General features: G+C 43.6%; 3 protein-coding genes and 2 long non-coding RNA genes across 8 annotated transcripts; 2 read left to right on the top strand and 3 right to left on the bottom strand.

Moving 5' to 3' along the window:
• Positions 1-27,920: 27,920 nt before the first annotated feature.
• Positions 27,921-38,275, bottom strand: LOC111930050 (astacin-like metalloendopeptidase). Its single transcript, XM_023927898.2, has 13 exons — positions 38,203-38,275; positions 37,948-37,972; positions 35,672-35,688; positions 35,276-35,300; positions 34,338-34,409; positions 33,406-33,540; positions 32,670-32,787; positions 31,762-31,940; positions 31,555-31,639; positions 31,034-31,161; positions 29,959-30,074; positions 29,315-29,540; positions 27,921-28,328 (listed from the first exon to the last, which is right to left on the bottom strand). Exons 1-13 carry the CDS (start codon positions 38,269-38,271, stop codon positions 28,294-28,296), a joined length of 1,230 nt encoding a protein of 409 aa, XP_023783666.1. The 5' UTR covers positions 38,272-38,275; the 3' UTR covers positions 27,921-28,293.
• Positions 38,276-42,870: 4,595 nt separating this feature from the next.
• On the top strand, positions 42,871-75,868 carry SYT13 (synaptotagmin 13). 2 transcript variants are annotated; one of them, XM_023928013.2, is made up of 8 exons: positions 42,871-42,991; positions 53,880-53,945; positions 54,983-56,186; positions 61,254-61,476; positions 63,394-63,528; positions 65,058-65,371; positions 69,225-69,354; positions 70,068-75,868. In XM_023928013.2, exons 3-8 carry the CDS (start codon positions 56,004-56,006, stop codon positions 70,370-70,372), a joined length of 1,290 nt encoding a protein of 429 aa, XP_023783781.2. In that variant the 5' UTR covers positions 42,871-42,991; positions 53,880-53,945; positions 54,983-56,003; the 3' UTR covers positions 70,373-75,868. The 2 variants fall into 2 exon arrangements, with proteins under 2 accessions (XP_023783781.2, XP_023783780.2); XM_023928012.2 differs by lacking the exons at positions 42,871-42,991; positions 53,880-53,945 and having other exon boundaries at positions 55,630-56,186; positions 63,388-63,528.
• LOC147652551 (uncharacterized) lies at positions 66,472-69,277 on the bottom strand. Its single transcript, XR_015287900.1, has 3 exons — positions 69,202-69,277; positions 69,013-69,095; positions 66,472-68,822 (listed from the first exon to the last, which is right to left on the bottom strand). It is a non-coding gene; the product is annotated as an uncharacterized LOC147652551 (long non-coding RNA).
• A 4,594-nt stretch (positions 75,869-80,462) lies between the features above and the next one.
• LOC147652550 (uncharacterized) lies at positions 80,463-89,221 on the top strand. Its single transcript, XR_015288553.1, has 4 exons — positions 80,463-80,910; positions 82,420-85,055; positions 86,219-86,316; positions 87,037-89,221. It is a non-coding gene; the product is annotated as an uncharacterized LOC147652550 (long non-coding RNA).
• Positions 85,893-128,963, bottom strand: PRDM11 (PR/SET domain 11). Of its 3 annotated transcripts, none has more exons than XM_086895039.1 (8): positions 128,888-128,963; positions 111,000-111,118; positions 110,514-110,617; positions 109,389-109,651; positions 108,517-108,584; positions 93,770-93,957; positions 90,028-90,678; positions 85,893-89,190 (listed from the first exon to the last, which is right to left on the bottom strand). In XM_086895039.1, exons 2-8 carry the CDS (start codon positions 111,113-111,115, stop codon positions 87,026-87,028), a joined length of 3,555 nt encoding a protein of 1,184 aa, XP_086751165.1. In that variant the 5' UTR covers positions 111,116-111,118; positions 128,888-128,963; the 3' UTR covers positions 85,893-87,025. The 3 variants fall into 3 exon arrangements, with proteins under 3 accessions (XP_086751165.1, XP_086751166.1, XP_086751167.1); XM_086895040.1 differs by lacking the exon at positions 128,888-128,963 and adding an exon at positions 128,366-128,881; XM_086895041.1 differs by lacking the exons at positions 90,028-90,678; positions 128,888-128,963 and adding an exon at positions 128,366-128,815.
• Between the last annotated feature and the right edge of the window lie 14,784 nt (positions 128,964-143,747).

Below are 143,747 nucleotides of genomic sequence, written 5' to 3'. Positions count from 1 at the left end.
CCATTTATGTACCTCCACTGCATGAAGTTAAATAGCAACAGGAAGCAACACTTCAGCTTGTTTCAATTTTACTTTATCAGAAGCTTACTACTTTTTTCCCACTTTTGAGACACAAGTTGTTATCTATTGTAATAAAAAGTGCACATTCTTTGCAAAAGAAAAATCTGAAATCTCTGCCAAAACTGAATGAATGTAGCTATATTAAGAATTATTTTCCTTAGCAAGTTTTCTTTACTGGTGTAATGTGATAAAAATATATAACATATTTCTGGAAGAAAAAAAAAGTACTCATATTCAGATAACTTTCTCCAGTGCTAAAGTATCCTGTATGTGTCCTGCATATACCTCCCCTGAATAATAAAGACACATCTTTTTTTGACTGAAAGTGAAAGCAAGCATTGTGTAAACACAAATTCAATTGGAATATTTGGTTTTGTTTCTAAGACAATTGTGAATAATTTGTCTGTCTTACACAGTGCATCACAGCAAATAAAATCCATATAACTGTCATTCGGAATTGCTTACCCAAGCATGGATTTACTGTGGCTCCATAGATAAAATCCCCCAAGAAATGCCATAGCTTTCCAGGCCAGAAAAGACTTTTGCAATAATCTCACCAAACTTCGCCTCTCATAAACAACTGAACTTTATCAACGGAATCTTTTAAAAAATGTATGTCCTCCAACAGAGCTGGATGTATGTTCCATGTGAATATCTTGTCTATATTTAAACACCTTGGGGAGATTAATTTAGCACATTCATAAGGAAGTTTTTCCAGCAGTTAATGAACTTCTTTAGTAATAGTTTTGGTCTTACTGCTGTCTACAGTACAGCTTTCTCTGTTAGACTGAGGAGCTCTCTTATTCTAAAATCATACATATGTAAGGCAGACAAGCCACCCCAAAAAATATTCTTTCTTTTATATTTCTTTTCTTTTGTCTCTTTTTGTCATACTAACAACACTCTTTTTATGTTGGTTATTCTGCTGTAGATATGCTACAAATTGAATTTTTGCCTCCTTTGGGTTACACTGCATAGTTCTGAATTATTTTCTTCCCTGCTTTCCAAACTTCTCATTCTAGTAGTCTGTCCTGCATTCTTGACTCCAAGATTTACTGCCTGCTATTCTGGTGTATTAAATTCTAAGCTCAAGGGAGCTCTGTTTATCAGGACATTCAGAAAGCTGTAGAACTGCCTTGTGTCCATAATTTAGTATGTCACAATATATTTCTGTCATGGGTAACTTTCTGAAGCTTTCTGACTTGTATTTCTACTTTTATTTTAGGACCTTCAGAGCTAAGATGCAAAGAATCAATAAATTTTAAAAATAAAAGTAGATAGAAATTAGTCTTATTAAATAAATCCTCCTCTGCCACAGTGCAATACATCTTACTGAGGTACTGTGATTTAACACAGGGATGATTTCTTCAGGTTCTATTCCTTCTCACTCTTTTGCAGCACTTCCTTTCCTGTAGGACACCCAACTAGGTCTTAGTGAAAAAAAGAAATCTTACACTGTTCTGTGTATATTCTTGTTTAGGTTGCCACCCTTTGGAGGTGCCATATTCCTGCTTCCCTGACCGACTTCCGTTCTGATGCTCCAGGCTGGTGTAAACCTGTTTAACTTTGGATGGATGTCTGAGACTGAACTCGGTGAGGGGGCAAACACCTGTGGTTTTGTCACAGATGGGAAGGGAGAGCACGTTCCTGCAGCACAGGGAATGGGACCTGCAGGCAGTGCACACCTCAGCTGGTGACTCCCACCCTGGTTCACTGCAGGTGGTTACACCATTCATTGTGCAGCATGTGGGCTGCCTGTGCTTCAGCCCATAATTTATGTGGTGCTATGAGTGTTTTCTGCTCAGCTGTGACTATTCCAGCTTTACATTCTGTTTCTGTAGAGCTAATTCATATTGCTGGCTGAATTTTGTGTGACATTATGTAGGAACGAGACATTCCTAAGTGGAGATGTATTGCGTTTATCACCTGTGCAAACGTGGGCAATACTGAATTTATCTATTACACTCTCCTGGTTTAGGGCAAATTTGGGAGAGAACCTCTAGACAGGGGTCCCCCTAGAAAAGCAAATTCAAGCCTCCCCCAACTGATTCAGGAAAAAAGATTACCTTGGAGAAAAGTGGGAAAACCTGTTTATTTAACAGAAATTGAATAATACTAAACAATAAAACCTCTTGCTGTTTGATGAGATGGCAAATCCAGAAAAGTGCTTTTCATGTGATGTAGCTTGCTCAATCTCTTATCAGTCCCTCCGGTGCTGGAAAGTGCCGAGGCCCAGGCCCCAGTGGGCCACAGGCCTGAGCTCCGGGGTTTGGCTGGGTTTTCAGTCCAGAGCAGGTTTGAACAGATCCAGGAAAAGGAAAAAAAACAGTCCAGGGAACCTCTCTGCCTCAGCTAGCTAAAAACTAACAGCACAGGAGAGCCCTGTCCTGCTGTCTGTCTGTGCTGCAGACAACACAGTCCAGGAGCAGGATGCAGGGGAGTGAGGGCTCGTTCTGAACACAAACTGCAGCTTCTTCTTCCCCCAGTTCACTCTCAGAGCCAGTCTCAAAGGTGCAGAACTTAATATGTAACAGAAATAAAGCATTTGGGGATAGAAACATCATAAAGTCACCCCAGGACATACACAAATTCTCTTCATGTAAGTGTGCAGTTCTACCCTTGAATTTACATCATCCATAACCAGAAAAACATGAGTTTGTAGAAATTAGCAATGAATTCTGCAATTATCCAGTCTTATGTTCTAGAATTTTTGTCTAATATTTCGGTATTCTGAGGGGTATTGAAACAGAACTTATAGCAGAAAAAAAATAGGTTTTCTCTTTGGAGAAATGGCTTTTGGTTTTACTTAGTAGAAATGAAATGCAGAAATAGAGCAGAATTTTGAAATCATTCAAAATGTACAATGAGACAAAAAAAAGAGAAAAGGTAGAAATTATTACAGGAATAATCTTTCATTAATCAGAGGCAGAACTGAGTAATTGGCTTGGTCTCACTTTTCCCTAATTTGTTTGATAAAGATTACACTTTCTATTGAACTTTAGACATATAGTGGAGAAGAATATCACAACAAAGTATCATCCGAGGTGCTTGCCTAGAGACTGGATTTAGGGACTTCACATTCCTCATCTCTTGGAGCTTAGAGATTTTGCTTCTCCTCTAGCTTTCTCTGGGATATCTCTGGGATTTCCAGAGGTACAGAACAGACTGTTTTACAGTGATTGTCATTCTCCTTGAACACAGGATAGGGACCATCATCATCTTTCCCTAGTGTGTTCTTTGCCTTTCATGGTCTTTTGTCTCTCTCTCCCTTTCTCTCCTGTTCTCCATGTTAGCCCATAGAATTGGGAGATCTGAAAAACACTGTGAGCATTTCGCTGGTACACTCTGGACTAACTACTTAGCAAAAAACATAGCGGACTCCTGCAGCACTTCCTCCAGCAGCTGTTTCTGCATCCCATTTGTCTGCAGAAACATAACAAGCCCCAATAATTAAATGGATAAGCCTCTTGTGGGGAGAGGTAAATAAAAAATATTGGGGGAAAACCTGCATGGGGATGAATTACTTCCAGTCATACAAGGCTCTCATTAAAGCAGATTGTCCAACTATTGGGCTATGTGCTGGACATTTCTAAATGGTAGAATATTCGTACAAATTGCTGAAAAGGTTTCTCTCTGACAACCTTGAGGGGGATGAAAATGGGAGATAGATGTCTGAGCAAGCAATTAGCATCCTTATTGCTTCTGTCTTCCTCAATAACCTTAACATCATTAAAGGGCAATAACAAAGCAGATAAGGGTTATCCTTTGAAGAGGCTTAAAATACAGGAAGAATAAAACAGAGTGGCAGAGTGACTACTTTCGTTTGCTTTGCACAGAAATTTGTTTACACTGAATAATTCACATTTGGTGCAGTCACAACCTTTTCATCACTCAGAAAGCTTGCACAGCCTGCAAACAAGCCCATTACATTAGAAATTCTCGACACCTTGAAACTGAAAGGTAATCAATGCACTTGGGCAACACATTACATTACAAGGTACAAGTCATATATTTTATAAGCTCATTATTGGCACAAGACCCATTAAAACATTTAGTAAACTTATAATGAGTACAGACTTTGCAGCTGACATTATTTCAAGTAACAGGCTATTTTTTAGGCAAGGACTAATTTCTCTTGACAAATTTCTCCTATTGCTACCTAGCAGTGAAGGATTTAGGGGAGTAAGCTTTATCAGAAAGTTCCTCGTGTACACAAAGCAGCGTAGTCGGTTTCTCTTGTTCCTTAGGGCTTTTAATGGTTTTCCTGCTGTATCAGAATGTAATTCAGAAATGCTTCTACAGGACAATTTTTTCCAGCAAATCCTTGAGTTTGCTTAATGGACCTTTCAAGAATGACAACTTTCTATCCTATTCCTAAGTTTTACTGTGCTCCCATCCTTATGAATACCAAAAATTCCTCCCCTTTTTTTCTTATTCTTTCAAGCTTACTTTAAGCAATCTACTCAAAACCTAATTGAAATTTTGAGCTTTAGAAGTTACTTGTTCATTCTAATTTTGATCTAGATAGATTTGTTGGATTGTGATCTTGACAAGTACCATTCTCTGCAGTGTACATCATCACAGCACATTATTAGCCATGACAATCCTATGGGGAATGTTGAGCAATGCCCAGTATGAGGACCAAAGCAAAGCCAGGCATGAAAAGACAAAGAGAAGTTCATCTGGACTGCAACTTCATCTGTGAATGGAGAAAATTACGGGATTCTCAGTGGTCACCTCCTGATTGTCAAAACCCTTCCAAACTCCATATATCATAACTTGCTTCATTGGCAAGCGACATAAGCTGCTCAGACAGCTTAAGGGATTCAGGGACAAACTATTATTGTCCCTTGAGTCTAACGTTTGATGAACTGAAGAGCTCAGGGAGATGGGAGGGTAAAGGTTTCAAGGAAATCACAGAATTTCATCTTCAGGCTAAGATGCACATCCTAAGGCTGAAAATCTCTTGGCAGAAAGCAATCAGGCTAGAAAGAGGGCAAACCTGACAGAAATGCCCAGTGATGCTGTCCTCTTGCATTAACAACAGCTTTCCAAGTCTGAGGTCTCTGATAATGGTCTGTTGGAGTCTGTGTCACTTGGAGACACAGCACTCGAGGAAAACAGACAGAGCTTTTGTGGTGCCAGAAACAAATGTGTGGCACTGCCCCCTCCAACTTCTACACAGTAGTCTGGGGGTAGGTTCAGCACTTAAGGAATATGGGAATATATATAAGAGAGGGAAGGGCACATCAGGTTCTAGACTCAGAATGAAAGCTGTTAGGAAGGGAGCTAAGAACCAAGAAATATTCAGATGGAAGATGAGTACTGTGTGGTTGTTTTTTCTCAGAAGTGAGAATGGAAGAGACCTTCTGTGCTTACCTAATCAAGCTGGGTAAGCTACAGCAAGTTGCCCAAGACTGCAACATTTCGGTTGAACATTTGACTGCATTGAGTTCTGAGTATTTCCAAGGGTGGAGCCTCCCTGGGAAACACGTTCTAATGTTCAGCTAGAGCAGAAAAGTGTCATATTTTACTGCCTCATGGTTTGTGCTCATCGCTTCTTGGCACTAGGCACTAAGAAGAGTCTGGATACATCCTTTTAACACCCTCCCTTCAGATATTTATACATTTTGATAAGAAGTTCTTTGAGTCTCCCCTTCTCCAGGCTAAATAGTCCTAGCTCCTTTCCTCATACCGGGATTCCCTTGGTCATTCTTGTGGGCCTGGATGGATAGCCCCAGGATGGCCATTTTCTGGCTGGTTGGATAATTCAGCCGATCAAACCAGTGTCTTCTTTACCTTTCTTGACAATTATAAACTGATGTTCCTACTAGTGGTAATTTCTGTGACATTTAGCTCACAAACTTGAGACTTAACTTTTCCTCAACTGATGGTTAGAAAGAAATTTTATCACGGGTCAGAGTGACCAGAAGACATTTATGGGGATATCAGTTGAACCAAGTACTTATATTGAAAATATCTCATGGACAGACTGGACTCAGAGAATTGTTCTCTTTCCTTCTAAAGAGAAGTTCAGGTTACATGGTAACTGAATTTTAATCCTTACTACCCCGTAGAAACCTGACTGCTGAATAATTGTATTTTCATGAAAGTAGGAGGTATTGCTATAATTCCTTTAAACTGTTTTTCTTCTGTCTCTAATAATAATTTTAAAGTAAAATTTTAATTTAATTTTAATAAATTTAGATAAAATTGATGCTAACAGCAGTTAATCTCAAGGAAGATAGCATGACTGTAAGCACTGCTGCAGGCAGTAAATCACATTCAAAGCCAAGTAGTTGAAAGTGGGGTCAAGTGACCCCCCATGTAAAGCATCAGCAACTGTCAGAACTCTGTTTATTCTAAGATTTTCTTCTCTGATGCTTCTAGCTGAGCTCCTATATTGGCTTGCCTATACTTAGAATTATTAAAATGGGAATTAGTAACAATAGTTAATAATAATTGTTAGTATAAGCTAAGAGCTATCACAAGCCCAGATTCCCACCAGGAAATATTCCAGAATGTCTGTGTGGCAAGCTAAAGCTTGTAGACAAGATTTTAGCATGGTTAGGAAGTTTTACTAAACAATTCTTGAAAAAGACACACTCTCTCTAATGTTTTCATTTCCTGGAATCTTCTTGCTGAGGAAGATATTGTTAAACAAGAAAAATGAACACTGCCAATTTACCTGTGAAGATAATAAACTATATAAATATAAATTTATCTATTAGTGTATATATATATATATGTATATATTAGTGTGTATCTTTATATACTATTTATATATTATTTATATATAAGCTACTATATAAATATGTAAAATAAACGCAGAAACCATAGCATATGTATCAACCATATATTTTATATATACTGCTGTAACACAGAACTGCAATGGGATACACAAAGGTATCTCTAGTTTTCAGCAAGTGACTCATTTCTGCACCACTGAGGAAGAGGAGCTAACTAAAATTTAAAAAAAAAAATAATAACTTAGCACCTCAGAAGCTTAATAATTAAGATACCCCAGAAACTGGTAGTTAGAGGGAAGAAAAGTCTCAAGTGGAAGCATGGCTTGGAACTTAATATTTAGAGGCTGAACTGTAAGAAACTGAATGTTTAATGATCAGGTATTTTGGTTTTGTTACATTTTCCCCTTTTCAGTTAGAACCTGCCAAGGTAAAAAAATCACAAAACCAAAAGCTCAGATTTAGAAATGTTCCTTTTCAATTGCATAACTGCTTGTCTTTTCTTGTCAGTTTTCTTGTCAGATTCAATTCCTTGGCACTAACAAGTCCCCATCTGAAAGCTGCAATGAAAAATCAAGTAACTGAGATGTGGATAGGAAATGGAGAATAGTGTAAACCTGGACAACAATTCCACAAAGTCTGTCTAGCTTCTTGGAAGTATCTAGTTTCTTGGAAATATTTGAAGGACCAAAGAAAGACACATTTACTTGAGAAAAAACCAAAAAAAGACACAATTAGAGCAATATGAAGGGGAGGTCTAGTGCATTTGGGCAAAAAAAATGCAGTAAAATCCTTGCCATCTGGTAAGGAAGAAGACAACTAATGGATAGTGGAAAGCAAGAGGAACAGCTTAGTTTTAATTGAGACAGTTCATCTCAAAAAACGACCAAACAAACAAAAACAAAGAGAACCCCCCCATATATCAAAGGTACAAAATTTCTATAATAAGGAAAAGAATTCTATAGCACCTACATGAATCAGTATTTGGTGCCAGTTTGTCTAGCACACCCTTGAATAAGATTAATCACTACGGTTCAGTATAAATTCAAATCTGATAAGTTCAGCCATTCTGGGAACTTTCCTAGACTGCCTAAAATTCTGAACATTTTGTCCAGGCTTGCACCACACACATTGTAAAACCTGGAATTAATTCTTCAAGAGTCTGCCTACTGCAATTGTTCTAAAGCCTTGTTTAACAAAGGGTGGGGGGAAAAAAGTACGTGTTCCTAAGGATAGCTAAATCCCTGAAAATTATGTAAAAGGAGGAATTGTATGGGAGAGGGAGGGAAGGATGCAATTAGCTGTTCTCTGAATTATCCTAAGCAGAATGATTGGAACTGGAAGGCCATTGTGCAGCACTTCACATTACCCTCAGCAGGCACAGGGCTGTGTTGTGCTGTGTTCCACTTGCAGCTTGGCCTCCAGGACAGTGTCATGCTGTGCATGCCCCAGAAAAACTCATCCAGCTAATGGTGACAGGGGCCAGCTGGCAGACCCAACTCAGCAGCAGCAACTGCACCACCTGCCTGCCCTTGCCTTTATCTGAAAAGTGCAGCAACAAGTTCTCATGAGAACTTTTTGTTTGACAGTAGAAATGATGAATAGAGTTGTTTTCTTTTGAGAAAATCCTGCGAGAGTTCAAAGGCCAAAATGCTGAATGATCTTTCCATGGGTGGGATCTGCACAGTGTGCTGTGCTCTGATCAGAGGTCTGTTGATGCCACGCAGCTCAGGGCTCCCAGCATCTAAGGGGATGTAAAATTACCTGTACCATTCTCTTTCTTGTGTCAGTGTAAATGAAAAGTGTTTTAAGAAATACTTTGCAGAGTCTGAGTCCTTGTCCTACTGGGATCATACGGAAAACCGGCACCTCCTGGGGAAAAACTGTAAGAATACATCACTGAGAAGGTGGTAAGTCAGCAGAGAAACAGGTTTATTTAAGGATTCAATGTCATATTTATTATAATGCAATTTTACATTTTAATTAAAATTAACTGCCTTCAGGATAGCTAAAATCACTTCAGAGAGGTGACAAGATGCCAGCATTTCTCAGTTCCACATGGAAGTACTCATGCTTTCAGCAAACCTCTGATCCAATCTCTTCTTTCTTAAAAGTTTGCTTTAAGAAAAACTTTATATGAAACTCTTCACTAAAGTATCATTCACTAGAAGATTTCTCCATCAGGAAAACTACAATGCATACCCTTGAGAGAGGGAAGGAGGCAGACAGCCTTTGCCTATGTTGCTTGTGAAGGACAAGTCCGATGTACTAGACTTCACTGAGGATGGCACTTTAGGAATTTAAAAATACCATGTTTTACAACTGGTTGCTTACAGGACTGTGTTCCATGCTTCTTTCTCAGTGGCTCTAACTCCCTGACTGTGCCTTTTCTGCCCCAGGCCATATTATCCATTTTTCTTTTTTTGCAAAGTGATGATGTAAGACAGTCTTTTGATACTTGGAAACCTTCTGTACATGCCTGCAGCAGCAAACCTGAATATGTCTGCCAGAATATGCAAGGCAGGAGTGCATCTGTTCCCCAGTTATAAAGTGGCTACTTTCTGAGGGATTCCCAGTACTAGCTCATTTCCGTGTCAGGTTTCGCATTCTAAAACCTGCAGCAATTTTCTTCTCTCCAGATATATTTTAAATAATTTTCAATTTAAACTGGTGTCACTTTGGCATGATGAATGCTTTTTTTTCTGCTCATAGTCATTCATTTTATTTTAAATGTTTTTCAGCCAGTCCACTTTCCTTTTATGCCAACACACTTTTTCATCAAAAGGTTCCATTAAATATTTAAGTATCCTAATGATGCTAATGCCAAGATGTAGGCAATGCAATTGCTCAGTGCTGTACCAGAGCAGCATTTCAAATGTGTGGTTCAGACAAATCTTGTACCCTTCCACTCAACAGATAGCAGCTTTCAGAATAGAAGTCTGGGTCTACATCAGTTTTCTAAAGTGTGAACGTTACCAAACTTGGCCAGCATTTGGATACAGGCTCTTCTTTGGATCCAGCAGTTTCTATCTCAGTATTGAATTTGTCAAAACCCTGGAAACACAAACTCATGAGAGCTTTGAGAAGTGCACATCAGGCCAACAGTCTTTTTGTTTGTAATTCTGTATTTTGTGAGAGGCAATATATCTTTAGTAAGTAACCATATGTCCTTTCAGAAAGTGGAACCATCCACTGGACACAGCATTCCTTTTAACAATATTTACATTACAGCTTTTGTAGCATTCCATATGACTGCTACCAGGGTCGCCTGCATCTCTTGGGTTGGAAAGGTACACCGAAAACTGCTTCCTCAATGGATCTTCTTTCTCATTATTTAAACAGACTATCTCTTGTCTGTGAAAGAGACACCTGTCTTGACTACCTCACAAAAAAAAAAATAGTTTTTCACACACCTCTCCAAAAATAAATCCTAAATATTCTCAGTCATTTAAAAGAATCACCAAATCACTAAGCTACCAACAGAGTTGTTTCCTTTCCCAGCAATAATTTTTGCAATATCTGTTGCTGTGCACACTAAATTGTGCTTCTGAGCTGGTTCACCTATTGGAGCCAGTCACCATTGTAATTTGGGAGGCTTTTCCCATAATTTTGAAAATCACAGATAAAAATATACGCCTTAATATCATACTCTTGTTCTTCTTTTCTTGATCTCACCTTTGAGTGTGATGCCCTTTGAGGCTGCTCCCAGTTATTCTACAAAATACCCAGTGACAATAAAATTTCTCTCTGTATTTATGTGAAAGTATACACAAAACCACATATAAATATATAGATATACACATATATACACTATATGAATATATAAAAACATATTTGTATATATAAAAGCATACCTCTGTACACAAACTCCTAGCTGCAAAATTTGACTGTGAAGGTTTTCAGAGGCTGTCTCAGATCTTTTTGTGTTTAAATACTCTTTCCCAAACTGGCAGCTAGTTTTGAATTAACATCTTCAGGCCTTGCATTACTACTGGGTACACTTGCAAGGTGTTTAATTTCCTCAGGATTAAACACTTTGTTCAGAGACAGTGGAAGCAAATTCTGCTTCCTGTTGAAAGATTTCTGTTGTTGCCTTGATGCATCATGAATTTTTTGTTGCTCTGTACTGGTCTACTCAACTCCCCAGTGTAAAACTAACCAATCTATCTAGACTTGTCTGCTCCTTCCACCTTTTCACTTGAAAGGGGTTTTTACTTTTGCTATAAACTGTGAGCAGTTTTCAGTTCAGGCAGCTGTTGTATGATTCTTGATCACAGCATGTTTTTATTTGCAGGGATCTCAAATGCTACAGTTTATTTAATTTTGTGTTAACTGACTGATTAATGGGTGAGTATTCAGGTTTGCCCAAAGGTTAGCTGTTGCTCAGATGTGGTACTGATGCCTTCTTTTGGGTCACAATGCTGGTCCTATGCAGGTTTTCAACCACAGTGGGTATGATTCCGGCTTTTGTTTGTTTCTCCCTGCTAAATTTTGAACAAAGTGGCTATGATATAGGCTGTGTTTTGTTCTCTCTCCTTCACTGTCTCTCACTGAACAGAAAAAAACTGGAAACAATCTTTTATGTGTCTGAATTACAGGATTCAGGAAAAATTAATAAGCTGTGCTACTTTAAAATAATAATAATAATAATAATAATAATAATAATAATAATAATAATAATCCATTTACTCAATAGTTTTGTCATATAATGGTACATTTCTTTTAGCTGCTTCTCCCTTCCCCTTCATCCTATCTTCTTATGCTGTTCCTGTAGTAAAAAAAAAGAAGAAACTGGGAATGCCCAGGAGAGTCATGGCACCAATACACCACTATGGGAGAAGAGATTTGCTGTAGGGGAAACAGACCTGTGGTGAGAATGAATCCACATGCTCCAGTGATGATAACAGAAGTTATTTTCAGCAGAGATGTTCCTCATATTACTTTGTTGCTGTTTTGCCATCGGGGGCAGCCAGCCTTTCAGAGACATGGCATCTTCTTTGGGTTGTTATGAAAACAGCAGATGCCACCACTGGTTTTCCTTTGGGACTGAATGAAATGTTCAGTAAACAGAGTGGCCCAACCTAAGGCAAGTTATATATTATATTGAGAGGTAACTGCCACTCCTTTCCTGCCTTTCATCAGTTCACACTGTATGAAATAGTAAAGCTGCCAAAAATTCACATAACACCTTTCATCTAGAAGCATCCCAAAGCCTTTACGGAGATCAGTTTTCCTTACTGTTAAAACATGAGGATCTTTAGCATCCAGTAACATTATACAAAATTCCAGGACAGGAAATGGAACACTAACAAAAAATCCCATACCCAGACTAGCCAAAAGTTTTTCTGTTTTGTAAAATTAAACCTTCTGAACAACCTAACAGAGCTGTCCCACCCATGTGCTTCAAAATTGCTCTTGAGACATCTACATTTTGGGAACAAAAACATATTCAAGCCTCATAGCCTATGCTTACTTAGCCTGACAGGAAACTATTTTATACTTTGTCTTTTTGATGAACCAGCCAGGAAACTGTGACAAAACAGACAGCCATTTGCTTATAATCCATCATTCAGTCAAGGATGACACGCAGATACTTTGCACATAAAGTAAGAAGACACTGTTGTTGCTCCGAATAAATTACATTATGAGCACAGAGATAAAGCAATGCCAGTGGAAACAGAGGAACAGCCAAAATATTTAAGCACAGCAACAACACAATGGGTACCAAACTATTCCTTAAATTTAGAGGGATTAACACAAAATAAATACATAATAAATATACGTTTATCTGCACTAGGCTCTATTTGATCATTACTCTTGTGGATTGTTTCTATCTTATTAAAACTGAAGGTTAGAAATTGAAAGGAGATGATATTGATGTAGGGATGATTGACACAAACTATAAGATGGATTAGCATTGGTGAGAAAAGGAAAAATAAAAGGAGATAAAGACATTTGAGCAAGGAAAAAATAGCCTATGCAGCATGACAGGCTCAAAAAATCACCTTAGGACCAAAGAACTAGTAAAAGTAAGGGAAACAGTATTTCATATCCAAATAGTTTAGCAGGGATACCTTTTCATGTGTTTGAACTCATCTGTTTATTCTGGTTCTGAGGCAGTGTCTTTAGAACTAGGTATTTGCCACCAGAATGTTTTTTTAACAGTCACTGAAATTTTGCAATGACCAAACCAGCTATAATAGAATTATTAGTGTGCTGTGCTCTTCCAATTCAGCTAGGTCAAATTCTTGCTCTAAACCTAAAGGATGAAAAATATTTAGGAAAAAAAAAAACAACCCCACCTGCAATACATGAAACAGAGTGGTAGATGTCTGCATTGGGAAATGGGAGTGATTCCAAAAGGCTCGAAAAACATCCTTCTGCTATTTGATAATTACGAAAACTTTTTTCTTTTTTGTTTGTTTTTTTTTTTTTAAAGGCATCAGTAACATGCTGACTAGTAACAAAACGTGTCACTGCAATAGTCTACGGAAATCATCTTCATCAGGGGGTTGTGTGTCGAGCTGCACCTCGCTCTCTGCTTGTGCTGAAGTTTAAAGCTCTGCTGCCATCTGCAGGGGTCTGTCCTTCCTGTCACTGCAAACTGTGAGTGTTCTCTGGAAACTTCCCCATCAGACTCCATCATCACTGCTCTTTCTTTTATAGCACCCTCACCTGGACCCAAAAAGGCCAAATAAATTCAAGGTTAAAATGTAAAGGAGTCGAAGATAAATTTGGTCCATACTTAGCAATTTATTACAATTGCCTTTCTCTAGATTATGTCATTTCTGTAATCTTATTTCTAGTATGGCAAAATATGTCATTACCAGTTATGAAAAGTCTGCAAACTGATAAAAAATTTAATTTATTTGAACTTCTGCTCTATTGAGAGGCGTGATTGCTTCTTAACATGGAACAGTCCTGCTCTTGACCATCTACAACAAGTATCAGTCCAATGTTTTCTTTAGACCCCCCCCTCTTGCTATTAGCATACTTTAAAAAGCCCTTTATATCTGACACAACACTGACCAGTTTCAACTCTTACTGAGCTTTGGCTTCTTGTGTCTTTTGTGTACATATACAAACCACAACTCTGAGCCCCATATTCTACAGATTCATTGCTGGAAAAAAAAAATGAAGAGTTCAAATATAAAGATAAGGATGATTTTTGGATTTGATCCTCTACATGTCAGTTCTAAGAGCAAAATAAATGAGATAGAGTGAGCACACTCTTGCATTTGCAGAGACTAAAAAAATTTCTTCCTTTCTTTACACCTGAAAACTCTGGCTCCTGAGGTAACCTTTTACCAAGCCTGAACATCAGTACTGGAGACAAACAGATTTATTGCTGATTCCATCAAAGTTCTGACTTATCTTTGGCATCTAAAAGATTGATTTGATTCTAATTTGGAGAGTTCAGTTTCAGGTCATTTTCTGATTTCTCTTGATTTTTTTTTTGGCAGGGTTCTCTGTACTACATTCAGCATGACATCACTTTGATAACAGAAATAATTAAATATTTAGGATAGACAGACAAGAATTTTCTTTATGTGAACTAAAGGTAAAGTTAAAGAATCCTCACCTTCAAATTTGTTTTGTTTGGAAACTGCTTTGCTTCTAAAAATGACTGATTTCATGAACAGCAGCGACAGAAGCTTGCGGCTGACAAATGTCAGTCTTGAAAGTATTTGAGATTAAAAAGAGTTATAAACTAACACTGACACGTTATTTCCAGATTTGTTTTTTTGTGATGCAATCACTAACACTGCAGCCTTGAACCTGCAGTCAAAAAAAAAAAAAAAAAGAGACTGGAATCATAGTAAACCTCATAATGTTTCAAATGTATTGGTAACAGAGGCTATAGAGCTCCTAAGTGATATAAGTCTAAAAGTGTCATTGTTTGGCTCTGAAGCCCTCAACCCTAACCTGGAACTGTGGTTAAAAGTGAGCATGTGCTCTGACATGTGATCTCCACAATCTGCAGATCCTTCAGAAACATTCATCTGCTCTGCTGTGGGTTTTCTGTGGACAGCAGTGAATATCCTTCTTCATAGAGCATCTCCTCTGGTCTGGGTGTTCTGTCCTGGTCCTCACTCTTTTTGTTTCCTTCTCCTCTCTCTCTTAAACATTTTATACTCTTTCTAAAATACACAGAAGTGCCACCAGCTTGGCTGCTGGGCTCAGCTGTGTCCTGGTGGGGTCCGTGGCTCTGTCCCCCCAGATGGCTGTGTCCAGCGTGGGGCCACCCCTGCAGCCTCTCTCTGCCCTGCTACCAGAACCTTGCCACCCACACACAGCATAAAGTGACATTATAAATGACATAAAATTGACTTCAGCTCATATACTTTTTGTTCCCAGTCCCTTCTCTCTTGAGATGGGCTAAGGTTATGCAGTGGAGGAATGACTGTGAGCGGGGCATTGTGTGACACTTGTCAGAGAAAATGGCAAGCAGATCGTTCTGGAAACAGAAAGAAATTATAGTCTTCTGATCTGAGCAGCTGTCATAAATGAGTGGTTTAGTTTGTTCAAAGAATCACCAGCAAAGGTGTCAGCAAAAGCAGGTTTAATATGTGAAGTGAAAGCACAGCAAGGTTTGTTTGCAAGGCCGACTCTGCCACTTACTGGATAGCTGAAGAACACAGAGAAAAATTGGACTGAAATCTAAAAAAAATCAATCAATTCAAAACTAAAATGAAACAAAAATTATCTATGCAGAGGCTGGGCATGGGAAAGGGCAAGGATAGAAATGCTGAAGGATGAAAAGGAGGAAGGAGGCCTTCTACTGAGTCACAAGCTTCAGGGTAGACCTCTTGGTAAAGTTTACCCTGAACTAGACCAGTGGTTTAGGCCTAGAGGTTTTAACAGTACAATCTAGCAGCACTCAACTGATAGCTCAATTTAAACAATTTAGCAAGATTGTATAAAATAAAATATAAAATTCATATAAAATTTACTATAGCACAACAGTAACTCACTTATAGTTACTTACAGGTCTAAAGTTCTAAAAAAGCTCAAAAAGGAACATTCACAGTATGTCTGCTGCAGCATATTCACACCTGCACCCAGGCAGAGATCTAAAGGAGTATGTACAAAGTATGTAGTATATATGTGCAAAGCATGTGCCTGTGAAAATTCCCCTCAAATTCAGTGAAATGTTTGCACCTTCTCCATGGGCAAAGGGTTGAGCCTGCAGGAGTGGGGGTTTCAGCCCACGTTCCATCATGGACACTCAGTGGCAGCACTCCAAGTATAACAAATTTGAGTTTGCTGGTTCTAAGAGTTGTCCCACTGAGAAGGAGATTGCTGGTTGCTGCCCACTGCAGTCCAGGAGAGCACGAAGGGTCTCACTCTCGGGACTGCTGCTCATGGGGTCCCCATGACAAATGGCTTTAGACACAGTGATTGTCCATCCCGACCGCAATTCACGCTGGTAGCGTTTTTTCAAGGTTTGATAGCAAAAATGTTTTTTCGCTTAGGTTGTTATTCAGGGAAGAAAAATAACTTCCCAAGGCTGTTTGTTAAGAAACTAAGCTCTGCAGCCAGCTCCCAAGTTGCTGGGAGCAGATGGTGTTTCTGATAAGCTCAGAAGAGCTGAGCACAGGTGCTGCTCATAAATGACGAGAGCTAACCAGCATTTCTGAGGTCGTGGTGTGGCCTGAGGAGAAGGGTGGGGTGTGTTCCACCACCACAGCAGTAAAACTGCACTCTGGAGAAAGAGATTTAACTCCAATCTTTGCCATAAAATTACTAAACAGTACTTAGCAGTTCTTTAAAACAACAATGACCAAGCTCTCTAAGGCAGGGAGATATTTTTTTCTCCAACATTGCAACTCACAGCTAACAAATTAACTGAATGAGTACACAAGCAGATCTTTAGCCACAGAGGCAGATACCTAGAACAAGCCAGGTATGAGTAGCATGGCATAAACCTGAGACTTTATAGAGGGTGAGATCAGACAGTTGGTAGCTGAGGTCTACCTGGAGTTTTAACCAAAGACTAAAAATGCACATACTGCTGAGCTGGCCTCTCCACAGCTCTGCACCACGCTGCATCAAAGCTGACAGACTCCATAGACCTGAGATGACTCTTCACAACCCCTGAACTAGTGTCTCTGCATCCTCAGCTTCATTAATTTGCAACCCAGATAAATCATCCATACATCATTAGCAACTGCACATCCAAGGATGCTCAATTTGTTCCCATATCCAGATATCTTTTTCCAGAACCTTCATTTTCACATGATCTCTCTGCTGCACAAAATACACACACACACTCCCCACCATGCCTCAACTTGAGACTACATTTTCTACTACCACATATAAATTGGCAACTAAAAGGTCCTTGTCCTACCTCATGCACGCCTTCTCTTGAAGGTGAAGACTGAAAATTTAAAAATTAGGGTTTGGTAGCTCATTCTTGCTCTGGAGAACCTGCTTAAGGTTTCCATTGGGTTCTTTAAAACCTGTAATGCAATTAAAGCATTTTCCATTTTGCAAGTCAGCTGCCAGGATATCTTCAAAATGTTAAGTGGTTTGTTTAAATTAAAGCACTTGTTCTATGCTTGAGTTTAATGCTTTATATCAAAATCAATAGGAACAGAATACAAGTCAGGTCAGAGAATTTAGACAACTGGATAATCTTAGTTCTGCTTTTCAAAACATCAGATTATTTAGTAATAATTGTCCTCTAAAGAGTAAGTTGTATTTTTACTATCCATATATAATCTACACTGGCAATCCAAGGAAAAAGAGACCATTCTCCAACCTCTGCAACTGGAGCAAGCAGTCTGTTTTAAGCAGGAGTAGTTTGAGGATGTTAGGTAGATTTACTAAATTTTCAATTACTGAAATAATATCACCCATTGGCTCATAAAGTGCAGTGTTATTTACATTACTTTCAAATGCAAATGACAATGCCTCTTGCTGAAAATTGGTTCCAAATCTGAAATCACTGACCATTTTCTAGAGAACTAAAACGAGCAGGAAACTTAGTTGTTCATTCAAATCTAGGCCTGGATTAATGATTTCAGTTTCAGTTTCCCATTCCCAGACATTCAGATAACTCATTCCTGATACAAGCTGTAATTTTTACAAAGCTAATTTTTACAAGCTAAAACTGTGAGTGTGTAGATTAGAAAGTTTTCTTAAGTCACTGGGTGAAAAAATTAGAGTTTAAGCTAGTTTAGAAAATAAAAGGCAAGATGGAGCATTTAGAATGTTGTCTCTTTTCCCTCTTCTTTCTTCTTTATTTTCTTCTTCTAGATGTTTTTGGCTAATAGTAGGTGATTGGATAGAAAATGCTGCAATGCAACACACAGGTGTTGGGTCATTGGGTCATTAAGAAAAACAATATACGTGTCTATTGTTAATTGGATAAGAATAAGTATAAAGATAAAAGAACTGCATAGTTCAGGGCCATTTTGTGCCATCAGAGCCAAAATGTGCCAGGTTGCAGTGAATTAAACTTGTGCAGAAAGTCTGGAGAGACCTGCCAAGTTTTGTGATAACATCCTAATAAACACGAGAAACAAGATCTTAGCAGGCTTTGGAGTTTTCTTTTGACCTGGAGAACTGAGATAAATGGAACTCCCCGTGAAGGATAATTCCAAATGAGCCCAGCTCAGAGGAGACTGGGAAATCCACGTGTGAGAAGTGGAGCAGAATCAAAAGAGAGAAAAAAAAGACTAAAAAAGTTATAATGCCTGCTTTTCCCTCTGCAGATGCTTTGCTGACTCACCTACTCATTGATACAGCAGCTTTATTTGTCTGTGCAGCATCAGTGTATTTATATGTATAAATAAGTAATTTATATACATAAATACAGCATTTACTTCTCCTTCTGTGGAACACCAAACTATGCAACTTCCAGAGGATGAAATATGGGTGGGTTTGCTTTGGCTGGTCATGTGCTGCTATGGGCCTGGGAGGTAGAATTAAAGTTCAGCAAGTGTATGTGTGCAAGCTGTGAAGTCAATAACCTAGGATAAGATTTTTGTCTTTGTTTCACTTCTGGCAGCTGATGTTCTATACTTTTCTCTGTAAACAAGCAAAATTCCCATGAATTCTCTAATTATCATGCCATGCTAAGCACCAGTAACCATATAAACTGTTATATGAAAAAGTTACTTGCAGTAAAACACTGTAAAATAACCTAACCATGGATTTTAGTAAAAATGTATAGATTTTAAGCTGTAAGTTGGGGAAATAAGAGCTGTCACAAGCTTTTAAAAATACTACTTTTTTTAGAGTGCCTTTTTAGAACTACATCAGTCACTAAAAGAGCTCTTCCAGATAGACCACATGAAAACATAAGAACAGTGAAAGTTACACAATACAAATGCAGAACAGTAAGTAGCATGCGTATCCCTACTTCAATTTTCACTTTTCTCTTATGTTTCTTCCACTTTTCAATGTTTGTATTGCTTCTGCTACTTGCAGTTCTTCATTGCTTCTGGTAATCTCAGTAATTCTTTTCTTGACTTAATGATCTGTTCAGTCATTGGAAAAATCAAAACAAAACAATGAAAATTAAACAATCGATTGAATCAAGTGATGCACAATGAAGTGCAGAACTTTTCTGGAATACACCAAACTGAAAAAAGAAATAGTAGATTTAAGAGGTTAAATATAACTAATTAAATACCTCCTTATCTTTTAGTTATGTTCATTTGTAAATTTGACTTAGGTATATTTTCTTTATTCATCAGATGGCACTTACTAATTCTAATAACATAACAATTAATATGACACATTCTAATATAACTGTTGGCTTCTCTCTGAACTCAGTTTTTCTCTCATATAAAGGGTGATGAAAATGTGTGTAGTATCTTCTCATCCCTTTAAGAAATGTAAGAACTGCTCTTCCAAATGGCAGGCTAAGCTGCCCAGTGACATCACTGTTTGGATGAGATTGCTCTGGACAAGATGACCCAGGAAACTGCTGGAGTTCTCATTTCTGTCTTTGTGGGGTTTGCACATAGAGAAACAAAAAGGCGGGAGAAGTATGAGATGCATAAAAAAGAAATTAAATTGCCAAAAGGAAATCACAAGAGTGCAACAACAACACCAAGACAAATACTACAAGGTACTACTCAGGGGAATTAAAGAATTAATTCTTAAAAATATTGAAGTGTATTGAATCGTGGAGTGCAAAACCAGATTTGAGCCAATGCTGGGGAACACTAACCTGGGGCCAATACTGGACCAGGTATGGTATAAAGAGGTATATCCAGTGCTGAATAAATGAGTAACAGATGTAGTGAATGTACTGGATTTATCTCTAGAACCAGGAGAATCAGTTTTCATATGTCAGTTCTTCATACACTATTGTTTTAACTTCCTTATAATACTCCTCTAAAGAGCATAAGACTTAGGGGTTGCTACAAATATCTGAGAAGTTGTGTGTAAATGATTGTTGCAGAATGGCTTGTAATGAAAATTCTAACCCTTAAAAATGGCAGTAAAAAATCATGTCATATCATTCTGTAAACACAGCTAAATAGTTTCCTAAAAGGGTGATGGAGATCACCAAAAAACCCCTTCTCTCTATGAGCATATAATTTTCTGTGGTGGCTTACATATTTACTATTCTGGGTACAGATGGCAGACCTAAGATGAATTTTGGAATTCAGTCAATATCCCAGTATTCTGCCCTTTAAAGTTGGCTGTTGTGTGAGACAGAGTCTTTGCAGAGGTGAGGCTTTTAGACTAAGAGAAAAAGAAAGTGCTCCCTGGAGAAAATGGGTATTGGACAGTGTCTCTTCAGTTTTGCCCAAGTGGAGTTTGAGATAGCTGCTCTTCCTCCAAGAATTGATTATTTTCAGACATTGTAGAATCTCTGCAGTAAGATTGGCTCTGTCACTGGAAAAAGAAAGTGGATCTCATCAACAAAAACCAGAGTATTTCTACATATTCAGGAGAAGAATACACAACTTCTGTACTTACAGAAAATGTTACAGAGAGAAATTGCTCCCATAGTCATGGAATAAATAATAAGCCAATTAAAACAAGTGAAATTATGTATTTGTGTGGAGCTTGGCAACGTGCCCAGCTCTGCTGTATAGATGTGAGATTCATAAACAGCTCTTTCATCAAACTAACATTATTCCCCCAAATGACAAGAGACAGTTAATATGTCAATTGAGATGTCAGAAGAAGAGATTTTGATAAAGGATTAAAAAACCCCATTCATCTACTCTTCAACAGTACTGATAGTACTCTCTGATGTTTTTGCTGCCAAAATTTCTAAAGTGAAGTAATCAATAACTAAATTAAGTAATCAATCTCTCCAAATCATATTATACAGAAAGAAAACTTGTTTTCAGTGACTGGACACTACAGAAGTCTAGAAAATGAAGTGAAGGGAAAAGGCTGTACTAAACTGAAACTGCTGAAACTGCAGGGGAAATCTAGGTCAGCAAAATTCAATTACAAGAGCTGTGTAAGCAATTGAAAAAAAAAACAAGCCACTAATATTCATTAGAGGGAAAAGGGGCTTACTTTAACTTTCAAAAATAAATTTAAATTTGAAAGCTTAAATATTCAAAAAAATAGATGTTTGAATGTGATTATTCACACTTTAAATTCTAAATGGGAAATGTGTGGGTAAGCTGCACAAGTGACAATTGCAATGCAGAAACCATACTACTTAGGCACTGAATTAATGCCATAATTTGAATCATGAATATCCACAACAAATTGTTCATAAAACATTCAAGGGAAAATGTTTACCAAATAAATTTACAAACTCAAACAATAAAGTTATTGTAAGGATTTTTCTGAGCATTTTGTCAACAGAAGAATGAAAATAATGTACTGATTAAATTATCCTCCAGAAATAGCCTCTTATTTTGTGATTACTGAGTAGATTGGCAAAAGTAACAAGAACTTTAATGGAACTGAGTATTAACATTTCATTGTACAATTTATTTAAATGGGACAATTTAAGGATATTTAAATTGCTTTAACTTGCAAGTCTATCTCATTTTACACAGTTGATTTGGACATATTATTTCCACACTGGGATAGCCTTGTCCTAAATAATGTTTTAGGGAGAGAGGAATTGTACATCCAGTAAGGAAGGGGAAGGTTTTTCTGTTTTGAAAACCACTTGAATGTTATTATCACTATTGGAATAGATTTTCTCACATGTCAGTCGAGGTAAGATATTGTGTGAAATCTAAATGTCAGTCACCCTATCAGAACCTGGTAGAAACAGAGCCAGATAACAGACTTCAGACCAAAGCAAACTGATGCATTTAGTTTTGCAAAGATATTTACTGCCAGCTCCATTTGATTATGCAGAGCATGACTTTTGGGGTAATACCAAAAGATTTGGGAGATGAGTTTAAGTAGAGTGCTACTTTTCTTTTGTTTATGTTATTTTATAAATATTTATTCTCAAACCAAACAATGCTAGGAATCCATTTCCCATTTATCCGGTGTATCATGCACATATCCAACACACAGATGCTAAAAATAAACATTATTAGCTGATAGGCTCTTGGAACACTTTAAACTGGAGTGTTGTCCATCAGCTGAGACCTTAGTATTGCTTAGATACAAAAAGCAGCTCTTGATTGCTGTTAGAAATGGCACATATTTGGCTAAAAAATAATGTCTTCTGCAAACAATGCAAAGAGGATTCTGAATCCTATTGCATCAAATACACTTTGAATTATAGCTGTAAAAGTATCTTGCTAAATACCATGGAAAGAGGCAGGATCAAAACCAGAGGAGATTTAATGGGCTATGTAGTTTGTTTGTAGAAAGACCAGTGATTTCATTTCCTTTAAAAATCACAACTAGGTTTCATTCAGAAAGGAATATTTTAAGCTCTCTTTCACAACTTCATTCCTATGAGCAGCTGTTTTAATTCCAAGAGATTAAAAGGATGACATTTGGGAGTTTAAGTTGTAACCGCAGCATCCATTTATTTCCCCCTTTGGGGCACTCAGTGTTGCACTTCTGTGAATGAGTCATGTTTCAGGCTCTAATAATTTATCTTAAGCCTAACCTGTAACACCTTACTTGAATCAGGTTTTGGGGTTTCATACAGGTTTTTGTGTTCCTATAAACACAAATTGTGTTTGTTGTTCCTATTTTGTGTTCCTTTTTTACTCCTCTCACCTAATATAATAAATAATAAATAATTTGACTAAATATAAATATGACTATTTATAAAATAAATAAATTTTGACTGAGTTTGCAGTCAAAATGTAGTGTTGATAGTGGGTTTCCACCAGCCAGATTCATCAGCTACCCCTGAGTTAATACTTCTGCTCCACAGTTCTATGTCCTTGTGCCGTTTTACTTCAGGCAGTAATTCACAAATGAGATAATTTACATCTAAATGTATTCGGAAATCTAATTACCAGCACCTATATGTGCATTTGAGAGGTGGATCTATACAAGCTAGCGAAGGCAAAGTAAGACAATGAAGAACCATTAATATCTAGAAGCTGAGGCCTTTGAGCCAGTTTTGGACTGCTAAAAAAAAAACAACTTTTGAATCTTTATATTAAGACCATCATGAATCTTCCTAAAACACATAAGATTCTTAACTCCTTATGGCTAAATCCAATAGAAAATTTTCTCCAAGTCTGCCATGTACAAGACAAATAATAAAGCATATAGCAAATGGAAGCTTAAAAGTCAACTGAAAATAATTAAAAACATGTATCTCCTTGTGTGAATGTTCTGTCTGAGTTTATTGCTTTCAATTTAAATTGATTATGCACAGACAATACAATAAATTCAATCATTACAGTCCCATAACACAATGGTGTAAAAGGTAATAGCTACAGATTAAAAGCATCTGAAAAGATGTTCTGGAAGACAACTATGTAATGGAAGTATACATCCTGCACCAAGACAGAGGAGTGGAAAGAAAAGCAAAAGATTCTGCCATCAGGTTGCTTGAAGTAAGAGTCAAAACAAATAAGACTGATTGAACAAGCTGCCAGCAGGACAAGGCAGCAGCAAGACCATGGAATGAACAGGCCTGGCCTATCGATGTTCACATATTAACTCTCAACAGAGGTGGAGAGTTAAAAAATAAACTCCTATCATAAAAAATAACTTCTATAGTATAGTTACTGACTAAAACCAGGCCCCACAACTCTGGTCTGTAATTCAGACTGAGGCTTGAGAAGGATAGAAAACAATATAATGAATCAAACAGTTACCTAAGCATCCTCCTAAGATTTAAGCACTTCCATTGTACAGACAGTTTGAGAGTACCATGTTCATGAGGCTCTGCAGTACTCTCTGTCTGGTTACCTTGGTACCTACTGCAGAGGCATCCTAAGCCTGTCCTAAACCACTGGCTTCCAAAAGAGCAGCAGCATTCCCAACACTGTTTTATTTCTTGCTCACAGATCCCTGAGTGCACTGAGACCTTAATTGCCCTGATCAGCTTCACCCAGGAGCTCCTTCCAAGCCTTCCACTCATGGGCCTGGGAGCCTCACTGCAGCTCAGACCAGCACCTTCAGACTCTGGTTTAACTATATGGGAGGTGTGTCCTTCTCCAGTGCTGTCACAGCTGTACCTCTACTTGGCCATGAACCCTATTCATCCTGGCCTGGGGACCATATTCTCCCTCTGACCTTGGATCTCCCTGGTTACTGTGAACTTCCCTGGTGATCACTATTCCTTCTGATACTGGCTTTACAGTTTTCCCAAAAGAGATATAAAATAGCCAAATTCAGGCAACACCTATTTTGCCCATTAATAGCACATAAAAAGGCTTTCTTTTCATTTCCACTGGTCTCTTATATCCATCACTTCATGTAAAAGGACAGGCATTCATTGAAGATATAGAATGATATTACTGTTTAATTAACTTCTGATTGTGCTTTGAGTTGTAACTATTTTTCTGGAATCTCCTGGTCAAGCGATGATGCCAATTTCTTTGAAGCTTGAATGAGATTCAGAATAATTGTTATGGATGAATGTATGCACTGCAATTGAAGGGAGGTTGTAGTTTTTGTTACTTTTATTTTTTATTTTTAACAATTCAAAGTAGTCAAAAAGGAAGACTAAAAGTCACTACCTTTCTATAAAAAAAAAAAAATTTTATCCCTCATATAATTACTGAGTCTGTACAGTGCCTAGTGAAGAAGTATTCAGACCAGGAGGGAGAAACATACTGAAATAAACATGGCAATTAGAGACTTCTACCTCCTCATAGAAAAGTTCAAACAACCTGTCTGTCATTGCTGGGTGATACATCTTTTTTCTGCTGTGGTAGTGGGAAAAAGGAAAGGCACAGTCAGTAGCTGTAGCAAATTTGCTGGCACGTGAGTGCAGGATTTTCCACTGACAGGCCTCCTGTGCTGTTGGTGAATGGGGTATAGACCCTGTGGTCATGCCATAAACACTGCATTCCTCCATGATCTTCCTGGGTGCTGTGTCATGGGAATTATGTCCTTTGTTATCAATACAGGCTGTTCTTGTAACCCTTGTTTGGCTGCTTCTTCCAGTGATTTCCCGCACGAGCACATTTCCATCCCCACGGCATTCCTGGAAATCTTTGTATTTCATTCCACAAGGACTGGCCCAGCTGGATTGCTACGGATGTAATTTGGGGGAAGAGACAGTGTCCTAAAAGAGATGTTTAGCTGCATCCCTGGGAGGCTTTGCATACATGAAGTTTTCCGCATTCCCAAAGTAGTTTCGGTTCAGAAGTCTCAGCTTCACACCTCTTGGGTAGCACCCCAGAAATATAAACTTGCAGGGCAGCCTCAAAATGTGCTTGGAGCTCTGTTCTGCCACTACAGCTTCCAGACTCGGACTGCCTGAGGGAGATGCCCACTTCTGTCCCAGAGGAGACTGAGCACATACATGCATATGGGTCCAGGACAATTCCCATCGTGATTTGCGATGCTCCTCTCCTTGCTGAAATATTCTCTTGCTCAGCAGGTGTTTTCTTCAGCAAGACAGTGTCTCTGAAGATGATGGTTCTGCATTGTCTGATATCTCTTCTGAAGATAGTCACAGATGAGGAAGAGGATGCAGGAATAACTGTATGTTTGTGTGTGTGTGAGACAAGGAGTTCTTGAGCTGCCAGGGCCCATTCAGGGTAGCCTTGTGAAACCAGGCCTAAGCTGACTTTCAGGTAGTCCTGCAGCCCTGTCTGTGGGGTTGTGTATGTCCCTAGAGCTGCAGAGAGACCCCCACTTGCATGAGGGAAATGTTACACTTTGCTATGGGGCAGTAAGTAGAGATGTTACCCCACTGAACAGGGTGGCTTCTACCCTAAGGTTGAAATTAGGACAAGGGGCATTTATGGTCACAGCAAGGGGATGTTAAAGTCCTCAGGACAGAAATGGTTTTCAGACACAGACAGGCTGCCTGGTACTGCTGTCCCTGTACATTCCAGCTGATGGCTGACACTGGGTCAGGTAGCATCAGTGACTGCTTGGGCTGCCCACCACATCCACTGGTATCATCCTGGGGCAGCTGAGTGGTCACACCCTTGGGCTGAGCCTTGGCTCTGTCCCTGACCAGCTTTAGCCTTGTCCTGTGCAATAAGGATCAGACCAACTCCACACAGACCTGGACTTTGCATCTTGGCAAGAAAGTGGCTCCTCTTCCTGTGGAATTAAAAGGAGAAACTGCAGGCTCTTAACATCAACTGGGTCAAATTTTTTCTTGGCACAGGTTGCTTGGTTTTCCTAAAAAGAAAACTTCTTAACTATTGTAGCAATTTCAGCAATACATAGATGACCACAGCTTTATTAATTTCTCAGCTATTGCCAAAAATATTTCAGAACTCTTACTGAAATAATCATTCCTCTTTCAAGGCTAAGTATCTAAATCACCTGCGACTGCCTTTTCATCATCACGTGGAACACCGTAATCACACCTGAAATTCCTCTCAAAAATAGTGCTAGGATGTCAGTCCTTACCCCCTGGTTTTGTAGTGTTATTTCCTCCAATTTGTTTTGCAGGGGCTTAGGAATTAAAACTGACAAAAAAAAAAATTCTGGACCTGCATTTTGAACAGCATTTTAGATGGACTACTCCTTTTATGATGTGTTGATAGCATCACTTGGTTGCTCAGAGTAACTCAAACAACACATCAGAAGCTGAACCCCTCTTGTAGTGTCTGAGGAGCTGAAAAAATGCCTCTTCTAAAGCAGACTCAGGATGCACAGCCACTGTGGGTAAGGAGGCAGCCTTCAATGGAATTAAACCTTCTCTCAAGAGCTGACCAATTCTTCATCATATTGTATAAACATAGACATGACTTTGAGCAAATTCTTTCAGATTAAGTCTATTTGTGCCTCCTTAAACAAAATAATAATAAAAAATAATTTTCCATTTTCCATGTAAATTTAACTCTGAGATTCAAATTAATTTCCCATTTTTCTTTTCTAGAAATGCATTTCTGTGAGAAAAATTTCAAGGTTTCTAGTGTTACAAGGTAAGAACAGGAAAAGTATTCTCTATTTTCTGACTTAAAAATACAAGCATTAAATACTCAGATTAGTCATATCTTTAACTATCTGCCTATGCTACAGATTAAAATATCAGCCTATTTTGTTCTCAGATCTCTTACAGGCTTGTCTTAGTCAAGAGAATATAATTTTTAAAGTGTGATTGCAGGCAAGGCTATAAAATGAACAATCCAGGACTTGTGACACTCTTGCAGCTCTCTTATGAGATCAGAAGAGAAGAGATTAACTACTTTCTTAACAAAAAATTTCTTCTCTGAACACGTGCATGAACTCTAGTAACATTATCTGGTCCATCTCTTGTCGTGTGATAGGCTTAATAATCTCAGTGGGACCAAAAATGGCTTGTGGTTAAACAAGCACCCTTAGCTGTCTCCTGCCTGCCAGAACTGTACCAGAAAAACTGCAATAAGAGGTACCAGTCCTTCCCTGGAAGTAGATTTGTCTTGTCCACCTTTCTTGTGATTTAAGGATATAACAGAATTGGGAAGACAGAAGCCATTTTTTTTTTGAAATGTTATTTCAAACATCTTGTTTGAAATGTTAGGCTGGAGCAGGACGATGCCCAGGACCTTTTTGTGCTCAGGACTGTGAAGACCATAAAATGATATTTTAAAGTTTGGAGCTGGTCTCTTCAGCCAGCTAACTAAACCCATGATGATGTCAGTGGTAGACTTAAGAGACAGCCCTAGGACTGAATGAAGGGGGCTAAGAAGTCAGACCACATTGATAGTGTGTTTGACTGGAAGTGACTACTGGAAAACAGAAATGGAAACTCTTTTTTTAATGAAGCTTTTTATTCAATTGTTAAATAGAAAGAGGTAATAACTTAACTGTGCAGACAAAAGGAGCACACCAGATGTATAGAATTTGTACATTCATATGGCTTGGGGAATAAACTTTTTCAGGAAGATGAAAACATTTGATTCTTAATAAAATTAAATTTCATACTGATCCAAGCCAAGATAGGAAGAAAGTAGGAAACACATAATTTCAATATTCACAGAATAAGTTCCTCTTCATTAAGTCAGTTGTGGATGCTAGATCTTCTTTGGGTCCTCACTGTAAATGAAATGAGAGAATAATTAGCTTTCAGAGGTGTCTCAACAAACCGTAGCATCTCTAAAATATGTGCATGCTGAATCACATTTTATCTGGCAGCTAAGATTGCTTTATATTTGTGGACACATCAAGGTGGCACGGGGAGTTTTTTTTATTTTTCTTTCCTTCCATAGCAACAGCAGACAGAAATAGATACTACAAAGAGACAATGCAAAACTGCTGGTTTGGTTTGGGTATACAGTCAAGTTAGTGCATTTCAGTGGATTCATGCACACTCTGTGTGCTTGCTCTTGTCCCATGGCAGATACAAGGCTCATGACACAGCCAAGCTTCCTTTCCCACCAGCTCAAGCTGCACTGTTGTGCAGTTGCTGCAGGCTGCAGTCACACACGCAGGAATTCCTTTATTCCAGCTGGTACACGCTAACTCAAAAGCCTGCGGTCACTTGATTGTTTAGTTGTGGCCTTAGTTCTTAATTAAATGGGACTGAAGAAAAAGTGTTTTAGCTGGAAAGGTTCCAGGAATCCTGACCATGGAAATGCTGCCTCTCTTGTCATGGGGCTAGGTGACCTCACCCACTGTAGATCTGTCTCGCTCTCTGAACTGTGTGATTAAAAACTGCACCTTTTCCAGGGGAATGATATATTCAAATGCTGCATTATGATTTATTGTCTTTCTACTGTGCTAGTAACACTAGCAGTGTCATTGAATTGATTGCCCTTATTGGCACATGCTTTGGAATGGTACATATCTGAGAGGGAAGGTGAACAGTGAATCACTTGGCTGACACCACTTATCCTGAGAGTGGCCCCATCTGCATGAATGAATAAATGAGGTCAGTGTAGAACTGATTCGTTATATCAAAAGCAAGGAAGGAAGTGATGACCCTCATGGAGAGCAGTCCTTCCATGTTTTTCCTGAGTGAATAGAAAGGCTGATTTGACATGGACTGTTTTCCTTGCCATTCCCCATGTTCTCAGACTTACCAGCAGCAAAGGCAGCTTGGAAACCAGAAGCTGTATGGGCACCATCTGTGATGAACTCTACGAGCATAAGATTACTAGAAGAAATTATGCTATTGGGTATCTTTGATCCACAGGTCTTGTCCATTAGAACTGGAGAAGTCTTGCTGGATCCATCATAAACTTTAACATAGTCACCCTGACAGCCTCTAGTGTTCTGCAGATGAAAGGCTTGAAAGTGCAGGGAAACCTGTAAGGGAAGAGAAAATCAGCTTTTAATATATAAGAATACTTCTTTCATGGAATGTCCTTTAAAACAGATAGAATCTAAACGGTAGCCAAGCACGGACTCACAGACCAGAACTGCATATCAGATTTGCCTCTCTTCCCCTGAAGCTGCAGGGTTCAGATCCAATCACTGAATGCTCCCGAGCTCAGGGAGCTTTGTCTTTATTTTGCAAACCTGAAGCCAAACATGTGGAGGTTTTTCAAAATCACAACTCTGCACTGTCGTTGCCTGTACCTGGCTTAAGTGCATAAAAGGTAGACTAGTCTGACATTCTCCTCGTGAAGAAGATGTCATCTGGCAACTGCTGTACAAAGCACAAGGTGCTTAGCCTAGGAAGAAGTTCAGCCATATTTCAAGACCACTATTAACCTGCGGTTACCTTTCTGGATCGGGTTCGGATGAGCCAGACACAGTTGGTGTTATCTGAGTAATTCCTTGGATGGTTGGCAGACCTCAGTGACCCAGAAGGTCCATCAAGAATCGTGCTGCAGCGACCTGAGGAAAAAATGCTCGCTTCAGGATTGCAGAAGTTTTCAGTCATTCACAACTACAATCTCTGCAGAATGGACTGATCTCTGTTGTCTGATCTATCACCATCCATTTCAGAGTACCAGTACATCTTGAATCAAAAGGAGGTATCATGTTGTCCCAATTTTCACATATTGCATCAAAGAGAAAAGTAAAGTAATGCTCTGAAAAGCATTCAATTTTTATTGATTCACTCTGTCATTTAGCAAGAGATCTCTTTCTGCAGCTCTGTAAGGAGTGTCAGAGGTTTCAATTCTCTGCAGTTGGTGCCACTGTTTTCCATTGAGAAGGGGAAGTGATGTCAGAAGAGTCAAGCTCAAATATGATGCCTCTGCAATGCTTAAATTCTAAGCTTAGGAGGAGCACTTGGGGAACAAGAGGTAATACTTTCATCAGGTTTTTTTTCCTCTGATCGAATACGTGTCTGTGATTGTGTATAAAAATTTATTCTAGCAGAGGTTACATATAAAAAATTTAAACATACAGAATAGCATGACAAACTTTTGAAAACTGGACAAGGCAACATGAAACTGTTCAAGTTCAAAGTTTTGTTTTGGCTCAGGTCTTAAATATCATCTGCCATGAGGAGTGGTGATTCCTGGCTCTTTTGAGATTCATAGTTGTCTGCTGAACTGTAAGAAATCAAATTACTCCATTGAAATTCAAAATGTGGTATGCAGTTTGTCCAAGTTGCACAGCAGTCACTTATGCTAACAGCAAATGTGTTTGATTTAATTTAGAGGCAGTTTCCATTTTCTCACTAATCACAATGTGTCTCCAGCTTCACCTTTGCATCCCCTCCCAGAGTAACCCTAGTGGGTACCTGGAATTCATGAGAATAGTCTTACAGTCTGATGAAAAACTGCTGTTTCTGCAACATGCCCAAATCTGAGTTGAAGATAACAGGGTGGCTTGGAGATACTTACTGCAGTTGTAAAGTTTGTTGATTTTGGCCACGTCCAAGTTGCTCATCCCTTGTCTCTGTCCAATGTGTACTGATCCATCAGGGATTGGTACAATAGTTGCTTTCCCAGTGGTATTGCTGAATGTGTATCTGAAAAGACCCATGAGAAAAAATGTTCTCTAAGCACCATAACTTCTTTCAGGATTCAGTAGGATGCTTTGGAGGGAGAACAAGAATTGTACATGAGCTGTTGCTGTGATTAATAGTGCTGTTTAAATAGGTCTCATTGAGATGTCCACCAGTAAGCAGAGTCAATGTCCAGATGCCCTCCTTTGCTTCCAAGCCCAGCAGTGGAGGGCTCCCTAATGGAAAGCTAAGGGATGGAGTATCCCAATCCTCAGGAGCAGCTTGTCTGGACTGACTCATGGTGTTTTTCTTGGAAGGGAAATTGGGGAAACTGGTAGTTAGGAGAGAGTTATGATAGAAACTAGTTCTAATGTAAGATTTGAGTTCCTAAAATAGTGATGCCATGCTGCTACTTACGGGCCATAGTGCATTACTGAGGAATAGTCATACGGAAGATCCAGGTTATTGGAGTTTTCAAATTTCTTGAAGTCTGGTCTGTCAGCTGTAATAAATGATATTGTACTTAGAGTATGCTTCATACCTATTCCCCTCAGGGGAGAAGGAAGACCTGGGAACAGTAGGATGTGTCACCACTTCCTACATGGAGGAGCTCAAAGTACTTACCAGGACTGATGTACTGCCACATGATCTTTACGTGTTTGTCTCTGTCGCTTCGAGAGTGCTCATGCAAAAAGCCCAGAGCGTGCTCCAGTTCATGCTGAATTACTCCTTTCCACATGCAGCCTCCTTTCATCACAGAGACAGTCTGTCCACCTCCTACTTTCCCATAGTTGGACCAGCAGCTGAGAGAGGCATTGAACAGCAACAGAAGATTTGTGGGATTTTTATTGGCAGGCAGGCAAAGAGGCAGAACAGAGAGCCTTGCTTCACACACCTCCTGTGAGAGTGGAAGGATTCCTCTCTCTCCACTGATAGAGTGTACAGAGGCAAAAATGATCATGGCATATAAAAGAATGAAGCATAAAATCATTGCTAAAGCTTTCTGGAAGACCTCTGTTAGCACAGAGGCTCCTGAATTCTGACTTTACCAGGATTTAAACTCTCTTGAAATAACAAATTTCTTGTTTCAAAATACTAAGGACAGTATCAGAACTGGAGATAAGATGGAGATAAGATTTTCAAGCTAAGTGTTGAACAATTTTCTCATAAGCTCTAATTCTGAGCCTGATGAACAACAGTGTGATTCACTGTGTTTCATAAGTTGAAATTGTGGTTTTTTTTGTAAATAGCACCTGCAGTATTCATTATATGTTGTGCTGAAGTGTGCACTATACCACAAGGAAAACGAGCTTAGGCATTCTTTCCCCCTTAACGGTGCTTTTCCAGCATTTGTATTATTTCAGTGTCTGCAGTGAGTTCCTGATCTATCTGATGAGCCCTTGCACCGTCAGGTATCCAAGGAAGGTACCTTGGCACTGTGATAAAAGCCTCTCTGAGGTCACACAGCATCAGTGTAGGAAAGGATTGAAAAATTCAGTGGAAATAACTTGTTAATTTGTCATTCAACTCACCCATCGGCAGATCTAATACTGAGGTAGTCACGTTCTGTCTTGCGCTTCACAAAATTAATGCAAGTCAGGGCTTCAAATTCTGCCATGGCATCATGAATCCCTTTTACATGGTTTGTCTCTGGGGAATAAAGGGTTCATTTTAGGGGTCACAAGAAAACGTTAGCAGATGCCATTAAAATCTCACATATTCTCAAAAACAGGGTAAATGAGGGACAGAAACATTGGCCTAGGTTCTGTCTTGTTTTTTGCTCAGTACTGAATATTGTTTAAGATTTTAACAGCTTGGCACAAGATCCTCTTTATCCAGATATTTGTCCAAATGTATTCAGGTGCCTCTTTTTCAATGATTTGTTCTTAATTATAGTGGTGATTTTTGATGTATCTTGTTGGACACTTGGAGACAATTCTGGGGAACAGTTTTGCTGATGAAAAGCAGACCATTGAAGCTCCACTGTAATAGTCATGAACCTTATTCTGGAAGACATCATTAGAGAGAATGGTTTTTGTCATCTCCAAGGGACCAGTCCTAAAACATGATGCAGGCAAAATGTCTCAATGAAATTTGATTTGTTTCTGGTTCAGGTCCTTGTAACTTAAAATTTGTCAGTGCTTGCACAGCACCAGTAAATCCTTAGAACTGATTTATTCAACTGTTTGTGTGCTCACTCGATGTAAGCTTCTCTCTGAAGCATATTGAATGAGATCCATTAAAAAAAAAATTGAAATTTAAACCCACCATAAGTAGGATCCAGTTCATAGGGAATACGAACAATCCCATCGCTGGACTGGGGCCAGTTGCAATGGCGACAGTTGATGGCACTACGACCCCTTCGTGGGACTATGTCACCTTCCTGCAGCAACTGAGAGCTGTCTGGTGAGAGAGAAAGGGTGCAAGCATTTGAGCCATAAATTGCTGGACACTTGCTAAGCACTCTTGGAAAAACAAGCAGTAGCAATAGTAAGAATGTGTTACTCTGGTACTATTTAATCATACATCATGTGACACTGAATGAGTGGCATCAAATATCTCCCCCAGAAGGTGTTGGACAAAAACAGGAGGTGCCAATAAGGAAACCCCAAGAAGCTGGGCAGACCAAAAAAAGGAGTGTTGTCAGGAGAAAACTGTAGGAATATTTGGTGTCTCCTTCTACAGACTACTTCATTTCAAGTAAAGTCACTTTAATGACTCTTGGAGGAGAAAATGTGAGATAGACAAGCTGATAGATCAGGGAATGTTTGGAAGGATGAGGGGAAAGGAAGTCTGGAGCAGGGAGCATGGAACTGACTGCAGCTTATCTAGCAGTCTGTACTGAAAAGCCAAATGATGGCTGAATGCAAGAAAAAGGCAGTTAAATAACGAAGCATGCAAATACCCACACTTTATGTCCAAAGAATGATAAAGATGTTGAAAGCTAAAGCTGAAGAAACTGTCTGAATAGTTTTCAGTTGCCTCCACACCTGGGAGCATCTTCAGCATTGACACAATAATTTTGAGACACTGTAGGGCTTCAGCAGACCACACTGTAACCCCAGTGGTATCTCTTACATGGTGGTGTGTAAGATGGGAAAAACATTTGCACAGATTGTGGTAACACATTGCACTTCCCACATCACCCCAAAAAAGCAACAAAGACAGGCCCATTACAGACAAGAATTTGGTGGCTTTACCTTTGTTAACTTTCAGAATTTTGTTAAAAATATCTTCGTCCTCCTCGTCAGTCTCCGTAGGTGAAGGAGATTCTGTGCAGAAGCACAACAGTATCACTTTCTCATTCCCAGAGAAAATATGAATCCTGATTTTGTTACTCTGATGATGCATGATTTTTCCAGTGACGCATGTGAAACTTACAGAGCCTATTTAGGGGCTGGAGGGATGTTCATTCATGTAGATGTTTGTTCACTGACACAATCTTGAGAACCTCCCTGTGCTTATTTTGGCATTAACTTAGTCCCAAGAGCCATTCTCCTTCAATTATTTCATTCTCTCCTTGTCTTTTCCTAGCCATTATATTTTTAGGCCTGAGATGGCACAGTTTTACCTCTTTATGAACAAGTCACACTCAAATCCCCAACATAAGATACCAGAAGCAAAAATAGACAGAGAGCAGTCCTTCTTGCTACTCCAGCTACTTCTTGCTGGACATGATGACCTCTTGCAAAACCCTCAGAATCAGTGATTTTGGAACTGCATTCCTGCTCCATGGGCCAGACTGATGCCCCCAGCTAAGCCCAGCATCAGGGACTCCTAGGGATTGCTAGCAACATCAGCTAACTCTGCACATTATGCAGCAAGCCTTGACATCAACAAAAAGCAGAAACACATGACCTCTGTGTTTCTTCTAACCTTTGGAAGTGACTTAATTCAGGACATTACTTAGGCAGAGCTATTTTTAGCAAAAGTAATAGCTGAGGTTTTTAGCAAGGCCAAGCAATTAGCCAAAACCAAGAGACTTTGCTTTGCATGAAACATTGTGGTGAGTACATTCATTTAAAATTCCTCATAAAGGTTAATTTGTGCTAAGCATGTGTTATTTTCTGGAGTAACTGAGTAGATAACAATCAGTATATCCCCTCAAATATATACCTGAAGATGGAGTAATACATACCAAATATATCCTCTTGCGTAGTAACCTGCAAGAACAATACAACAGTATTATCTCACAATTCATAATATATCATTAAATAATAAAACATATAAATTATCAATAGTGTCCAGGCTACCACTGGAAGTATCTTTCACCAATGCAGCTTTTATATAATGTGCCATGTGTAAAGGACCATGGGGTAGTAGATACTCTTTGGTACCTTGGCAAACAAGGATATCATAAAGGCAAATGCAGTATGAAGTGTGGAGTAAGGTTCAGATTCACTCTGATGCACGGTTGAGCAGAGAAGACTTTGCTGCCCAGGTGTAGATACAGGTGGAGTGCAAGAGTCCTGACCTTACTTTCCACAATGTTAAACCCCAAAGTGATCAGAAGAGCTGAATTAGCTTGCCTTACCTCTGTAGGTTCTATTGCTGCAAAAAAGAAAAAAAAAAAAAAAAAAGAAAAGACAAACATTAGATTCTGAGTGCAACTTCACTGTGTTCAACAGCATGAACCTCCTCAGCCATGGGAATGCCTTTGGCAGATCCCTTTGAGTGGAGGGGAACAGAGCGCACCAGCTGAGGCACAGGCACAGAAATTAAAAGGATATTTAATCAAATGACTACGAAAATTCCTAGTAGATTGTGCTGAGGAATAGAATCCTGATCATTTACCATCTAAGAATCAGCAAATCATTTTATCCGTTTCAGTGTGGAAAATTACAAAAGAAACCAGTGACAAAAACATACTTTGTCCCCAGATTTCTCTGCTACAGGTGCAGGCTAACCAGCTGAACAATATCCCCTGGTTTCACAGTGTCAAAGAATAAGGATCCAACATGTGATAGAGGCTATAATTTAGCATGGGGAAAATAATCTTAGCTTCAATATGTATCTGACAGCAGCTTGGTATCATTTTGAGTCTTAAGGTGCCTTTCTACTGCGATGCCTTCTGATTTTTACCAAATATGAGATTCTAGATACAAACCAGAAGTGAAAATCTGACTTGATGTATACATTTCTATCTTCATTGTTATGATATAAAAAAAGCTTAAAAATTGGAAGGACCTTCAGAGGTCATCAGTTTGTCTGCTTTCCCTAAGGCAGACACAGTTTTATCTGTACTATTCCTGACCACAGTTTGTTTGACCTGTTCTTAAGTATGATGGATATGTTGAAAGCCTATCTGACAATCTCTTCCAGTTTCCTAATAATTGCAGTCTTCCTTGTCAAAGTATGAAACAATTTTGTTTTTCCAATTCAACACTGAAGCAGAGAACACTCTTATAAACAGTTGTTATTTCCAAGCCCATCTGTGCCCCAAATTTTAGTGTAATTTTTTTCAGTAAAAGATATGCCAAGCTCTATCACACCTTGAAGCATCATTCCCTTTTCATAATTATTGCTCAAACGTAATGAGAAGATGTCTTCCTTTACAGATTCTATCTAGCACCCACAACAGAATTGCTTTTATTGAGCCAAAAAGACTTCAGTCTGTGTTTTCAGGCTGTTACTTCAGTTATATGGCAATGGAAGTCCACTGTAATGATGGTGGCTTATTATAGAAAAATTCAGTAAGTTCCCACCAGCTGCATCAAAGAGATCCATGACATCTAAAAACACCCTGCAGGGAAGAACATTTTTGAGATGGGTTGACCAGATCCAGAATTTATGCACCCAAGAGGCACTAGATTAATTGAGTAGTCAAAGTCAGTGGAAATTAGGCTTCAGGTTCCTCAGCACATAAAAGCCTGCATCTTCTTTTTAAAACCCAAATGAGACACCACAGAAGGCATCTGCCATCTCCTTGAAGAAATGAACATCTGGTGTGATAAGGCTTTCAAAATTATACAGCTCATGATTTCCCTACATTCTAAATACTGAAAGATATCTCAAAAGGCACAAAAAGCAGTTAGGATAAATTACAGGTCATTGTATGCATTTGTTCCAATAAACCTTCAACTTTGAGTCTGAGAACAGACTACCTTGAACTTGAGCAAGCGTGTCCCTTGGTCCCTTCTAAATATACTGAGCAGTAATTTTACAACATCCTTTTTTTTCCCATGCCATAAATAACAGTTCAAAAGCAGAATTTGTCTATTTTCTTTTGTCACTGACTTGCTCTGACTATGTCAAGCAAATTTTTCCAAGGTGTTTTCTTTTTACACACATTACACCCAGCCTGTTAATTTCTTGCTGTAGTTAAAGTCTGCCTACAGTTTTCTTTCCATTGACCTCTGAAGGTCTGCAATTATCTCCTCGTATTTTGCAAGTTAACAAAAGCTGTTCAGCTAAGCCTATTCCAAACAAGAACAAAGCAAAGCTTTCTTTGATGCCTGACATCTCTTTCTCATACAGCTGTACTGAGGTAGGCAAGGAGGCAAATGACTAGCAGTCTTATTATAGCATTCAACTTAATGAAGAGGTATCAAGATATCTAATTAAAATTTTATTTTCAAGCCTGTGAAAGCATCTAAATTAACCTAAGAAACCATGCCCCAAAAGTCTGTATAAAGCACATCTTTGTAAAAATACATCTGCACTTAGCTCAATAACAAGTCATGAAACACAGCCTTATTCTAAAGGCCTGTCAGTGCTTTCACATGCTCTAAAAACAAGTCAAAACCAAGTACGTAACAAACAGGCAAGAAATAACAGGTGTTTTTAAAATATGCTAGAAATCACACTTACTTGTTGTGCTGTTTTCATAGTTCTCCTGCAAAACCAACAGGTAAAAGTCATTATTCTTCCATAGCTGACAAACGCAGCAACAATAGTATCAAAATCAGATGAAGGGAGGAACTAAACCATCACATTGCCTTTATTTATTATCATACCACCAACATTTTCTTGCAGAAAATTTACCCCAGCGCTCCCTGGCAGTTTGTGGGGCGGCAGAAGAGCCCGGCGGGAGGATGGAGCCCCAGCGCACGGAGCAGGTCTCACCTGTACGGGGAAGGGCAGGGCGGCGGGCAGCAGGAGCGCGGTGAGGAGCAGGCAGCGCCGCAGCTCCATGGTGCGCTGGGGAGCGAGCACCGCCGCCGCCGCTACATATACCCGCACAGCCCGCTCCTCCGGCCTGCCGGGCCTGCCCCAGCCAATGGCAGCCCCGGCAGAAAGAAAACTGCTTGTGCTGCCTCTCAAGAGCCGCTTTAGCCCCCAGGCATGTCCCGGGGCAGCGCTCTCGCTGCTGGCACCGCCATCTGCGGCATCCCTTGGCCGCCCGCGGTCAGTCGAGCCGCGCTGTAGGGCTGGTTCAGCCTCATGCTGCTGCTGCCATTCGCTTCATTGCTGCTTGGGGGGTCTTTCCTGAAATGTTCGCTTTGACTGTTACCACATAGGAAGCCCTTGTTCCAGGGTAACTCTCCAGTGAGCTGGATTGTTAGGTTTTCAGAGGGTAGGTGACTTTTTTCTTTATGTCACTGAGATTACAGAATTGTGCTGCTTTGAAACATAGAACACATGGCTACCCAGTGAGCTTATGACTGTGCATTCCCTGAGACAACTTATGGTTCTATAAGTACAGATTTTTGGTTTTTCCTGTGTGCTTCTTAATGTTTCACCACATCAGGAGTGTCTCCCGTGTCCCATTATTTCTGGCAGCCTGACAGTTATAGGTGCCCTTATGAGTTTTGTGACCGGCAATCAGAGAGGGGGAAAGGAGAGCAGCAGCATAAGCAGCACTTACTCATTTTGAGAATGATTAACAGATTTTCTTTGCTGGAGTGCACTTGTCCAGAAGCAGAGTGCACTCGTCCGGAGGAAGCAGTGAGCACATCTAGCAAGAAATGCTCGTAGGAGGCAAACCAGCAACCACTGAGCCTCTTATCACAGCAACCTCTTCTCACAGCAAAGCTCTGCTTAGTGAACCACTTGCTGAAGCTCCCGTAGCTGGGAAAGCGTCAGGTCTCTGATACACTTTTGGTTTGTGTCAGGGTACACTTTCCATGCATGGAAAAGGAAACTGAATTATGAAATGCGCTGATTCTGTCTCTAGACCATGCTAGTGCCCAGATACCCTCAGAGTAAGCTTTAAACCCACTTCTTATTTCTGCATGGAATAAGATGCTCTAGAAATTCTCCACGTTGGTGAATGAATAAAGAAGCAGCAGAAGGCTTTCCATCTATTTGTCTCCAAATCATACCCAAGAGTAGGCATTAGATAGAAATGAGATCTGAATTGTGTTGGACGGGATAAGTCTTTATCTTAGTGATGGAAAATTCACAATGCACACTGCTGCTGAAGAAAGTCTGGATTGACAAAGTCCAGGGATAAACTTTTATCATCCCCACAAGGAAGCAGCATGGGGGAATAATACTTTTCTGTCTCTGCACACTGACTGAAGGAAGGTCTGCCCTAGGCACGGGTTAGTAAGCATCAGTGTGGCACATGGTCCTTGTGACCATGAAAGAGCATCAAGCAGACATTGTCAGCATGTTAATCCTGCTGGCTGTCCTTTGTACGCATAAATGTTCTCAATAAGCAATGCTAAGTGTCTTTTTTTAATACCTGTCTTTCAGAAGGATGAAAATCTTCCTTGTGCTGAAGCAAGGCTGGGTAGGTCTGGTCTGCAGGGGGAGAATGGTTCTCCGTGTTCCTCACAAGGACACAACAAAAGCCTATGATGCCAGATACCTTGGCATGCCAAAACCATACCAAAACACACTGCAACATGGGGCTTGCACATTGTCTGCTTTCATTACAGTTTAGGAGGAAAAAAGGGAAAAATCAGATCACTCTCAGGGAAAACCAGTCCAGGAGCAAAAGGAAGGATCAGAGGTAGTGGGGCCATAAAACAAACTTAAAAAGAAAGATAGGAAGGTTAGTGACCTCAGCATATTTTTAGCATGTTATTGGGAAAATGCTACTCCTGAATGATTGATTAGCTGCCTGTGCTCAGGAAAGAGTGAGGCAAAAAGGATGCAGAGCATTTTATCCTGGACATGTTCCTATGCTGACATACTGAACAGTTCATGAAATAGATTGCTGCATGCCACGTTTCCCATAAGCCAACAAATAGTGCTGATGGGGGGGTGGCTTCGTGGGATCAAGGATGGGGCTGTGAATGCTGCAGCTGGCAAAGCACACACAACAGACTGAGAGGGAGTGCTGGTACTCATGGTTCCTGCCAGTTCTGAAGATCTTGTCACCTTGTGCCTGGTATCTAGATTCAGTGTTTGGTTATTTTCCCAAGTGTGGTATTCATGGGGGAGGAATTGTCAGACCTGTTTCCACTAATTGAAAAACACTCTAATTTATTGAGATATTGCAAAATCAGGGCATAGTTTCAATAGATAAAGGTGGTAACTCTAGTGAGGTAACGTCAGAAATTTTCTAGAGAAAATGCCACAGAAATTGGTTTGAACCCTTAGGAACCAAACAAGGACTCCATAAAGAGAAGCTATATTTGCATTTTCACAAGAAAAACATGCGGGAAGTTTTGTCAGACCCGAGTTCTCCTGTCAGTATATCCCAGTCCCTGATGGACAGTAGATTTTGACAGAGAGATTTTTAACATGTGAACAATTATTAGCAGATGTCCAAAACCAACAACAAAATGTCAAGAAGTACTTGAACAGTGTCATAATCTGCAAGAAGTCTCTCAGCAAAATATAGCACTGCTCCTAAACGACCACTACAAAACTTGGAGTTATGCCTGAGGACATAGAATTGTTTGCAGAAATATGTAGGCATAACCAATAAAAAAACATACAGACATACCAATTTAAAAAAAAGATATTTTCCCTTCTGTTGATATGGGAATTCACTGCAAGTATATATAGTCAAAATCAAAACAGCAGATGCATGAAAGATACAACAATTCTGTAGAAATCTTTCAGATTTTGCTCAGTCATATGTCATTTAGTCATATGTGTTATTCTCTTTGGTGCCTTTCACTGTAAACAGCTTCCAAACTATAATGTAAACCATCGAGATTTAATTAAGGAAAGAAATTGCAATAATTGCTACTAATTGTTGTGCCATGAAATGCAGGGAAAAAAATAATTCCAGGAACTAAAAGAAAGTTTTATGTCGAACAACTTGTGGAATTTATGTGATAGCTACCATAACTGATTCATGGTAAGATACAAACTAATCTTGAAAGTTTAAAAGCATCTGGTTTTACCAAAACCATTGAAGCAATGGTATGGACCACAACACATAACTGAAATTACTGTGGATTGGCATCACATGAATAAGCACCACACAATTACATCTGCAGTCTGGGGTTAATGACAAATCTGAACCAGGAATATATTATTTTAGGTAGAATTGCTCAGTGTCATTTCCCAGGAATGTCTGCTTTGTGCAGCATTTCAGGATTTTGGCTCACTTTCATTTGGAAAGGGAATTCTGGTTTCCACTGAGCTCTGGATTCATGAATTCTGAACACCCATCCTCTGGCCAGTAAGTCTGCTGCTGTGTACTGCTTTCAGCTCAGTGCTTTTTGTCTCCCTCTCACTAATTTCAAGTGCTCTAATCACACAGAAATTGCTTCCTTTTCTGTCGTGTCTTTATGATCAGACACTTTTCAGATAGAAATCATTCCTCACACAAGCTTTTTCTGTGCTGGCTTAAAGGATTTTCAGCTCTTTAGTCCAATAACTCCACTCTTCTTGATTCTACAATTATATTTTCACTCCTTCCAAGTTGCCTGTACCTTTTTGGTAGTGCAGTGATTTAGGAGTGGACGATTTCAGTGGAATTCAAGCCAGCCAGTACTGTACTTTGCTGGTTGAGAGTATTATTGAAGCGCTGGCACCTCCTGAGGGTTTCACAAGTAACCAGCATAGACTTCAAGTTCCTATATTGAAGACTTACATGTGTTATAAAAGACAGATCTAGACAAGCCAAAGTGGAGTTAGAAGCTGTTTCCCAGTGCCCATGAGCATACTTGTATTCACAGATTTACTTGTCCTTCATGTCCCTCTCTACATTTCTGCTTTGGATCCTATCTCCCAGAGAAGACCTGGAGTTGTTTGGGTTCCTGTTGCACTTTCTGTTTTGCTTTCCATTTTTGGGGGGTTTCCATGTCATTGCTAACACCATCTGGAGCAATGAATCCACATGATTCTCAGGTTCTTTAGCAGAACAGTGGCACATCCTCCATGATATTAATGACTAGCTCCAGCTGCAGTCCTAGCCCTGACTGTTTATTGAAAGAACTCAAACCTAAAATGATGAATATTGGCTTCCTATTGGTTAGTCACTTTTCCATTCAAAGAGCCAAACCTAGAAACTTTAGTCTGTAGTCAGAAGAAGGACAATGAAGGAAAAAGGTGTTTTTTTCTGACGTGTTCTTCACAAAAGCAAAATACAGAGTTAAGGAAAAAAATAGTAAAGAAACAAGCTGAAATAATAAAAATGTTGGAACTTCTAAATTAAAAGTTAGAAACATATTGATTTTAATTTCAAAATCAGATTTCAAGGCCAAATTTAGCAAAGCATCATGCGGCAATTAAACTAGTATTTGTAATGATGTGTGCTCCAATGGCTATTTGGGTTGAGGGAAGGAGATTGGAAGTGATGAAACTGGAACTTTAATTTGGACAATTCTAGTAATGAACTTTAGATTGCTTTGAAAAAAACAACAAATTCCTTTCTTTTATCAGGAGAAGCCATCTGATTTGTCTGCTGCCCTTAGGTGAAAAAAGGATGGATCAAAGGGTTTACACGATGTTTCCAGCCTGCAGAGCAATGTTATGCTGATTGCAAAGGAATCCATGTGATGGGGTAAGGTGCAAGCTGTTTGAGCAGTGCCTGGGGTCATTTTTGGTCTCTGTGCCCTCTGAAGGGAGACACCCAACGCTGCCCCAGCTGGGGAGATCTCCTTGTGACAGATTATGAAATGCCAGCCAGCTGCCCTGCTTGGTTTATCTCCTGTGAGCAGAAGTGGCCTTTTGCCTACAGGGAAGCTTTTGCTTGCAGTAACCATGCCACTCACCCTTGTGAGTGCTTGCTCGGCAATTTAACTAAGGCAGGCAGAGGAAATGCCTCATGTCTGCCTCTCAGGTGAGCACATGGGAGCTACCTGTGTGTGCTGGAAGTGGAAAGCACATCTCTTTCTCTACCCTACACAGATCTGCCTGATTAAGGGCTCATTACTGGTTGGGCATTGTCCCTCACTCAAATGACACCTCACTGCCTTCCTTTTCCTTTGTCCCTCATCAGAAAGGCTGTCTGTGCTTTCTGACTGTGCTGCTTGTCTCAGCACCTGTCTCAATACCTTTCCTTGTCATTCACATATTTGCTTTCCAACTGTCCTCTAAGCAGGATTTTTTAATATTTCAGTGGGAGACTCAAAAAGGCTGTTCCACTCTTAGTGTTCTTTTCTAATGCCAGTTCCCTGCACAATGTGAACTGCACCCATTCGCCAGGTTAGCTTATGGATTTGCTTCCCCTTCTAGAAGGATAATTTGTAGCTCTTCTCGTCTTGTGAGCAGGTGAGTTTGGACACTCTACTACTTCTGATTTTATCTGGATCCACAGAAAAGTACTTTAAGAAAAGATAAAGTTCAGCTCTCATAGCCCCTGTCTTGTTATAAGCAAGCTGCCATCCAGGCAGATACCAGCGGCTAAATATTAACATTGGAAACCTGATCATAAACTTCAAAGTTATTAAAACAAAGAATCCACTTGCATGTTCCAGGAGTCTCTTGCCAAAGAGAACATTTGCCAAATGCAATCCAAAGAAGTGCCCAATGTTCTATGAAGCTTTGACCACAAAATCAGTATCAGTGCAGCCTGGGTTTCTGAAATCTACCACTGTGACTCATGATGTAACCATATAACAGGAAAACCACCCTTAATCCTCTCTCAGTTTCTGAGGGATACCCATTCCTGCCTCTTTCTTTGTGCTGTGCTAGGGCTCCTGTTAAAAGCACATACAAAAAAAATGCCCATCATGGATTCACCCTTCCAGCAATTCCACCTAGAAAGGAAATATTTTTTTTCCTTATTTTGCAGCAGGAGGAGCTGAACACGTACTTTTATGTCTCCACCTCTCTCCACCTTCCACTACTGATTTTATTTGGGTCACCATGAATTTCAGGATTTTTTTCTGTAGGGTCTGGAGGGATCCTGGAGCATGAGGGTGCCAGTCTGTTGCTTTCACCATCCTTTTGGGGAAGAGTGGACCTAACAGAGAACAGAGGATGGCTGCTACCCAACCCATGAATTATCTATCCATGATGCTTCCCGAGGGAGCTGTGGCTACATTAACCTTGGGTTACAGCTGTGATTACATTAAAGAAAAAGCTTCCACAGGGGCCTTTCTTTTCCACTCCTCTGCACCAACTATCCCATTAGTTACTGAACACATTAATGGCACATTGACACATTACCTACAATTACAATTTCTGAAGTCCTTACCAGGGTTCCTTCTGTTGCTCACTGAACACATCTTTCTCTTCAGAGAGTTGAAATAAATTAGAGAGGCTGCCTTGAGATCTTCTGCTAAAGAGAAAAGCCTATCTATGTTTTCATATATAATTTATTTTAGATTTATCCAACTAGCTGATAGAAACATACACGAACAAACTTGAATGTTAGGGCCTTCAAGTCCAGCCTTTTGGCTTTATATTCATCTTTGCTAATAGTTTAAATTCTCCTCAGTGAACTCAGATTTGGCTCTCAGTCCACAGGTTTGCATGTAGGAAAACCATTTATTTGTACTGGAAGATTTGAACTGTAGCTCTATTTTTTTACAGGGATAGTTCTGTTGCAAATCTGCACATGATGCAGTAGGAGTTCAGCAACAAGTCAAGGCACTCTGAGAAATCTTCTACTTAGAGGTCTGCTTCTATCCTTTGCACATATATTTGCCTTCTGTCTCTAATAAGAATGTCATAAACAGGTTCTGTGTGGACATTTGTATTCCTCCTTTAAATTCTTTTTTGTAGGAAATTGAAGTAGTGAATGATGTGAAATATGCAAAGTGCTTAGTCTCTGCAAATGAAAGAAAGGTGGAGTATTTATTACTTTCTTTATTCTGATAATCTCTTCTGATCTTGAAGAGAGAGAGACCCATGTGATACTCGTTTTGGACCATCATAAAAAGGAGAAGAGAATGTAGAGCTCGTCTCTCCAAGAATTTATGAGGGCCATAGAGGCAGTCTGTGGCCTGCCATTAGATGAATTATGGCTATAGCCTCAGACCATTGCAATTCTGATATCTTCAGATCTGTCGAAAGAACAAGGACTAAGGTGCTGGCTTGTGTGATGACATAACTGAAAAGAACAGTAAAATGCAAATAGAAAAATAAATCTATCAAATGGTCAAGTCAACCTCTTTACCCAAGAAACCAGAAAAACTCTCATTTTTTTTCCCAATCATTAAACTAAGTGGGCAGCAGACTTGCTGACGTACTGGTCCTCACAGGAGCAGGATCACATGTGCCTCTGCTCGTGGGTGTACTTGATTAAAGCACTCACAGACTGAAATGAATGGTGATGCTGTTTGCTGTCACTGGAGACACTTGTCCCAAATTATGAGCTGTTAGGAGAGAAAGATTCTTTTTTTTTCCATGCTCTAGTGTATGGTTACTGCAGTACATGGTTTTCCTAGGGTGATTTAAAGAAGCCTTTCATTAAGCAGTATTTCCTATTGCAATGTGTTTGTATGTGGCACCACATTTGGCAGGGACTGGGGTCTTGTGCCTTGTCTTTTCTCTGGCTGTGACATGACACAGAGTGGGTTTGGGAGCTTCCTCACAGGACCATTAGTATGACCCAGTAAGCACTGTTCATTCCACTGTGTCTGGAACAAAGTCACCTAGATTTTCAGCATGTTTAGACCATCTATACGGTTGTTATAAAAAAAAAAATAAGGTATGAATCATAGTGTGGTTTTCATGCCCCCATCATTTCCTGATCTGTGCAGAGAAAGCCAGATTGGGTAAGATGTTGTAGGCAGCCATCTCTCCTACACACCTGCCATGCAACCGCTGAAGATTACACAATTGTCCCTGTTCCACAGACAAGGGATGACCTTTCCCTCCTACTGTCTGGTACCAACTGTGTCACAACTTTGAACAGAAATTTTGACACAAGATTCATGTATTTTGTCACAATTTAGGTGAAATGCAAAATTTAAACTTTATTGGAACAAAACCTCTCTCTTCTAAAGCTTCTAAGGCACAGCTTCAGCACGATTTAAACTTTATCACATATTTTTGTCTGACAATGCCATGAAACACCTTCAGAGGAACTGGTACTTCAGAGGAGTTAGGCTGTACAGACAAGAAGAGCCTGGCAGTGATGAAGAAAGTGCAAACTGCTGCTGATGTGATATGTGTATGCCATGCTGGGGACACCCAGGATGTACGGGCTTGAGTGATGAGGGCTTTTAATGCACAGTGGTGTGAGAGAAGATGCTGGATGCATGGGAAAATTTGGAGTTTTAATATGACCATATTATGCCCAAACCCATTTGAAGTCTCTTGGGAAAAGACATTGGTGTCAGCCTGAGATTTCACATTTTAAGAAAACAGATCAGCCAAATGTTGGTATGGGATCTGTAATCTATTTATGAAATATGACAGTGGGAATGGATCAGGAAAACACTAAGTGGTCTAAGGCACAGAGAAGAATCATCTATCCTCTCAAAAGTTACTGAATTCTCGCATGGTGAGGGAAAGACCTACAAAATGAACAGATAAGAGGAAAAAGAGGAGGGAAAGGTTTACAAAAGCAGAGGGAGGATACAACTGAATTTTGAAAGTCACAGTTGTGTTCAGGAAAAAAATGACAGAGTGAGCTGGCCAGTGTAAGCACAGCAGTGAAGAAAAGGCTCTGGAAACCAGAGTGGAAACAACTAAGTCAAGTAAGGGAATTTGCACTAAGGGTTTTACTCTTCATCGTTACTGTGTCAGGTTTCCTCCTACTGTACCCAGGGAAGGGCCTCTGACCCGCTTTGCAGATTTGCAGCTCAAAGATTATTTCCTCTGGAGTTTTGACAGCAGGTAGGGAACAGCTGGGGACACAGGGCTTCAAGTCAGTGAGCCCACTGGGAAGAGGACAGTCTCCTGAAGTGTAATTTGGGCAGCTGTGAAAAGTAAGGAAAAAATTTCCTAGAGCTACTGAAAGGAGCACACATGGGAGGGCTCCTTTCAAATTTGGATGTAACTTTTTCAGTCTTATGTTAGGGGAAAGCTTTGCCCCAATGACTTCCAGGATGTGCACTAAGCAAGTAGAGCCCTCTGGGGCAATCACAGGCAATGCCCCTGTGATTTCCACCACAGAAGTACCTAAATCCTGAAGGTGGTGGCTATCTCAAGATCATTTAGATTAGGCCTGACTGCAAAACTGTCAATAACAGTGCTGGCAGTAGTATAAAATGGGAAAGACCTACTGCTCTATTTCGCACTGGATGACATCAAATCTGAGTAGCAATCACCTATCAAACTTGACCAAGATGAGGTCAGATCTCACTGTGATCTCAATCTGAAAAACTAAGCGTAGCATATATTTCTGCAAAAAACAAAACCAATTCCTTGTCTGAACTATTTCAAAGGAAGGCATGGAGGCCAGAGACATCACAGCAGTAGAGGAGTAAGACAGATCCATGCCATTCTTGCACTTAACTCAGTCAGTAAACTCAGTGAAAGGCATCTATCCTGATAGCTGGAGGCTGTTTTTTGAAAATGCTGTTCTTGTAGAGGGTGTTTTTCTTTCAACTGGAAGGTCTGGCTTCACAATCTTGTGTGCCAGCTCATTTTATCAGAGTGCTGGCTGAAATTTGTTTAATAGCAGTGTCATGGAAAATATTCCAAAGCCTGACAATATCTTGTGGGTCACAAGGAATGGCTAGAGGTGAACATGAACAGAATATAATTTCTTGAGTTTGGAACAAGAAGATGTGAATCTTTCTTATCTTCACTTATTTCCTCCTCTTTGTTCTTTGTTTCTATGTCAAGGAACAGGATCAAACAAGGTCATCTTATGGAAAAATGTTCCTGTACCGTTCTTGATGTTTTAAGGAGTAAAAGTGATGCACTATTAGACATTAAGAATTACCACTGCTGAGGTACTTGCAGTTTCTACTGATGGAGGTAGCCAGCAAAAGACCCCAATAAACACACTGAGTGACTATACGGAGCAGATCAGTTCCCTGTCTGTTCACTGTGCCTTCCTGCCTCTGCCTCTTTCATAGATGGAGGGGATACATGAAAACTTTCATGGAGACTCAAAGGAAACATGGAAGGAAACAATAAGAGATCAACATCTGCTGACAAATTGCAACTTTATGTGAGTCAGTGACTCAAAATACCATTTCCAAAACCCAAGCTGATTCTCAGGGTTTTACGTAAAAGACGTAAGAAATACAATTTTTATGGCATGTGATGGCTGCTGGAATAACCACAGGCCTCTCTGACCCTGTGGCCTCTCTCTGGCATGGGCCAAAAGTGGCTGCCTAGAAAATCACATAAGAACAGGGTAAACATATAGAATGCTTCCCCCTTGTTTTGAACATGAGCCCTACTTGAATCTTCACTGTAGTTCTTATACTACTATTACTGGAATTGGGAAGCTGATCCCTAGATAGCTTCTCCCATGCACTTAGGATTTGAGAGACCTCTTCCTTCTTCCCTTGCACTATCTGTTTTCCATGTTGAGGAGCTGTAATTTGCTCTTTCATTCCTTTACACAGAACCAGTTCCACACCTTGAGTCATCTGTTCTGATCCATCTATGAACTTGATTTTATTTAATGACATCCTATTTTAGACTGGAAATGTAAGAGCTGCATGTAACGTTTAAGGGAAAGGCAATGTGCTCCAAAACTGGAATTAACTGACACAAAAGCAGATGTTGCTTTGGTCATTTTGCTGCCATTTTGATTATTGAAGTGCAGTGAAAAAATATGCCAGCCTTTTTTGTTGGGTCTTCCCTATCTTTCTCTGGAAGTTTTTCTGCAGTGACAGTGATATCTTCAGTCTGAGAGGCAGTGGGATGAGGAGCCAGATGTGGAAGACAGAGCCTCCAGGCTCTGCTGCAAGTCCAGAAGGACTGCTTGCATGCTTGGGCTTTCTCACATGGTGGTACCTCCTAAAGAACTGTTGTAGGTTACTTTTTTTCAGTTTAATACCACACGGTGCTGCTCATGTTCCGACACAACTTCCATGGAATTTTGCCACAGAAATGAGCACAGATATCTTGCACAAGTCAGGCCACAAGTGCCAGGTTGGGTGTAAATTAAATGAGAAAAACCCCATGTAATTATGGTGCACATTTCTAGCTGCTTAAACTGTAATATCAAACAGTAATTCGGAATATCTACTATTATCTACTCCTTCTCTGGAGGGAGGCACATATAAAACCCAGATGTGTTCAATACATAACCCTGATTCATTATCAGAGTTTGTCTTATCAGCAAACTATTTACAGTTCATTTGCAAATAAAATGGTGTTATCCTGTACTTAAAGGTTTAAAGACAAAGCTGACATGAAAGTGAATAGATCTAGGGCTTTATAGGCAACCATAATTCTTTAATTTCCTGGCTTTGCAGACTTAACATAGCTGGAGACATAGTTTTAACTAAAAGTACGAGATCCAAAGATTTTCTCTGCAAAGTATCCTTCACAGCATTGGTGCTGCAAAAGGGTGAAAGGGTGAAACTCTGGCATGTTAGAAACTCTAAACAGAAACTGTAAGAAAAATATTGTTGCCTCTAGGAGGCAGCCACTCATTGCAAATACACAACTTGCACTCTGGTGTCTGGCACTTTGGAAGGCTTTGAAGTTTCTCAAACCTCCTGTGGTTATATTAAAAAAAAAAAAAAAAAAATCTAGTGGAAATAAACATGCACTTGCAGTGGAACTACCTGCCCAGAAATCAGCTCTGCTTCTCCAGTCAATCACATTGAAAGGAGTTAGTCACAAAGCAAGCTCTATTTTCCTGTGTTTTCAATAGCAGATTAGCAGAGTTCAATGGAGAAGCAGGATATTTATCTGAGTTATCTGCTCTCAGCAAGATACCCTCCCCCATATAGGAAAGCATTTACTCATGTGCTTAACTTCACCTGCTAATTTGGCTGACATTTAACATTTTGTCTGACACTTTGCCGAGCAACACTGTCCTTTTAGTTGCATTTCCAGTGACACATTTTTCTTTCTTTCACCTGGGCCTGTCCTGAGCTGGAGCCAGAATTTTTTCTTTTGAATCTGCATTACTGAGGTGCTCACACTAAAGCAATTCACCCAGTAATGCACAGGTATTGTTTTTCTGCTGGACTATGTGTGACCTTCTAAATCTGCTTTTCTCATTGCAGCTGGCCCTTTGATTCTCTGAGCAGAATTGTGATTTTTTTGAAAACTTGCTTCATACAGTAATACTCTCTTCACATCCCACGTGGTCCCCATGCACATATGGAACAACACAGGACAGCACATCAATGGTGTCACAGGTGGTTCAATAGCAGTGTAGACCACAACTGAACAAAACCAGTCCCCTAAAAACAATCTGCACAACACTAGTCTTGATTTCTAAACCACCCGTGTTGGATGGCCCTCTGCAATCCCTCAGAGATTGCTGTTGTTTATGGAGCAGAAATTATGCCCATTGCTGGAAATCTGCAACGTTTCCACTCTGAGTATATCTGGCATCAGCTTCTGGCCAATAGCTCCTGGTTACATTGTTTGCTCAACAGGAGAGAACCTCAATCATCAAAGGTTCATTCCACAACTGGGTCCTTGGGGATTTTGACCAAGACACCCCTTTTAGCCTTTTCATCGATAAAGAGACTGACCTCCTTGAGGCACACTGATCCACTGCCTCACACCCCTTAATTCATTCATGTGGGGCTTTCCTGAACTCCCCTAAACCTCCTAATTTTCTAATAGTGTAACATCCTGCTACAGCAGTCACACCAATGCCAAATTCTCATGATACAAACCCTCCCTATTCCTCCACAATGTTCTTTTTTTCTCTCACCCTCCTGTAAGGCACACTATCCTTCCTGACTGTTTTTTGCTTTTTTAGCCCCTTCTCTCTACTTTCTAGTACTGAGTCTTCCACCCTCTGGCAGTATTCATCCAGTGTTGTTTCAAGGGATGCAAGAGATGTACAACAGTCAGATTTCAGTGCTTGCTGGTGACAGGGGGTACGTGGCAGCCTCCTGAAACAGGTAGACAGCCATACTTTTCCCACAGATCTCCTGAATTCCACAGATTGTCAGCTCAGGGCAGTGTAGTGTCCCAGTATAGCATCGTTAACCACAAACCCTTCACTGTATCCATGCAACTAGCTGGACCCTCCACGGTGCCAAATCCTTATCATCATCCTGAGGGTAAAAATGTGGACAAAGACTGCACACAGGGCTGGCAGGTGCTCCTGTAAGTCTGGAGCTTCCAGGAGTTCTACATCCATTAACATCAGATGAAGCACCACACCCTGAAGCTCATGTTGTTGAGGTTGATTATTGCATAGCTTCCTTTTAGAAACTGATTCTTTGTTCTTCCCTTAATTACTTAATTTACTTGATTTAGATCTATAGATCTGTTTCAGTGACAGTAATAGAGGGACCAAGCCCACATTCCTCTCACAGAGATTCTTTTTTTTTTCTTTTTGCATATGAATATGTAGAAACAACTGCTTTGTCTTAATAGTTCTGCAAAGGATTATTTCAGTGATTTGTTAATACTTAACCATCTGGTGGAGGAACACTTCACCATTTGGAGAAAGACAGAATCTCCTTCTTAAAGCTTTTACAACCTGAGGCAACAACACACAAAAGCATAAAGTTATTTGCAGTCATTGCAAGCACAAGCCTTTTACCTTCATTTCTGTTTTCACAACATTTCATTTACATTTTGTTTATTAAACAAAACGCATGACAGCCTTATGTGGTCTTCTGTTACTAACTGACTATTTCAGTGGCCAAAGTGGATGATATAAACACCTTGTTATGATCTGGAAAGTTATTTTAGACCACCCTTCTGTTCAAACTGTTCCTTTTCTGTAGCACAGAATCACATAACAAGTCAATAAAAGTGAAAACACGAGCTTACACCTTCAGGCTAAATCTGACTGTCAAAAGGATTTCCCTGAGAGAGAAAAAAATAAAAAAATCCTGAACAACTTTCTTTCCCATTTCCATCTGTTAACTCACACTTCTGCCTGGTGAAATGCCTCAGTGAGAAGCAGAGTATCTCTGATACCAGCCCCTGATGGAGTGGAGTAGGCTGAGTCAGGGAAAGTAGTGTGAAAACATCTTCCATTCAGATGAATGTCAGCTTTTCCTTCTGCATTCTGGAACTTTAATTTGTGTCTTCAATTGTCAAAATAAAGGTGGGAAATCCCACCTGCTTATTCAAGTGGTTGGCAATTAAATTAAAGGGCTTTTTTTTTTTTTTTTTTCTTCTGTTAAAGCATGAACTGCAGCTAGGCAATGCAAAAGCTCTTGTAATTCTCCATGTGATCTGTACTAGCAAGCCTTCATTCAGAGTAAGCCTCTCTTACACAGCCAATAAACAGAAAGGCCCAAAATGTCAGCAGAAGAGCTCACAGCAGGAACAAAGAATTTATGGGCACCAAAGGTTTACTGGTACCTTATATTTTGTCATGACAGAGTATTCCTGCCTGAATTACCAGAAGCTGAAAAACGTGTATATGCCTTTACCATTCTTATACATGCCTTCCATCAGAGTGTAGAGAAAACATGTGGATAGGATGACTGGGAAATATGTTGTCAGGCCTGAACCTGCCCTTAAAGTTTAGATTGCAAAAACAGGCTTTCATCTTTCTACTTGGCAAGTCTCCTTCTAATGGCAGATGTGACAGATAAAAAAGCTATGCGGTTCTGGACAGTATCAGTGTGAATGGCCAGTGAGAAAGGTCATTACCTGACCCCATTTTATCCTGCTTTAAAGAAAAATAAGTGATTTAATTATTGGGTGTTGGTGTTGAAACAAGCAAGTTCCAAAGATGACTTTGAAATGCATTTATGGCCCAATTTTTTTAGAACAGAATGTGCTAAAAATAAGCAACCGTGCAGTGGCAGTACATGCCAAAGCTACAGATAAATTATGTATCGTACATGCATCAGTGCACACACAAAACTCTGAAATCTTTGGCCTGTCACCTTGTAGAAGCTCGCATACTGATAATATTCAATGTCTGAGGAGAGTTTCTTTGTTTTCCTAGCAATAGCAACACAAGGCTGTTGCCTGTCTGTTACTGTCAAAAAATGGTATCTGACAATGATTATGTATTTGTTCCATTTCATATCAAATACAGTTTCTGGCAGGAAAACTTAATTTTCCTATATAAGCAGGCAGAAAATATCTCAGAGATCACACTATTAAATATTGTCTTGCAGAGAAACTTTGGTGTGACCTTCCTTCCACAGCATGTTTTAAGAAGTCTTTGTATTATTCTCAGAACAGCTTGTGGGAAACACATCAAACTTGCATATCCTGAATGGACTGAAATCTCCACTCCAAATCTCTCTCACTGTATTCTACCCTTAACAGAACCTTTTTCCTTTTCATGTGGTTTCCAAATCTCTGGGGTGTCCGACCTAGCTGTGTTAGATTTCATTAGCACTTCTAGGAAGAACCCATCCTGTGGAGGAAATCAAAGGCATCTGAAGAGTGTGTCCATCTTTTTTGTCATCTTCCAGACTCATCTGCTTCTCCTGAGTGGTGGTAGAAGTTCATAACAATATGGTTCCTTCTTCAAACTCAAGGTGAGACATCATGGCACCATGACTGCAATGTCACCTGTTCAGCTGTGGGCTGTACGAAATCTCTGTTAGATAAGTCAGCAAATGGTTGGAGCAGTCTACTTGTGGCAGAGAAAATTCACATCAGAAGAGGTAAGCACAAGGATGCTGCTCCAGGCTTTGGAATCTCCTGAGACACAAAAAGCAAGAAGCAAAGGGATTGTTTAGTCAGATTTCTCAATCTCTTCTGTATGATGTTCTTACCACTGCTGGTCACAGGGAGATGTGTGCCAGTGGTCCAGCCTGGTGTGGCCAGCTTTTGCTCCTGTAGAGAGAAGACAAAGCTCAAGGTTTTCCTTCTATGAGGGGAGCTGAAAGACCAGTTTCCTGTTTCCATGGGCTCAGCAGTTTATTAAGGAACAGACTCTGCTTAAGGATTTGGGATTTCATTCTTGATGGGGGTCCAGGAGGCTTGGAAGTGAGGGGTGAGACATGTCTGGCAAGCCAGGTAGGGTGAGGAGAAGGGGAATGTCCACTGCAGCCTTTAGGATGCTGCATCGATATAGAGGAATCTAACTACTGAAGTGAGACTCAGATCAGAGTCTCATCTCTCATCCCTCAGATGTGTGAGGGAAGTTTTGTACCAGGGAGGTTAACATGTCATCAAGGAACAAAGGCTGAGTGAGTTGTCATGCATAAGATGTGAAACATCAAAGGGAAAAAGAGTCAAGAAATATATCTATGTAAAACCTGAGCTACAGAAAGATCAAACCCCCTGAATTTCTAAACAATTATCTGTACATAGTTAATTTGTTTTCCTGATCTATGGGCATCATGTATTCCAAAACAGAATGACAAACTCCCAGGAGAATCAGTAGAGCTGGGTATTTTTTGGGATATTTTGCATTTTGCTTCCTATTTTCACTCTGGCTGAGAGATAGAGTGACCAGAATTATAATCACCTTCCGGCCACTAGATTCTCCTTGTGAAATACCCAGAAAAGGGTTGTACATGTCATAACAAACATACTAAATGATAGCATTTATTATCCTCTTCCCCAGGCTGGGCATTCTGAGAAATAAGGCAAAAATGAATGAGTCAGAGAAAGATAATCGCTCCATCACTTCAAGAGGAAACTGGGACGGACATCTAGCTCTTCAAGTCTCTTCATGCAGGTTCTTCTCCTGTGCTCAGCAGCCCACTGCCTGACACCAGTGTGGTAAGCACTATGACTAATAGCTAGCATATGTTGTTTGCTTTCTCATTTTCTCCAGAGGAAGCAGCATATGCACTAGTGTGTCTTGTTTGGTAGGATTTTCTGCTCTATTTTTAAATAGAGGTGCTGCTCTGCATTTATCCTGCAGAAAGCACCTCCAAAAGGTTCAGACCTGTGCTTTGAGGGGCAGGTGGTGAGGCATGGGACAGTGCTTAATTCTTGCCTGTGTTTGTTCTGCAGCCTCTGAAGGATGAGAAAGTTTTGCCTGACTTATACAGAGGCTTTATTGTGACTACAGAGTTATCGTGCACTGCTATCATAACAGGGCTTCTCGGGCCAGCAGCTTTTGGCAGTCACTATCTTTGCCTTAAGACAAAAAAAATGCAACCTCTTGAGCATATCAGCAAGCCAACCCCGAGAAATATTGCTGGAGAGATGATCAAACATTTGGATGCACTTTCTGTGAGTTAGCTAGCAAGGCCAGCCCCTTCTGCTGACGTCTTTCCTCTCTATCACACATCAGACTTTTCCCAGTGGAGCTGGAGAACAGGCTTCAATGAAAACTGCCTGTTTGCAGCTACATGGAGATTGCAGGCACCACAATTACTATTTCCTCTCCCTGACCTGGAGCAGCAACTCCATCAGCAGGATAGAAAGGTAGCCTTGTTGCCTAGCAAAGGTGGGATGATTTATCTGTGTGTCTAGATTGGTCCCTTTTCTTTGCTGCACAAGAGAATTTGCTTTCAGACTTCCAAGGAGAATGAAGCCAGGCTAGAAACCGGAGTGGATGTGGGAGAGCTGCTCTCCCAGGGAGTAGAAAGAACCACAGGGTCTCTGTGCTTTCTGTTCCTGTGAAGCGCAGGACAATGGTTTTGTCTGCTCCAGTTATAGCCCTGGGGGCTACCTTAGGGACTGCAACTAGCATCCTTGCCCTCTGCGGTCTCACCTGCTTCTGCAAATGCAAGCAACCTGGGAAAGGACTCTCAGAAAAGGACCAAGAGGAGGAGACGGAAAATACTAAGCCCAGTGTGCTTCAGCCAGTCCAGCAAGTAAGACACAGTCTCTAATTTACTCAGTGATTTTTCTTTAAATGCAGAGGGTGGGAGTGTGACTTCCCTGTTAGGCTACTCAGCATGTGATTTATGCTGCCTGTTTATCTGCTTACGGTGTTCAGGATATAACAACATGCCAGTGGGAGGAGGAGTGAGGGGAAAAACAGAGATGAGCTGGGTACCACAGAATTACCGGAGCAGGAGACAGCTGCCACGGAGCCAAAGAGAAAGCTGCTAATGGCAGAAACGGGATGAGGGCTGGAAATGCTGCTTGGTAGTAAAAATAGATCAAAAGAGAAATAATTCCCTAAGAAGAGAAGACTGGACTGTGCCAGGTGGCACGCGGCATTGTGAAGAGGAGATGGCTCCTGCTGAGATCTTGTATAGCAGCTATTTAATTCTATTCACAATATCTCATAGTTCCTGCAGGATAGCTCCCTGTCAACAGCTGGTTTCTTGTGAAAACCTTCCCTCCTCCTCCCTCTGCCACTCTAACTGAGGGGATTAATTATGTGTGAAGTTAAAACAAGACATTGAAATCATAATAAAAAGCTAGTGAGAATCTAGATTGTGATGACTGGACAATCTCATCACACTGCAAATTTATTTTTCATTTACTGTAAAAGCAATGTGGATAATGTCAGGCATCCCTATGCGTGCTTTCATTTTTGTTAGAATCCAAACAGCCTGATTTACTCCTGAGCTCAGTGCAAGACGGAACGAGGGGAATTATAGAACGCTTCTAATATACTTATTAATGGCAATCTCTTCTCCAAAGGGAAGTGTTTGATGATTTCCTCGGTCAAATGTGGTCTTTAGCATGAGCTGTAGCACCAGTCAGTCTCTGAAAGTATTACCTGTTGGCTGTTGCTCCTGATATTTGTATGTGCCTGTGTCCTTTTCACTTTCACCTAGCCATTCAACCAAGTGTTATGCCATAGTAGCTCGTTCTGAAGGCCTGTGCTCCATTGTATAATGTGCTTTGTTTGCCTTTTCATTATTTCAGCTATTATTTTTGTATTCTTAAAGAGTGTAGCACAAGTCCTAATGGAACTCCTCTGTAATGTTTGTAATTAAAATATTCAGTCTTTCCCTGGCTTCCCCTCTTCAGCTCTTTGTAGAAAAAAACCTTGGTGTCCTTGTGTTCTTCTTGCAGTTTATGCTGAGGAAAGATGACCAAATCTACAAACAGTATTGTAAGAACTGCTGCAGACACAGAGAATGGCAGATTCTTACAGATCTTGTGATTGCTAGAGGGGGGAGGAGAGGTGTGGGAGGATGGCTCCACTGACCATGGATTAACTTCTGCACAGAGTTTAGGACTTCTCAAGAGATTGCTGCTAATTCTGAATCTCCCTCCATGAGCATGGTGCATAACTCCTAATACCCATTTGCATTTTCCTAGGATGAATTTCACCTGCTGTTTTGCTTGACAGCCTAGTCATGTCCCTTTCAGGCTCCTTTCTTGTCTTTTCTATCCCATACAGGGCACTTGCTAATACCTATATATAAGAATGTAAAATAATGAGGAGATTTTTCCAAGTTCACCACTAATGTGAATGAAAAACGTGTAACTTTGACAGCCATATCACTTTGCATAGCAATTTTTTCTAGCTGTTGTCTGCAGCAACACAACCCACAGACAACTTTACCATCAGGCTCTTTCTATGAGAGTTTGATATTGTAATCTCCAAGCCTGGAAACATCTCAAATCTTCATTTTAACTCCATCCTTGGACTGGGCTTTTTTTTTTTTTTTTTTTTATACAACCTTTTGGGAAACATCTTGGAGAAGTGTTAATACATCCTGGATCTTGTCCACAGGGGTGCTATCTTGTTTGCAGGACTGAAATAAGCACTAAGTCTCCATAATGTTCAGCTAAGCCTCCAGTACCCAGCAGCTATTCAGTTATGGTCCTCACAATACTTCTACATTCATCAAGTTTTGCCATGACTTAATCCAGTATTTGACCAACAGGGGATAAAATTATTCAACCTGCCCTAAATGTGTCATTATTACCTGAGTGATTGTATTCTTTCAGCATTGTAGACTTTTTAATTTGAAGTATTCCAATGTTACTGGCTTTTGGGGTTTTTTTTAAAGAAATCTGAACATATTATAGCAGCCGAGTGAACATTCTGTCACAGAAATGTGCAAAATGTTCTTAGTTTGCATATTCCATATGTTTAGTAATTCTTTCCAATTAAAATAATTTTCTTGCCAGGAACATGAATTCTGCTATGCTGTCACTGATTCAGAATCAGTCTCTATACCTTGAAGAAATAAATCTCAATTTGAGTTCTGAGCTTGTGCAATTTTATTATCTCTATGTTTATAAATTGTTCTGCTGGGACTTTTTTTTTCTGACTACATTAGTACACAGTATGTCCTAGTCAGTGTTGGACACATTTAATTATTGAAACCTGTCAGGGCCACTGATTCTGATAAACACAGATGACAAAAGAAAGATGTAGCAAGTCTGCATTTTGTTCACTTGGCATGTCTCCCATGACAGTGATGCTTGTATTTGCTATAGACAGAGGCTCCCCATGGGCATGCCCTGCATACATGAGGAGGAAGAGTTCAAACACAAACATACATCTACAAAACAACGAGAAACTGCAGTAAATTTTCAAAGTCTCAGCAAAGCCTGAGGAATGAAGATTCCTAAACACATCCATCAATGGCAACAGTCTGGTGCTTTGAGTGACACTGGGCAGGGACACAGAAGGATCATTTGCAGCCTCCTTGCTCCTTCTGGTTAACTTGCTTTTATGCATTTTTGCAGAACTATCTGAACTCTTCTGCTCATGTCCTTATTTAAGACACAACTGCTGAGTTGCAAAGGGAACTTCCATAGGGCACTGCTATGTAACTGGATTAGCACACAGCACTTGGGAAAAGAGCTGGCAGCAAAGTAATAAACAGAGGCAGATGCAGTTGGAAGAGGGGGTGGGCTAGTCCCACTGTGCTTGCATATGCCTCTCGTCTCTAATTCTGCAGAGCAGACAGACAAGAGGAATATTTAGACCCAATGGAGTTCTTAGATGCTGTGTGCTGATGGATTTCCTGACTAAATACCTGACTTTTACCAAGAGGAAGAAAAGATTGTACTAACAATATGTCACATTTGAGTGGCGTTTTTCATCCCAAAGGATCTGGAAGTGCTTTGTGTGCTGGCAGCACAGAGCAATGCAGGCAGGAGGCTCTGGTGTGTGGCCAGTGAGGGGTAGGACAGCAGTCTGGCACAGCAGCTCCAGGAGAGAGGACAGCAGAGGCTGACCACCACGTCAGGCACTGTGTGTGTGCTGGATGCCTCACCTCTGCACAACAAAAGCAACCTGCCTTTTCTAGCTGCTGTCCAGTGATTCCTCACGTATTCTGCTTGGTTGGTTTGCTTCAATTTTAGAAGAATGGAAAACTGCACTGAAAGTTGGGATGAAGAACTTCACATTTCCTAGGTATTTTAGGACTGATGAGGATCACATCTCTGTAAGAGGGATCTCACAGCCCCACATGGTGTAGTTTACATACTATCTAAACTCAACTGAATTCTAAGTGAGGATGGCACACAATGATGTCTTCTTTTCTCAGCCAACTTCTCCTCAAAACCCTTAGAATTAGGCAAGTAAAAATGCTACGTTGCACAGTGTACTTCCAAAAGACAGGTGCACTGGCTGCCTTCAGAAGATGGAGTCACTGGCCTAATTACTTCTCTGTCACTGCAAAGTGTATGCAACCAGGATCTCCACAAGCAGAAGATGTCTAGGTTAACATCTAAGACATTCCTCTTTCTTCAGCTCTCTTTCTTGAGAGGTAGCTATGCTTCCTTTGGACATACAAGCTGGGACCAGGAAATCCCAACACAGACAAGAGTTTCAGGGCAAAATCTACATTCATTATTAATAGGAAACAATAAGACTAATGAAAACTTTTAATTACAGTTATGAACCTTTTGTGTCTCACCTTCAATCTTGAGAAAAAGTAGGTTCACGGGCAGTAGGTTGGAGATAATCCCACTGCACAATTATCAACCAAAACAGCTATTTTACTCATGGTTTTTATCTTTCATGTTTTGAGAACATTAATAAAATCTATTGCAAGGGTTGAGGTCGTTTGCTAGTCAGCTTTTGTTCTTCCCCATTGATGAATCCAAATATAAATGCATCAGGAATGATTTCCGTTGTAAGAAGGCAGAATCCTTTCTTGGGACATAAGCAGAAGGGAACTTTTCTATTCCACTAAAATATATTTTTTTTTTTGTTTTGGGACAATGGTAATGCCTCTTCTGCTAGCCTTTGCTTGGACTACCTTAGCATCTTGCAGGTTCTTCTTCTCATCTCATGTTCATGATTCAGCAGGGAATTGAAGTGTTAAGAACAAAATCAGATATAAATCCAAATTTCAGTCCTAGTATAGTAAAGGGAAAATGTTTGTCTGATGGTCAGATGAAGCTCTGGTCCAAGAGGCTGAGATGACCACTGAATCAACTACTCTTGGTTTGCCAGTCCAGGGCTCATTTGTTCAGCTAGTTCTCCTTAGTCTTATTGCGCCATGGACATACTTACTCCAGGTTTGATTTATGTCTTTGCACTCAGTGCTTACTATATACTCACCTAAAATATTCTGGGTTCTGTGACATGGCTGTAGCCTCTTGCTCTTGGATTTGACTTCAAATACCAAGGTAAAAATTGCCATATCTTAAACAAAGCAAAATTAACTTCATGGTTAATTTCTTTACTAAAATGAAAGGATTAACTTATGAAAATATTAATGGGTATCAGAACAGAGGAAAAATCAAAATATAAGAACATATCTTTTTCTTATAGTAGTCAAACATCTGTAGAGGAATAAATCTGAAAAGAGACGTGCCAAGTAGAAGGTATCTGTGTTGGCAAGAAAGTCTCCAGACATACAGGCAGTGGCTTCTACAAGCCAAATAAAAATGGTGGTAGGACTGACCAGAGGCACAGCTTTTTTCTTGTCTCAGCTCATCTAACATTAAGAGAATTGGAGGAATTAGTGTAATTAGTGCAAGGTAATAAAAAAGGTTTTAATTTTCAGTTCAACGTGAAGAAAACCGCAGAGCCAGTCCAGCCTCGAGCACTTCTGAAGTTTCCCAACATTTATGGCCCCAAACCAGAAGTAACTTCACCCGAAATTGTTAACTACACACAGTACTCTCTGAAGACAACAGAAGAACCAGCTACTGGGAAGCCTAATGCTTTGGATGAGAATAGGATGAAGATACAAGTCAATGAAGAGCTGTTTGTTCTCCCTCAAAACGGTAGGAGCTTTTGGTCTTCAAATTAACAATTGCTTTAAAGGGGGTGTAGATCTGTAATACTGCTAAGCATAATGTGATTGTTGTTAGATAAATAAATGTGGAAGTGAAGACATGGGATGCTTTTCGTTTTCCTGTCGTGAGCCCTCTGAGTCTTGTTTTCAATATGTCCTTTCAGCAGAAGATAGTCGTGGAGCTCATAAGGACAAGCTGTAGTTGTATCTTGTTGAATTTTTTTTTTTTTTAACCCAAACATCTTTAGTTTGGGTAATCTGTCTCCCTGGTAGCAGACATTTGGTAGAAAAGCATATTTAGTGTAGTTGTGCTGAGAGCAGTAGCCAGAGTATGTGGGAAATATCTGGCCAAAATTAAGCAGAGTATCTCCTCAAGGTCAAATGCTAGCTGTCCAGCAACTGTCCTTGTCAGGGACAGGGGCATCAAAGCTTCTAATTTTCTCTGCTCCTTTATTTCCATGGTTTGGTGAGATGTTCTTGGCTTACTGTAATGTGCGGTGAAACTGAAGGCTGACACTTCAAAGGTTTTTGCCAAACAGAATTCCTGTTTCCCAGCCAGCCCAAAGGGTAACACTCCAAATCCTGTAACATAAGATTTCTGGAACCTGAGAGAAAATGAAGTCTTAATTATATGCAACTGGCAGCATGTCTGGTATTCTTCCATACTGATTTTTAACTTCACAGCCATTCTTAACAGGATAATTTACTCTTATGGTGACCACTTTAATAAAATCTTCCTGAAGATTTGCCAGCAAGACAACACCATCTGCCATTATTTTAATTAAGTACTCTTTTTAGTTCTTTTTAATTTTTTGAAATCACATTTTTTCCCTTCTGGAAGGACAGTTGCTACCTTTACCCCTCCAGCTTGAGGCTTGTGAGAATGGAAGAGAAAGTACCATGGGAAACAGATGCACTGGAGGAAGAGACTGTCTGAGCCACATCCTTAGGTGTCAGGGAAAAGATTACAGGGTGGAAAGGATAAAAGATGATGGCTGCATTTAGGCTAAAGCTTTATATAAGTGTTGGTGTAAGAGCCTCCCTGCACTGCTAATGGCACAAGCAAGTTTCCTTCCTGCTCTGCCTGATTTTATAGCTCAAGTGTTGCTAAAATTAAGCAAGAATTGTTGCGTTCTCCTTTTGATGCCACAATGAACTGCTCTGAACTGTGGCTGAGATTTTTAGGAGGAAGTGTGTTGGTCCCACTATTGTTTTCTATGTGAATCAGAACTGACCTTGCAGATAACAGTTTTGGATGACAAAAATCTCTGGCTTCTCTTTTTTTTTTTTCTCTCTTCTTTTTTTTGCAACTTGCTTTATTTCAGTATCAAATACAAACTCAGCTCCAAAATCATGCATGGAGAAACTCCCTTATGGATTCCAAAATTCATTGCCTTCAGCCTGCTCAGGTGCTATGGAAATGGATGTCTTTTGAATGACAAAGACTTTTCTGTTAAAATGTTAAAAAGCCAAACAAAATGTTCAGAGCAGTCTGACCTAATGCAGAGCTGCACAGCAGTTCAAGAGCAGACTCACATTCTCATTGCAGAGAACATAAGATTTAATTTACTAATGCCAGTTAAAAGAAAAAAAAACAACAATATAACACGAAATGAGTGTCATTTGGACACCTTGGTCTAGTTATAAGGTAAAAGAACAAGTGTGTGAACCATCACAGAGCACAAGGTGGTGGAAAGCAGAAGGCTTGTCCAAATGCTGTAGAAAGAGCTGGAAGTGCAAGTAAAGAGAGCAAAAAGGATGTGTGATGATGGAGGAAGAAGGAAAATAAATTATATTCCTGCATACCAAGTGCAGAAATCGTGAGACATTTAGAATAGAAGTACAGTCAAGAGAAGGTGGATTTGCTGTGAAGAGCTGCTCGCTAAAGGGGTTATTTCAGTTCCAGGTGTGGTAAAGGACGTGTGTGTCACGGAGCACCTGAAGCCCGAGCGGGCAGCCAGCGGTAGCCAGGTGCCCGAGCTGCACTACTCGCTGGGCTACGACCCGCAGCAGGCCGAGCTGCGCGTGGCCCTCCTGCAAGGTAAGGCACAAATCTCCCGGCCTGGACGGGGCAACACGCCTGGGGATGGCGCTTACACACAGCTCCCCTCCTGCCTCAACACCAACGGGGACCCTCAGGACCACTGGGTGTTTCACTGGCTCTGGGCTTGAGGGACAGGAATACCTGTCAATGCCACTGCTTGAAGAGAGGGCATGGCTTGGGAACAGTTGTTTGCACAGCTTTGTCAGGAACCAGGATGGGCTCCTCCTGTCCCAGACATGGTACAAAGCAATGTCTTCTTTTTATTTTTTCCTTTGGGGGCAAGAGGAATGGGGTTACTATCTCCTTCCTCTCTATACCTTTCATTCCTCAACCCAATCCACTCACAACTGCCTTTTCCTCAAGCTGAGTCAAAGCCTGAGCTGGAGATACCAGACTTATTTTGAGAAAAGTCCCTCTGGCAGTGCCTGGCCAGGCTGCCAGGCTCCATGTCACTCTCTGACAACTGTAACAGCTCCTCCACTCGGGGCTGGAGCATCATCAGTTCCTCTGGGAGAGTAAAATAAGCTGACTGAATAATTCATGCACAGCGTAGATCTCTGTGGCAACCTAATCAAATCACACCCTCTGAGATGAGAATTGAAAGGGTGCTGAATGGCAGCCACAGCTGTGGGCCTCCTGCTGGCAGCAAGCCCACAGCTCCCCTTCAGGATGGCCACCCATGCCGGCTGGCTGCCACCCTGGCACTCCTGTGCACAGGATCTGGCTCTGCTCCCCAGTGCTGCTCCCCTGAGAACCCATGGCTCCTGGCCACTCAGGCGCAGCTGTCTTTGGACTGGCTGCAGCAAGGACAACAGCTTTTCCCTCAAAGCTGTCATATTCCATGACCCCTTAGGAGGAGGGTGTGCTCCTCTTGCTGCTGGAGAAGGAGTGCAATTCTGTTGGTGGAGCTGAAGGAGTGTGAAATGCCATTCTCCCTCTAGGCTTTTCAGCCTAAAAGGGATATAAAATTAGGGATGAATGTTTCTTGACACAGGTCTTTTGGGCTGTGGGACGGCTTCTGATGGATTCATTTACCAGAGGTTGCACCAGCAGAATGCAATAACCCTTAGACATATCCTACATTGGCCTGGAGGGATGGATGTGTGCCAAGGGAAGCTCTATCCCATCTCTGATGTCTGTGACTGACCTTCCTGCTTTTAAAGTCATTGTAAGAAGCTTTTTTTTTGTGTGCTGAGGTAAAAGTAATTGAGAACTGCCAATCCCTGTTTCATGTTGCCTCATTTCAGTGCTGTTCTGCATCTTTCAACAGAATGTGTTTCCTTGATCTCAGCTGTTGCTCTCCCAAACACTGGTAGCATCTGTCTGCAGTGGCACAAGGACAGGGACATTGTGCAGCCTGAGGAAAAGACCACAGCATGGTCTCACAGCTTAATCTGCCCCCATGCAGGCAGGAGCAGGGGTCAATGTCTGTGCAGCTGTTTTATTTGAACATGAAACAAGCGATTTAGCCACAGATACTTCAGGGCTGTCCTTTGTGAGAGGTCCTTACCATCCATCTTTTCCAGCTATGCATGGCAGAATGAGCGGGGACCAAGATGCTGGCTGCCACTGCTACATACTGGGCACACTGGAGAGCAAGGCTGGTATTGCTGAGGCCCAGACAGAGCTGAAGAAGAAGGTACTTCACACCCTTTGGGAAGAGGTGCTGCGATTCCCATTAACAGAGGAGGAGATGCCAGGAGGGACACTGACCCTCACCCTGAGGAACTGTGACAAGTTCTCCAGGCACAGCATTGTGGGGGAACTCAAACTGAACCTTGCTGAAATGGAGGAATCCTTTGGGAAGGCCCAGTGGGAAAGGCTAAAGAGCCCAGAGAAGGTATGGACTCAGTCTGTGTCAGTAGTTCAGAAACCCTAATGATTAAGAGTTTGGACAAGAGAAGCTCTTTTCCTAGAGAGCTTCACAAGGGTTGGTGGCTTTATTTGTTTGGAGGGGTGATGTGTGACTGCAGAGAGCACTCAGCACAGCTCTGTACTGGTCTGTAGCTCATCATACCAGAAGCCCTTCTGTCTATTGCTCCCAGCCCTTCATGTGTCACAACTCCCCCAGCTTCTCCCCAGTTAGATGACAATCTGACACTGTCATCTGTAATTCAAATGTTATGTCTAGAAAAAGGTGTGTGAGCTTCTGAGAATTAGTGATACAGGACCAGAGTGGCAAGAGCAGAAATATCAGAGAGTGCCTACAGAGCCCTATGGCGTGACTCTGCAAAGCTGGGGGTGGTAGGGCACCCCAGGGAAGTTAGGACTGAAATACATTGTTGGGACTGGAATGCTGGACTGAAGGACACTTATACTCACTGGAATCAATCTGGTGCTATTTGTTCTGGGAGATGTCAAAATATCATTCATTGCACCATGTTGGTTTCCTTAAACATCAAAACCTTCCTTTCCTTCCTTATTTGCATCTTGACAGTTGCACAGACAGGAAAAATGGAGGGAAGAATTCCAACAGTTCTTGAAGTGGGTACACGGGATGCTTCACATGCACTAATTTCTTGCACATTTCCTCAGGAACCTTCTCCCTGCCATGAGCTAGGTTGTTCTAGCAGCAGCAGTTCACTTAACATGGCAGCAGGATGCTGCTACTGCTGCTGCTGGTCCATCACAGCAAGTGGTACCTCTTGTAATCTGCTGTGGTACGGCTGAGCAATGCAAAACAACTCCAGCACCGCCACTATGCACAATTAAACAAATTATTGCCTGTCACCATCAGGGGTGAGGGCTCTCCACTAAGCTGGCCACAGACACAGAGTACAGAGCTGGCATTTCTGATTTCCAATAGTGCTGATTTATCTGATGACCACTCAAATACTAACAGGATTGCCCACACTAAAAATATATAAATAAATAAATAAATAAACAAACAAACAAACAAATAAATAAATATCTGTCAGGGACGGAGGCAGCAGAAACAAATGGGTGGCCTGAATGAGTTTAATAAACTTCAAGCACGAGACTCAATATTTGCCTAATAACTGTAACCCTCCCCCTCTCCTGAAGCATCTGCTTTTTTAGCAATACCCAAGAACAGCCTGTTCACAGCAACGATAAGTTGTTACTCCAGTGCACCTGATGGAGTCCTGAATTCTGCCTTGGTCCAGCTTCACAACCACACACAGAAACAGGACAGCATTCATTTCTTCTCCAGGCTGATAGCACAAGGTTAACACCAGCAGTACTGCTGAACAGTGCCCCAGTTTGAGCTGAGGATGTGCAGTGAAAGCTGAATTTGCGTCATCTGGGACCTGAGAGAGCCAACCATTGCACAGATAGCTTATGTATACAGATCCTGAATCATTCATTGAGAACCAGAGAGGGAGGGAGTGAGGAAGAGCTGATCAAAAAAGAGGAGCTATTTTTGACAGCATTCACCTAGGAACAAAGTTACTGAGCTTTGTCAAAAGTGTGACATTTCCTTGAAATGCCAGGAAGGGCAGAAATTTCGTTCTTACCTTCCCAGTAATTCTCCCACACGCAAGGGAAGGAGGACAGAGTGGAGCTTACAGCTAACCAGGTAATGCAATTAGCATTCAGGAATTCACTGAGTCCTGTGAGCAATGCAAAGCGTAGATACTGTGGACTGATATCCTTGTCTTCCTTCCCTCCCACTGCTTTGCTAATGACAGTGATGATAGTGGGTTGATGATAGTGTGTTCTTGCATAGCAACTTCCCTTTTGTGACTTCGTGCAGTCCTGCACGTAATTCATTGATGACCCCTTGTTGCTTTTTATTCATGTTGCATAGAAATAAAGACTGAAGCTCTGATGGTTGAATTTGCAGGATTTCAGCACAAAATGTAGGTTATGGATTTAATAGGAAAAAAGAAACTAAGGAAACAAAGCCCAGAAGGGGAAGGAAAAGTACCTCTGGTCTGATCACGCAAAGCTCAAGCAGAGACCAACCACTGTAGGTTTTGTTTTCATCTGGATACAGGCTGGACAAAAACTTGATCAGCACACTAGGAGCTAGAAAATCATAAGATGTGATCCGAGTAGGGTGCGAGTGTTTGTGCGTGTGTGCACATCTACAGAGCCCCATCCCTCCCAATCTCCACCGCATCAGTCTGTGCCTGGAGCTACAGGAAACAAATTCTGTCGCCAAGAGCTATAGAATGGGACCTGCTGAGATGGAGTGGGGTTAGATAAACAAAAGCAGTTTATGACATGCCCAAACTCTGGGTTTGTGTTGAGGTGGTGTTTAAGTTTGTCCCTCAGTGTTCAATTATTTTGTAGTGGGCATACAGGCACTTGAAACTGCCTCTTTTTATGTGGGCTTTGCTAATGTCCACTTCAATTTAATACAGGATTAATATAAGTGAAATGCATACAAGCCCTTCATTGCTACCTGAGTGCACGAAAAAGAGATTTACTTGGGCTGAGTTGGGATTGAATTTCAGGCTTCCTTGCTAATGGCCTTCCACCTGATTTGTGCAGGACAAATTAGTCACTCGAACCAGAGAGCGATGACAGCCATGTTTTCTGGAGAGGCAATCAGCTCGTGGAGAGCATACAGGGGCCTGTCCTTGCCTGTTTCGAGTAACTGGTTGAAAACTTAATTTGAAATATTTATGGCTCACTTACTAGTGACATTGCAAAGCTCAGAAATAGCCTGGAGAAGGGCTGTCTATCCTCGAGGATGTAGAACATGCTAAGGAGCCCAGAATGGCTCTGTTGAATTGGCATTGGCTTTCTGGGACCCTTCTGGGTCATTAACCTCACACTAAACCAGATTTCTGTCACAAGCTCCCACTCACTGAGAGAATAACTACTCCCCTTTTGTTCCTTGCCATGGGCTGTCAGCCCTGCACACAATGGTGTGGGATTTCTCTCCTTCCCGCTGGCTCCGAGAAGGAAATGGCATTACGCTCTTACATGAGAGCAGTGGTGGTGTGACTGTGTCCCTACGCTTTCCCCTCAAGGGCTGCTTGTCCAGGGCAAATGGAGAGAAGGGGAAAGGGAAAAAAGGAAAAAGGGGAAGGGAGTCTACCCCAGGGGAAGCAGGGAGAGCTGCTCACAGTCCTGATGGAAGGCAGGTGGGAAGGAAGAGTAATGTACTGTGCCCAGCTTGTGGAGGATTTCAGCTTCAGGATGTTTCTCATATCAAATAGGGTGTCAGGGAAGGTGTAGCTCCAGCTCCAGGTCAGACTCAGCCCCAAGCACCACCTCTGCTGTCCCAGGGAGCCCTACCCTCCTGCTGGGCAGCGTAGGCTGCAGGCTGAGTCCAGCCAGTGCCTTCCTTCTGGGAAATGGAGCAGCTGAAACCAAAGCTGAATTACGAAAATCAGTAAAATGGGTAGTGGACATAAATACAGGGCAGTTAGGTGGTCTCTCAAAATAGCTATTTCTGACTATTTGCATTGTATGTCTGCGCCAAATCTTCTTCTGACTAAATATTCCACTAAAAGTCGATGTCAGGAAGCAGTTACTTTCCAGTGACGTAAGGATTCAGTAACCCACATTATCAGAGCCTTATGAGTGGAGGAGCCTTCTCAGGCATTTTTGCCACGTTTGTTTTCATCCAGTGTAACTGGAAAGATCTCCTGTACAAAGATAGAAAGGCAACTTTGCTGGTCCATAACCTTCCACCCATCAGTCTTCTACTGTTGTTTTACTAATGTTCTGGCCCAGATTATATAAAAAATTAACCTTTTCTGTGTCTCCATTTCCAGGAGCCATCCACAGGCCATGGGGAGGTTCTGCTCTCTATTAGCTATCTGCCAGCAGCCAATCGTCTGCTGGTGGTGATTATTAAGGCTAAAAACCTTCATTCCAAGCAGCTGAAGGATCTACTTGGCAGTGGTGAGTGTTACAGCAAGTAAACAGATATTGTTGTTTCTGCTATTATGTAAATCTAGAAAGTAAGTGGGAAGGGTGAAGTTTGGCAGGAAAAAAAAAAAAATAGATGTCTGGCTTAGAAAGCTAAAGAGAATTGAATAATTTCTAAAAAGTGAAAACCAAAAGCCCCCTGATCAATATTTCTTCTGTGCTCTCTCAATTTGGTGTCACCAGTGTAAATTCTTTTACATTTTTGGGTGCAGATTCAGGCATCACAATATAAAAAAACATTAAGATATTAGAAAGTGTCCAAAGGAGGTCCGTGAGGATGGTGAAGGGCTTGGAGGGGAAGCCTTTTGAACAGTGGCTGAGGTTGCTTGCTCTGTTCAGCCTGGAGAAGAGACTGAGGGGAGACCTCATCATGGTCTTCAACACCCTCACAAGGGGAAACAAAAGGGCAGGCACTAATCGCTTCTCTCTCCTGGGCAGGGACAGGACCTGAGGACATAGCATGAAGCTGAGTCAAGGGAGATTTAAGTTGGTCACAGCACCAGCCTGATGGAGTTCAAAAAGTGTTCGGACAACACTCTCGGGCACATAGTGTGATTTTTGTGGGGGTCCTCTGCAGGGCCAGGAGCTGGACTCCATGATCCTGATGGGTCCCTTCTAACTTAGCTTATTCTGGTCTGCTTGTTGCATGCTCGTTGACGTGGTGTCTCTCTCCCCTCCCTCTACAGATGTTTCTGTCAAGGTGACACTGAGGCATCAGTCACTGAAGCTGAAGAAGAAGCAGACCAAACGTGCAAAACACAAGATCAACCCTGTGTGGAATGAGATGATCATGTTTGAGGTGCCTCATGAGCTCTTGCGTGCCTCCAGCGTGGAGCTGGAAATGCTGAGCCAGGATGGAGCTGGCCAGAGCCATGTGCTCGGCAAGTGCAGTCTGGGCTTACACGTCACAGGCACAGAGAGGAACCACTGGGAAGAAATGCTGAGGAACCCCAGGAAACAGATAGCCATGTGGCACCAGCTCCACATGTAGGCTCATCATGATTACTGACAACAAGATTCCCATCAGGCCTCAGAACCTGGGGGAATAAATTGGATTTCACCTTCCACCTTCACCTCCATGAAATTGCTCAGCACAGCACTCTTACTATACCACCCTTCTCCGACCTTCCTGCCCATTCTAGCCCAGGAAACTGTCTGGAAAACATATTTAAAGGACAATCTCTCACCTAATCAAGTGGTTGTCTCCAACAAGGAGTTGGCTGCCTGGATGGTTTGAATTAATTTTATTTGCCTGCCCACTGTCTTGTTTGAGAGGTCCCTGTTTCTGTAGAGGAGCAGAGAGGAGCAATGAAAAGCAAAATTATGACGGAAATGTAAACCCTTCCTTGGCACCTAGTGCTGTCAGCCCAGTCCCTTGATGAGCATTGGCTCCATGATCACAAACACACAACTGTTTTATCAATTACTGCTTTTCATAAATACAAGACTGAGAAATGAAGACCAGAGAACTGACTGTCATGGCAAGCACAAAGAATCAGTATGAAAAACAGAGTGGAGCCAAAGTACAGTAAATGGATAGAAAAAGATACAGAATGCAGAGAACAGAGGAAGAAGAAAGGGAGAGGCAGCCAACACCCTCATCCTGTGCAGCCTTTGAAACAAACACTGCCAAACAAGAAGTCAAATACCTTCCTTTACTTTTGTTTCCTGGAGAATTTGATTCCTTGTATTTAAAATTCATGAAAACTGCTGAAAACATGAATGTTTCATGACTCTTTAGCAGAATACCTATATCGTTTAACTTTCTATGGTGTCATCCAGGAAGATCCTAAATATGGACAAAAAGTTATTGTTGATGTTACCTCCAAAAACTTGGACCAAATTTTTACTGCCATCGTTTCTGTTTGGGTTTTCCCCAAGTTTCAAATATGCTAATTATATTCCAGGAAACATCTAAAATTAGGCAAAAGAAGTGGGATCATTCCATACCTTAGCAGCTGATAGATGGTTTTGGTTTGACAATTAACTGTTGCACTCAAATCCTCATACCAGCATTACTCAAAGACAACCCTAATTAACTGCCATGTATTTCATCATGTCCAGACAGAAGGAATTCACCAACCAGACAGACTCTCCAGCGCTTGTTTTTCGTGTGCACTTTCAAGATTTGATGTGGTGTAAATGTTACTTTTGACTGTCCTTTTTTTTTGTGTCTCTAGAGGGACTGAAAGTCTGGCATTGGCAGTGATGATGTCATGACCCTATAAGCACACTGGTTGTCCTACTACTTTTTTTCAAGTAATGGACACAACTTTAAGTGACTTCCATGGAGACAAGGCATCCAAAAATCTGGAAACAGAACCATATCATTTGTAGCCCTGAAAATCTCAGACAGCTTCATATTTGCAGGGTCAGATTGCCCCTTGTTTAAATCAAAATATTAAGCTAAACTTTGCCTAGTATCCATCCCATTCTGGTGGTACAGTCAAATAAGGCTAGCAGCTTGTCAAGGGAAGGCTGCCATCCTGTCGACAAAGGGAAAACACCTTTGGAGCACAAAGCACAATGGATTATGAAGAGGGAAATGAAGTTCAGCTGGAAGTCAGTGATTAGTGACTGGGGCTGGTCGTGAGCCTGACAGAGTTTAGCACCCTCATAAATGACCTAGACAATGGTGCAGAGCATGGCCTCAGCAGGTTTGTAGATGATACAAAACTATGAGTAGTGATTGATACACAAGGCTGTTGTGCTGACATTCAGAGGGATGCTGAGAGAAATGCTGGAGTAATGGGCTAACAGGAACGTCCTCAAATGCAACAAGAAGTGGAAAGTCCTGCACCTGAGGAAGAACAACTCCTTGCAGTGCAGGGGTAAAGGCCAACCATCCATAAAGGAGCTTTCCAGAAAAGGACCTGTGTGTCCTGATGGACACCAAGTTGAACATCAACCAGCAGTGTCATCTTGCAGCAGAGAAGGACAACAGTGCCTTGTGCTGCAGTAAGCAATGCCAGCAGGTCAAAGGAGGGTGATCCTTTCTTCAACTCAAAGTGCCCAGTGAGGGCACTTCTGGGTGCTGTGTCTGTTGCTGGACTCCCCAGTGCAAGAAAGATATGGAGTTTCTGGAAAGAGTGCAGCAAATGGCCATGAAGATGTTTAAGGGACTGGAGCATCTTCTGTAAGAGGAGGGGCTGAGAGAGCTGGAACTGTTCAGATCAATGTGTACAGATACCTGACCTGGGAGAGGACAAAAGAAGATGGAAAGAGACTCTTTTCACTGGTGTCCAGTGACAGGACAGGAGTAAAGGTCACAAGCTGTATTGTAGGAAATTCTATTTGAGCATATGAAAAATACCAAGAATAAAACCTTTTTGTACTGTGAGTATAATCAAATATTGGAAACAAGTTGGCAGGAGAGGTTGTTGGGGCTCCTCATGCTTGGAGACAGTGAAAATTTGATGTGATACAGCATGAACAACCTGCTCTAGTTTATCCCACTTAGAGCAGGGGTGAGTTTGGACAATATGATCTCCAGAGGCCCTTTATATCCTCAGCAATGCTATGATTCTGTGAAGAAACTAACAAGGTTGATGCACACTGAAAGCTGCTAACTTTACACTACTATTTCTTTTGTGGGTAGTGTACCCAGGTAAGCTACAGGATCATTTTGAAGAAAGCAATAAAATCAGCTCTGAGCAACCAGACAGACAAAAAAGCCAAGCATGCCCATGAATCTTACACCAAATATTTTAATCTCTGATTTTGATCTATTGGCTAGAGGGCATGTAAACAAAAAGAAAATTGATTTCTTGTTTTGCTCTATGGGGTTTTTTTGCTAACAAAAAGCTGTGAGTAAACTGGAGACGGGGGACTAGTTGATAGTGAAGTCTTAATGCTTACTGTGATCCTGATTTGCCTGTAGATACACCTATAGGTTTTTGAATAATCATTGCCATGTAAGTGCAGAATTTATTGGAATGTTGGCCTAACCCACTTATAGGTTCCAGGCAGCACTGTGATTTTTTGGGGGATAATGATAAGAAGGATAACTTCACGGTATGATGCTATTTGGCTGGCATTGGAGAGCCTGAAGGGGCAAATACTTGCCTTGCTGCCAACTCCTCTGGTTCTGCATCCTGCTTGTTTCACTGAGCCTTTTATAACATCTTGATGACTGATTGTAAACAGCATTATCTGCCTGTGCCCTGGTGATTCTGGCACACCCTGTAATAGATATCAGTCCTATGGCATTTAAAAGCATAGATCCACAGAATCCGACGGCTCTGGCAAAACAATGTCCTGTTTTTACAGCAGACAAATGCAGTATACACACTACTTGACCACAAATCCGTCTTAGGAGCAAAGTGGTGCCATCAGCGTTAATGAACGGCATTGTTTCCTCCTTTGCTGCAGTGAGATTTAATGGGAAAGAGAGAAAATGCATACATCTTCCCCGGAAGGACCATTCTTGCTGTCTGGCATTTTAGCCTGCAAAGAATGCCCCTGGCCATCGGCACAGCCCGAACAAAGGCTGCCAGGTGTGGGCGGGAGGAGGCAGCCGCTGGCCGGGGCTGACAGCGGGCACGTAGCGGGGACCAGGAATGCTGTGTACGTGTGGTGGCCGAGGGGCAGGGACAGCCAGCCGTGCCTTGTGAGCCCTGCCAGCAGGAGCTGGGTGTCACCGCATTCCAGCGGCCGCGCAAGCCCTGCCCTCGTCTGCCTGCGTGTCCCTGAGCCTCAGCACCCCAAGGACACAGGGGCTGAACTGGCCCAGCAGGCGAATGGCCGGGAATGGTTGTGGTAGGTGGCAACGTCGTGAAGATAAATCCGAGGTATTTGGAAATGCCATTGTATTAAGAGATTTCAGCAACTTGAGCTGTCAAAGCGTCGCTGAAGTGCACTAAGGACGGAGCCAGACAGACCTTCGGTTTTCAGCTCCTGAAGCTGAAAACGCAGGAGCATCAGCAAGCACCGCTGTGTATTAAATTTAAGGATGCTGCTTATAAATTACATCATAAGAGAAGAAGCAAAAAACAAAACAAACAAACAAAACAATGGGAATGAATGTTCCTGATATATGTGTGACCAAAAGCAGCCACAAGAGTCCCCAGTGGCTAGTTAGTGGCTGGACTGGTTATTTTGCCTGCTGTAAGCATTAACATGAAGAAGCTGGAAGCCAAGAGACTGTAGGGAATAAGGAAGGAGAAAAGAAAGAAACTTGGTCAGAATGAATGATCCTTTTCTCTAAAGGCTAGAATTGTGAGTTTAAGGACAGGGATTCACAGTCCCTCATCCAGTGATAAAGCCCAAACAACCACATTACTGTAAAACAGCCTGAAAAATGCAGCTTCCGTATATTATCCAGCTTTGACTGGGAAAGATGGTCTCCTGAGGCAGCCTCTGCTCAGAGGAGGGGGCTGAGAGGCCAGAGGAAATGACCTGTGACTACACTGAGTTCCTTTGTTAAAATATAGACTGTAGCCATCTGTTGTTTTGCCTCAACTTGCCCTCAAAGCTAGATCTTCCTCCTCAAAAAATTATCTAGTTTGATTTTAAGCAATTTGTCCTACAGTAGAGGATTAATAAGCACAAATCATCAATAGTCACTAAAATATCTGGGATGTTTTAGCCTCATTACTACCCTCAGCACCCTTCCCCAGTTGTAAGGGGACTTGTTACAGCTGGTGCCCTGTAAGGGGAACATTTTTGCAGTGCAGGGTCTTCCCCTCAGTTGTTGTCCCAAATATCCTTGCATGGTAATAAGAAACATGTTTGCTTTGCAAAGAGGTAATACATCATAAAGCAATGGAAAATTCCCTTCAACAGGACTGGGGAAAATTTTCAGGCTCAACTATTCTCCCAGGTATTGATGGGCTTTCAACACCTTGAACAGCTGTACCTTGTATTTTGCTAGCATCTGTCATCAGTATTATCTGGCAGTAGCATTCAAAACCACTCTTTTTTTTTTCCCCCAAAATGAAGTAGGTTGTTATTTTGGCTCTAGAATTACAGCCCAAGGTTTGCCCAAATTTTCCTGATGTTGAAGATGAATTGACTACAACAACATTTAATAAGAACTGGAAGCTAAAGTGGCTTGGATCATGCTTCTTGCACTCTTTTGAAGGTCAGTTTGAAGTCTGAATTGAAGGACAGAGCATTGACAGCATTTTTATGTGTTTCAGAATTTAACTAGGTTTTAAAATGTATTTGGTTAATTTGTTGCAAGATAAGCATGATGAGTAAATAGTAACACTCAACACTTCATATTATTTCTTCTGTTTTCAATATGCACAAGAAAAGTAGCAAAGTGAAATAGTGATTTGTGGCCTTCCAGCATGAGGGGGCTTTTCTGTTTACTTGGTCCTTTAGTGTCCCAGTGTGTTTATTGTACAGAGCCAGATATTGTTTGTCAAGACTCTATATTGTTCTCACAATCCAACGCACAAAACCAGAGCATGATGCTCAGCCATTGTGTCTAATATTACAGCACAACATGTTAAACACTGCAAGTAAATAATTCCAAGCTGTACCAATGCTGTGTCTGCATTGTTTACTCTACAGTAAGTCCCCTCTGCTTGCAGCTCATGTCAGGGGCACAGAGTGCTGGCATGAGTCAACAGAAGATGCTCTGAAGGGTGTCATCAAAGGATGGGTGTACGATGGGAAGGGGAGCAGTCAGCAATGGAGTCCTGTCCTGGGCAAGCACAAGAAATCTATTGGCTTTTTCAGCAAGGTGGCAGCTAAAAAAAGCTCTGTAAGGCTTTCCAGCAGCTACAAGGAGATTAGAGAATAGGATCTGGGAGCCAGGTTCTTCTCAGACACTGGCTGCATCTGTAGAACAAAACTTAGAAGTGAATTCAGAGGGGGGTTTTTATTATTATTTTGTTTTTCACCAATCTCAGTACTTTCAAGCTGATGTTGACAGTACTCTGTAAACCATGCATTTTTAAGGAGGAAAACATACTTGGCTGACCTAATACCATCACCAGAATTAGCTGGTTCCTAACAAGAAACACAGATCAAAACCTGCACATAAAAGTAAAAAAAAAAGACGATTTTTGGAGCAGGAGTGGGAAGTATTTACCTCACTGACAGTTTGGGGGCACTCTCACCCATCACAGTCCCTGTTAAAACACAAGGAGAGAAAACAAAGCCAGTCTGCAGAGCCCCAGGCGGGTGCTGGCTTCACAAAGAGGGGGGTGCCTGTCAGCTGCACAGCGAGGCTGATGGCACTGAAGAATTTGCTGTAGAGATGAAGCAAAAAGCTGTATTTTTGCTGCACAGTGAGCTGAACATGGGTGGTGCATCTGCCAGGGACAATCCTTTCCACCTGGGGGATTTGCACAGGGTTGCTCAGTAATTCCCAGCTCAGCATATTGAAAAGCAGCAATAGCTGTCACAGAACCATTCTTCTCTTAACCCTGCTGTTCATTCTCAGTTCAGATTTATTAGAAGCTTTTTCCCCCTACGGTATTTAAAAATTAAACTGGAACTGTCCTGTAATCCTGTCTGCCAAGAGAGAGTAGCACCTAATCCAGCAGCTATATCACAGTCATTGCCAGTGCTGGTCCTGAAGGTCTGCAGCCAGTTCCTCCACTTCCCTGAACCCCTGGTGATCACTGAATGGAGTAAACCCAGCAAGGACAGGGCTTCAAGATGCCCTGGAGAAAACAGGTCACATCTAAAACCAACACCTACGTCTCCAGACAGTTCTCCTGAACACCACAAAGTTCAGTGGTGGCCTGGAGTGCAGCTCTGCCACTCCTGACCCTCTGCTGCACATGGCTCCCCATCCCATCCCATCCCATCCCATCCCATCCCATCCCATCCCATCCCATCCCATCCCATCCCATCCCATCCCATCCCATCCCATCCCATCCCATCCCATCCCATCCCTGGCACCTCTGTGAGGCTCTCCCACCCCTGTGTGCCCCCAGATGTACCACCAGCATCCCCAGAAACAGGGTGTCTGGCAGCCATGCAGACAGCACACTTGTTTTTCTCCTTGATCAAAACAACTTCAAACAGGCAACTTCAGAGAGTCAAAAAGTCTAGCTAGCACATATGCTGTGCTGTGGGAGCCTTTGATTATCCAGCAGATATTTTTAGAGCCCTTTGCAAATGAGCTGTGGCTCCATTTGTGCGGTGTACGGCGACAGCTCTGCCAGAAACAGCCTGTGTGCTGCCGCAGAGCTGGCCCTGGCACTGCCCAGACACCTGCCTCTGCCCTGATTTACACATCTTGGGGGGCACCTGTTTAAAGCCACCCACATGCTCAGCTGCCTGTGCTTTTCCCCTCAGGAGCATAAGATAGGGAAGACAGGCCCCAGGAAGTGCTGCAAAGCCCCTCTGCTTATGCCTGTAAGATCTTGGCGTCATAGGCTCCACACCTCCTGCTTCCAAGAAGAAACATGTTCAGGTTTTTTGGTAAATGAAGTTTCTAGCACCAGCTGCTAACAACAGTCATCTCCACGGAGCATATCCAGGACACCAGCAGAGCTGGGGAAGTGTGTGTCAGGCATTAATGCTATGACAACCATCACTGAGGAATTTTTCAATTTCCTTTTCACTCATATTGACATGAGAATCACTGGTCTTAAAAGTAAAGGCCACCTTTCGCCCTAGATCAGATGAATTGTATGCAAGCTTCCATTCCTGAAAAAAGCTCAGATAGTGCACTTTGCATGAAGAGATCTTGCTTTTAAGTTCTTGGTTTGAAATTACCAGCAAGGAGGCAGATCACTGCCAAGGGTGACTAACAAGAGTCCACAGCACAGAATCGCCTGTAGGAAATGGATCATAGCAATGGAAATAGCAATGCATTTCACAAGCAGTTCTAGCTCTTTACACGTGGCTGAGCTGCTGAAAGTAAAACATTGCCCTGCCTTCATGCTGTCAATTGACTAGCAAAGGCAAAAACCCCAGAGATGAGGTGTTCACTGTTGACTGACAGGTGCCCAGGAAACCAAACTGAAGCTAAGCCATGCCAACCAGCAAGATTTTGCTGGGCTTGCTTACTGCTCAAAAATTAGCAACTTTAAATCACTACAGTGAAAGCTGCCAGAAAATGACAAACTGTGTGTGATATGTGGTCTGCTCGAGGAATTGGACTTTGAGGAATTCACTAAAACAACCTTTCCTATTGGACCTATTTGATGACTAATTTGGGGCTACTTTCACTTCTCACCCTGGAAACTGCCAGTCACTTCCAGCCCTGGTGGCTACACTCCATTAAAATTTGGAGGCATTCATTCTGAACCCAAAATTTCTGCCCAGCCCTTCACCTGTGATGATTGATGGGTCTACATGCATGCTTCCCCTGGGGCAATTGGAAAACCAGGATTCCTTCAGACCCGATTAAAGAGCCAGTCCTGTTGATGCTTCCATCCCCAGAAACTGAAGCTCAGTATCAACACTCACAGTATGCAGCACCACACCCAGGATCCACACCGTCAGCTGCATAGCTTGCTCCTTGTTTTCTGCTTCCTTCCACTGCCACATGGACACATTTACAGCTGAGCGAGCAACTGTTTGTGCCGGAAGGGCTTTGTTTTCTGCCTGTGTTTCTCTCTGGCTGTAGCTGCCACCCAGGGATCAACTAAACTTTGCAAGGTTGTCCCTGCTTGCACTGCCAGGCAAACCTGAGCCTCAGTGAAGGAAGGATGATCCGTAGTTCCTGTGGTGCCTTTGCCGTGAGGTGTATCCGCAGCAGCAGCCAGGCTCAGCCTGTGGAGGCAATGTTTTCAGCTGTTTGGTCAGCAAACATCCCACAGCCCAGGGCTAATCCGTGGACACGTACTTATTTCAGATGTTTGCTCTCTTGCCCCACAATGATTTAGCAGGTCTGAGATCCTCCATGTACAAAAATACTCTTAATACATTGAACTGTTTTAAAAGTTGCACCTTTAGTTAATCAACTGCAAGCCCAGTGCCTAAAAAGAAGTTAAGTCAGCCCTCTCTTTTAAGGAAAGAAAAAGCCCAGCTTTCCCTGGATTTAGAGCATTTAGAGCTCAGGAAAAGTGTCACCATCCTTCAGACCAAACCAGGCACATATGTAAAGCTTTGTCAGTCCACATTACAAGCCCAGCCTACCACAGCAAAGCTAACAATGCTAGCTGTACCTGTACCTGACTAGAAAGGGAACGCAGAGCCTTGATGACACCCACTCTGCATCCCTACCCAAAAACAGCATGTGCTGAATAGCTGCCAGTGCTGACCCAGACCAGCCCTGGGCTGCTGGGAAGTGCCAGCTCCTGGGCTGCCTGCTGCAGCCTTGGCAGGGGATAACCCAGCTCCTGGGGAAAGTGGGCAGCTGCAGCACAGGACATGCTGGACCTGCTTGCCAGGACTTTGTGAGGTGAGGACTTCAAGGGGCTGCAGTGACACTCAGCATGTCAGGGAGCCAGTCACTCAGGAGGGAGAACTACCAGCACCTCAGGGGGCTGCAACTAACCCTTCTGGATTAACCAGCACTGGATTTACTCTCCATAGTCCTGGCTGAGGGAAAAGAAAGTGCATCAGCTTAGACAGATGTCCTTCATCTGGCAATATGACATTAACCTCCGAGAACAATTTGAAGAATTAGCAACCCAACTTGATAAATTTAAATGCTTTTTTTTTTTTTTTATTAACAATCATTTTACATTACAAGGATAATATGACAAAAGGAAAGTTCTCGTGTACATACTATGATATATCAACATAGCTCTATTCGTATCCAGTGTCCTAGGTCCTTTCACACAGGTACTATAAAGCATAGTCTGTAAAGTAATAACATTTTAATGTCTCCAAAAGAGTGATATTAACATATTAATACATATATAGTAATAGACGTCTAGATATTTTTCTCTCATTTCATATGTGTGTGTGATGGGTGAGTGGGTGGGTGAGAGATAGCTTGAAACAGTTCAGCAGGGCTGTGCTTGGATGTGGATACGGAGAGGTTAGGGACAAACCCTCGTTTTCTGGAAGTAGAAATGCATTTTTGCTAACTGTCAGGTGAGTCTATGAGGATGCCACGACTGGCAGAGAACTCCGTAGCCCTCCTGTAGCATTTGGGACATTACAGCATATGAGACATGGTTCCCCCGCGCGGCCCAGCGAGCTTATTCGACATGAGGTGCAGTGCATGGGAGCCCCTCGCCGGGCGGCAGCACCACCAGCAGGGCGGGTGGGAGGCGAGGCCGCGGGCTGGGCTCACGCGGGTGTCAGTGGCATCGGAAGGAGGGGGCTGGAGCGAGAAAACTGTCTCTGAGGTTTGTGAGGAACAGGTGCCGAGAGCTCCCCGCCGGTGCTGCGCGGCTGAGGGGCTGCGGCAGAGCGGGGAGCCGCCGCCGGGCAGGGGCGGCTGAGGTGGATTACCAGTTGTGTGGAGGAGAGAGGCCTGGGAGAGGGCACTGAGGTGTGTGACAGGGCTCGGGGACAGCTTGCACAGCGTCTGCTCATGCAATACCAGTGTAAGGAGCATTCGGATGTCGGAATTACAACTCACCCTCCTCCCGACCAAAGCCAACAAATAAAACAAACGGCAAGGAGCGCAGTGGTTGCCAGGCGTGGAGCAGAGCTGCCAAGGTAAACCTCCATGCTTTCCCTCCAACCCTTGTGGGGAAGCAGCTTGCTGACTGACCACCTGCTGCCAGGCCGGCCAGAGGCACCTCTCGGGTTCCCTCAGGTGTCAGCCAAAGGCTTCCGGATGCAGCAGGGCCAGTGTCCTACGAGTGGCTGTGTGAGGGGAGGGATGGAGGGATGAGACAGCTGTCCATCCCACAGGCATCAGCAGATAATCAGGGAGGGTTGATTCACTGCCCAGATCCACCCCCCATCCCAGCACAGAAATGCTGTCATGGGAAAGCAGGTGTCTCTGCACGGGCAGGGTAAGAGGGCTGCACCCTTTGGTGCTTCAGCCTGGCAAGGTCTGAACGCTGTGTGCTGAGGCCCAAAGGCACACATGCAGCACCGACCATGTCTTCCATACAATCACATCGTTCCATTTCCTCCAGAAAGCCTCCCTGGAACCCTGGCCAGGCAGGCTGCTCACAGGCTGAGGAGCGGCTGTGAGACCTGAGGGAGCAGAGTGGCTCCTGCAGCAGACAGCGGCCAGCCTGACCCAACAGAGCTGAATGCACCTTCCCCATTGGGATTACGCACTCTCATCGCCCCAACTTCACAGTTCCTTCTCGTTTGCACTGTTCCAGCTCCATTCAGTATCCATGCCACCTGCAGCTGCGTGGCTGTAACCCTTTCTCCACTCAAAACCACCTTGGCCCTCCTGCTGCCACGGCTGTGTCGCTGACCGATGCCCGCAAGCGCACCCACGCTCTCGCTGGTGCCATGTGAGTGCTGGCCAGCGCAGGGTCTCCCTGGCAGTGTGCCGGTGACTGCTGAGGAGTGCCAAGTGGAACAGCAAAAAGCCACGTTTCCACAGCACCGGTGCCCGCAGTTGCCAACCACACCCATGCAGAGAGACAAAAGTGCATATGAGGGTGGGATATGTGTCTGTCCAAGTGTGAACACGCGGCACCTCAGCAAGAGGCTTTCCCAGGAGAAGGACACTCAAGCATTTTCCCCTACCAAGACATTCCACTATTAAACAAAGCTTATTTATCACTTGGTTAACATGCCAGCAAGGAAACCCCTTGCCCTAAACACAGCCAAGCCCCTCTCCATAGAGTGCTATACATGTAAATGTAGGCCTCAGTGTATGGCTAAAACCATCCCAAAGTCCAAAGTCTTCAGTGTTACGTGCCTTGTGCTAAAACACAGGGCCAGCCTTACACAAGGGTGGTTGGGTCTATCTCTATATTATATCTTTATATCTATCGAAAACATAGAAATATATAAATATATAGGATTTCATTTATAGATATATAAGCATGTGATTTTAATCTTTTGTACTGTGTGTATATGTACTGGGATGTGCGTATATACAATATATAGACCATATGCATATGTACTGTATACATACACTAGCTTACATGCACACACATCATACGTGTCTCCAAGGGAGACAGGAATTGCATAGGCATTACTGCATTGGATACAATGGCTGGGGGATTAACGTACCATTTCTCTGCTTTTAAGACCTCTTTTGACAGGGCTGAGAGGGGAATCTGCAAAAGCAGAGGCTGTTGCTGCTTATTTGCAAGCCAGCTGTCTGGGCACTGGTCAAACAAACAGCAATCCTCATGAGATAAGAAAGGAGGAGGACTCCAAAGACCCCGCGGGCCATCTGGTTGAGTTTGTGCTGTGAGAAAGAGATGGACCGAGCCTGAATCATGTCTGAACAGTCATACCAGCAAAAGCGTGACCAGCACGGGGCACATTGCTGCAGTTGGCTCAAGACCCAAGGCAGACACCACACGAGGACGCTGCCCACCGTGTCCCCTGGCAGCCCCCGTAACTTCTGTGTGCTTTTGCTGGCATGGGAAGAGCTTTGGTCTCTTGTGAGGATTATCCCTGCTGAGGTTGGCCTCGTGGCTGGAGGGCCCGGACCCCTGTGGACACGGGTGAGCCCTGCAGAAGGACACGTCTAAATGTGCTTCACAGATTTCTGCTTCACAGCAGGGTAAAAGAGGCAAGGAGCCTGAGCAAAAAGTGGGGAAGGGAAATTGGCAACCAAAAATCCCACGGGCTAGAAATACAAACCCGAGGGTCTGGAGGAGTGTGCATTATTCACAGTCAGATGCCATAGCTAAGATGCAGGGGAAGGAGACAAAGAGCTCATTCAAGAAAAACTGATCCCTCTGTCTTTGCAGTCTAACCAGTTCAAGATGCTGTAAGCAACACGTTCAAAACAAGTCCTCTCGCTCTCTCAGCACAGCAGGAAAGGCATTGGTTAAACCCGATGCGCTGCAATCTTGGAGCCATGGAGGCCTCCCTCAGCACCCTGCTAAGCCCTCCCCATGCCTGCTGCTGCTCCCTCCTGGCCTCGCTGCCACAAGGCTGGGCCCAGACAAACAGGGCACAGAAAATGCACCTGCTTCTGGGGAAGGCTCAGGAGCCCAGGGAAGCCAGGCTTGCTTTGCATTGATTTTCCTCCCTCCTCCCTGTCTTGTGTGTGCTGGTAGTCATGTTTCCATCCACAGACTATCCATGAAAGCAAGAGCTACAGATCTGAGATAGGCAGGTTAACCTGGAGGGAAAGCTTGCAAAGCACCTGCATTACCCTAGGAAAAAGGCCAGGTTTATTTTCTGATGTGCAGGTAACAGGGAATTGTGTTGGAGAAGCTGGTATGGGCTGGGCCAGGCCAGCTGCTCTGCCAAGCTCGTTTATCCCCATCACCAATGTAAGGGGTCTCTGACCTTTCCCATTACGGGTATCCACAACATCCAGTGGCAGGGAATCACTGTTTGCAAGCAAAGTTATTTGCTAAAGGAACAAGTGCTTTGCTTGAGTCAGCTGGCAGAGAAAATCACCACACACTGAACATTTCACTGCACCATTAGAAGTAAGAGCTGCCAGTGAAAGGTGTCACTGATGAAAGCAGGTTTTGCAAGTGAACCAAAAGGAAGGAGTGACAAATTGGAAGAGTAATTTCTGAACAGGCCTCTGGCAACTCTTACCTTGCCATTTTATCTGCAATGGCCAAAGTTAGGAGGCTTAGATCAGGAGTTGTAAACAGGCCTCCTGGGCTGCTCAGCACAAGCCCTGGCCAAGCATTCCTCTCTCCAATGGTGTCTGGAGACTGTCCCCAAATGTTCCTTCCCTCCATGTGGGCCAAGCACTTTGATTGGCCTCCGTGCCAAGGAGCTTTTGCTGCTGCAAACAGAAAGGCAGGTGATTTTTCCTCTCCACCCACAAAGAGCTATGGATTTCTATGGATTCTATGTTCACTTTGCCCATCTCCAGTCAGAAACTAACGGAGCAGCAGTTTTTATCTTTTTACATCTCCTCAGGTTTTAAAAAAGGAAGGGAGCCTGCCACCTCCCTGGCAGGCAGCAGCTCCAGAACTTTGTGGCAGCACCCTGAGCAGAGCCAATTCACCATGCCTGGAGAGCTATGAGCACCTTGTGTAGAGAAGTCCCTACTTTACAAAGTAAAGCAAACAACCACCCAAGGCTGCACGGCTGGCAGAGGGTTTCCAGTTTAACTTTTACTCCTCTGGAGGAATGGATCAATTTGATCACACCGTTTAGAAGGAAATGTAGGAAAACATGAAAACAAAGCCATTTCTCATGCTTGCTAGGCGTGTCATATCGATGCCTCTGTATTGCAACTGTGTGATGCCCTGACCTAGCTGGTGACATTTCCATGAGGAGAACAAGGAAGAGCACCCAGCGCCTGCACCCCTGGTGGCAGTTTGGCAGCAGATGGGTGCCTCTGGTGCAGATGCCCTCTCCTGCCCGAGCCAGCCTCAGGCTGCACATGCTGTCAGAGGTAGGGCAAGGGGTAAGTGCTACAGAGGCTGCTGACCAGCCCTCGCTGCTACATTCACAGGGTCTGCTCTGCTCCGCTCGGACCATTTTACAGCAGGCCCCATTTTACAGCAAAGGGGCGGTGTCAGGACACAAGGACAGGCCACCACTCGTGCTCTGGGTGGGCTCAGTCCCTCCTCAGTCCCACAGGGACAGAGGCAAACACTTCCAAAACCCTGACCAACACCAGCCTAGCTGTTCCTGTGGGGTCTGAAAGCTGAACCAGCCTATAGTGGCTGGGCTGCACACCTCTGCCAGTGCTGGCTGTGAAGTTCTGCTGAAGGCAAAAGGATTAGCAGGAGGTGAGTGAGACCTAGGTAGAAGTGTGTGTTTTCCCGGGGAAGACAGTGCGTGAACCCTGGCAGTGAAAGTGACTCAGAGAGAGATCGGTTCCAAACATGCTACATCTCCATTGAAAACAAACAAAAAAGTTTAAAAAATAAAATAATATTATATATATATATATATATATTTATATAAATGAAAAGCTATCAACTAGCAGCAATGGTTCTAGAGATATCTTAGCACCAAGACCAAGGGCAGGGGGGTAACAGGAGAAAGGAAAGGTTCAGTGTTGCTGATACCACCATCATGTTTCCAAACAACACAGCTTGGCACAAAGCTCATCCCTCTGGGAAGTGAGAACATGTTGGCTTGGACACCTTTTGGACAACACGTCTCACTCCCACGATGGTCTGGTCAGGTTGGTGCTGTCCATGCCACATCAGCAGGGCAAGGCACTAGCATCTGTGGAGTTTTTGCACCTTTTTTGTTTGTCTGGTGTTTTGTTTTTTTTGGTTGGTTGGGGTTTTTTTGTGGATTTTTTTTTTTTCTCTTTTCTAACCTGAAGTGATATTGTGTAGATGCCTGGAGATTGTTTACTTTAAAATAATAAAACAAAGAAGAGCCCCAAGCCCACAAAACAATCTCTTTGTGATGGAAGGTGCAAGTCCCCCATTCACATTTCAGCTGGACATGGCATTCCTTCAAGAAAGGAAGAAATATTTTGCAGGAAGAAGCAGAGCATCCCTTCTTCCTGCTGTCATCAGTCTGCTGTGCTGTGGAACAGGTTACCTTGGTCACAAGAGAGTAAGTGAACCTTTGTAGGACATCACACGTGAATATAATCCAAGATAATCTTGCATTGATAGCTCCTGCCACCAAACTGCAGCAGGTTTTTCTTTCAGTCATTCCAAACAAAACAAAACAAAACAAAACAAAACAAAAACCCCACAACAATCTAGGATTATAAAGACATAGTATAAATAATGTAAATTAGAATATAATTTTTTAAGCCTTTGAATCTCTGCCAAGAGGTGGCTCTCGATTCATTGGCTGTCTAGCTTCCACAGCAGCCCTGGTTTTGAATGAATAGTTGTATATATATATATATATTTATCTCATACAATATAAAAATATAAATGCAAAAATTTCCCCCTGCCTTCTCTATTTTACTATTTTATAGTCTGCACATGACATCATGTTATAACATACGTATGATAGACTGGTACTGCGGTTATCATAAAAGGAGCTGAAAGCCACATATTACTCTACAGCCCAAAGGTAGGGAGAACTGAGAAAGGGGCATCACAGTTTAGTGGAGGCATTGGTTTCTAAATCAGAATAAAAACCCAAAATCATGTCCCCAGCCCTTCTCTCCTGTCAGTAATCTTTTGAGTGAAGAAAGCTTCCACTCAACTGAAGAGAACTGGGTTGAGCTGAGGGCGACACAAACACACGGATGCTTTGTCGGAAATCAGAAATCTGATGGTTGCCAACAAAAGGCTCAAATGGCTCAATAACTGGGCTGAACAATTGAAAGAGAGGCAGAGATTGAAACTGAGGGGAAAACAAACAAACAAACAAACAAACAAGCAACCCCAAAATGAAACAAAACAAAACAGAAAACAACCCAGCAAACTGACAACACACATACAAAGGAAACTGCTGGGAGGATGAGGCTGACAAAGACCCGTTGTCTAGCTTATAGGTTGTTAGGTTTGAACATGTAGAGTATGGCCCCAGCACATGCTTCTAAAGAATGAAATGTTGCCACCTACATTGCAGCTGCCATGGTTGGAGACACCAGTAAATGTCTAAACATTGTCTCAATCTTTAAAATTCTGCTTAGCTTCTATCAGACGCACATCGTCTTAACTTTTAAATTTTCAGTGTGGGTTTTTCCTTAATATAGATAATATATATATTTTATATAATATATCAAAGTTTAGAGTATAGATTAAAAAAATTATCTGATCTGAGGCATTCCTTCCTAAATATCAGGGTAAAACTCAGAGCCATGGTCCATGCTCTGCAACATCGGCTTCTGCTCAAGAGATGACATCCTGCTCAGCATTTCGGCCGAGAGCGCGTAACTATTGCCTGACTTCTCCTCGAACCAGCTATCGAGTGCCCTTTTGCAATCGAAGTTGGCAATGGGCGGCCCATTGACAGCAATCGTCAACAGGTCACTGAGCTGCTCCAGCGTGAGCCGAGAGCGGTTGTTCTTGCGCACTCTCTGCAGCGCGGTGCGCCCCTTCTCACAGCAGGCCGAAGAGGTGGGAAGGACTTTGAGGATCTGAACTATTTTATTTAGGAGGGGAAATCTCTGTTTGTATTTACAAATGTGACTGAGCAAGTCTTTAAAACCATTTTTGGTATAATAATCCACCTTGAGTTCTCGCCACTCCATCAGCAGACTCCCTCGGGTGTCCATCCCCTCTCTGCAAACCTCTCTGGAAAATGATGGGACTGTCTCCAGGTGTTCAAATATTTGTACCATATCCTCCTTCCCATAGCTCATGAGCTCATCAGTGCTTCTGGGCCAAGCTGCAAGATCAAATACCTGACAGGCCTTCACAAATGTCCGGCTGCGGGAATCGAACCTTTGGGCTAGGATCACCTGGGTCTTCTGGCAGATCTTTTCTCTGATCGACTGGAATTTGGCTTCAGCCACCCGTAGATTTTTCACAGCAATGCCATTAAAGCTTTCACGGAAGTTTTCCTCAAACTCCTGCAAGTACTCCCCAGGGGAGTCTGCTAGCCGGCTGATCTCCTGGATGGCCTCCTCTATCTTATCGTCCACCTGGGACACAAGAAGGTACTCCCCTTGGAAGACGTAGGCAAGGCGCGAAAGCACAGCAATCACATCCAGCAGGAAGTAGATGAGTTTAATCGACTGGTAGTCCATCAGGAACTGCAGGAGGGCCAAGGCAATGGCAGAAGCATCTGCTCTTTGGGTCTGGCCACTGACATCTTTGAGATGGGCCACAACCTCAAGGTAATCCTTGATGAGAGCATTGAGCACGTTCTGCTCCCCAATGATCCACTTCACTGCTCGAATGTCCCCCAGGAACTCGGTCTCCTCACACAGAGTGGCAGCAGTGACCCTTAACTCGCACATGAGTCGGGGAGAATAACGATAGAAACTGAGCAGTTGCTTCAAATTGTTTTCTAGCTCCTCCAGACATGGTAGTTCCTTCCCACTAATGGCATCCAAAATTTCCAAGTGGGGCCTATGCACCATAAAGGGAAGGCAGAGAAGCCAGGGCAAGGTCTTTCTGATTGTCATGAACAAGTTGGCTCTCAGGCTGGCGGTAATGTTAGCACCATCAACTCCCAAGCCAATAGTTGGCTTCTCATCCTGCAATCGTATTCCCAGGCTGGAAAAAGCCCGGTCCAATGCTTGGAGGTAACTGTCTGTTGTAGAAAAGCCGAGTTCCTGAAGAGACAGGAATTCAGTTGCTGGAGGCCCATCGCTGCTCGTGTACTGCACATAGACAGCAACTGTATCTGCAAGCAAGTCGTCACTCTGCCCATCCAGAATGATGCTGAGGAAGGGAGACTGCCGGATGCGCTCCACCAGGTCCTCTCGGAGAGCCCTGGCGATATGGTGAATTAAGATCTGGCAGTCTCCTTCATTCATGTACTGATCCACCACCTTGAGTTCACACTTTCTCAGTAGTTCTGCCAGAGGCCGAAAGTCGTAGTAGGGCCTGCCCTCCAAGGCCAGGTGGTAGGCTGTATTGAAGAGCAGGGTCATATTTCGGCACATCTCTTCTGTCTTCTCTGGGTGCATCCTGAGCTTGTAAAGCTGCAGGCACTTCTTGTGGAGGTTGCTCTGGCTGTGAAGCTTTATCGTGTGTATCTTGAACTGCTTAGAGCCAATGATGAAGGCTGAAGTCCGAGAAGATTGCACTGTGTACTGCCTACAGACGTGGCACCACATCTCATTCAGTGTCGGGGAGTACCGCAGAAACCAGAACTTTTTAAGCCACTCTTGCTTGAACCGCCGTATCCTCCGGCCTGTCGCAGAAGACATCTTGGAAGGCTCATCTGTAGCAGCAATCATGTCATTAGAAACTGATTCATCAGCAGAATCCACCTCTTGGTCATCGTCCTCCATGATGGTGGGAACTGAGATGATGCTTTCTGAAGCTGTAACAAAAAAATAAAAAAAGGAAAAAAATATGGTATTTACAAAGCTGCTGAGCTAGAGAAGCATCCTACTGGTGACAGTAGAGCATTGCCCAAAGAGCTGGCCACAACCTCTCTTCTCCTTCCCACAATGCATTACGGATAGAATTTGAATTACAACTTGGAAAAGGAAAGAAATCAGTATTTCTGCATAAGAACTTTGTCTCCAGCATGCCACAATGAACAGCAAAAAAAGGACACTACATCCTGGCCACTTGAACAATACACTGTGTGACCCAAATATTCCTTTACTGAAGGCTCTTGGCTGCTTGACAGCATATTCCTGGAGGAAATGAAATGTATCTTCAGAAAGGGACACGAGGTTGTGTTAAGGCAGTGGAGGAAACAGAGAGAGATTTCCAACAAGGGACACAGCAGGACATAATTTCATACACAAAGAGAGCACATTTCAGCATTACCACAGAGTCATTCATACTTTCTTGGTAGCATGTGAGGCATTGTGGAGGGGCTTCCGCTGAAAGAGAATGCATCAAAAATACAGCAAACAAACTGTCTGCAATGGAATGTCTTTTTTATTGGCAGTGCATTATCAATTACAATGGCAACAAATAGAGCAAATTGTCATACAGAGTCTTTCCCAGACAGTGTTTTCCACTGTACCCACAGCATCAGCTCCTGGCCCCCCCAGTCACAAAACCTGACAAAGAACCTTCCATGGAACAACAGGTTCACCTGAATACTCAGAGCAAAATGCTTTAGGTGGGTACACAGCACACAGGCACCTCACTACTCTCCTTAGGCAGGGTTTGGAGAATGCTCTAACTCGGCAAGGCTTACCTGTGGGGTCTGAGAACTCTTGGAGCTCGGGTACCTGGGGTGGTAACACGGGTGCCTCGGGTAACTTCCCAGATCTCAGCATGTCTAACTCAGCCTGCAGCTCCCGGATTTTCTTCTTCAGCCGGATGCAGTTGGGGCAGAAGGATGTGGTGGGGATTTCATGGGAGTTGCCTTGCGCAGAGGCTAGTGACAGCTCTGTTGGGCTGTCTGCTTTAAGTGACAAGGGCTCTTCTTCCTCATCTTCAAGGATGCTCATCTCCTTGGCTGAGATGAAAGAGGAACTGTGAGGGACCTTCCATTCCCTCTCGCTCTGGTTTCTGCTGAGGCTCAGGGAGCCATGCTGCATGGCACTGCCACACTGCTCAAAGATGTCTTCAGCCTGGTATTTAGATGCTCTTCTGAGGGAAAGTGGTGTACTTGTTGCTAACTGGTTCTCTTCAAACTTGGCAGATTCCAAAGAAGCCTCCAGGACATCTTTGAAGATGAGGTCAATTTTTTTTTTCTTTGTTTGGGGGTGGGATTCCCCCTCGTCACAGCTGCGCTTGTAGGGGCTCTTCCCCTGCTTTAAGGTAGTGAATTGGAGTGCTCCCCTTGCATCCTCTTGACTTTCTACATTCTTTTCTGACTTTTCGTTCTGTAATGTTTTGTCTCCTAGAATGGAAAATGAGGGGTGGGGATTATCACTGGGAACCGAGCAACATCCCTCAATCTAAAACTCAAACAAAAAAGAACAAAAAGGCAGACTGAATCCCTGCAGGTCTGCATGTTATGTTACAAGCCAGGGAACTGACACAACTCAGTGGAAACCGAGGCTTGCAAGAGTAGAAGCCCCGCTAATGGGCATGTCTGCAAAAACAGAGACAGTCCTGGGTAACCACAGCAGAGCAGAACCCACACACTTCAAAGAGAAGAGAAACTACAGGCAGCTTGTTTAACCTAAAGGTATAACCAACCTGTGTTGGAAGAGGACTATGTGGTGAATGACTGATCATGGTGGAAACTATACCCAGAGCCTAAGTGCCATTTTGGCTGTCTGGAAGTCCTGTGCCTGTTTTGACTTGGTAAAAGGTATCAAGTGTACAGCAGTGCAGCAAGAGATTTACACCATTTCATGACAACCCCAGTGTCTGTGCATGCCATGGCACAAAGTCTGCTAGCCCCTTTACTCTCGTTCAGTTTGGAGGCTGCTCCAGAAATGCAAAGGTAAAGGAGTAAAAACAACTTGCACACTTAAAACCTAAGGTACACATTGTCAACTGAGCTACCATGGGTGAATGCCCTCCAAGGATGGGACATCTAGCTTGTCCTGGTAGAGTCTGAGAGCATGACCATTCAGTAATCGAAAAAAAAAAATATTAAAAGCAACCTCACACAAATTATTAATTGCTTAAAATAAAGGGAATAGCCAGATTTCCTTACCTGGAAATTCAAAAGACGATAGGTTTGGCTCAATTTCCATCACTCTTCTATCTTGTAAATAACTTCAAGCATTGATGGCTTCCCAAACAAGACGCTGCTTTATGCTGATTTTTGGTTTTGTTTGCTTAAAGCGTATTCATGCTTTCAAAAGAGTTATGGAGCAAAAGCTACCATTCCCTCTCTAAGGAGAGCAATGCTAAGAATGCAGAAAAGATGCAAGACTCGAAACAGTTAGAGTAAGGCACTGTAAAAAGGGCTGGCCTGAATGGATGGGATTTTGCACTGGGTTTGGATGCTGGCTGGGAAACCCAGCCACTTCTTTAGTGAATCCATAACAACAGATCTCATTTTCAACACATTGATGGGAATTTCTATGGACAAAGCTTTCAGCCTCTCTCTTAGTATTTCCCCTGTTATGGACCACAGAAACTACTGTGAGCAGTAGGGATTTAGAGAACCACTTCTTCCTTCTCGGTGACTTTTCCCCCAACCAGCCAAGTGCTTCAGCCCTATGGAAAAGCTAGAAATCACAAGACGATCCCTCATAATATTGGTCTCAACTCCAATGATGAGGCGGGTCAGAAACTATCAACAGAAACAAAACCCAGGAACAATGTTATTTTTCTGTGAGTTCATTGAGTGTGCCACTTCATTTGACAGACTCATCTGCAGGGAATTGAAATCTTTTAAATAGAGGATGACTCAACAGATTTTTCTTTTTCTGTGCTGCTTCCTGACCACTTCCCAGTGCCCTCCCAGCTGAGGCTTTGATGTCTCTGGCAAGTCTAGCAATGGCCCAGGTGATGCTCTGTTTTAACAACATCTCTGTGCCTCTTTTGAGAAGGCAGGCTGAGCCCAGCTTGCAGCAGGATGAGCTCACCAAGATGTCAGGGGGGTTTCTGGAATGGTCTGCCTAGCCATCTGAGTTTCTATCTGAGGGTGCATTATTAGGCTGTGGCAGGTTCTGGAGAGTCCTGAGGTGGATCTTCACCACACCTGTAGCACAGAGCAGGCTGTGAGTTACCATTCCAGCTCCCACAAACCATGACACCATGACAAAACAGGATTAAAGGCTTGTCTTCATGGCAGGGCAATAGCTCATAGCCTTGGTGCCCCTGTAGAGCAGCTGCTCCAAGGGCACAGACTGTCTCTTGCTGTACTTTCAGAAAGCACTAAGCCATCTGGATGACTGATGTGTGCATGCTATTCCAGCAAAATCAACGTGGCCTGTACCTAATCACTCACTGGTGCTCATTAACATAAAAAAGCAAATTCATACCAATGTTAATTCAGAAGTGGGAATTGCCCAAGTACAGCCACCAAGATGTAACATTGCAAGTGTGTAACAACCCTAAGGTGATAGATAACCAGTTTTTTTCAGGACATCTTGTCCACCCCGTGACTGAAGAGGAGACACCTTTTACCAAGTCAAGGCAGCAACAGCAGCTGTGTAATAATATACTCAGGAATCATAATTACAAAGTTATATTTAGTGTGGCTGCCCCTCTGAGGCCCTGCCATTCTGCATCTATCTTGGAAATAAATGTTCCTAATTAACTTCAGGTATCAGCATTGTACAGATGAACAGATGCATTAAGAATTTTTGCTTTCCTCTAAAGCTTCCTATATTGCTGACAATACGTGGGCCCAAAGGACTGCTGGGTTTGTTTCAACATTGCTACTCTTTAGACAAGATAAAAATTTTTATCCAAGGAAGAATCAGTCTGACAAGTACAAAGCTCCTGTACGTTGTATACACATTCTAAGGTTGTGAGACTAAGAAGCTGATGTCGCGCTGATCCCAAATTATCTTTCTGAAGAAAGAGGAGATAAATTAAACGAGGAAAATGGACATACAAACACACCAAGGAAATCTCATTCATATGGACTCAAAACCAGCCAGAGCTCCCTCAAACAGGCTGCTCACAGGAGCCAGGGAGAGCAGCATGTTCAGAGGAAAAACCTAATGCTGTCTTGTAGGATCATCAGCTTGGCAATCTTCAGGCCAGAAAGTCTCATGACAGGGGCGCTCTGTGATCCCTGGGCATTGCATCAGGCCCTTGCAGCACAAACACACACACAACATGGCACAACACATGACGTGACACATCACAGCACAAATCTTTCTTTCATGATCTCCATGACTGAGGGTATCTTACTCTCCTTGTACACCCATCCATCTATGCCAGGCAGAGCTGGGGGCTTTCACCCAGAGGCGCTCTGCTTCTAGAAATGCACACACAAAGCCTGTGCAAAATCTACTTCACCCACCACACTTGGCCCAAGGGAATCAGGAGAGAGGATGGAAAGGGAAGGGACTCACCACTTGTGAAATTTCTGTTGATGGTTTCTTGGGACATACTATGCAACCGCTTCATGTAATCCTCACTGTACCAGACCCGCAGCTTCTCCCCAGGGTGGATGTCACGGCAGGCACGGAAGTAAATCCTCTCACTGTGCTGAAAGGCCATCAGGTTCTGCTCCCTCTCCTCCCGGGAGATGATGACGTACCTGAGGGCAAGGGGACAAGGCAGGTGTGAAGCACAAACTTCTCTCCTGTGCCCCCCCCACATCATAATGACAACCATGAAGAAGCCAGAATGACCTTCAGAGAGAGCCATCAACACAGCCAGGCTGGAAAGCATGGAGTTACAAGCAATGGTGTGCAAACGAGCATGGACACCCAGGGAACACTAAGCCAGTGGGGCCATTTCTTGCTGGGGAAGGGACGACACAAATGCACATCCAGTCTGAAGGGATGTCTGCCAGCAAGGGTAACAGACTCTCCCGGGCAGAAACGTCTTTGCCTAGTGATGGAAACAAGGAATTCTGGACTCCCCACCATCACTCCACATCCCAGGGCTCCCTCCCTTCTTCTCAGGAATGTCTGGAATATGGCAGGGTACCCCGACTGTCTGTTTCCCCAAAACACTGCCTTCTTTTTTTAGTTGCTAACAGATTTTCCTGCTTCTCTCCTCTCAGACAAGAAAATTTGGATTCTAACTACAGAAACACAGATACCTAATGGGCATGGGAGTATGTGCTGCTTGTCCAAGGACAGGACAATATTGGAAGGTTTTGCACTTCAGAGTTCAGCAGGGTATGACATAAAAAACCAATTCAGCTCTGCAAGTGGAAACCCCAGCACCACATTGTGGGGATCTCCTGGCAGTGCTGATAAAAAGATCACTTTCAGGGCATGGGATTTATTTTCCTGATTTAAAACAGCTACATTTTAGTTCAGCAGAAACTTACTTATTCCTACTCCAAGCAACTGGCCCTCTGTGCAATTTGCTAAGACAGAGATCTATTGCTAGGGTCGTGTTGTTTGCTCTCACACTCCTCATGTTCCTGCTAGAGGACATGAAAAAGGCTTGGTAACACTGGATCCAGTTGCCACCAGCAAGAGCTTACAACACCTACCCAGGAAGGAGGCCCTGTCACAGCATGTGCAGACCCTCATAGTCAAAACTTATTTTTCTCTTACACCATTTGCCTTGTTGTTCAGCACTCCCTGCTGCAGCAACCTCAGCAAAGGCAAGGAGGCTGCAGGGGAGCATACAGCTCCTCTGACATCTGCTGCCATTAGTCCTTGCCCGAGTTCCCTAGTGCATATACAGGTATTTCTCTGGCTTAAGAAATCTCTCAAATTTTTTGAATATTCTACCTTCTCTAGCCATGTGAATGCACAGATAAAGACACAAGCCCATCTGCACGTGATCCCACTAACCCACACAAATAAGGTCACAAACTTGGTGAAACTTCCCACAAAACACAGAAAACAAGTCTGCAGTGGCAGTGTCTGGACTGCCTGAGGCTCAAGCAATTCTGGTTTTAATGTTAAGCAACTGTGCATGTACCTGCAAGCAGTTGTATTTTTCCTGATGTGTGCCACCCCGGATTCTCTGCCATCTTCAGTAATTATTTAAACAGCAGACTGGTACTACCAAAATTGGCTTTTATTAACCCTTATTTACTTCTGCTCACAAAACAAAGGAACTTTTAAAGTACCAGTTTTTGTATTTGAGAAGGAAGAGAGACCTAGATCAGTGTGGTGGAAAGGAGGTCCTGCAATAGCACACAGCAGCCAGGCTGCTGCTTTTGGGTGTTAGTGATCACCCCTCAAAAGGTGTATCAGGCCTCCAGGCAGCCATGAGATCACAACCCTTGAGACAGACCAATGTGCTGTGGTTAGTCTGATGTCTTGCAGCACAGGAGTTCCTAGAAGATGCTCTCTCCAGTACAAGCAAAATGTCAGGATGCTTCCTTGCACCAGCTAAGGAGAGACTCTGCTGTGCATTCTACTGCCCACAACAGATCAGGCTGCCCCTGTGAAGATTTACTAACCTAAAGTCACTCAGAGATCCTTAATATGACGTACATGACCTGTACATCTGCAGCCAGTGGCACCAAGGAATTGATGCAGCAGTGACAGGATGGTCTAGTGCATTTTCAGCAAACTGCATTTGACTGTGAGATGTAGAAAATACAACTTTGAATGGGAAGTTAACTATTCCCACCAGGGGTCACTTTTATTGTGAAGTGTTTTGTTCAGCGTGAGCATGAGCATTTTTCTGTTCGCTGCTCTCCTTCTGCCTCTACAGCTCTCCACATTTCTGCTCGAGTATCCTTCAGCTCTGCTGCCCACATCCTGTGGCTCTGGCCACCTCCTGGAGGAACTGGGATGAGAATGCAGGCTGGAGGGCATGAGCTGCAGCACTGCTGCAACACTGCAGCAAATGCTGCCTGGTTGCTCATCCAGCCTCCTGCAGCCATTGGCACAGCCAGTCTCATCAGGAGCCCCCAACAGAAAGATCTGGGATAATCCAGTTACAAACATGTTTCTTCACAGATATGCCCAAGCTAGCAAGTGGTTTATGATCCTAGTGAGGAAGCTTCCATCTGTGATACTTCCCTGAGTTAAGGTAGATGGGATGAGATCATCCACACAAAAGAAACTGTTTTGAACCAGTGCTGCCCAGCCCCAGGCTCGAGTTTCCCCAGAGGCGTGAAAGACACAGGTTACAAAGGACTGCAAAACCCCACATTCCAACTGTTGCTCTGAGACACTTAGTGCTGCTGCACACCACAGCTGAGAGGCAGATGCTTTCCAAGGATGGAGAAAGTCATTCCACAAAAGGGCAGCCAGCTTTATGAACCAGGAGCACAAACTACCTGCTGAGGAGAGACTGTATAATCTGCCTTCCCTGATATCCATCCCAAGGCCAAACTACTCACATCCTGAATAACCCAACCCTTCCTGTGAAGGCTGCACAGTGTCCAGCCCCCTTCCCAATGCCAAATACTCCATTTGGATTGAAGCAAGGAGGCTATCTGGGTTTGGACACCCAGGACAGGCATGGTTATGCTGACCCAAGCACTGCACACTGATAGGCAACGCCCTGCTTGCAGAGCAGGTTTCCCAAGGGACTGTGATCCCCAGAGGAGGAGCAGGGTCATACTGCTCCTGTGGCAGACCCAGACACCCTCAGCTGCACCTGGTCTGCAGAGAGGCACTGCCACCAGCCACAAATCCACTATTTCATGACCTGTCTAGTCCTTGGGACAGGCCAGCCTCCAGAACACCACAGATCCTGACCAGGCTACTCAGGACCATACACCGCACATATGGAGACCACTTGTGACCCATCTGCAGCTACTGGGGCTGGGATCAACCCCACAGCTGTCAGGGGCACAGCTCCTTGCTCTGCAGGACCACCTTTCCCACAGACTCTCTAGCTAGCAGCAAATAAAAGTCACTGTTTCATTTTTCCTAAGCCCCAGCCCACTCAGGAGACCAAATTTTCAAGTTTTGGGATGGCTAAGTGAGCGTGCCCAGAAAAATGTCAAGGTATTTTTCTGCAGGTGGGATCATCCCTCCCCAGGAGAGGAACAGAGCCTCTGGTGAGGATCCACAAGAGATGGTGAAGAGGGAGGAGACCTCTGCAGCTGGAGAGAAGCTCAGGCTTCTCCCCTTCTCCCCTCCACTATCACCCTGGACTTGCCTCATGGCTCCCTGCCGCCCACTCCACAGCTCACCCTCTGGCTGGCATGGGGGGTGCTCCACTGACAGCCTGCCAGGGCAGAGCACTCCAGGGAAACGGCCACTGGCCTTTCCCAAACCAACTCTGGGCACAGAGCCAGGGCAGGAGATCCCATGCAAGAGAGCAGCCAGCAGCCCAGGCTGATGCCATGGGATGCCAAACCTGTAAACCCTGCCTCAGTGCGCTGATGCCAAGTGTCTCCTGGAGACCCACATCTGTGACAGGCTTCTTACCAGCTCAGGCAAAAATTGTAGAGAGAAACAAACGACTCAACAGCAGCTGTGGTAAAAGTGTTATGTATTTATTGCATTCTTAACAAAAATACTTTTAAAGAGAGAATTTTTTCAGCATGTACAGGACATGGAGATATTGGGGTTGAGCACAGCAGTTTGCTTTGACACAGACACTTACTTCAACAGCCAGTTAGCATGATAGGTGCAGGAAGAAGTATCCTTTGCAAGCCAATACAGAAAAGCCACTCCACCGAGGGGTCTACACAGGGCAGGAGATACGTCCCCAGATCTGGGCCAATCTGTAATAGTCCACAGAGGAAACTAGGGGAGACATTAGGCAGTTGATAGTAAAAGGTCCTTTCTCCTGACCAGTGCCCAGCCTTTGGGGATTTGCATTGAGGGCTGTGCATCTGGCACCAGGATTCTCTCTCTAAATATATCTGGGTGGGCAAATTGATGGCACCAATGATGCTAACTCCCTCCACTGCCCAGCACCTGCAGGAGTCTCCTCCTCTGCAGACCTGAGGGTTTCCAGAAGGGATCCCCCTGGACAGCATCAAAGGAGCCAATCATATGCATGGAGGGACATCAGTAGAGACCAAATATTATAAAAATATAAAATACTAATATTAATATATAGCAGCAGCACTATATTGACTTAGAAAGCCTTTAACATATACCACCCTTTTTTCAGCTCTCTGATTCATAAATTAGATCCACTTTTGACAGATTTCCCAATCTCCCCTTCATCTGAAGAGAGACTGTGACTTTTGCAGAATACAAATATTTCAACAGGAGTAAAAGAACATCCTCAGTGGAAGACAAGCAAGTTCTGCCCTGGTCTGGGCACAAGCACTAAAAGGAATGTCCTCTGCATGAAACCAGTTGGGTCATTCCTCAGAAATGAGGCTTTTTTCTTGCCAGACCACTATTTCCTTGAGCAATCTTTTATTGCACCACTAAAAATATATTACTTTAATTAGAATTACAGAACATCTTAAAAAAAAAAAAAAAAAAAAAGGAAAAGCATGTCAGGAATGCCTGACACAGCAGAAATACAACAAACTTTTCAGGAAAGAAGCTAGTGCGCTATACTTTCAAAGAAGAGGCCAGACAAGTTAAAGACGACCCTTGAAGACCACACAAAACAAGCCATCCTTCTGCTACACCACGCTGCCTATGTTCAATTCCATGGAAGTTTCTGTAACTTTTTTGCCAAGTCTGTAACCCAGCCATGGCAGGATGATGCTCATTCATATTAACTGGAATAGTTTCCTGCAACCAACCTCCAAACACAACAGGACAGCCTGGAGAGCACAGAGTGCTATGTGATTAACACCTTGACCCTTTTCCCTGCTGAAGCCTATCAGAATAATGGTCTGGGTTTTTCCAGAGATGGGAGCAGCATGCTAGATGCAGAAGTGCAAATTAAGGAGAAAACAGACATATTATAGAAGAGGTACCACATACATTATGACCACCTGAAGTGACACTATTAAAGCCTAGCTCCAGAATCAGTGTTGTACACGGGAACCTCACACAGCTCTAGAGCAATTCAAATGCTGTAATGCAGATCTTTCTTGCATCTATATGGGGAAAGAAAGCAGTATAAAACCAACATGCCTAAGATTTTAACCTATGTAGCTGTGAATTTAGACTGAAAACTCTTCATGGGAGGAGAACACAGCACAGATCCCACCCTAAATAAAACTAAGTGCAAAGTAATTGTACTGAAGATGACAGAATTACAGCAAAACCAAACCAAACTGGCGTGAGGTCAGAAGCTGGCCCTACATCTTTTCTCATTTCTGTTCAGTCATTTTGAAGGGGTGAGGTGGTTTGATTTGACAACATGCAAGAAAATATGATACAATTATCTTTAAATGTTGTCATGTGGTGAAATGATTGTATTTTAACTGCAATTGTGGAAGGTAGGGGTTTCAGACTGGAGCAAACAGAAGCTGAACTCTTTAACACAAGTGCATGTGACACTGCAGGATCCATGCCTATGCTTTTTGCAACCCTTTTGAGCAGTCTAAAACTCCATGGTGCTCAGACCTGTCCTCAGAACCATGCTTTCCTCCCTTCCCTGCACAAGCCCTGCTTTTACACTCCTCTCCCCAAAGCTGTGTGTAAGTCACAGTAAGCCCCAGACAGCCCACTATTGCTGAATGAGAGATAAAAGCCATGATCAACAAGAGATTTTAGAGTCATAAGGCTGTATTTTTGCACATACTGCATATACGAATATTCAGGAAGATTATGGGAATGCAGTAGTAGGATAAATTTGTGAGTTGATTGCAAAAGGATCTCTGTAGCATGCTGCTTCAGTAAAAATATTTCACAGGCATGGGAAGAGATACAGATTTCTATTGCATTTCCTAGTTTATACAGCATTTAAAGCATGGGGAAGCCAGTGAAAACTCTAAATCTCTATGAACCCAAAGATATCCTACATTCCAAGCTCTACAGAATTTGAGATTCTTCTTTGCCATTGCAGAGGGCTGGTCCTAAAATTAGTTGCCATACTCATACTGCTCTGTTAGCCAGCAGGGGGGTGGATGGGTTGGGTCAGCTGTTGACCTTCCCCACGGAGTAGTGATACACATGGGGAGGAACATGCAGCAGCTCAGGAAGTGCCATCCTTCTTTACTTTGTAAAATACAGACTAAAACTGATGTTTTCTTTTTCGTGACCTGGTGGCCCGTGCAGGAGTTGTCCATTTTAGAGAGTTTTGGTTAGACTCTGCACTGGGCTCAGGGGGCTGTTTAGAGCAAGCTGCTTGCAGACAGGACCCTGGCATGACACTGGGATCTTGTATCCTATGGAAAGCCCGGACCCCATCACGTATTTCTGTCAGTGTCTGACACATCTGGCTGACCTGGCTGGTGAGGTCAGCCACGCTCCGGCTGACGGCATGCATGCTATCTGCCATGTCCCTATGGATGGCCACCAGCTCCTGGCAGAACTGCCTGAACAGGTCTGCTTGCTGTGCATGGCAATGGAGAAGCTGGCGATCGAAGCTGGAGAGGGGCGGGCTCCTGGTGCGGGGGTGCGGGGGTCTGCAGGCCGAGGTGGTGCGTGGGGATGGACAGTGCAGTTCCTGCCTTTGGCTGGCAGCTCCCGAGGGCTCTGATGAGGAAGAAGTGTGAAGGAGGGAGGGCCTGGAGAACGGATTGACACCTGCACCAGCCCTCTGCAGCGAAGCGTAGTGGTGTTCCTGAGAAGTGCCTGGCATCTCTTCATCTTCATCAGCTTAAACAGAAGAGGAAGCATGAATTATTAATGTGAAATCCCTCTCAATGCTGGCTTCTGTTTCAGGATATCTCAAAGAATATGGAAAAAGGGTTTTCCCCTCCCCCCAGTCTGCCGGCTCAGACAAGCCTGTAGCTTCTGATGTGTAATTCAACATGCAAAAGCTGCAAGTTAGCATCTGGGTGACAAGCTTACCCATGAGAAATCTGAGAGAGGGTGAACCCAAGCTATTGTGGTATTCTGTACAGAGCACTGTTCATTACTAGAATATGAATCCATTTCAGACAGTAGCAATGACTTCTCTCCCTCTCTCAAACCCATAGGTAGCTAGCATAAATATTCTAGAGGAACACAGACTTCTCATGGAAAAATCCTACTCTCCCATCATTTCTCACATCCTCTGCACTGAGAAGAGCATAGATGTTGTATTTGCTGCTCCCAAAGTGTGTTCTGCAAAGCCACTACATGGTTTGGCATCACTAAGACAACCAGGCAGTCAGATACAGCAGCAACAGGACCCTATGTTAATCAGGCAAATACACTTGATGCAAAATCAAAACTAAAGCAAAATGCCATGGGAAAATTCTCATTAGTCTGATAAATATCTACTGATGTGCCAGTTCACAGGTACATGCATGTGAAAAGTAAGAAGAGACAAGGTTTCACCTGGTGCAGCTGCCCACTATTTCCTTGCATAACCTATATTCTTTTTACCTCTGAAATAGTGCAACTGGCTTCCAAGATAGATACAAAGAATGACCAAGTCCCACCTTGTCAGTTCTGGAAGATTTTGTCCTTGCTCTACCCCTAACAACTTCAGACATGAGATTAGACCTAGTGTGGTAGGACAGCGCCACCCATGAGGTGTTAGTTGACTCACTTCCCAAGAAGTTATCGCCTCCTTCTCTCCTTTGTATCCCTAAAAGCTCACCAACAAGAAGCTGCACCTCCACAAAAGAAAACTATGTGTATAAAACTATGGAATAAACCTGCACAAAGCAGCTTGTGGTTTTGCACTGGAGGGTGTCTGAGAATTGTGGTGTAAGATCAACTTCAAAAGAAGAGCCAGAAGTTTCTTTAAAACCAGTGAAGAAGAAGTTATTACTATCTACCTTTTTTATAGTGTTCATGCTGATCCTTCAGACCACTAGAAATTGTTAGTGGCCCAACCTCAGCAATGAACACCAGTGATCACTGAGACCCCCCAAAGCTCTCTTGGAAGTGATCCACTGGTGACAGACAGATGCCTCTCAGTTTGGTAGCACTGCTGTTTTATCAAGATGAAGTTCTCCTAATCCTTTACGAGCATTTTTTCCACAGACTGGAGGCAGTCATACTTCAACTACAGATGCTCCCTTGCCTGTAGGACTAATTCATAGTTATAACCCATTATCTACCCTAAGACGACAGTACAGAAAATAACCAGATAAACAGATAAAGATGATCTTAACTTGGAAACAATCCATCTCAACATTCCACAACCACCAGAGCAGAAACCAACCACAGCAGAAGGACCTGTCTTGACAGGCAACCCAGCCATCTCACACAACACACAATGCTCTTCTGGTGTCAAAGGGAGATATGTAAGCATAAGAAGTGTTAAGGCAGTGGTACTTACAGCTCGTTGATGGGCTGTCAACCACGTCCAGATCTGCTCTCTGGCAGCCGTGTCTCTGGTGTGACGAATGCAGCGCTGATTCCATGGCTCTCTCATGGGTGGTCAGGACGATGGCCGAAGGTCGCCCCACGCTGCCAGGGCTGGAGAGGGACCTCTGCATGAATGCCAGTTTGTCCTTGGTCCTTCTCTTCATGTCGTCCCATCTGTGCTTAATGTCTTTTACAGACCTGGGGACCTGGCTGACTGATGTGATCTGCCTGGCTATGCCTTCCCAGATCTTGTCCCTGTCAGCATGGGACAGACGCACCGTCTCCCTCCCAAACAGCACGGCTTCATTTCGGGTCACCTCAGTGACCAGAATGTCCAGTTCCTCCTTGGAAAACTTGGGCTTCCTCTTTCGTTCAGCCATGTTCCTTGGGTTGAACATCCCACAAAGCATAATTGGGTAAAAGGAAAACAGCGCAAAGCAATCCCCTGCATCCAACCACTTGGCCAGTGCAGTACTGGGGCAGAGGAGTTTAGTGGGATCCAGCTCCCCCAGCCCACAACAACCTCTCACCAGGAAAGGCAGCTGTTTTGTTTTTAGAAGGCAATTTTCAAGCTTCAGAAAAAAAAAAACAAAACAAAACACCAAGCAACACCAGTGTGAAGCAGCCTTCTCAGCTTTAAAGTTAAAATTAAATTTTACACATCATCTGATACCCTGACTTACATATGAGATTTTCAGTTCACCCTCACATCACTTGCCACAGTTTGTGCACAGAAAAAAAACATGAGAACTCACAATCACAGTGATAAATTAGCCTCTAATGTGACACTGCTCGAAACTTAGACGAGATTTAGAGGCATATCTTATTGTTCTACCTGGCACAACATGCAGTAGAAACTTTTACACCACCCTTTCTGTTACAACTTGCAGGATGTCATGGAAAGGCTTCATCAAATTGGATTTTTTTAGGGTAGGTAGGTTTTGACTAGACTGGTGGGCAATATCTGCAACTCATTTTCCCTAAGGAAAGATCTCTTTTTTCAGTATTGTGGTACTCTACATCCAGCATTTGTCTGCTTCACAGCAAACTCTTGTTTCACCCAGAAATGGCTGCCATTTCCCATTGTTCTCAAAAGGAATGAGGCCACACACTTGTTTTTCCTGGCTAAGCTTTCCGTCACTGCCACCGACATGAGCCTGCACCCAGTTTCTGCTGCTTCAAATGAACAAGTTGTACCCTCATCCCATTGAGAAAAACAGGCAGACATCCTGAGAACAAGCAGTTTTGTCCAAAGGGGGTGTGTATTAATTTCTTCAGCCACAGTCAAAGAAAACTATAAAAATAAACAAAACATTAGTCTAACTATGTTCTGTTATTGGGGAAAAAAAGAGGCAGTAGATCTATTCAATAAGGAAGGAGAAAATAGACTGTCTGAACCTACAGAAAGGCACTGACCCATGTCATTCTAGTTCCTTCCTGGTGCCGTTAACACTGCTGTTTAATCAGTTTCACTGACACTGCTGCCTGCCACCAGGGCAAGTGTCAGCTTGGTTAAAGCTGGAAAACCAGTAGGAGATGCTGCTCAAGTCCAGGCCACATCAGGAAGAGCTGGGACCTAAGTGCACAGATGTATTTCATGGGAACAAACACAAATGAATGCTTGAGATACTGTCTTGGTGAAGCTTCTTTTATAGAGAAAAAGAAAGAGCATTTAGAGAAGATGGTAATGAAATGATGGAGAGCCAGCAAAGCATCTGTTACCCTGAATATCAAAAAACCCCAACAGAAAAAGCTCACCAAACTTAAAAGAAAAAGGAGTTCTCCCTGCTAAACACGAGAAGGGAAAAGGCTACACAAAACATTGAGCAAGGGAACATTTACAGTTTGACTTTTATTGCATTCAGCAAAATTGGGCTTGGTGTATCTCCTCGTCAGGCACGCATGACTGCACAGTATCATCAGTGCCTCCAGGAGGTGGCAACAAACCTCCAATGACAAGCTGCTCTGGCAAAAAAGAGTAACAGTATTCTGCAAAGTGCTCTGGGCAGGGGTGAACTTGCAGAACAGAACAGCACTCTCTGCAGCCATGGGGTCACAAAACCTGGTGCTCCCTCTTCTCTGCCAAACTCACAGCTGCTGTCACCAGCAAAGCAGTGCTGATGGGGAATTGGAGCCCTGTTTGCTCTTCCCAGACAGGATATCCCATCAAGTGCACTTAGGAGAGCTTATGGTAGGCCTGGATATTCAGATTTCAGTGTCTCCACTCATATGCTCCAGCACTACTTGGGTCAAAACAATCTAACTTACATATTCCAATGGCAACCTTGCCACACATTGAATAATGAGCTCTGGGCCAGTTTTAATCACAAATTCAATTAACGTTAGATTTCTGGCAGGCACATCAACCTCCTCCTTATAAAAATGCAGACACTGTAACTATCCGAGGGATCTTCTTCTCCTCTAGCATGCTGTATGTCCCGAGAGGCAGCCACTGATATTTACAAGTACCTCTCTGGTGATGCCACGGGGTTTTAGCAAGCTCCAGAACAGCCCCAGCTGTGAGGTTGTGAATTCACACCTCAGCCCAGGTCAATCTGAAAGTGCAAGACACATTGAACAGTGGGCACTTAGTGATTACCCCACAAAAATATCAATCAACTCCACTTTTCTTGGCCTCTGAAAAACAAGCATGTAATTTTTCCCAGGGCCTTGCAGTAGTTTTTGGTTTGGCTTTTTTTTTCCTAGGATCACAGTCCCACATTAATTTAAGATCCCTTTGCTCCACATAAATTTGACTCTGTAATAGATGAGAACATTTGCTCCACTTGCTGCAAGGTAGGAGAAATCAGTTTATAACATTCAACAAAATGACACTCATAGGCTGGTGGCATCTACTCACCCTGAACACAAGGGCAGTCACAGTAACCCTGACTATTTTTTAAATGCTTTTTAAAAGGTCCTGTAAACTCGAAACAGCAGTACTTAAAAGACCTATTAGTCAAAGTCGGTCCTGCTTTAAGCAGGCTATTGGAACACTTGACCAGAGCTCCCTTCAAAGCTCTATTATTGTATGAAAACCAAATCAGAAATGCCTCCATTATAAGGAGATACAGAAAGAGTTACAGGACAGTCTGGCTCCCCATGATCTCTGTCACTATGTTTGGAGAGGAAAGGGGGCAGAAAGGAAGGCAAAGGAGAAAGCAGTGAGAAAGTCTTGCTTCAGCCTTTTCACATTGGCTAAGGCAAAAGGATGGATTTGTACTGTGCCAAAAGCCTAAGAATTCAGGTATATTAGCCCTTCAGGTAAGAAGGGCTACAGACTATAAATGCTCGAAGTATGCTGGAAACCCCAAACATGAGGCACTACTCTTCAACAGTTCAGTTAGGAACCACCAGTTTCTATCCTCCATCTCGTTCCAGGCCAAGTCATACATACACAGAAAGCTTTCTGAATTACTTTCAGTTTTTTGTCAGATCCATTATTTTTAGAGGACACCAACAACTGACTAAAAGAATTTACTCAGAAGCTGCCAGGAAAATGGATGGTCCTCTACAACCCTTCAGAAGCCCAAGACCTGCCATCAGCAGCCATTTACAGTTTGTGTCCAAAAAAGCATTAATTTTGTTTGCTGCAATCCATGGTTATCAGCTTCCAGAAAAATAAAAACAGAGGAAGATGTTTGCATATGTTGAAGTCACGGAGTTTCATGAAGTACTGCAAACAGCAGGTCTTTACTCTGGGCAGGGATGAAGGGTGCATGTACCAGCAGCCAGTTTAGGAGAACACGCCCCCAAGCATCAGGACTTTGTCTTGACTGACTAACTGATGAGGGAAAGGGCGAGAGGATGTTACCATTACCATGACATCTGCTGCACTTGTTACTCCTTCCTCCCTGTCACCCACTGCCTTGGGTAAACAAGCACTTGAAATTAAACCAGCAAGTGCTGCAGTGTACATACTGTCCTCAGGCAACATGAAAATGGACTCAGGTGTGGTATTCAGACAACAAAAACAATAGCCAGATCTACAAGAAGAGAGAGGAGTCAGCCCAAGCTGCCCTCCCCCTGCCATACCCACCTACCCAGAAGGTGAGTAGATCTGCTTTGCAAAGCACTCCATCTTTGAGTGATAGCAAAGAGCACCATCTGAAAAACAAAAAGAGCGCTGTCTACAGCGTCCTGGAAGTCAAGTGTGATGTCTGTGTGTGATCTCAGTGTCAGGTGATGTTCTAGCACAGAACATTGAGCACACCTTAGTCTAAAAGGTGCTAACAAACAAAACCAAGGCTTTTTGAGGACTTCGAAAGGTCCTCAAAAATTGGATTGCCACTTGAACTGTCAGTCAGATTCTACATAATACTACTGGTTATAAGCACTTTTCAAGAGTAAAAATCTGCAAGGTCAGTAGGACTGATACAGCCTGCAGAGACCCTTTGATGCACCCTTCCCATGAAGGGTCGCAAACATCCCCTTTCCACAAAGCCATAACCCCCATGCCTTTCAAGGCTGTACACAGTGGCCCAGACCACCATCATACTGAGACTGAACCATGGCAAATACAAGTTTAGGCGAGAATATTCTGCTCTTTGGTGTTAGGACCACAACTGGTGCCCATTTAAATCCAGATATCAAGCTTATGTTCACAGCAGTCGGAAGAAAAGCTCATCATAGAACTTTTGCTTTCCAAGACTGTGTTTTGTCCCAGCTTTGTTGTCATGCAGATCACAAAGGTCCAGATCTAAGTAGATTTCTGAACTTTGCATTCTTTACTTCTAGATATAAATATGTTCGCCTACCCATCTCTTCACTGTACCACTGCTTCTTTTTGAAGTGATGACTCCAGACTCAGCCCTGGTCTAGTATTTTATCTCATTCAGCAGTGAACAACTGCAACAGCTGGAATCCTTACAGAAAAATGAAATCCTTTGCTGAACTTTATGAACATAAATGTCAGAACAGCTGCTATCCGTGTGAAATGAAATGGCCAGAAGTGGTGCAACTAGATACGACCAGTTAGGTCAATCTTGCATTTACCTGTACTGCATGCTTTTTACTCCCTCAGTGAGGGACAACTGAAAATCCTAGACATCCAGGCCCACAAACCAGGTAATCCCACACCGCTTTACTCTTGTAGGAAATGCCTCTTGATAACAACTGCTTCCAAAGTTTCCCGCAGAAGCAGGACTGGCCTGACGGGCCTCACCGTGCAGCAATGCCCCATTCTGGTACATTTTTGCAGCTATATGCCGATAGCTGAAGCACTGGCCCATGGCCCCACAGGGTCCCTTTCCCGCTGCAGTTCCCGGAGCGGAGCCAGCCGCGCTGGCGGCTGCTCTTGCCGGGGCGCGGGGCCAGCAGAGGGAGCGCAAGGACACAGCTCTGCCCTCGGTCGCCCAGCTCGCCCTTCTCCTCGCACAGGACAGCTGACACTGCCAACGACAGCCAGCACCGACAGCCGGCTCAAATGCAGCCCAGAAAGCAAGCAAAAAAAAGACACCTCTTCTAGCATCTGTCAAACGAGTAGGGACAAAAAAAACCCCAACAGAATCAAATGCTACCTTAGGGGGCAGTGCAAAGCATTTTGCAAATATTTGAACGTAACATAAAAGAAAATGAGTAAAAAAATGGAGTGAGATCTGTCAGTGCTTGTAAGAGTGGATAAATAGGATCATCTTTAACATTTATCCTCATTCCAGAAAATAGTGATCCTCCATATACGCATCCTTGTCTTTATTTAGACCCTTTCATTGAATCTGATGCCAGAGAAACTCATTACAATAAATATTGAAAGAATACAAGCACACCATTTGCAAAATGGGTGGTGACATTTTGGTTTGGTTTTCCAACACACAAAATAATAAGGAGTATTTGATGGCCTCTCTCTGGAAGACAGAGTCCCGAAAGGGAAGGCAGAAGAGAACTGGACTCACCTCATCCAGTTTGCTTTGGTTTCATCTGTCCCATCAATGGATTTGTAGCGGTTGTTCTTATCAACGATCTGTGGAACAAGAGAATGGATGCAGCATGTCAATCTCAAATCTCAAATCTCTGCTTCAGTTCTAGCCTTACATCGTGGTGTGAAACTCTGTGTTGTGAATCTCAGCTCTCCCAGTACTACAGGCTGCTGACCTGGACGAGTGCTTAGAGGCTACTCTGAACTGAGAGGCGTTTTCCTACATACAAATATCTGTAACAGAACTATGGATGCAGCTGACAAAATCACTAACAATCCTGGGATATAAAAGATTAACTTCCCTTTTGGGACAGGGATGAGACACACATTTATTTTACAGACAGAAGAGTGTGAGGGGCATTTCATATCAGCAGCTCTCCATTTTTTCCCTAGTAGTAACTCAAGTCCCACATTGCAATTCTCATAATAATTAACATATGTTGATCCAGTGATGTGTCTACGTCATATGATGATATCAGTGATGTCTCTATCTCTTAATCTCATATAAGTCCTGCAGTGTGAGGAGAAGAAAGTTTTGGTGCTGGAATCTGCATGTAGATCAGTTCCTGATGGACTGGATCTCTTTTCTGGCCTCTAGGCCACCTTCTCTGCTCAGGCAAGCTGAGAGGGAGTGCTAGAAGCCCATGAGAGAGCTCTGCAATCTCTAGATCATCTACCTATACCCTTAAGATGCTAATATTTAAGGCAGGTCAATGCTGACATAGTGCCCACGTGGCCAGCAGAAGACCTCCAGAGAAGGGGGAAGATGTCTAAGGCTTGGCTGCACAAGCCCATGACATCCCCAGCTCTGAGCTGCATGTCACTGAATTGGGGAAAGTTGTCACTCACCAGCCACGAGAAGAATCCTGCAGACCTGTCCTGGCTAGAGATCTGCCCCTCGTATGGCCCAAAGATGTGACCTTTGGGGATCACCTCGTTCATACAGCGCACGTCGTTCTCCCCACTGGGCTCTTTAACCACCTCCATTCCAGGCGGGACGGTCAGCGCTGCCCGGTCAGGAATGCCAATGGGCACCGGGGTGTCAGACACAAACACTGGGGGGCCATGGTTTGGACACTCATCCACAAAGTACTCCTGGCAGGACTCACAGACTGCAGATGTGAAGGAAACAGGGGTTAGGTAGGGCAGACATGAGGCACATGATGCACAGCACTCGGGACAGCTCCCTGTTCTCTCCCTGGCCCAGCTGAGCCCCTTCCCCAGACTACAGCCTGCACAAACGCACAGAATCTTCACTGGCTGCTCCCTTGTTCTGCCCCAACCCACACCTGCCCTACCTGACCTTTCCCCTGCACCTGTGTAAGCCCTGGTGCCCTGCACGTATCTGCCACTGGTGGCAGAACGGGTGGAAAGGCCCTGTCACCGCCTGCAGACACAGAGGCTGAGGGCTCCCTGCACATCCCTGGTTAGCAGCAAGTCCTCCAGCCAAAAGGTTTGGTTCCCCACACACCAGACGGGAGCTAAAACAAGCATCCCTGAAAACAAATACCTTCATCATATAGCCTTCATTCTGTGCTTTGGAGAGAGACAGCATCCCAGGCATCTGTCCTGTGTCCAGACAGAGATGCAGGTCTACCAACTGGTAATTCATAGGTATGCCAACATAAATGGCACCAGTTTTCTTTCTGGGAAAGAGCTGTCATCTGCTCAAGGCTCCCTTTGCAGTTTCTGAATTCAAGTTGTTGCGTTTTCCAGAGTCTCGGTGTTTTCCAGCGTCCGTTTTCATGTTTCCAGCTTGCCTTCCTCCTACCTCCCTACTTCTGCCTAGCCTCTCCATGGACAAACTGCTTTTGTGCAACAACTTCCCTAGTAATCATGCCAATCTTTTCAGGTGAGAATGCAAATTTATCCCTGGCTTTTTTTTTCCCGCTGCTTCCTGCCCCAAACTGACAGGGAAGACCAAAGTCTACACAAGCAGCAGTGGTGCTTTTCCCTTATTCACAAGACACTTACACCAGAAATCCACTTGCTGAAAGCTCTTGGTCATGATTACATCCCGTTTCCCTTTCAGTTTCTTGGGTTCCATCTCTATGGACTGTGAGTCAGGCCTTCCAGTGCTGAGGAGGGAACAACAGAAGAATGATGTTAACCTAGCAAGATTCTGGGACTGCACATGGAGAGAAGCTGAAGCAATGCGGCCTGACAAACTCCTTCAGCCCCACAGATGCAGCAGAGAAATGACTAAACTTGCCACCCAACCTTCCAAATGCTGGTATCACACATCCTTAAGGCTAAAGCCCACAGCAGATAATGGCTTCAGCTAGAGTAGGTGCACATGAGTAGGCGACCACCCCTGTCAAACAACCCAAGGCAGACCTCACAAGGAAGAGCTTTAGTAACTTCATGCAGCTCAAGTATATTCCTCAAAACCACCTTTAAGCTGAGAGGTAGGTGGAGAGAAGGGGTCAGAGTACATCAGACCAACGCTTGGCCACATACCAAGGCTGTCCATACTCCTGGTCCTGGTGCGGAGAGCAGGCCTCTGTTTTTATCGTCACCATCTCCCCTAAGGAAGCCTGGGTCTGGATCAAACAGTCCTTCAAGTTCTCACTCATGTTCTGAAAAAGAATGAAGGAAGGGAGGAGAAATATGAGTAGCTGAGAAATGACAACCTTGCTCCCCCAGGAACCACAGCCCTCTCCCCAGGCCGGGATGAAGTCAGCAGATCAGGCTCCCTTCCGGCACCAAGAGCCACCATCCCACACCAAAGCACCCACACGCCCACATGGAAACCTCTTCCTGCACAGATCGGCTGCAGGTCAGGTGAAGAGCATGAGACACCACAGAGCAACCTGAGGCATGGGGAATCTGAAGTATGCCTCACAGAGCCCATGAAAAACACACAAGGGATTTCCAGCTGCACATGGAATTTAAGAGTGATGGGTGTGATGTGTTCTGGGAACATGGAGCACCACTACTCAGAGCACGTCTTTGGGGGCAGAAGGACAAGAAAGAGGAATGCAGATTGGGGCACTGAACCAGGATCTGCTTACAAACCTACATATGCCAGTCTCCACCTGGGAACAGAGTACAGTGTCCTACACCCTATAGACAGAGCTTTCTGTGTGCTCTGGACACCTCTGACAAACAGGTAAGTGTCTACAGTGCCCTCTGAGACTTCACCAAGATTGCACAAATCATGCTCGTGATCTTCCTTTGCAGCAGGCAGAGCTGAGCCACCACCACCCTTCTGGCACACAAGGCTGCCATAGTGAAAATGCCGCTCCCTCTGCTCAACACAAGGGCCAGGAGGCACTTCACATAATCACAGAATTATCAATCACTTAATGATGGCTAAGGACAGCAAGCTCCAAAACAATAACACTTCCCCTCCCATCATGGCATGGTGCTGAAGAGAAAATACAAATATGTCAAGTGATAATAATTTGGAATGGATTTAATTTACATTTTTGGAAGGGTCACTACGCAAAAGAGCACCTCAGCTTGAGAAAAAGAATAAATTGTAGTGCTGCTCATCTCTTCATTTACATTCATCTTAAGACTTCCTCTAAAGCACATAAACTGCTCTCAGCTACCACACCAGATCAGACAGATTTCACATCTGCTTCCCCCAGATCCCCTGTGATGGCCCCTTCCATGTCCACTGCCCAATGACATGCTCTTTATGCTGCATACTTGCAGTGCTGACAGAGGGGCCTCCACAGCTCATCAGACCATTTCTGTCAGGGAAACTGGTGGAAGAGCCCATCCCCATCATGACTCGACTCAGGGCATTTCAAAATTCATGTTCTAATGTCACAAACGCCTGAAGAAAAGAATTTTCTTATTCTACACATGCTTGTATGGGCCTGAACACCATGGAAGTCTGGCCTGCATTTCTGCCCTATTTACCGCCAGAAGGAATGCCATTCCCAACCTCTCTGGCTCCTCTTTGTGCCAGGGGACAAATGATTTGTTTTTCCAATTGAACTTCTCACATGCCAGTGTGCAGCCTGAAAGACCTTTATCAAGCCTTTATCAAGGAGTGTTACTTAATACTGATACAGTGGTCTGAAAGCAAAGCCTCTGCGTAGGTACAACCAGACACATGAAAACACATGCATTTTTAAGCCTTGACAGGATGTCCAAAACAAGACACATTTTCTTTCAGAATTACCACAGCCATTCAGAAGGAAAGCGATAGCAATGCCAAAGAAGGGCTCATTATTTTGGCAGGCTGAGTCCCTTGTCTGCGCTCTCTGAAGCAAGAGGAAAGCTCTGCAGCCCTGTACCCATGCACCAGCCAGTGCTGCTATCAGGGCCTACCTGTCCTTCTCAGGGAAGAAAAAGTATTTTCTGCAAAGTCTGCAGTAAAGCAGCTGAAGAGGGAGAAAGCCTGGGGTGTGGGAAAATGTTAAAAGACAAGAAGAGATAGGTGCTGCCCCAGAGCTGGTTAGCTGTGGGGCCTGCACTGTCCCAGAAAGGTGTGTGATGCTGGCTGTGGGGCAGACACTCTCACTCAGAACAACCACCTGTTTTGGAAGCCTGGCAGACAGGACATCTGGACTTAAAACACCCATATCCCCCAAGAGATGCACACATTTGTTTCTGAACATAAAATGACTTTCTCTTTCCCACTCTTGCCCCATGGAATCTTACAGAGTGAGAGGAACCATGTGATGACACAGCCTGACCTCCTGCCAAGGAAGGTCACCATGCTTCCTTCAGTTCTGGTTAAACTACTGCATAACTCTAAATAAAGGGAAAAAAAAAAAAGAAAATAAAAAAAGAAGAAAGAAACACTGCATTTACTTTACACACGAAGCTCTGTGTTTTCCTGTATAGCACATTATTCAGCCCTCCCCTCTCCTGGTCCTCCCTGAACTCCCTCCAACTTATCAGCAGCATTCCTGTGCAGCATGCTGGCAGGAGCAGCACCTTGCACCGAGATAACGCCCTCCCTGCCCCAGCTCAGAATCCCATGTTTGTGTCCAAGTGCTGCATTTACTCTCTGGTCACTGTGCCCAGCTGGGCTCCTGTTTTCAGCGAACCACCGTGCTGCTGTAAGAGCCCTTGCTCCTGCAGCAGCTCCCAGACCACCACACATCCTGCCAACCCTCCCACCTGCTCTGGGAGTAGGCCACTGCTTTCAGAGTGCCACACAACTCCTTGTTGCCTCACCCAGTACACACACAACCCCAAGTTCACCACTAACTCGCCTCTTTTATGTTGCCCACAAATCCAAATTAACTTCTTGCTTTGTCTCCCAGGACACCAACAATCAAGAGGATCATTTACACTGCAAATAACTTTTAAGATCATCGTGTCCAACATAAATCTAGCTCTGCTGAGTCCATCACTAAATCATAGAGTCATTTGGGCTGGAAATGACCTTTAAAATCAAGTCCAACCATAAACCTAGTATTGCCAAGTCTACCACTGAACCATACCCCAAAGTGCCAAAGTTACATGTCTTTTAAATACTTCCCAGGTTGGGGACTCAACTACTTCCCTGGGCAAATTTGTTCTAATGCTTGATAACTCTTTTGTAATATCCAAGCTAAACTTGCCCTGGTGCAACCTGAAGGCGTTTCTTCTCATCCTATCACTTGTTAACAGTGCAAAGAGATCAATTTCTGCCTCTTGATTAGCATTGAGCCAAAAAACCCAAAAATTCCCAGCTGAGACTACTACACTATCAACAATGGGGCGCCTTTTGCTGTCACACTGTGACCCCTTATTCAGTCAGGTTTCCTTTTATGCATTGAATCAGAGAATGGCTTGGGTTGGAAGGGACCTTAAAGATCATTTAGTCCCAATCCCACTGCAGAGACAGCTTCCACTAGACCAAGCTGTTCCAAGTACCATCCAATATGGCCTTGAACATCTCCAGGGATGGGGCAGCCACAGCTTCTCTGTGTTCCAGTGCCACAACACCCTCACAGTAAAGAAATTTTTTCTCATATCTAATCTAAATTTACCCTCTTCCAGTTTAAAGCCATTCCCCCTTGTCCTATTGCCCACCTAAAAAGTCTGTCCCCAGCTTTCTTGAAAGCTCTCTTCAAGTACTGAAAGGCAGTAATTAGGTCTCCCTGGAGCCTTCTCTTCTGCAGGCTGAACAATCCCAACTCTCTCAGCCTGTCTTCACAGGAGAGGTACTCTAGCCCTGTGATCATCTTCACAGCCCTGCCTCCTCTGGACTCACTCCAACAGTGCGTGTGTGACACTCTGAATCATCCCACCTATTTATTCCTATCACTTGTTGCACAACTTCAGTGCATTAAATGTGCCAGACTTACCAATAGGTTTACCTTTATCAAGTAAAATTAAAGCAATACCAGAAAATCATACTATGTTAGAAAAGAATGATTAAAAAAAAAAAAACAAACCTGTACAGACTGACTATTATAATTATTACCCCCTAAAATCATCACCAGTCTGATCCCTATCAGCTACTACATTATTTTACTGGAAGTGAACATCAGACTGTGGATAGCCTAGTTTAATTTGCCCAGTTAAACTTGAAATTGGCTTACTCACTTATGAGTAACAGACAACATTATTTTAAGTCTAACTCATTATGCATGCTTTTTTTTTTTTTAATTATTTTTAAATTAGCATTTATAGCCCAGAGAACGCTGCTCAGCCAGGCCTTTTAAAATCCCTGGATGCAAGTAAGCCAGAATAGCAAACCTGAAAATGTACTGCTGTAATAGCTGCTATTTGCTAATTTCCTAAGCTACTGCTGCAACAGAGAGTATTACACTGCTGCTGTAACTGGTACCACCTTCAAGCTTTTCTTCCAAGAAAAAAATATAAAACATTTCTCCAGTTCCAGACCTCAGCTAATGACTGTGCTTTTAGGACTCTTTTAGCTTCTGTTGTATTCAAAGTGATGTTTAATTTTTTGCAATTTCACTGCTCATCAGTTTCTCCTTCTTGCCATTTCTCCTCCTTTAGCTTTCCACAGCTACAAGAGTCTAGTTCATATTCTGCAGTTTCCAATCCCTCCACTTCATTGTTGTGGGGTTTTCTTGGCATTTTCTATAATTGTGTTTGTTCTAGCACCTAAATATGAAGAGCCTCTGAAGATTTCAGATGATGTGGAGAAGCACCATGTAAGCATAAGCACAGCAGGCTCCTTGGTTACTGCTGAGGGTATTCCCAGGGAGTTCCTGGCCTCACCTGTGCATGTCCCTGTGCCCTCCCAATGTGGGGACACAGCCTACTGCAGTGTCCTAGCAGCATGTCAGCAAGGGCAGTCCCTCGGTGAGAGGGATGCTGTGATGACCCAGGTGCTGTTTGCACACATCAAGTGCTTTGGACAGCAAAGGCAGCTGTGCATCGTGGTCTTCAGCAAACCCAGGACACCAGCGTGACTGCTACAAATCCCAAGAGGCACCCCTGGATCATCCCTGGGTTCACATAACCCCTCCTGTGTTCTTTACAAAGTAGGAAAGGACTTGTCACATTTCTGCATGACACGTTAAGACCTCCAGTGGCTTTGCCATATTGCTCAAAATCGGGGAAGTAGAAAACACAAGAACATCTGAGCTGTTAATCTCTAATGCAGGAAAAAAAACTCAAAAGGGGGTTAAGCATGAACAAACCTGTGAATTCCTGTCCTCAAGTATGCTGCCTTTATCACTGCCCCTCATGTAGTTACTAGTTAACAGTCACGGGCTCTTATCTGCTTGGATCAGCCTCCAAAACAGAGCTTTAATTTTACATTTTACTGGCAGGTTTCCCAGACTGGGACATTCTTTCATGTGAAACAGCCATATAGGAATCCATCCCCTCTTCAGCACACAGCTCCTTCACTCAGTTTCTCACTGCTGGCCTTCTGGAGGTCATCCCCTCTTCTTTTAAGGCAGATCTTGCTTAGCTTGCACCACATTTTAAAGTGCAGGCCCATGGTGAAAGATGGACATGAGTTCATACGCTTTTGCATATTATTACCAGAAATAGTAATCCAGAACAGTCAGCTACTGACAAACTGAGAACAGGGAATAAAGCACAGCATTCAAGGCTCTGAGCTCTGGCCCACACAGCCATGGAAGACCCAGGCTGACCGTTCTCCCTGGGGTGAATGTCCTTCCCGAGGTCCTCAGCCATGCCAACCACTTCAGGTCACTTTATGAAGTACCAGCTGGCTATGCAGGCTCATGCTTACAGCCAGCACAAACTCTGAAAGATCAAAGATCCCACAAAGTAAGAGGGAGAACCAGTTTGCTCAGAGGAGGACCACTGTTCACAGTCAGATGTAAGCCGATGCTCCACTGGGAAAATTGGTTTTGCCTAGGCAGTTGCCACAGCACTTTACCCACAAAAGTACAGCATTTTTGTGGGTGAGGCTGTCTTCCACCCGCAGGTGCAGCGGAGCAGTGTCCTGGCACAGCAAAGGCTGGTGGCTGCAGGGCAAGACCCCATGACCTGCTTCCCAGGCTGCTGCAAGGCCAGGGCTCTTCTCTGATGACCAAAGAGCAAGGGGCAACGAGCTGAAGCAGTCACAAATTCAGACTTAATTTAAGGTGAAAATTATATGTCATGCATGATGTAGGATCTGTGACCAGGACTTGTTTAACTCATTGTCAATTACCCCAGTACACTCAGGAGCCATAAATTCACCAGAAGTATGAAATATTTTATCTGAGTTTCAAATTCTGAAAACACTGAAGAAGGTCAGGACTACAAGAAAGATACCTGAAAACACCACCACTTTTTCTGCAGCTTTCTGAAAAAGCTTGGACAGCAAGCTTCAAAACCACAAGACTTAAACCTGTTTTACAGCAGGGAGGAATGAGAGTTTCCAGTGGTTTTAACTTGCCCAAGACCAGCAACTGACATGACAAACAGGATGGGGCGCCACAAGACCAAATTCCTACTGCCATCCTCTCTGCAGACAAGTTGGGAACGGGGAAATTCCAGTTTGCCAACCTGGAACCCCTCCTGTAGTCTCAAATGGATTTGAGATGAGTTCACACTGTCACTCTTACATGGTTCACTGGCAAAACATGTCATGAAAACCCTCCATGATCTGCTTCATGACAGACACGTTTCAGAGGGGGAAGAATACAGAAAACCTCTGAAATAATCCCTGAACCAGTCCGAAGTTTGTTTTATGACGGCTTCTAGTGAAGACGAAGCATACTGATAACTTTACAAAATTTGTTACAAAATTCTGTGTTGTGGTCTCAGAGCATTTGCCCTTTGTTGATCTCAGAGAGTAGGAAAAGGATCCATGTGCTGGCCCATGCACAGCCTATGCAAAGCAGGTATTACTTGATTCAACTTCTCCATGTTAAGTGTTGAGCAAGAACTCAAACAAGCAGGATGATGACAATGTAAAGCTCCCATACAGCCTGAAAGCCTCTGAAATAGTGCAACATGCTACAGAACCAAGTAGGTACTTACTGCAGCTAAAAGAATACATAAGTGACTTGCATTTTAAAAATACATGGAAATTTCTCGGTTTTTGCTGTACTCAGCAAAATTGCATTGATCTCACAGAGTCAAAGTTTCAAGGTAGAAATGAGAATTAGGACAATGTGACTGACACTGTGTACATCCCAGTCCTTTCCTTTTAGCCTACAAAGAGCACAAAACCTCCATCTGAGACTAGCAAGAGGAAGAGAAGCCAATATTTCATGAGTTCATCTCAACTGTTAATCCCCATAACAAACAAGTCATATGTGATCCTTTTTAGTTCTGGGCACCAGGCAGCAGTTCTTTCAAGGGGCTCTGGAATCTAGTGGGAAAGGCTGAAATACCCAGCATGCTAAGACACTGCTTTGAGCAACTGGAAAGAATTGCTTCCCAGGTTAATAGCTGTAATAAACTTCACCATCTTTGGTCAGAACTGCCAGTTGCTCTTCTCTGCCTTTGGCTTCAACATAAATATATACCTACATTTATAAAGTTAAAACAAACAGACACAAAACCCCAGTACTAAAACTAGATGTTATTTCACCATTTTTCTCCCTAAGGACAGAATAAGAGTACAGTGGCAGCTGTTAGCCCTCTTCCTTAAGGCACTAGTGAAAGGTGTTTGGATAGCAGTAGTGATAAGCACAGAATAAAACCACATACATAGCAGAACCCTGGATATGTACCCATGAAGTATCTTCTCAGCTTTCCAACAATTTGTATCATTCTTCCGTGTAACTCTTCCAATTTTATCTGTATTACTTCAGGATGCTGGCACTAGAAAGACACACTGATGTAAGACTGAATCTGAAGTAAATAAAAGGTTTACAGACACAAAATGACCACCTCACCCTGATTCATTACCACCCTGTTTGTGTCCAAAATCATGACTGTCTTTTCCAGCTAGGACCTGGCACAGAAAGCTCCCCAGAGCCGCCTGCCCATTCTGACCCCCATGTTCTCACATGGGACTGCTCAGGACACAGCCTCCCTTCACAGACCACGCTCAGGACATGCCTTTCCAGGTTCATAAATATACACTTGTCTGTGTGAAAATGAGGTTTCAATAACCTCATTCACCAAGCAAACTGCATTACACTGTCCTGCCCCTATCAACAGCTACAATTCACCAAACATGTTTCATCTACACATTTTGCCAGTGATGAGTCATGTCTTCTTCTGCATCACTGAGCAAGTGTCAAGCAGAACTGGCTTCTCCCTTCCCCTTATCTGAAGAGAAGGGTCATCAAGTCTACTTCTTTGAAAACACAGCCTCCACGTATCACGTTGCAGAGACTCTTCTGTAAAATGATCAAGCTCTAGCTTAAAATAGCTGGATTATTTGCTCCCCTCGTCTAAGGTGGCAATGCCAGAACCGTGATCTTTTGATGCTGAAAAGATGTTTTCTACATTCATCTTAAAGTTAATCCCAAAACAGTTGATTTATTAGTGTGCTAGTACTGTCCTTTAGCTTAGAGTATCCTTCACCTCCCTTACTGTTTATACTGTCACTTCAGTTTATTTATTGGATGCTGATTCTCTACCAATCACTACCTTCACTTTCTAAGCCACATCTATTTTATTGATATTCTCTGGCATTGGATATTAATTGGGTTCTCACACACTGACTTAGCCGCCTTTTAGATGTAAATATATATCACATTTAGAGCTCTCTCTCTTTAAACCAACAGTAAGCTTCTCAAAGAACAAAATCAGACCTTTTTAAGAAGTACAAAACACTTTCCATGACACCAATTTTCAGGCATGAGTAACTTTATATTTACCCAGGATTGGTGTCATGCTACCCAGCATATATTTTCCTGGGCCATCCACTTGGCAATTTTCAAAACTCTCCCAACACAATCACTCATTCAGTCTCCTGCATTTTCTGTGATCCACCAAGACTGATTAGAAGTGCACATGAGCAAGCTGGACACCTCCTCTCATTCATCCAGTGCTCACTATATTTAAAGGGGATGTGGTCTTTTCCTTAGCACAGCTGCCAACAAAACTGCTCACCGACAGGACCCCACGCTACACAATCCCCACGTGGGTCCCTGGGTCCCGACTTGCAGATAATTAATTCAGATAATTAACTTACCCATCCCTTGCTGCTGGCCCTGCTGTCAGCTGCAATGGCAGTCAAGGGCACACAGCTCAACAAAGGGAAGCAGAGATGTGAATTTACTGCCCAAATGACCTTTTACTCTCATTCATGGACAGACAAAAAAGCCGGAGAGAGGAAGTGTTTGGTAGGCACACGACAGGCTGGGCCACTGTCACACTCCTGCTCTGCTGTGGTGTTAGGAGAGAGGGAAAAGACAGTGGACTGCCTTTAATGTTTTATAAAGCACGTGCAGGAAATTCAAGATGCCCTGGTCAGGTCCTGCCAGCATCACTGGGACCCTGCCACCCCCACTGCCCACACTGAGGTCACGTGCACCCAGAAGACCCCTGCACCTGTGCAGCCTGGTCAGCCTAAAAATTTTTGTGGGTGAGCAACACTAGTGATTCATGTATTTCAACAATGATGGTGGTAAAAAGGGAAAGGGAAGGGAAAGCATGGGGGTGGGCAGGAAACAAACCCCAGACATTAGTTTCTAAATAGCAGATGTGGCTATTCTGGCTAGCAAACTTCCACTTTAATTTCTAACCCACAGAGATGGGAAATGATTCATGAAAAATCAACAGGATAAAATTAGCTGGAAGGCAGAGAGATAATTCATGCAAACCAACCATCATGGGCTGAAGTGCCAGCACTACCAGCACCGCCTGGCATTTCAGCCTCTGGTGCCCTTCAGCCACTGGCACCTAGCCAGCAATCAGCTCTACATATATTTCCTTAGTGTCAAAATTAGCCCCCTGAAAGCATATCCATCTTCTAACAAGACAGCCTTTCACTCAACACTTTTCCAGAAGCTCCAGCTTTTCCTCTCTTTAAAAAGGAAGATTACCTGCAGTATGCTGACTTTTTCTTCTGCTGGTGAATGTTTAGTGGTGTCAGAAGACCAGATGGATGGACAGGCTTGCACACACATCTGTGAGCCATGGCCAAGCTATGCACTAAAGCCAAACTGCCCCAACAACTCAGAAAACTCAGTACATTTTGCCAGAGCTCTCTTTTCCTGCACAAAACAACAACACACACAACAGCAACAACCAAGTGCTGGTCTGCCTTTACATAAACCCTTTTTCTCCCTAAGAAAAAAAAAAAAAAAAATTGCTGCTAAATTCTTTATCCCAAAGGCTGATGAGAAACTTCCACTCCTCCAAGAGACCTCTGGACTTCCAGGAGGCACCTGGTTATTCAACAATGCCCCCTCCCACCACCCAACTCAAAAGCTTCAGGAATCAAACGTAAAATTCTAAAGCCTCTGGAGCACCAATACCTCTAGGCAGGCAGTTTCAGGTGCAGGGGAATCCCTTTGCCATTGGGACCTATGAGTACAGATGTAAAATAAAGCTAAAATCCTGCTTTGGCACCATTTATCTACTTGGTGCTTGTTTCTGTGGAAAGATGTTACAGGACAGCTCCTCTATGCTTTTTACAGTGGTTTCACTCTACTTGGACTTCAGGACACAGCAGGCAGCTCCTTTCTTTTTACTTGTTCAGCAAAAAGGGAAAGAGTATGTGGGAGAAAATGAGAAGGTAAGAGCAGATCTTACTTTCACTTGTTCCCAAAATTCTGACAAACTAGCTCAGTCCTTTAAAAGCACTAACAAACACAGCAGGCAAGATGAGAACACATCAACTGTTCCACAAAATGCAGAGGAAGCAAAAGCAAGAGCAGTATTTATTTCTCCTCATCTGTACCCTCTTGCAGGCCATTAGGAAGATAAGATCTCACAGCACAACAGACATTATTCAGAGCTGGTAAATCTGTCTACAGGTTAGGGACTCATGTTACATGGCCTGGATGAGTAGCGGTTGAGCATGGGTCACACCGACCCCCTTTTCCTTGGGGCAGGCAGCAGTCCAGATACTCCCAGTGTCAGATCTGCCAAGAAACCAGATATCCGTGTGCTGAATTCACCACCACCACAATTTGATCTGCACATTCCCTTCCATACAGAGAGAGGGGTGCTCAGACCCCGTATATCCTAACACAGCTAACTAGAAAAAAATTTCCAGCAGGGGCCAAGCACTTCTGGTCTATACATTCAACCTTAAGTGCATTTTCTATATAAAGGTACTGGGTTGCACAGAAATACCTGGTCCTTTACACTACGGACATTTTTAAAACACCAATTAGCAGAAGCATGGAAAGAGCCTAAGAACTGATTCAATTCCAGCCCAAAAAGCAGAGGGACTTCACGTGTACAAGTCACTAAGGGACTACAAACATGCACCAACTATCCTAGAAGAATTCAAAAGCAACATCTCAACACCTGACTAGGAATGAGACCTGGTTAAAAAAAAGAAACCCAGCAGAGAGGATATGATACATCTGTCTCAGCAAATCCAGGAGATGGAATCAGTGGATCTGCTCTTCTGGAGGTACCACCTTTGCAACAGCAATGCAGCATTAGCTGGTGGGACTTTGTGCTGAGAGTCAGGCACTTCTACACCTAGACAGCAGCCCTTCACTACCTGAGGTAGAATTTTCAAGGAAAAAAGCGACTTACAAACATACCATACATAATAATGTTGTCTTTATAATCACAAAGAGAAGACAAAACTAGTAATTTAAAGGCTTCTAGTCTTCAAAAGCTGATTGAAGACTAATTTTGATCTCAGGAAATTTGATCTCAGGAAAGATAACTGGCAAGCCTAGGTGTGAAACTTGACAACTACAGAACATATTTTATTGCTCATAAAAGTATGCTTCTGTGTCATCAGTATTGATTTTTCCTTCAGTCAGTTTCCAAGTGTTTTCATTAATTTCCCCTGAACTGATAAAAGGACTGGACTCTGCAAACTGTGGAATATTTAGCATTCTCCTAAGTGCTTCCAAGCAAGAAGTCTCCAAGTCAAAGAAAGCAGCAGACCACATGAAGTACTCCAGCAGCATCAGAAGAAAAGAAATTTAAAAACCCAAACAACAGCAAATCCCCTTGATATACACAAACATGTGGAAGTCAAGGTTTGTACAAATGAAAGGTATAAAGAGGAACATACTGGGTCAGACTTATGACATTTTTCAAAGACGCTGTGGGCCACTTTTAACTCCACCTAGCATATTATGATGCATTTATACGATACACTTTCAAAATAAAGCTTCATTTTACTAAAAAAGGAATGTACTGGAAAATATTTCATATTGATTATCAGCCTGCAAATGACTGGCAACCCAATATCAGCTCCAATTAGCAGCCTTCAACACTCTGAAACACTCTGAAAGGTGTCAGTGGGGAACCACTGGAGCTGTGTGCCCCCCTGATCCATAGTCAGGTGCCTGGAGCCCGTGCCCTGCAGCCCACAGAGATGACCTGGCTTGGGGACCAGCACAGGATGCTCAGTGCCCCAGCTCCCCGCTGCGCAAGGCAGGAGCACTGCCGGCTCTCAGGGGAGCTAATTACAGCAACCCTAGAGCTGCCACACAAGTTAATCCTCCACATCACCTCCCATGAACTGTTACCACTGTGTCCTTATACACGTCCCCCACTACCCACAGCCAGGCTTCCACGGGCAGAAGGCAGCCCCGGCTGCCAGCAGCACAGGCAGCAAGGTGGGCGCTGGGAGTGGCAGCCCCAGCAGGGCTCGATGCCAAGACTTTAGAACAGCAGTCCCTCCTCCGGGACAAGTCACTACAGGCGAAGGAAAACTAGCCTTGCTGAAAAGCCAAAGCCTAAGGAAGAGAGAAGAAAGGGGGCAGAGAAAGGAAACCATTGATCAGAGAATGCTCAAATTGGACAACTTGGCTTGTGACAGACCCTTCTGATGGGCCCCTTACTGACGGCTGCCCATGAGCGAGGGACTGCACTGAAACAGTTCTGCAGTACGCATTACTGATTGACTGCTGGAGGCTGCCAGTTTCTGCAGCTTAAACCTTAAATTACAGCTATAATGCTTTTACCTTCTGACCGCAGAGGAACTGTTCTGAGCCCCAGCACTGCCACAGCAGTGCCTCCCAGCCTTGCAGACAGAAGCGCCCTTCAGCAACAGCTCTGAAGGATACAAGTTATCCTGCTCCCACAAATGGAGCCATGACCAAGAAACAACAGCGAAGGTTTAAATGTCAGTATTTTTAATTGTTTGACTGTCTCTGCAGAAACCTAAGTTCTTGCACTTATGTGAAGAGCTCGCGATGAAAGTTGGAAAAATGCCTGTGCTAGTACCACCTTCAACTCTAGCTGAACTTCAAAGCCTACGTGCAGAGGACAGCGACCGAACTTCTAAAAAAACACATGGAAAATGTGATTCTAGTTGCCAAGTCAAAATTTTCTCCTTCATCTGTTTTTTTGCTCTCAATTCTCACAGTCTTTTCTATCAGTTTTGCCCCTCATGTGGTGGGCATTAAAAAGAAAAAGTTCTCCAGCATGGGATACTTGTGTTGCCCTCCCCACCAGGTTTCTTCATCCACCTGAGCTGCCTCTACCTTTCAATGATGTCACAGGACTGCTCTATTTTCCATTGCTCCTTGGCCTGCAAAATACTTCCCTTTCCAAAGCACTTTTCCCTCATCTTCTTTCTGAAGCTGCCATACAGGATGACACGAACCTCTCACCTTGTCCTCTGCTTTTCTTAGGGTGGTTGGACTTGCTACTGGAATCCACTTGCACAGACAAGTTTAACTAGCAGGAATTCCTGAAAAGCCACATTTTACTGTGTAGCTTTAGAAGGAACATTTCTCTAGAGGCTTTATTTAAAAACACCTTTGGTAGCAGAGAAGAGGTCACAGGGAGAACAGAAAACCCTGTGAAATAAAAGCCTTCTTCACTCCACTACTGCAGAGGGGTCAGTGCAAGAGGAGGAACTAAAACTGTGTGCAGCTGCACAAGAGCTCTGGTCCAAGAAACTTCACCCACTACAAGAGAGCCTCAGGCAGGAGCACTGTACGGAAGAGCCTACAATGAGAAACGCCACAAGCATGACAAGGGGTGAAACGTGAATCAGCAAGGCCAGCATCCCCCAGCAGAGCAGCCCAGTTGCAGGCCAGCAGGAATTCTGCCCCGTGCTCAGTGCCAGCAGATTCTGCCTGTGCTGACTCCCCTTCACCAGCTACACCTGCGGCTCAAGCAGCTCTCAGCCCCAGGGTCTGAAGGGTCTGTGCTCACGTGAGAGAACAGATCAGACAACTCAGCACTGATGCAAGAAGATACATCAAGCAAACCCTGATGCTGACTCCAGATTTCTCTAAAATGCCAGAAAGATACAATGCAAACTGAAGAACAGAAGTGATATTTGCTTGTTTTGGCTTCACTTAGGAAAACCACAGGTCTCAGATACATATATTCCTAGTGCAGAGGAGGCATCAGAAGCTCCCACCTGCACTTAGTCCACTGGGAACAACAGTCATTACTACACTGCTACCCAGCCTTGTATCTTCAGATCAAGTTTTAGCAGCTTATTTCTTCCTTCTGAAGGTTCCCAAGTTACCCTAGAGTATTATTATTTAATTATAAAAACAAAAAAAAAAGAAACCCACAACAATAAAAAACCCAAACCATTTTGTCTTTCGGACTACATTGAATTTCTCCATGCAAATTTTCACATCCATGTAATACCACCAGATTGGCAGTAATGATTTGAAATATTCAAACACACCAAAATGTCATAAATATTAGTCAGCATTTTAAGAGCCCTGGAAATGGTTTAGTAGCACCAAGGGACAGACCTTGCTAACAGCATCTTTAAGAATAAAGAGTTAGGTAACAGCATATACTTCTCTTGCATAAATGGACATGGGGAAAAAGAAAAACCAACTTAAAACCCCACAATGCCATTTGTGAATTAACCAGCATGAGAAAGAAGTTACAAAAAGAAAAAAAGAATATTAAAGGAAAAAACCAGAAAGATAAAGTGTACATGGTATTCTCTATAAAAAGACCAAATGCCTCTCTTGCCTAGGTTTGTTAAATTTTTCATTAATAGACACACTTTGATTCCTGACTCAGAGTGGCAACTTCCCCTCACTGCAAAGCCAGCCTGCTGCAGTGCAGGAGCCCTCCTGCTTCAGGCTCCTTGTGCGATGTTCAACCCTTACAATTTCAAGCAGTTCCATCACTTTCCAGCAAGGAATACGAGCAACAAGCTGCCCCCATCCCACTAAGATGGACCTTGCATCAGTTCATAAAAAATCCAGTTTGAAAGTCCTTGCTTTTGTCGCCATTATTTAAAATCAGGTATTACCCTCATAATGATCTTTCCCTTGTGAAAAAAGTGCAAGTAATTGCTATCAGTGACCAGTAAGGGTCACAATGAGAATCCCCCATCAGCTGTGCCAGAAAGCACCATGCTTCATGCATGGTCCACGAAGATGCTAGAGGAATAACCGGCTAGTATCCTAAAACCAGAGCCCACAACAAAGCCAGCACTGAGTCAGGAGCTTCAGGACCTGCTTCATGCTCCACAAAGAGCTGGAAGGAGCAGTAGCCTTTGACATGACTCCTGGGCAGGAGGGAACCATGACCTTCCCTGGTCCTGCTACTCCACATTGCAGCTGAGATCAGTCAATTCAGCATTTAGGCAAGAGCCAGGGCAAACTTCGGCATCTCCCACGGCTACCTCAAATCCTCCCTGGTGAGTGGTTCCAGCAGCCAATCCCTCCTTTGCTAACACAGTCCTTGGCCACACCAACACTTGAATTCTTTGCAGGCCGCATGTATTTCAAGACTCAGCCACTCAGCCCTGTGCTAAACTATTCCTTCTAGAGCAGGAGCACCTTTGGTCCAAAAGCACCCCCTGCAAGAAGCAAACACTCATCATCTCAATACTTTTGTTTCTGACTGCAGCTTGCACTTGAAAAGCAAAAGCACACCATCCTCATCAGGCAGCTTGCTGTGGGGTTTATACACATTTCATTAGAAAGTCAGGAGACTCATTTCCCTTTCCACTTTCACTGCTTATAATCTTGGTCATTAGACAATCGGAAATTTAGGGGATGTGAAGCCCAACCCAGGCAGCAAGCCTGTGCTCTGCCAGTCTCACAGGGAGTTAAACCTTGCTGGCAGAACTGGATCCAAGGGGCTGCTGGATATTTCGGGCTGGGGCTCCTTTGCTGCTCAACAAACCGCTGCACACACCTGCAGTGCTGGAAAACAATCCTATCTTACAGTTAGGCTGGTATTTTTTAAGCTGGTTCTGCCAGTTCTCCTCCCACTAATGAGAGGCATTAATCACAGGAAAAAGAGGAAGCAACACTGAGCCAACAGTTTTGCCCACAGGCCAGCTTTTTTTTTTCAGGGATCTGAAAGGGGACTCTGGAGGCATCTTCCATTCCCCTCTGAAGTATAAGCGATATAGGATCACTTGCAAAGAAACTTGAGAAATTTTGTAACTTAAAAAAACAACCCAAACACACAGAGGGAAGAAGACCCAAGAAAGTGCATCTGGAGTTTTTCTGCACCAGCAAAGAGAGCATCCTGGCTGAGCAGCGCAAAGGCAGCTCTGCCCTGGCGCCGTACACGGGAGATGCCGCAGGCGAGGTGCCCCTGTCCCGCAGGGTGTTCCCTGCGATTCCCCGGGGTGCTGTGTCCCAAGGGTGCCCGTGTTTCCCGGGATCCCGTGTCCCCCAGCACCCCGTGTTCCCCAGCACCCCGTGTCCCCAGCACCCCGTGTTTCCCGGGATGCCGTGTCCCCCAGCACCCCGTGTTTCCCGGGATGCCGTGTCCCCAGCACCCCGTGTTTCCCGGGATGCCGTGTCCCCAGCACCCCGTGTTTCCCGGGATGCCGTGTCCCCCAGCACCCCGTGTTTCCCGGGATGCCGTGTCCCCAGCACCCCGTGTTTCCCGGGATCCCGTGTCCCCCAGCACCCCGTGTTTCCCGGGATCCCGTGCCCCCAGCACCCCGTGTTTCCCGGGATCCCGTGTCCCCCAGCACCCCGTGTTTCCCGGGATCCCGTGTCCCGGGGGTGCCGCCGCCGCCCGGGATCGCCCCGCGCGGCCCCGCCCCCGCGTTCCAATGTGGCGCGCGCCCGCCCGCCCCCGCCTCCCATTGGCCGCCGGCCGCGTCAGTCGCGGGCCGGGCAGCGGCCGCGGGCGGGGCGGGGGGGCCGGGCGGGCGCAGCCGCGGCGCGGGCGGGAGCGGCGCGGCGGGAGCGGCGGGGACGGGCCGGGCCCCGCGCAGCCCGCCCCGAGGGGGGAAAAGCGGGGCGGGCGGGGAAGGGGGAGGGGGCGATACCTGTGCCCGCGGGTCTTCGCCGCCGCCCCGCCCGCCGCGGGCACCCCTCGGCCGGACCTCCCCCCCGGGCTGGGACGGGTTCTCTCCCCCCCACACACCCCCCCGCGCTCCGCAGCCATTTTCGTGGCCACCTTGGCTACCAGCGAGGCTGACTCACCTCGGCACTGCGGGCGCGGGGAGCCCGCCTCGGCGTCGGGGGGCCCGCTCCGCCCGGGAGGGGCGGGGGGAGCCCGGCTGGCTGCGCCCTCCCACCCCGCCGGCCCCGCTGGCTAGTCCCAGGCGAGGACGGGTCCCGGGGCCGGGCCGGGCTCGGCGGAGGCGGCAGCGGCGGCTCCCTCCCTCCCGGCCGTGACCACCATCTTATTAGCACAGGAAATGACATGGAGAACGGAAGAGAGGGGCGTTCGGGGGCCGAGCCCGGGGACCCCCCGAACCGGGGGGAGGCGCCGCCGGCCCGCCCGGCCCGGCCCGGCCCGCTGAGGCTCTCCCGGGGCCGCGGCATTCCCGCCGTCCTTTCCAAATACCCGCGGTGGGAAAAGAGGAGGGGAAAAAAAAATAAAAAAATAAAAAAACAAACCCCAAAAGCCGCATACGGCAAGGGGCGAAAAAAAAAACCCCGAACCACCAAAAACCAAAGGCAGAAGAAGCCGAGCAAGCCCAAACCGCCCGCGGTTCCCACCTCCTGCTCCGGAGCCTGCGAGTTCCGCGCGGAGCCGCCGGCGATCGGCGCCCGCGGCCGGCCGGGGGCTCGGGGGGGGCTCTGGAGGACAAAACCCGCCCGGCCGGCCCGCGGGCACCGCGCGGGGGGAGCCGCCGACCGAGGGGGCCCGTCCCGGCGGAGCCGCCGGGCTCCCCCCGGGCGCTGCCGCGGCCACCACCTGCCGCCGCCCGGCAGCCGCCGCGGCGCCCCGCCGAGCGGGAGCCGGCCGCCCGCCTCAGGGACGCGGCGGCCAGACCTGACCCCCGGCCGGGCCCCGGGGCTCCCCCGCCGGCCGGGGGCGGAGGTGGCCCGGGGCGGGCGGCTGTCCCCCCGGCAGCAGCCCGCGCCCGTGCCCGCCCGTCGGGAGCCTCATGCTCTTCCGCGGGAAAAAGTGAATGGGGAAGCCGCGCTGTTTCCTCGGAGCTCGATCGTATTTCAGAGTACTCCCCACAAAAAGTAACCCACCCGACAGCAACAGTAACAGCAAACCCTACCCTCGAGCTCCGTGCAGAAATTGCGGGCAACATGACGGATGACAAGAAGTAGGCACAATTTAATAAACAGAGGAAGCATGTCTCACCAATAAAACAAATTCTAAATAAAACCATCTGCGAGCATTAAATTTGAAACAATGCAAACTCTTCAGCTCCTTTGCCAAAAGAGGCACAACGGGGGGTAAAGAGAGGAATGGATAAATAGCCATAATTTTCCAGTTCCTTCGGTTGACAATGGACTTGTATGCAAACAGGGCAGTGGTGACAATGTGCCGGCTTGGATTCTTGGAACTACTTCCCTTTTTCTGTAGCCCTGAGAAACACCGTTTTCTGCAGTCCTGAGAAATAAATTCTCACTTGATACTCTCCACCCTGAAGTGCCTACTATACGAAGTCGGTGTGAAGAAGAGAAAAACTGAGTGAGGACAAAAAGTAAGAAAGTACATAGCCCAAGCAGAATTAGAGGCCTGTCTCTGCCATCCTTGAGCTGCTTCCGCTGGTCTCGCTGAGCATTGCGGGGTGGCAGAACTTCAGGGTTAGGTCTTGGTGTGCCATTTAATTTAAATTGTCTGGCGAAACAACAAGGAAGGTAATCAACTTGGGTTCAAAATAAGCTCTCTCCACAAAAGCAGTCTGTGTGGCACAGATGATTATTCGTAAGTTCAAATGAGTATCAGTCATCAGATCTCCAGCTGTAGTTTGCTTTTTGTTCCCCATTTCTAACCTCTGGGGAGAGGATTCCTTCTCAGAGGAAAAGCGTGCGGTGTCATTTTACCCCTTCCAGTAATTGCAGATAGATGGACTTTGAGGCACTTGCACTTGCCTTGGAAAGACCATAAGCTGTCAGCACCTTCAGACTCCTCAGAAATATTAGAGATCCTAATAGAGCTGCCCTAGTTTGCAGTTTCTGTCTGTGTGCTGAAGTGCGTGAGAACACTCAACTGGCAGTAAGCGCAGCAATGGGTTTGTAAATATGATTGATGAATGAACAAGAGGAAAAATAATAATTAAAAAAACAATAAAAATCATGCGAGTAATACAAATGCACACTGAATGCCAGGCTAATTTGGAGTAATAGTTTAGTTGTAGCTATTGTAGTCAAAGGCTGCAAGAGGAGGCTCAAAGGGAGGCATAAAGCTTTTAATTGTAAAGAAAATTAAATATGTAAGTGCAATATAAATAACAGCTATTATGTCTTCCTGTAAACACAGGCATGCTAATTTATTGAGAGGGAGTTGCCTTGTTTTAATGTGTGCCAGTTGTCTTTATATGTTTAATAGTCAGGTGTGTTTGGTTTGTGTGGCAAGGTTTAGATAGTGGGGAGGCTACAGGGGTGTCTCCTGTGAGAGGCTGCCAGAAACTTCCCCTATGTCTGACAAAGACAACTCCAGCCAGATCCAAGCCAGACTCGCTGCTAGCCAAGGCCAAGCCCATCAGGTGGGAACACCCCTGTGATAACACATTTAAAAAGGGAAGGAAAAACTACAAGAGCAATTGGAGCCAGAGAGAGGAGTGAGAGTAGATGAGAGAAACAGCACTCCAGACACCGTGCTCAGTTGAAGAAGGAAGGGAGGAGGTGCTCCAGGTGTCGCAGCAGAGATTCCCTTGTGGCCTGTGGAGAACACCATGGTGAGGCAAGGTTTGCCCCTTCAGCCCGTGGTGGTCCATGGTGTAGCAGATACCTACTTTTGCCTCTGAAGGACCCCACATCAGAACAGGTTGGTGCTCAAATCAATCTGTGACCCTTTGGGAAGCCCACGCTGGAAACAGGCTCTTGGCAAGACCTGTGGAGAGAAGAACCCACACTGGAGCAGGTTTGCTTGACTTGAGACCCTGCGGGGCACCTGCACAAGAGCAGTTTGTGAAGAGCTGGAGCCTGTGGGAGGAACCCCACACACACAGGAGCAAGGGGAGAATGTGAGGAGTACTCCCCCTAAGGAGGAAGAAGCGTAAGAGAAAATGTGTGATGAACTGACTGCAGCCCCCATTCCCTGTCCCCCTGCACTGCTGGAGGGGAGGAGTTAGAGAACTCAGGAGTAAAATTCAGCCCAGAAGAAGGGAGGGGTGGGGAAAGTTTTTTAATATTTAGTTTTTATTTCCCATTGTGTTTCTCTGATTTGATTGGTAATAAGCTAATTTTCCCAAGTTGGGTCAGTTTTGCCCTTGATGGTAATTGGTGAGTCATCTTCCCTTGTCTTATTTCAACCCACGAGCTTTTAGTAGTTGTATTTTCTCTCCACTGTCTGGTTGAGGAGGGGAGTGATAGAACTGCTCTGGTGGACACCTGGTGTCCAGCCAAGGTCAACCCATCCCATCAGGAGATAAAATCCCCGTGAAGAAGATTTTGCATCTTTTCTATCTAGAAACAAATTATGGAAGGAAATGTAAATTTGTACTCTCTCTGTAAAAATGATACATTTGGTTCTTGGAAATGCTTCCCATCTTCAACAAACTTCCTCCTCACTTATTCAGAAGACATAGGATTAATTTATTTTAATCAGTACATTGAGCCCCCACTCCACCACCCATAGCAATTCTCCTCTGTCTGACAGGCTCTCAGAATAAAACTTTAAAAATTACATCAGTTCAGAATGACTGTCTGATTAGGTGTTGACAGAGTGATTGTCTAATTAGGTGTTGACTTTACAGTGTGGTACTGTCAAATCTGTTCCTCCATGAAATGCTGGATATTCTCCTGCAGGCAAAAAGTTTCTTCTACTGACACTGAACTTTTAGCTAATGGCACAAAAAATAGTGCCTGCTGAAGTGGGTAAAACTGTATCAAGCTTGTCAAAAAAACCACACTTAAATGGTCTTCAGAGCTCCAAATGCTGGTAACATGCAGGTACATCCGTCAGCTGCAAAATCTGACCCCTGCACCAGAAGAGTCTGGATGTATTTTTGGAATGAGCTTATTTAAAAACACCCAGTGTCTCGGGCACAACACTGCACAGAGGGTGGAAGTCAGGACTTGTGCTGGAGGTGGCGTGGTGGGGGATACCTGGCTGTCTTCAACAGTGTGCTTAAGGAAAGGTAGAAAAGTGTTTGGGTTCTTCTGCAAGCTGTAGCACACAGCAGCCTTGTATTACTGAGTATTCTCTCATTTAAGGTTGTCAACATGATACGTAACCACATCAATACCAAGAGGCATCTTCTTCCCAAGCTCTGAGAAACTAGTTGCTTGGGGCCAAACTTCATCTTCCTCCAGGAAAGGTCAATCAGTTGCAAGCAGAAAGGAAAATCCTACTGCTGTTACCCAGGCAACATTTCCCCGGCACACAGAAAAGATCTAAATTTGCAGGACCACAGTGCTGATGCTCTCAGTCAGTGTGTCGCTAGCTGTTAAACATCTTTTAGCCTTAAAAATTCTGTTAATAAGCCACACCAAAATCAGGGACTTTTCCACATTCGTTGGTTATTGGATAGTGAAGCAGAACACCAACTTTCCCCTTTGAAAATCTGAAAATGGCCCACAAAAGAAAAGGAAATTACATGACTGAGAAGGAAACTCGGCCAGAAGCCCATAGTTACAAATTACTGTAGCAGGGTGGGACAGGCTCTGAATGAGGTGCGGGGGAAGAGCTCTTTGAAGAGCACGTAGCTGTGCAAAGCTGCAGCTTGTGTTTTTATTTCTGCTGTACAATAGAAGCGGTGATGACCTTCACCCAGCAATGCTGGGTGTTTTTCCTCATCATGCTATATGAGTCTTCCACTGTTATTGGCAGAAGAATATGAATTCATTAGCAATGCAGTGCTCTCCTTGAAGTTATGGGTTTCACTGGGTTAAGCCTAATGAACAATTCTCCAAGGAAGCTGATGAATATTGCTGAGTTCAACTAGTAAGCAAGAAACTTCTGGGTGCAACCTTCTACCCCCTTTGCTTTCTTCTCCAGGTTTGGCAGTTGTGCCACTGCCTGAAGGGCTGAGCCTGCCCGTGCCATGGCCACATCAGCTCTGGTGCTAGCAAGGGAGCAGGAAAAGGCATTGTTAGGGACAGTGGGGAGGGAGGGATGAATCTGCCTGGGGTTTAGAATAGTGTATGGAGCCCTTCCTGGGAATGCTGTAGCGCTGTACAGGCAGTTGAGGGTATGGTCTGATGGTAGTGATGCCATGATGCAACAGCAGTAGCTAGAGCCACTTCAGTAGTCACTGTCCCTCAGGCTGCCCCTCTCAGCTGCACGCCTAACCCAGCAATTGCCAACATCAGCAAAAGAAGATGGTGGTGGGACCATGCTGTCAGGGGAGAGGAGAAAAGCCAGACCTTTCCCTTGGCAGCAATGAGCCAGGGAATCAGCCTTGGCATCTACACCTCCAAGGCAGAGGTGTCTTTAGGATTTCCTGCACTGTGGTGAGTGGGTGCTGCTGTGGCCACCCAGTCCTCGCTGTGCTGACAAGGCTGTTCATAGGCCATGAGCTGAGGAAGAAAGCTGAACTGGGTTAAAAATAATCCACCAAAAAAAGGAAGAAAGCTGCTTAGTTATCGTAGTATTGGTCCATGCATGTGATAGCCTTTTACCCAGATTGGTGCTCATGCCTCAGGCTACAGGGATGGCAGCAGGAGTGAGCAGTCAGACTGTAGCCAGAAACACCAAAATTAAATCACTTGCCCAAGACGAGTCCTGAAATCTTTTGGACTAGAGGAGGCACATACAAAGCCTTTTTCAAACACTAGGAACTGAGAATTTGGACTGGTATGTTTTTAATGAATAACCAGAACTGCTTTTCCATATGAAATGGTCTCTCTGTAGCTGGCCCAAAGGCTGGAAAGCGAGGAATGTCTCTGCTCACAAGCACTTCAGAACTCAGTGGTTTGTTTCTAGGCACCCGTCACATGTTTTGGCAGTCCATAGGAATGTGCACTTCTGTATATCACAAGCAGCTACCCTGGCTTGAGCCAAATAACTTGTGCTTAACTATAAAGTTGTCTTTAAGAAAGACTCTGAGTTCTGATCTTCAGAAATCAAGAGATAATGGATTTGTCTTTCCCTTTGTCTCCTCCTCATTATAAACATGGCCTTGGATTCTCTGCATGAATTTGGCAGCATCCACCTTCTAGCCACTGGTTCTTTTTATGCTTTTCTTTATGCTTAGATACATTCTTGATATTTTCTTCCTGGGAAGATACTATCTATGCTGTTATCTAGTCAATTCAAAATATTTCCTTCTGAGTTAGTTAATGCATTTTTCTCTTTAAATCTCTCAACAAAAGATATTTTTATCAGTCCTTATATTGTTTTCCTGCTTTTCCTGTGAACCCCACTCAGTTTTTCAACATTCGTTTTAAAACACGGCTGCCTGAACTGCCCCTGGCAAGATAGGATCCACTTAACCAAAAATACACGTATTTATTTATATACAAGTATCTTTACAGCCATGCTTTCAGGATCACCACAGTATGTCGTCGTGTCAGGACACTACAAGTTCCCCATGAAAATGTCCTTTTAGCCTTTCCAGAGCTGTGGTGTTCCATCACTCCTTGGGAATGGCCTGCACTCACAGTGCCATGCATGGCACTGCCTGCAAAATCCCTTTCTGGGAATAGGCCTGTTTCTGACATCAAACTCTCAGATCAGATAGCATAACTCCTCCTCTTCCCTTGTTTGCTAATCTTGATGTCACCTGTGAATTTTGTCATCAGAAATTTTATATTTAATTTTCTGGTATAATACTGAATAGATTAGATGTAAATACTTCTTAGAAAGTCCATTCATAGCCAGTTGTTTATCAGTGGCAGTACCTGAAGGCAGAGTTCCTGAGCAGGGGACATTATTTGAGAGAGGTTGTTGTCACTTCAGCCCAAGTCTTGCAGTTGACTCTGGCTCTACATGGACTCTTAGCCGCTCTTCTTACCCAGGAGTTGCAGCTACTCCCTGCTGCCCTTGGGAAGGCTGGGGTAGGCTCTCATGATGCTCTCTGCATTACGAGAGGATGGCCCTTGTCAGACAGCTCTTCCAGTCCAGCTTTAAGGCAGCCATATGGAATGCCTCCTGCACACATCATTTATTACTGTTTCATTTTATTGGGGAGGGCAGGAGTGTTGCTCTTCCAGAAACGCTAACAGGGTATGTTACAGACAATCTGTGCAACAGTTCCCCACTGGCTGATGTTATCCTTAGCAGGACATTTTGTAAAATAAGTCAACACAAATGCTCGGCCAGAGCAGAGAGGTCCAAAGCAAGTAGTTCCAGCAGATTTTCCCAGGCAGAGCCTCCGCCATTCACTGCTGCACTGGCATATTATGTTACAGGCTCTACATCATGAGAACATGATCTATAAATCTCAGGATTCTCTCTTCCAAGTTAGACATGTAGATCAAATTTAACTCGCAATCAAAATTTTAATTGAAGTTACTAAGTTAATCTGCATCAAGTAAATACTTCCATGTGGTTTTGAAGTCTTGGAGAGAAATAAAAAGATTTTTATACCGAGTAACTTGTTGCTTGTTCTGCTGAAGTCCAAACCATTTCATGTTGTTCTGATGCATTAAAGTCTAAAAGTTATTGTGACTGGGAGCTAATAATAAACAAAAAGTAAAAAGACTGTCCAGACCTTCTGGTCGTAAGGAGAAGAAAACTGGATATAATCGTAGACCTTTGATTTTTTATTTTTTCTTTTTCTTAATCTCAGCTGTTGATAATAGCATGATTGAAGATAATTAAATTGTTTTTAAACAATTAATTTGAGACCATTCACTTAAAGGGCAACATACTGCACTTAACCATATCATTGAAGAATGTAAGGGGGGAAGAGCCTTCAATTTTGCATCAAAAACAGAATCTGAAAAAAAAAAAAGTGGTAGGGAACTACAGCGTTGCCTACCATCATGACACTTGGTAATTTCTTTAAAGCTTCTGATTACATGGGTTTCTCGGCTTTCATTTTAAAAATAGTGCTTTCTTGTCCTCTGGCTAAGAGGTTGCAGAAAGCCTGGGCTTCTGGAAAAAAATATTTAAAGACCTAAGCTAGAAGTAAATAAGAGGCAGCCACATTTTCATTATTGCTTTGAATGTCATGATTGTAAAGCTAATTCTGCTGTTTAGTGGCTGGCTACCTTTTATTGTTTTGTTGTTGCTCCTGAAGCCTGCAGTCTGCCAGGGTCTCCTGCCTAATCACAGTGTGTTTAAGTCAACCACTTCTTTTTGTGTGTTCTGCATTTGATTAGCACTTGGGTGATCTTACAGTCTCTACATCTTCCATTAGTACAAGTAATAAAAAGACTAATACAAGTGACAACAATGACCATTATGTGGGGTAGTTTCAAAGCAGCCAAATTACTTTATCAAAACCATGAGCACTGAAAGTGTCCAAGGTGAAGAAATACATCAAAAAAGCCCCACTGAGCCGAAAACAATGTTTTCATGGGTAAAATTTGCATTGCTAAGAGATTTTAAACTACTTTTTTTTTCTTTTCTTTTCTTTTTTATGGGAAAATATTATTTTGTCATTTTCTTTGCCTTTTCTTTTTTATGATGAAAGTTTAATCTTTTAGGTGGATGTAAAATATCATGTGTTTGCCCCGTGGAAGCTTTAGTTTCCCCCAAAGGCTGAATGCTATTTTCCTTTAGTAACATTGTTAATGACTTAAGCTTATCGAAGAAAAGGCTGTTTGGTTAATACAAAGTGTCAAAAGTGTTTCTGAGAACAATTTCAATAACAATACATACAAACTGAAAAGGAAAACATAAAAGCTCTGGATTTGTCTTTTCTGCTGTCTGAAGAATAAAACAGATCCAACACTTAAAAAAAAGAAAAAAAAAAAAATCACCAGAATGGATTTTCCTATCTTGGTCAGTTGTAAGAACATTTGGGCAAAGGAATACCTTAAAACGTGGCATAGATTCCATGGATTTTTCTACTAAGAATGTTTTTATTTTAAACTTTCACTAGCAGTTTCCTCTAGACTTGTTGAAATATCATTTGGGCCGTGATCTCTTCCTGCAGGAGTATAAAGTATGTTGGAAGATGTTTTTCTCCCTCGATTTCCTTTGAGAATGAGTTAGTGCATCGTGTATATATTGATATAATGCGTTATTATATAATAATATAACGTGTTGTAATAATATAATATATTCTCTTTGCTTGGGTGATTTTTATGGGCACCTTTTGCTGTTGAAGGTGAGCTGAGAGAATGGCCAGGCCTCCCGGCCAACCCTCTGTTGGCATCAGGGCTCTCCCCCGCTGTCCCGTTCAAATGGAACTCTAAGCAACCTGGTCTAGGGGAAAGTGTCCCACCCATGGCTGCGGGATTGGAACTAGATGATCTTTAAGGTCTCTTCCAACCCAAGCCATTCTATGGTTCTATGTTTCTATGAAAATTAGCAATTCGTTTATACACGACCTAGATGAAAACCGATTTTGTTTTGGGCTGCTACAGAAATTTAAATTCCAATTCCCTCTAGGCCACTCAGTTGTCATCACTACCAATAGACAAAGCATAAAGGAGGTAATGAAGTGTTAGAAGATGGGTCCACTTACTTTATGCTCCATTAGGAACACATTAAATGTTTGCCAAATAATTAACCCCCCCCCAATATTTTAAACAAAAGTGATTTTCTTGAGGTTTTCTGAAGCTGATCTTTCTTCAGCTTTCATGGATACTATGCAGGAGGAACAGAAGCTTAGGAGTGGGAATCTTACAAGGCTTTCCATGGAGCTCCTTCTTCCTTGCTTGTGAAACACAGCAAGTAAATTGTAGTATTCCCCCAAAAAGAACAGCATTGTTTCTTTTACCTTGGATGAATCAGTAAGTGCAAATTGATTTCTTAATAAAGCTGTGCCTCTTAAAGTAGAATTTTCCATATTTTTTCATACCTAAGCTCATTTTAAAGGAAAATATCTCCCGGAGGATCAAAACTAAGCCAGAGTAAGATGGAATTGTTGGGAAGGTATTTTGTGACTGGAACAGCCTGCATCAGAGAGAGAACAATGTAGAGGGAAGGTGTGGGGAAAGAAAAGTGCTGGCAGGAAGCTGTGGGGCGTGGAAATACAAATATCACATCTCACAGTAACGTTAAATGCTGTGAAACCCCTGTCCACCCTGCACTGCCAATCTCTCAAGCAACCTCAAAGTCTTGTGGATGGCAGTCTCAAACTGCCCACACGGCAATCTGGCTTGTGTTAATACAGCATTAACCTTTTCTACACAACTGAAGCAATCCAAAAACACTTCTCTTTTAAAGTTCAGAGGATCACAGAGACATACCAAGGTCATCTGCAAAAGCATGACCTAGACTAAACAGCCCAGCACCCTGTCCCCCCAAAATTTTAAGTTGCTCAGTACTGGGGAATCCAACACTTTCCTGGGGAGATTATTCCAATGGCCTATTGTTCTCATTGTTAAAAATTTGTCCTCTTGTGTCCAGTCAGAACTTCCTCAGGGGTAACTTGTAGCCCTCACCTTTACTATGTGACTCCTCATAAAAACGCTGTCTCCATCCTTTTTGTATCCACCCTTTAAATATTGGAACATGGTGATAAACTCTCCCCTAAGCCTTATATTCAAAGCTGAACAAACCAAATTCTCTCAGCATTTCCTCCCATGACAGGCTTCTCGTTATCCTCATGGCCCTTCTTTGGACCCTCTCCATCCTGTTCACATCTTTTTTGCAGAGTGGGGACCAAAACTGAACCCAGTATCCCAGGTGTGGCCTGATTAAAAATTAAAAACAGGAGAATATGTACTGTATTACATCAGACATATGATGCCAGTATATACCAGGCCTGTTCTATTTTGCAGTTTAAGTTGCATGTCTTATTTGTTAACTTTTTACTACTGGAAATGAGTTTTAGGAAACCTCTTTATCCATGGGAATATAGACTCATGATGTACTTGGCTTTTATTCTCCGCTTTACCAGTTTCAATCTTTGCTGTCCAGAGCTCTGTTATGGCACTGTTTCTCCAGCAAGGGGCATGGAAGATCTTCAGCTGAAGCCTGAAGCTACTTCACTGGGGCTTGCTAAGTTCTTGGCAAAACTGTTTCTTCAAGTCCAGAAATGGCACATTTCTGTGCATCTCTGGGCCGCCTAGAAGGACTGAATCAAATGAATGCTCAAGGTCTGCTGGCAGGCTGCTCTCTGATGCTATCCCCATGCAATAGTTTACACCACTTTGGGTCAAAGAACATCAGATTTGGAGTAGGTGTGAAAATAAAGTATTCCTTTTTCATGACTGATGATACATTTACAGGCTTCCTCAATACTTGTGGGGGATATAACACATTCTATTTTGTAAGTGTGTATCTGAAAGCACAATTCCTCAGGCAGTGGAACTGAAAGATGGCATCTTTCCCCTCATGTTCTGAGCATCAAACTGTCCCTTATAGCCTCTAAGAAACCTCAGTCCTTCTCAAGGTGGTGTCCATGAATGTCCTGAATGTTCCTGCTCTGATCAACATGTCATGGGAGGTTTGTTTCCGTTTTTCCTTTCTTTGTGTCCTTCCATGTGCTGGAAAAAATCATCACCAAATCCAAGGATGCAGGCATGCTTGTGTTACCTGCTTGCAGCAGGCACCATCAACAACAGATTTTATTGTGTGTAGTTCAAACCCCGATGCTGGTGCAGGGGTGATGGGTGATGAGGGGACTGTGCAAGGGTGAAGCCTGTCTCTGCTGAGCAGTTAGAAGCACCAGGATGTGTGGCAAGGAGGGTACAACCTCAACCTGTGTAGTGAGCTGCTGGTGTGGTGTTGCTGAGTGAGGGCTGACCCAGAAGCTGATGAGTAAGGCAGAGCCAAGCTGTTTAACTTCTGCATGTCTGCTCACAGCTGTGGTGTCCAAAACATGTGTGTAAACATGCAAATGAGTTCTGATCCATGCTGCCCTGCAGGTCTGTGCAGTGGAAAGCAGGATCGAGCCAATGGCAGAGCTGATGTGTCTGTGGTTGTGACTGGTGTTATCATTTCACAGTTACCAGAATAAATCTCACCAGCCCTTTTCCAGTATGGGGAGAAATTTTCTGTTATGATGTTTTTTCATCAATACTATTCAGACTTGGATGGAGAAACTGAGCCTGCCCTCTGCAAGATGTAAATCCTCTCTGAATTCATCCTGCTCTTCCCCACATGGTGAGATAGCTCAGATCAACTGTCTGCTTTTCTGTAGCCCCAAAAAGGGTGAGCAGTGCCCAGCTGCTGAGAGAGGAGGGACTGTGCAAACAATACTGCTGGCACCAATAGGAAGCGCTGGGACTGACTGAGCTTTGCTCCCCTTTGGGATCAGACTGATTGTCACAGCTAAGTGGGACACATTTCTCATGCTACCGGGGCCTCTGAAATGGAGGGATTTGTGTTGTGTACTGAGATTCATGTGTTGGGCACTGGCACTGCCTTAGGTTCAGCAACCACTCGCATTTAATCTTTCTGTCAAAAGCTGACAAAGCTTTTTCCCTAGGCCCATGTTTATCTCTCCACCTGGAGAAGTTGATGTAACACGTAGATAAGTCATCCCTCTTACTCAGGACGGAGAAGGGAAACTGCAATCAAATGAAAAAACTATATTTGGAATCTGACAAGAGCAAGAATCAAAAGAAATGGTAAGTGTACACATTCATGAAAGAGAGCAATGCATCTTCTGTGTGTGTTCTCGTGTGTAACTTTTGCAGTCACACACACACACACACACTTTATTTGCTTGCAGCATTCCCAGTGCTTAGGAGAGGTGAGGTTTTCTTTTTTCTGTGCATTAGCATACCTTTAAATGCAGCCATTAGCCTTTCCTGTTATCACAGAAAAATGAGGACTATCTTCTTTCTCATGTCTGAGCCCACAACTCTGTCTTTTCTGTGCCATATGCTACCTCATAAACTTTGAGCAAGAGGAGGAGATAGTCAGTATGGATTCAACTCAAGCAGTGGAGTAGAGGTAGGCAAGGGTTAATCTCACCTGTCTCGAGCTGCAGGCTAGACAGTGAAACTGAAGGTAATGGGTTTAGCTGTATTTATCTTTGTTTTAATCACTTGACCCAGGTCCAGACATTCCACTTTATGAGGGAATCTGCAAAGTCAGATACCTGTGATAAAGGTAGCTGGAAGAAGAAAAGGATCATAGGAAGTATAAGGACCCCTGAGTGACTTGAGAGACTGCCAGTCTCAATAACCAGAGGAAGTCTTAATACAGAAGGAAGATGAGACACTGAATTTCTGGCAGATCCCAGAGGTGCTTGTGCACAAGCTGCTCTCCCAGCAGAGACTGTGAACATTGGCATGGGCCACTTGGGCTTTGCTCCGTAATAGAAACCCAAAATCCCAAGTTGTCACCGTGCCTGTATCCTTCCGAGGACACAGTCTGCTTCTTCTGCTGGCTCATATCATACAATGCTTAAAAAAACTCTGCCTTCTTCAAATTCACTTCAGAAACATCTTGAAACAGGGAGAGCCTTTTGAAGAGCTGCTCAGGCAGAAAAAAATTCCATCTTTTCAGCTGGCCACATTTTCCAGTAATTGCAGGTCTGGCCATTATCTTGCACAAACACATGCAGGATGACCCAGCAAGGGCACCCTCTTGGCAGGATCATTCCTGTATATCAAAGCCTTTGCCTTTTCACTGGTCATAGCAGTGCTCTGGCAGCCCATCACTGTGTCTATTCATGCTCTCACCATGCTGTTCACAAATGCTGTTTTCCAGAGCACAGTCTTTTCTCTGTCAACGTAACCAGAATTTATGTGTGTAAATCTTCATTATTTACCAGCCCTCCAGGCAGTGAGAGCTGAGAATTTTGCAGACACTAACTTTAAGTTCCTTTCTGGATTGCTGCCAGAGTATGGGAGAGCAGCAATGCTTCCTGGAGGGCTGGGGACAAGTTGTGTAGGGTGAGGAATAGCTTTAATGCTCCTGGTCACCGTGGTCAGTGACACTCCCTGCATGTGATGCTGCTCCTTGTGGCCATCAGCAGCAGGCAGGCGCTGCTCTTACTGCTCTCTGCAGGTGGAGAAGTGAGTCACAGATGGACAAACTGATGTGGCCAAGCCACAGAGGAAATCTGCTGCAAGTGTTTTTCCTATTTAAGCTGAGTCTCCAGCCTTGGACTGCATAAACATCCTCCCTGATGTGTGAGCAGATATCCGTACATGTGGGCATCTGCCACTGTCCATCCTGCAAGGCAGCAGAAATGCACCACTACATCACAAACCTCATGTTCCAGCAATTAAGGTAAATTCTCTTTTCATTCTAATGGCTTTTCCTTCCTGTCAGTACCAAGCCTAGAGAATACAATAAAGTCCTGGGTGGCTGGTTTTGTTGCAAGGCAAAAATGTGGGATGATTATTATCTTGGGAAGAGATGAGGAAGCCTAAAGAAGGTGTCTGAATTATTCAGCTTTCTCTAATGTAAAGCAAGTCATTCTGTTCTGCTTCACAGTCACCTCCTGGAAATATTCTGGGATTAAAATGGACACATATTTTGGCCTTTACTGTCAGCTGTAAAGAGAAGTTTGGATATGCTGTGAGAAGGAGCTTGCTGATACATGACACAAAGCAGCATTTTTCATGCCCTGGAATGGCTTCTGCCTGCAGGCATATGGAAGACCATGGTCTGCTCCTGTAGGACCCTTGGAAGAAAGCAAATTTAAACTCTGCCAAGGAATTGCCTAGATTCTCTGTGTAACACTTTACCCTAGCAATTGAATATATTTAGGGGACACAGATCAGGACTTGTGGAAAAGTGCAAAACACAGTGTGGAAAACAGTGAAAAATGGCCCATTCTATGAGGATTTAAAGAACTGTAAGGAGGAGCCAGTCTGCAGGGTGATACCATTTCCTCCTCAGGAATGGAGGGGAAGGTTATCTTTGATCTGATCCACTTTCATGATCAGAAGAGGGATTTTGAAGCACTTTCACCCAGCTCCGACCGAGTGAAATTCTTACAGAAGGTAGAAGAAAGGGAAGACATCTTTTGCTGACATTGGTCTGGAGACTAATAGAGGGGGATGGGGCTCTAGCAGGAAGCAGCTTGTAAAAATTCCTGCAGCAGTATCAGCATTGCACTTTACTCCCTCCTGAGCAGTTTTTTGGCCCAAAGAGGATCAGAGCTGTTTGCTGAGCTGGGCTGAGCCGCATGAACATCCCTGGCACAGTCAGGCGGTGGGACTGACTGCAGCGGGTCTGCTCACCACGGGGGAAAGGACACCAGAACAAAGCCTCGCTGTCCCGAAGGGAAAGTAGGAGATGCACCGGCACTATTTCATCCTCTGCAGCTGGAGCACATCACAGAGGCTGGCTAACAATACTCGACAGAGGCTCAGAGCAGAGCATGAGTTAGATCTCGCCTGTGGCTGATGTGAGAAGTGGAATTAAAATGTGGTTTCTTGATCTGGAATTCTCGTCAGATAATCAATTCTTGTGGGAAATACA

Source organism: Cyanistes caeruleus, chromosome 6 (genome assembly GCF_971803275.1).
Source record: "Cyanistes caeruleus chromosome 6, bCyaCae1.hap1.1, whole genome shotgun sequence".
NCBI classification, from domain to species: Eukaryota; Metazoa; Chordata; class Aves; order Passeriformes; family Paridae; genus Cyanistes; species Cyanistes caeruleus.
The sequence above is the reverse complement of the archived record's forward strand: the minus strand, read 5'-3'. Positions and strand labels throughout refer to the sequence as shown.

Bases quoted from the DNA above. Each gene is read 5' to 3' on its own strand.
- LOC111930050 (XM_023927898.2), bottom strand. From the start codon at position 38,271: ATGGAGCTGCGGCGCTGCCTGCTCCTCACCGCGCTCCTGCTGCCCGCC. The intron at 31,640-31,761 runs GTAAGTACTTTG...CATTTATTACAG, and splicing joins GTGGCAGTACATCAGTCCTG to CTGACAGACCAGACTTCAAG. The intron at 30,075-31,033 runs GTAAGTATCTCC...TTTTTTCCTCAG, and splicing joins CAACAAACTTTACAACTGCA to GTCGCTGCAGCACGATTCTT.
- PRDM11 (XM_086895040.1), bottom strand. From the start codon at position 128,710: ATGCCGCGGCCCCGGGAGAGCCTCAGCGGGCCGGGCCGGGCCGGGCGG. The intron at 108,585-109,388 runs GTGAGTGACAAC...CTTGTTCCACAG, and splicing joins CAGGATTCTTCTCGTGGCTG to ATCGTTGATAAGAACAACCG. The intron at 89,191-90,027 runs GTAAGCCTTGCC...TTTTTGTTACAG, and splicing joins AGAGTTCTCAGACCCCACAG to CTTCAGAAAGCATCATCTCA.
- SYT13 (XM_023928012.2), top strand. From the start codon at position 56,004: ATGGTTTTGTCTGCTCCAGTTATAGCCCTGGGGGCTACCTTAGGGACT. The intron at 61,477-63,387 runs GTAGGAGCTTTT...GGGTTATTTCAG, and splicing joins GTTTGTTCTCCCTCAAAACG to TTCCAGGTGTGGTAAAGGAC. The intron at 63,529-65,057 runs GTAAGGCACAAA...CATCTTTTCCAG, and splicing joins GCGCGTGGCCCTCCTGCAAG to CTATGCATGGCAGAATGAGC.